Source organism: Molossus molossus, unplaced genomic scaffold (assembly GCF_014108415.1).
Source record: "Molossus molossus isolate mMolMol1 unplaced genomic scaffold, mMolMol1.p scaffold_m16_p_3, whole genome shotgun sequence".
In the NCBI taxonomy this organism is placed as follows: Eukaryota; Metazoa; Chordata; class Mammalia; order Chiroptera; family Molossidae; genus Molossus; species Molossus molossus.
Window position 1 is genome coordinate 105,816,325 of NW_023425366.1, and position 144,179 is coordinate 105,960,503.

The 144,179-nt window shown below is 47.5% G+C and overlaps 2 protein-coding genes across 3 annotated transcripts; both read left to right on the forward strand.

Annotated features, from left to right (window-relative positions):
* Positions 1–22,837: 22,837 nt before the first annotated feature.
* SYT17 (synaptotagmin 17) lies at positions 22,838–101,126 on the forward strand. Of its 2 annotated transcripts, none has more exons than XM_036280276.1 (8): positions 22,838–22,856; positions 26,954–26,971; positions 27,630–27,778; positions 34,337–34,485; positions 36,195–36,814; positions 70,329–70,449; positions 71,998–72,153; positions 100,901–101,126. In XM_036280276.1, the coding sequence occupies exons 1-8, from the start codon at positions 22,842–22,844 to the stop codon at positions 101,095–101,097; spliced, it is 1,425 nt and encodes a 474-aa protein (XP_036136169.1). In that variant the 5' UTR covers positions 22,838–22,841; the 3' UTR covers positions 101,098–101,126. The 2 variants fall into 2 exon arrangements, with proteins under 2 accessions (XP_036136169.1, XP_036136170.1); XM_036280277.1 differs by lacking the exon at positions 22,838–22,856 and adding an exon at positions 26,570–26,816.
* An 18,152-nt stretch (positions 101,127–119,278) lies between these two features.
* CLEC19A (C-type lectin domain containing 19A) lies at positions 119,279–129,472 on the forward strand. The gene is given in 8 exon segments (XM_036279730.1): positions 119,279–119,395; positions 121,188–121,378; positions 125,192–125,264; positions 125,686–125,695; positions 126,088–126,103; positions 128,043–128,104; positions 128,107–128,161; positions 129,370–129,472. Coding segments are annotated over 8 exon segments (627 nt in total).
* Positions 129,473–144,179: the final 14,707 nt, after the last annotated feature.

A 144,179-nucleotide genomic window follows, 5' to 3' on the forward strand; every position in this document is an offset into this window, starting at 1 on the left:
CATTTTCATAGGCTAGCAACACGTTAGTAGAAGACCCATAGCGCAGATAGCTCAGTCTTGAGGCCCTGATAGCTTCCTAACCAGTTCCGGTTTTGTCACGATTGGGCTGTGCTGATGGGAGTGCATTGCACGTGTGAATGCCCTTTTGCATCTGAGCTGCAATTATAGCAGCATTATTTATTGAGTAACTACTGTGCCAGGCATTGTGATGTTATTACTATCAGATCATGAGCCCAGGGAGGGCAGAGACAATCCTTGACTCGTTTTTGTAACCCCAGCACAGTGTCTGGCATAGTCTGTGCTCTACAGACACCAAGTAAACCAGGTACATGATTGTTCTCCCAAGCCCATCACAACCAGTTGAAATGGTTAAAAGTTTAGATTTTTCATTAGTCATATGAGGCTAAGTTGTACTGTGGTGATAATTGCATTCCTGAATCTCTGTGGCTTAAAACAAATGTTCGTTTCTCATTCCTGCTACCTAACTTAGGGTGGTGGGGGAAGGGGTGAAGTTCTGCTCCACTCAGAGGCTCAGGCTGACAAATGTTCATACACCCTAACCTCTGCATTCTTTAAAACAAATTTTTTTTTCTTTATTGATTTTTAGAGAGAGAGGAAGGGAGAGGAAGAGAGAGATGGAAACATCAATGACAGAGAACATCGACTGGCCGCCTCCTGCATGCCCTGCACTGGAGATCAGGCCCACAACCTGGGCATGTGCTCTGACCGGGAATCGAACTGGTGACCTCTTGATGCATGGGTTGACACTCAACCACTGAGCCACACTGGCCGGCTGAACCTCTGCATTTTTGGTCCCCAAAGCAGAGTAAGATAGAACTGAAAGTTGCATCCTACTTCTTTAATCCTCACCCGAGGACATGCTTAGAGAGAGGGAGAGAGGGAGGGAGGGAGAGAGAGAGAGAGAGAGAGAGAGAGAGAGAGAGAGATAGATTGATCGGCTGCCCTCGGCATGTGCCCAACCAGGGATCAAACCTGAAACCCAGGCATGTGCCCTGACCGGAATCAAACCGGCAACCCTTCGGTGCACAGGACAATGCTCAACCAACTGATTAGAACTAGTTACATGGCCTCAGCTAGCTGCAAGGGGGCTGTGAAATGTAATCTTCTTTGATGCCCAAAAAAGGGAAACATGAAAGGGGGCTTGGGGAATACATGTCGTCATGTACCATGTGTTTAATGACTTTCCTTTAAGTGGAGCATACCTGTGATGTGTAGCTGACCTTCTCCAACTTGGAGAGAAATCATCCATTTCTATCCACTTGCCTCAACCTCTAGCAGGGGTTGGCACCAAAAAGGTGCACTGTCAGGACTTGTGGAAGGCATAAATCAAACGAATGTACGCCTCACTTTTTGCCTGGCTTCGGGAAGCACACACCCAGTCCTATTTAATGCCCTCACTCCCATGCTGAAGCCTTTCAAAGATCCTAATTAGATTCTTAGAAGAAATAATACCCATCTGACAAACAAATGACAGGAGGTTGCCTGTGGAGCTCAACTCCAGGCTGGAAAAATGTAATAAGAAGGTCTGTTCCTTTGGGGACTAGACAGATATGAAGGAAAGGTCATGTCTGTCCACAGCGGGCACAATGCCCATGAATAGTGTCCTTCAAGGACCATCACCCCACGCGCTGTTAGTCTGACAAGAAAGAGAGAACACCTTTATGGAACTGTAAGGACACTCTGTTCCTGATAAATTAAGCTCTGATCAATTAAGCTTCAAATTGTTGACAAGGGTATTTTACAAGCGAAAAGGCCGTATCCTGGGGGCATATGGGGGATTCCAGCACCATCTCTATGCTGCACTTTGGCAAAGCAATGGCAAGACACCTTGGTAATTCTTGCCTGTTTATTGTTCCCTTGTGTGGATACACATGGTTTGTCACAGTATCTTAGGGTCTCACATGGGGCCTCAGAATCATTTGGGAACAACCAGCTCGATTTGCAGATGAGGACACTGGAGACCAGACAGGTTACACTCAGTATGGGTTAATGTCTGTCACGAGCAGGTTGTGCATTGCAGAACTCAGAGGGTACTATTAGCACGGGCTCCGTGTGAATGACGCCTCCTGGGATAGTCCTATTGGCTTCCACCGTGAACACAGAATGATCTCTTGTTGATTTGAATGACAAGTGTGCATACATTTCAAGTGTCATTCAGCTGAGATGATTTAAAGAAGGTTAACATAGCTTCGTAAAGTGTGATTCTCAGATTCTTGAAGAGTCCCATATTTTTATTTCCTTTTTAAAAGCCAGGATTTCGTTGCAGCTAAGAGCTCAGACTCTGGAATCAGGCAGAAATGTGATCTGACTCTTAATTAGCTGTGACCATAGGCAAATCACTTTAGTTCTCTAACATCGGGCTCTTCATTTGTAACAGGAACATAATATTATCACTGGGTGGGACAGTGTTACCTACAAATTACACCACCCCCTCAGCCCCCGCCTCCAACCCGACTTCTTTGCCTACTCTGGATATGTTCTAGGTAGGAGTGGGCTCACCTTAGACTGTGGATCATGGTTGGTCACAAGCCAATCAATCTTGCAATCCCATTCTCTGCTTTCCCAGACTCCTTTGCAGCTAGGGGTAGCCATGTGATCTGTTCTAGACAATGGGAGTATTGCTTTCATTTCCAGGAAATTCAGTTACACTTGAGTTCATTTGATTCTTTAAAGAGTTAGATAGATTTTGAAGGTGGTGTCCATCTGTGCCAGTGGCCCTATTTTATGACCTGAGGCTAGTAGCCACTTGCCTTTGGGGATCTTGGTTTTCTCATCTAAAGTGAGGAGGGTTGGATGGTGCCTGAGAAGTTATTTATTTCTTTGTTTATATAGACAAAGAGTACTCTTCAGACCTCATGCCTGGCCACCCACTGCCCCTCACCCTTTTAGCTTCTCCCCAAGGGGAAGTGCTAGTTGGCTCCTTCAGAGTCTGGGACACTCCTGAGCCCAGGGGTCCTAGGGAGGGGTCACTGTGTGGCTTGGGCTGCAGCTCTGCTCTGCCTCCTCCCCCACTTCACAGGCTGGGCAGTGCCCGGATCTAACGCCTCTCTGAGATCTCGGCATTCCTATACAATACATCTGGGCCACTGGGTTGGGTTATATATTAAAGTTGGTAAGACTCTTAAGATTTATATTCATGGTTCGGGGTTGGGGATCAGGAAGACTGTTTTAGTCTAGAGCTTAAACTAAGTGCTCTAAGCTAACCTTTTTAGGGAGTTCTGTATTGGTGATTATTAAGTCCAGGCTCAACTTTTAATAAAGAAGTGTCTAATCCAGCTACTCTTCCTTTCATATGGCTCCCTAAGGAACTTTGGGAGTGGGGTGGGCTGGAGGGAAGGAATAAGGAAATTGACAGGGGCAAGATTCAGGCATCCCTGGATCCCTGGTCTCAACAGCATAAAAAAGACAAGCAAAATCCCCAACACAAGCTAATTCTTTCTTTCTTTAAGATTTTTTAAATTAATTTAATTTTTTTATTATTATTTTTTTATCCTCACCCGAGGATATTTTTCCATTTTTTTTTTTTTTGTACAGATAGAGTGGGAGGGAGAGAGAGGAAGGGAGAGTGAGAAACATCGACGTGAAGGGACACATCGAGTGGCTGCCACCCACACGACCAACCAGGGCCGGGGACAAACTGCAACCGAGGTACATGCCCTTAGCGGGAACCAAACCCGGGTCTCTCCGGACCGCAGGCCGATGTTCTAACCGCTGAGCCAAACTGGCCAGGGCTAAATTAATTTAATTTTTTTAGAGAGAGAAAGAATGGGAGAGGGAGTGAGAGAGAGAGAAAAAATTGAAACATTGATCAGCTGCCTCCTGCTTGTCCCCCATGAGGGATCGGGCCCACAACCCCGGCGTGACCAGGAATCAAACTGGCAACCTATTGGCGCACGAGCCACACTGGCCAGAGCCCTACTGAATTTTTAATAAATATTTCAGAAACACCATTTTGTGCTATGTCAGGCAGCTCTGATGTTCTAAGATGATAAGATTCTACCACATTAGTTGGGATCCACACTAAATCAGGAGTGGTGTGTGGTTTCCTCTCCTGAGACTGAATACCAGTGGTGGCTCCAAAGCACAGCCCAATTCCTATCAGCCCACTCACTCACTAAAACGGGCCAGGCTGGTTTGGCTCAGCAGTTTGAGCTTCGGCCCGTGGACCGGAGAGTCCCGGGTTCAGTTCCCGCTAAGGGCACGTACCTCGGTTGCAGTTTGTCCCTGGCCCCGGTTGGGGTCCTGTGGGTGGCAACCACTCAATGTGTCTCTCTCACATTGATGTTTCTCTCTCTCTCTTCCTCCCTTTCTCCCTCCAATTCTATCTGAAGATACATGCAAAAATGTCCTTGGGTGAGGATAAAAAAAAACCAAAACAATAAAAAGGGGCCAGGCTTTTTCTTAAACTGAGGTGGTGTCAAACATCCCCGTCCCTAAGTCATCTTTCCTACTAGAGTCCCAACTCCAAACTCCCCCTTGTGCAAAAATTCTGGGGCTGCCTCTGCTGAGTAGTCCCCAAAGGTTTATGCTTCCTGAAGTAGCAGAATGGGTTCCATTTGGAAAAAATAATTTCCTGTCCTGAAAAGCAAATATCAGAATGGCACAGCTGAGCCCTGGCCCTGGCTTCCGACAGATTTGGGGGGTTGGCTCTGCCACTGGTGCAGTTTATCTTAGGCACCAGGAACCCCAGGGCATTGTCATGCCTTGTTTGTTTGTTTGTTTGTTTATTTATTTATTGTAGTTTTAATTTCTCTATATTTTTTATTTCATTTTTCTCCAATTTTTATTAATTTATTTTTGTTACAGATGTTTCTTCTTTTTCCCCCCAGACCCCCTCCTCCCCATCCCATCCCCCACCCCCCAGCATTGTTGTCTGTGTCCATTGGTTGTGCATTCATGCATATAAGTTCTTTGGTTCATCTCATCCATTCCCCCTGCCTTGCGCTTTTAAAGTGGAACAGGTTACTGTTGAGGACATGGGCAGATGTTTGTAAGTTGGCCATATACAGTGTAGTCTTGTTCTTTTCCCCAGGTAGAAATTCAAGCAAATCAAAAAATAATTAAATAAAGGAAGTAGGCTAGTTGACAGAAACCCCAAATGGGTGGGGAAGAAACACCCCGATCAGCAGTCATTCCTGGCAGTTCACTGTGCCAAGCTCTGTAGTGGGTGCTCAGGAAACAGAGAGGCGAAAACGTGCAGTCATTGCCCTTGAGGGGCTGGCGGCCAGGGGTGAAACAGACACGTGAGCGGGTAACTCACAGACAGGCCAGCCTTGGCCAGCCCTGCTCATAATTTAATGTTCACATGAAACACCCGAGAGCTCCTCAAGATGCAGATTCTGAGCAGGAGATTTGGAATAGAGCCTGGAACTCTGCATTTGTCACAAGCTCCCAGGTGATGCTGATGCTGCCAGTCTAAGGACCACACCTTGATTAGGAAGGGGCCAGATATTGAAAGCATGGGCTCTGGAGCCTGACACCCCTGAGTTCAAATCTCAGTTCCCCCACTTACTAGCTGAGTGAGTTTGGGGAAGCCCCTTTCCCCCTTGAAGCCTAGGTTTCCTTGTCTATATAACGAGGATAATAATTCTTACCTCATGTCAGCATCAAATGATATTATTCAGGTTAAGCACTCAGCTCAGTGCCTGGCATATAGTAAGTGCTCAATAAAAGATAGCTGGTATTGGGATAGTCTATTAAGAACTATTTTAGGATTCCGAAGATAGTGCTATGAGCATTCAAGGAAGGCTTCACCGAGGTGGTGACATTTGAACTGAGTCAGGCAGGATGGGAAGATGTATAGGGCAGGGGACAGAATCAGCAGATGTCTTACACCTGGCAGTGCTCTGGGTATGATCGTTCTTGGGTCAAGACTCAGTGTGACATGGAGTTGGCAGGAACACAGCTCTTCTGCTTCTTACTCAGTCCTGTTGTCATCATTGCTCTGGGAGGGACGTGGATAGGGATCTGCATGGAGCTGTTCTGTCCAATATGGTCACCACCAGCAGCATGGGACTAGTCAACACCTGCAATGTGCCTAGAGCCACATGTTGAAATGACAATATTTTTGATATGTATTTTGGGTTAAAGAAAATATAAAATATGTAATAGGATATATTATTAAAATTAATTTTAACCATTTCTTTTTACCTTTTAAAAATGTGGCTAGAAGATAATTTAAATTTAAATAGATGGCTCCCATTATATGTCTATTGGCCAGCACTGTTTGGAGCCTCTGTCTGTTCCTAACTGGTTCCCTTGACAGAGGCTAGGGCAGGATCCGTGGAAGGTCTGACCTGGGGGCCTATGCCAGGGTCTGCTCCCATTGGCTGGAGCAGCTAAGAAAGCAGGCACAGAACAGAACTGAGGGCTGGGTTTGAGGAAGTAAGGATATTGGTCACTGTTCCACCACAAGTTCGTCTTTGTGCTATGTATCAGTTAGTTACTGCTGCATAACAAACCAACTCAGCACTTAGATAATAAAACAACACACTTTTATTATTGCTTACATGTCCGTGGGTCCTAGACTTGGCTGGGCTGATTTTGATTCTCTTCATGGGCCTTGGATTTAATTGGACTGTGATGGGGCTTAGCTATCAGTAATTTTATTTTATATTATTTATTTATTTATTTTTAAAATCTTTATTGTTGAATGTAGAATGTATTACAGATGCTCCACATTTTTTCCCCATTGACCCCCTCCTCCCCACTCCCGCCTTTTCTCACACTATTGTCTGTGTCCATTGGTTATGCATATAAGTTCTTTGGTTTATTATTTCCCACCCCCCAACCCCTTTCCCTTTGAGGTTTGTCAGTCTAGCAATGAATTTGTACTTCTCAATCTCTTCACCTTTTTCACCCATTCCCTTAACCCCCCTCCCATCTGGCAACCAACAAAATGTTCTCTGTATCTATGAGAATGTTTCTGTTCTACCTGTTCATTTTGTTTGTAGATTCCATTGTCGATAGATATGTATTCATTGCCATTTGATTTGTTCATATATTTTATCTTTTTCTTCAAAAAGACCCTTCATCATTTCATATAATAACGGTTTGGTGGTGATGAACTCCTCTAACATTTTCTTGTCTGGGAAAGTCTTTATATGGCCATCGATTCTAAATGACTGGTTTGCAGGATAGAGTAATCTTGGTTGTAGGTTCTTGCTTTTCATCACTCTGAATATTTCTTGCCACTCCCTTCTGGCCTGCAAAGTTTCTTTTGAGAAATCAGCTGACAGCCTTATGGGAACTCCCTTGTAGGTAACTAGCTGCCTTTCTCTTGCTGCTTTTAAGATTCTCTCTTTGTCTTGAACATTTTGCATTTTGATGATGATGTGTCTTGGTGTGGGCCTCTTGGGGATCATCTTGTTTGGGACTCTCTGTGCTTCCTGGACTTGTATGTCTGTTTCCTTCACCAAGTTAGAAAAATTTTCTGCCATTATTGTTTCAAACAGGTTTTCAATTTCTTGTTCTCTCTCTTCTCCTTCTGGCACCCCCAAGATGCGAATGTTGGCACGCTTAAAGTTGTCCCAGAAGCTTCTTACACTATCCTCATTTTTTTGGATTCTTTTTTCTTTTTGCTGTTCTGATTGTGCGTTTTTTGCTTCCTTATATTCCAAATCGATGGTTTGCTCCTTGGATTTACGTACTCTACTATTGAAGCTGTGTAAATTATTCTTTTTTTCAGTTAATGCCTCCTTCAATTCTGACTGTGCATCCATCATTTCTGACTGGTCCTTTTTTATGCTCTTGAGGCCCTCACTAAGTTCATTGAGTATCCTTATGAGCAGTATTTTGAACTCAGCATCTGTTAGGTTGCTTATCTCCATTTCGCTTAGTTCTTTTCTTGAGGTTTTGTTCTGTTCTTTCATTTGGGACCTGTTTCTTTGTCTCCTGATTTTGGCTGCCTCCCTGTGTTTGCTTCTGTGTATTACTTAACGAGAGGTATGGGGCTAGCTGACACCAGATGCTGCTTGTTTGAAAGAATTTAGGAAAAACCTGAAGCAGGATCCAAGACACGCCAATCCTATGGTTAAACAAGTGGCAACAGCTTGGGTGGGCCTGAAAGTTGGGTGGGGCGGGGCCTCAGGGAGTCACCAGGGCAGGGCAACCCGTGTGAGCCAGGTTGCTGGAGTTCCAGATATGGCAACTGTCTGCTGCCCCAGGGAAGGGCTCACCAAAGGAACAAAGGCCTCTGACAGCACGTCTGTCCTGGAGAAAGCCCCCTCTCCAGCCCTTGCTCCAGTGCCAAACAGCTCAGTTCTTCCCTGTGTGTCTCTGGTGCCCCTCGAGCTGCCTCCCCTCCAAGCTTAGAGGGAGAGAGTCCGATAAGTTCGTGTGCGGGCCCTTTAAGGAGCTGCCTGGGGCTCCAGCGGCTTCAGCCTCCCTGAGCCTCAGTTCCTGCTGGTTTTTCCAGCCAGAAGTTATGGGGATTCTCTTCCTGGCACTGGAACCCTGAGCGGGGCACCTGGTGTGGGACGGGGACCCCTCAGTCCTCAGGAAGGACCTTCCCAGCCAAGGTGTCCTCCTGATTTTTATCCGCCACACTTGGGTGTGGGACCAGCCCCTTGGGCCTCCGACCCCCCTACCAGTCTGGATGTGGCTGCTGCTTTAATTCCGTAGTTGAAGGACTTCAATTCAGGATGATTTCAGGTGGTTGTTCTGTAGTTTAGTTGTAACTTTGATGTGGTTGTGGGAGGACGTGATACTGCGTTTACCTACGCTGCCATCTTGACTGGAAGTCCTATCAGTAATTTTAAAAGCTCCCCTGGTAATCCTAATGTAGCCAGGGTGGAGAACCATTGATTCAGACCCCAAAGCATTGGTTTTCAAACTTGAGTGTGCATCAGAGTCTCCTGGAAGGCTTCTTAAAACACAGGTTGTGTGCCCCACCCTCAGTGTTTCTGATTCAGAAGGGTTGGGTTAGGCTCTTAGATTTTGCAGGTTTTATAAGCTCCTGGGTGATGTGGATGCTGCTGGTCTGGGGACCACTCTTTGGGAACCACTGAGCAGGAACAAGACAGTTATGAGGTCATGATGAAAGAGGATTCCTGCCAGACACAATGGGGAAGTAGAATGTCACCCGGGCTGGGAGGAGGTAGGGAGAGAGGGAGAGGAAGTGAAACGAGATAAGATTTAAGAGTCCTCAGGCCTAACTTCCTGGAGGAAGTAGCACCTTCCTGAGAAGGTGGTTGAGTCAATAGTGTGAGAGCAGGTCTGGAATCTAGACTAGCCCCACTCGATAATGACATGGTTACTGTCTCAGCAGCATCTTCTTTGCAGGGGACCCAAGGGGCAGGGACAGTCTCTGGGTCATACCAGATCCAGGGAAAGACCTAGAATTATCGACTGAACTCATCCCCATACAGGAGATCCAAGCTTAGGTGTCAGATGGTTGTCAAGATGGTGTCATCCATTCTGAGACTACAGTGGTGCACCTGCTCAGGGAGGTCTGTGGCTCTGGTGGTCATGGAGGCAAAGTGACTCCCCAGACAGTGAAGTCAGCCCAGCCACAGAGAGGAGCTACTGCCAATCCTGGGTGTGACAGTCAGGAGACACTTCCCCTTCCCAGCCCTAGATTTTACTCTTTAATCCAGCTGTCCCCTTAAAATCCCTCTCCTTCTCCAGCTTTCCATGCACTGTGTGCACTCTCTCTACAAGACAGGATGAAGTCGGGTCAAGGAAGGCCTTGAGTGCCAGGCCAAGGGTTGGTAGGTATCCTGCAGGAATGGGAGCCATGGAATGTCTGGTACTCCCCAGGCCCTGGACTGTGCCCGGCTCATAGACATTTGTGCTTAATTCACTAGGTGGAATAAATGGTCCAAGCGATGTTTTAGGAGGGTCTGGGGAAGTTTCCATATCTCAGCACAGCCTCTTCTCCAGAGCTCTAAAGCGATCTGTAGCCCATGCTTTCCCTGCAGGGTGTTTTGCACTTACTCATTTCCACTGATCACCCATTTGGTTTATTGAGGAAAATGAGTGACTCCAGCTTCAGATTGTAACTCTGAACAGACTAATATCTAGAACAATGGGTAGTTGAGTTGGTTTGACATTGGTCCTCACTGAAAGTACTTTGGATAGCATAGCTTTGATTTTTCTCTCATGAGGGTCTTCAAGTTGATAAATTTTAATGGAACTTGAGCACTGCAAAAGGCATCAAAATGTACTTTAAGATACTAATGTCTTTATACACCCTGTGTCCAGTATCCAAGACTCTGGGGTTAGAAATGGAGTGATCAAACCTTGTTTGGTGTAGCAGGAGCAGGAACTCTGCTCACTGTCACACCAGGATTCAGATCCCAGCTCTGCCACTTAAGAGCTGTCTGACTTTGGACACTATCTCTTAGCCTCAGTTTTTTCTTGAAAAGTGAGTACTATCTCTGTACCTGGCTTACAGAGTAAAAACATGGCCCTGGCCGGTTTGGCTCAGCGGTTAGAGTGTTGACCTGCGGTCCAGAGAGACCCAGGTTCGGTTCTCGCTAAGGGCGTGTACCTCCATTGCAGTTTGTCCCCGGCCCTGGTTGGTCATGTGGGTGGCAGCCACTCAATGTGTCCCTTTCACATCGATGTTTCTCTCTCTCTCTCTCTCTCTCTCTCTCTTTTTCCCTCCCACTCTATCTGAACAAAAAATGGAAAAATGTCCTCGGGTGAGGATAAAAAAACACACACAACAGAATAAAAACATGTGTTAAAGTGTTTAGGGCAGTGTTTGGACACATGGTAAGTGCTTGGTAAATGGGAATGGTTATTATTCAACATCATCATGGCGGCAACCATGGTGATAGGGGCTCGATTCAGAAAACCACTCATCATCTTCTTTTTTTTATCCTCACCTAAAAGCATTTTTGCATTTATCTTCAGATAGAGTGGGAAGGAGAGAGGGAGGAAGAGAGAGAAATATTGATGTGGGAGAGACACATGGACTGGTTGTCACCCACACGACCCCAACTGGGGCCGGGGACAAACTGCAACGGAGGTACGTGCCCTTAGCGGGAACCGAACCTGGGACTCTCTGGTCCGCAGGCCAACACTCTAACTGCTGAGCCAAACTGGCCAGGGCGCCACTCATCATCTTCAACCCAAGGTCCACAACACCTACTGGACCTGTTTCTGGGCAAAGATGATGGTAAACATTACAAGACAAACTTTGAGGATAAAACCCTTCAATTGTGAATCTCTTTCTTCTTGCAGAGTCTCTAGCCTCAGAGGTATTTTGGTTTCAGCTTGCAGGGGGAGGTGATTTTTCTGTTTTGCTTTTTTTAAAGTTTCTAATACTGGATAAAAGTGAGGCTGAGGGCGAAGAAAGAGGGGTGCAGGAGTGATTCGGAGAAGGAGAGGAGGTACTGGAATCCTCCAGGTGGGATGAGCAAGAGGAAATTTATGTCATGAAAACAAGGCAGATTTAGTAGCAGCGACATAGAACCCCTTCGCAGAAAGATCCCACATTTGGTTCGATGTTCTGCTGTCATTGTCATCTTGAAATTATTTATAATTTTAATCAAGGGCCTTGAATTTTCATTTTGCACTGAGCTCTGAAATGACGTGCAGCCAGCTCTGCATAAGCAGAAGGGGGAGGAGCGGAAGAGACTGGGTGCCTGGAGCTGCCTGCCCCTGTGGAGTACCCAGTGACCGTCACCTTTGAACCACGTGAATCCCAGAATCAACACTTTTATTTATTTATTAAAAAAAATTTTTTTTTTATCCTCACCCGAGGATATTTTTCCATTTTTTGTACAGATAGAGTGGGAGGGAGAGAGAGGAAGGGAAAGAGAGAGAGAAACATCAATGTGAAGGGACACATCGAGTAGCTGCCACCCGCAAGACCAACCAGGGCCGGGGACAAACTGCAACCAAAGTACGCGCCCTTAGCGGGAACCGAACCCGTGTCTCTCCGGACTGCAGGCCGACGCTCTAACCGTTGAGCCAAACTGGCCAGGGCCAGAATCAACACTTTTAAACCCCCTCAGTGGAAAGAGGACTTGGACGTGTAGGGGATGGCTTTATAATGGAAAACCTTGCTGCCCCTGATCAAGGGGGATCTGAATAGAACCAGGAAGGCATTTCCCTAAGAGCAGCTGTTAGACTGGCACCTATGGCGGGATTTATACTGTGATAAGTCCGCACTGGCTGCCGTCGCACATAGGACATTTTGCCCTATTATGATGTTTTTGCACATGGGGATAATATAATGGCTATCTACTGTTTCTGCCATCTCAGCATCCTTATTTCCTTTGTGGGAACTGCCCTTCTCTTTTCCATATGTTTCCAATGGGGCTGCTAATCATGGTGCACTGTCCTCACCCATGGACAGGTGACCCAGGCTGGGCCAATCACAGTGCTACACCCCCTCACTTCTGCGATTGATCCAGGGTAGCAGTTTAGGGGCTACTGAAGTTGAAACTGTTTCCTTCCTCTGATTGCATTGAGATGGAAATTGCAGGTCACTGAAAGAAAGGCTAATCAGAGTATTTCGCTCTTCCTTAATTTCTGTGATCACAATGCAACTGTTCCTGCTGCCTGTGTGAATGTGGGGACTGAATGGTCAATTGCTCTGATGGGCACAGATCCCTGGCGCTGGTGCAGCTCACTCAGCGAGGGGGTCAGACAACAAGGGGCCTGCAAACAGGACCAGAAAACCACTCCAGAAGGGCAGAATATAGCCTCAGGGAAGAAATAAGTCTGGTTTATTTGTTGTCTGTTTGTGTGCCCATTTATTTATTTATTTATTAAAAAAATTTTTTTTCTTTATTGATATTAGAGAGAGAGAGAGGAAGGGAGAGGGAGTGAGAGATAGAAACATTGATGAGAGAGAACATCAATTGGCTGTCTCCTGCATGCCCCCGCTGGGGATTTGGCCCACAACCTGGGCATGTGCCCTGACCAGGAACCGAACTGGTGACCTCTTGGTACATGGGTCGACGCTCAACCACTGAGCCACACCGGCCGGGCTATTTATTTATTTAAGTTAGTTGTAACCTTCATTTATATTATTTGAGATGCCATTGGGTGCTTTTCTTTGATCTTCCATAGAAACGGATATCTAAAAAGTAAGGCAGTATAATTCTCAAAGGGAATTTAAAAGGAGATCCTTTAGACATAGAACCAAAGTAAACTTTTAGCAAGGACTTTCATTTTATTTTGTAAAACAGCTTTGTTGACATATAACTTGCATGCCTTAAAATTCAGTCGTTTTAAGTGTGCCAGTCAATGATTTCTAGTCATTTACCTTCACCACAATACAGTTTTAGAACATTTTCATCTCCTTCCCTCAAATCTCTTGTGCTTATCTGCATACTTTCCCCATTCCCATCCCAGCCCCTGGCAACCACTAGTTTACTTTTTATCTCTATAGATTTGCCTTTTCTGGATATTTCTTATAAATGGAGTGATATAATATGCAGTCATTTTTGTCTGTCTTCTTTCATTTAGTAAAGTATTTTGGAGGTTTATCTATGTGGTAGCTGTAGGAGTACTTTATAGGTTTATTCTATTTTATTGCTGTAAATTACCACATTGAATGCCTACACCACATTTTGTTTATCCATTCATCATCTATTGTGAACATTTGGCATGTTTCCACTTTGGGGCAATTATGAATAATGCAACTCTGAATGTTCGCATACAAGTCTTCACATAGAGCAAAGGCTCTTTAAAAAAATTTTTTTTGCCTATATTGATTTTAGAGAGAGAAGAAGTGAGAGGGAGAGAGAGAGAGAAACATCAATGAGAGAACATCGATTGGCCGCCTCCTGCATGCCCCCCACCAGGGATCAGGCCCACAACCGGGGCATGTGTCCCAACCAGGAATCGAACCGGTGACCTCTTGGTGCATGGGTCTACACTCAACCACTGAGCCACACTGGCTGGACGAGCAGTGGCTCTTTAGACAGTGCCGGATTGTTCCTCTCCACGGAGAGGCAAGCTCTTTCTTGGAAGAACCTTTGTGACCCTTGCTTGAGAATAATGGATAGGGTGATCAAACTCATCTGCTAGTCTTGAGAAACCAAAATTGTTATAGAGGGTGTCTGAAGACCTCAGTCCCTAAGGAAGAGATTGTCCCATATTTCCCTTAGCAAGGCAGGACAAGACCCAAACGGGGTCAATTAGGCCTTCCTTCAATTGATATATAAGTATCAATCTCAATCTGTGGGTCACAATCCCTTTGGGGGTCGAACGACCCTTTCACAGGGGTCGCCTAAGACATAACAGTAGCAAAATTACAGTTATGAAGTAGCAACAAAAATAATTGTATGGTTGGGGGTCATCACAACATGAGGAACTGTAGTAGAGGGTTGCGGCATTAGGAAGGTTGAGAACCACTGATATATATGGATGTCCAGAAAAACCTCTTTTCTCATTGGGGTCGCTATGCTGAGAAGGGTGAAGTTGGTGCCCGCTGTGCCACTTGCTCACTGTGTGGAGGGAGACTGTCAGCTGAATTTATTCGATACAATAACTGAGTGCCTTCTGGGTGCTAGGCACTGTTCTCGGTATGAGAAATAATAGCTGTGCAAGAAATGAACCAAAATAAAATAAAATAAAAACCCATCCTAGAGTTTATTTCTAACGGGAGAGACAGACCATGAAAAAAATAAGATATGTCACATGGTGATATGTATTATGGAGAAAAATTTAGCAGGGGTGGGAAGTAGGAAGTTCCTGGGGGATTGTAGAGGCTGGTATTTCAAAGGGGAAAGTCAGGGAAGATCAGATCAGAAGGTGATGTTTCAGCAAAACCTTAGGGAAGCTGTGTTATCTAATGCCATCAGACAAATGACCACAGACTTAGCTGCTTACAACTACACACACTTATTACCTCACAGCTTCTGTGGGTCAGGAGTCTGGGCGTGGGATCCTCTGCTTCAGGGTTTCTCACAAGTTTGTCTGTTTTTGTTCATCCTCACCTGAGGATATTTTCCCTCTGATTTTTAGACAGAGTGAAAGGGAGGGAAGGAGGGAGAGGGAGAAACATTGAATTGAGAGAGACACATCAATTGGTTGCCTCCTGCACAGGCCAGGGATCGAAAATGCAACCCAGGTATGTGCCTTTGACCAGAACTGAACCCAAGATCCTTTGGTTCATGGGCCGATGCTCTAACCACTGATCAAATTGGCCAGGGCTCACAATTCTTTAATCAAGGTGTCGCCTTGGGTTGGGGTCTGACCCAAAGGCTCATTTGGGAAAGAATCTGCTTCCAAGCTCACACAGTTATGAGAATTTCAGTTCCTCGAGGCCTGTTGGACTGAGGGTCTCAACTTCTAGCTAGGCACCCCCATTTCCTTGCCCCATGGGTCTCTCCAATATGGCAACTTGTGTCATCAAAGCCAGCAAGGAGTCTGCCAACACAGAAATCATTGCCTTGTGTAACCTAATCACAAAAGTGACATCCTAATACCTGTAATAGGTCCTGTCCATACTCAGCGGGAGGAGGTTTTTCAAGGGTGTCAGCAGCAGGGGCTGGATCATTAGGAGCTGTCTGTCACGGAGGGGAAGGGGTGAGCCGTGGCAGGGCAAAGGGAAGGCGTGGAGGAGGCAGAAGGAACAGGGGCAGAGGCCCTGGGGTGGGGACTTGTCTGGGTGTTCGAGGAACAGGGAGGAGGCCAGTGTGGCTGGAGTGGACTGAGCAAGGGGTAAGGGAGAAGAGGACAGAGGGGTCGGTAACGGGCCAGTTTGTGCGGGACCTTTTTGACTTTTACTGTAAATGAGATGGGACTCCCTAGAGGGTTTTCAGCAGAGGAATGACATGAGCTGACATTATTCTAGATCCCTGATCCTCACACTGTGGTCTGTGGACCTGCAGCACCACGGTCACTTAAAGCTTGTTAGAAATGCAGCACCTCGGGCCCCACCCCTGACCTACTGAATCAGAATCTGCATTTAACAAGAGTCCCCAGGTATGTGGTGTGCACAGTACAGCTGGAACCTCAGTGGCATCAGAATCAGCTGGAGGGTTTGTGGAAACAGCTTGCTGGCCCCCCATCCCCACCCCCACCCCAAGTTTCTGATTCAATAGGTGCATTTCTAGCAAGGTCCCTGATGAACCTGCTGCTGCCGGTCCAAGGACCTTGCTTTGAGAACCACTGGTCCACAGTGTGGCTGGTGCCAGGCTCAGAGCTGAGTAAGACAAAACCCCTGTCTCGAGGTCATAGCATCAGGCCTTTCTTCCAGCCTCTGAGGAAAGACAACATGTCAGAACCGAAGCTCTTTTCCCGTCATAAATCCTGGGAAGCTGGTTTCATAGGCTGCACCTGGAAACCACATCGGTGCCCTCGTGCTCATGCTCACCCCGTTGCTCTGTTCTGTTCCTGCAGTTCAACCCCATCTCTGATCCTCCTAGCCACGCAGAGCGCGGGAACAGGTGGTCACCAGCTCCCTGCTGATAACTCTTCATCTGTTTGCAGCCCATTACTAAATCGCCCTCAGATTTTCCTTTTTGAAGACTAAATAATTAGCTACCCTTTTCTGAATCATGGGGTGAAGAGGGTTTGGCTGACTGTAGCTACCAGCCTCCGACAGGATTGTATGTGGTGGAAATTCTTGAACCAGTGTGGGGGCTAGGGGTAAGATGAGGTGGGGGCTTCGAAGGTTAAACCATCAGACTCCATCTAAGCAAAATCCTTAGAAGTGATGCCAGCAGACAGCAGGCAGAACAAGGAGGTGTCTGGTGGGACACAGGAATCGCTGGAGGCCAGCCGTCACTGGCAAGTCACACATCCTCGGGATTATGGGAACCATCAGGTGTACCCCCACCTCAGTGCGGTCTCCCATTCTAATCACTATAAGGACACTCATGGGGCAGCCTGGCTGGTGGTGATCAGCCTCCTAGCTAGGAAGTGTTGAACATCACAAAGATGATGTCCTAGCGTGCCAAGATCAAGGTTAAACTTTGGACTACCTGTTTCAACATCTTCTGGGAGATTTGTTAGGAAGTAGATCCCAGACCCTACTCCTTAACCTATTGCATCAGAATCTCTGGATGAGGGTCTGAGAACAGGGAGTTTAACGAGGCAGCCCCACCACCTCCCCTACCCCTGCTTGTATGCACCATCAACTTTGAGAACGACTACCTGGTGTGTGATATGGCTCTTTTCTCAATCTTAGCCACCAACAAAAAGGAAAATTGCTCAGGGTCAAGAAAGCACCTAGTACAGTTACTAGTGATGATAGTGACTTGTCTGTGGGGTGTGTTTATATTTTGAAAATATAAAAGAGTAATAGTGAGCATTTCTTGAGTACCTCCTTGGTGGCAGGCACTGTGCTAAGGGCTGAATGGAGGTTGGTCTGTGGAAACCTCACCTCCAGGAAACAGTGGCTGTGACTATTCCATTCGCTGGGGAGGGAGCTGAGTCACACAGGGACCTGTCTGAAGCCATGCAGTTGGTCAATGGTGGGCAGCCACGACTTAGACCCGGGCCTGGCTGAGCCCGGAGGCCGGGATTCTAACCTCCACATTATCCCTTCCTCCTGACACACATTTCCCTTCCAGCTATGAAACAGGGTGAGAGGCACTGTGGGCACAGGTTAATTACATGCTGGGCAGTGGGGTGGGTATCACTAATTTTGAACTACGCACTAGTGCTTCACATGCGTTTTTCTGATTTGTCTAATCTTACACCAGCCTTGGGAAGGAGTATTGTACCCCTTCTGCAGGGGAGGAAACTGAGGCTCCCAGGGATGAAGTGGATTGCCGGATCTCTTGCTATGGAATCGCATGGCCCTAGTGCGGGTGGAGATGGAGGGGGTCGGTCCTGAGGAGCATACTTACCAGGTGGCCACCCTTCCTGTTTAAACCAGCTGTTTAATTAGCCAGACGACTTCTTACTTCCCGGGTGTTCGGAAACACTGCCCGGGTTTACTGGCACAGCTAAAACAGGATCTAAATGGCATGTCTGGGAAACTGTGCACTTAAAACTGACTTAGGAGACAAGTGCTGTCAGCCTGTACGGCAGAAATAGAAACTCACCTGATCGAATGTGTGTTGCCCACATGGATGCCAGGGACTGCTCTTGCCAGCCTGGCGCTTTTTAATTATAATGGGTATCCTGAGGTCTGTGGTTTTCGTTGCCACCTTTAGAGTCCTGAGGAGAAAACCATTATTATGTGTCTGAGCCTGCCATTCGGAGCTCAGGCCTGGAGGGGAGAAGGTGAGAGGCCAGGTCCTTACCGCCGCTGTGGACTGAGATGAGCCCAGGAATGCCACCGCGATGTGCCTGAAGCCTCATCTCCTGGTCATCAACTCTGTCATTCGGTGTTAGGAGGGGCTGTGCTCCAAAACCCTCTAATCTGCCCCTTGGGTCTCTCCACCTGTACGTCCACAGCCATATCATTGTGGGTGTGTCATTCTGCCTCCCAGAATCTCTTGTTTAGAGAACCCGAGACTCCCACTCTCCACGTGGTCCTTGCGGGATCCTGGCTCATTAATGCCCACACATCTCTGGTCACCTGGTCCAGAGAGAGGCACGTGACCCAAGCAGGACCAATTAGAGTTTTCCCTTAAGATTTCATAAAAAGTCTCTCTTCCTTTTGGAGCATAAGCTGTTAAAATATAAGCTCAAGGCCACTCATGGCCATTTTTCTGCCATGTGAAGCAAATTTACTCTAGAATGGAAAAAATCCAATTTTCCGAGAGAAGCTGTGAAACGGTGAGGTACGAAGAGGGAGAGAGCACGAGTCTTCATGACATCATTAGCATCCTTAAATCCAGCCATGCCCGCAGGATTTGTCCTTGGATTCCCAGTCAATGAGCCCGTAAGTTCTTCTTTGCTCAAACTGGATTGAACTGGGTTTCTTTCAGAAACCCTAGATGATGCATATCTGAGATTCAAAATATCCAAACACAAAACCCCGACTCCGCTCCCAGCAAACTGCTTTTCTCTGGTTTCCTCTGCCTTCCACAACCTCATCACTGCTCATTCAGTTACAGCCATTATTCATGGCCATGACCTTAGTTCAGATGTGCATCCCTTCCTACCTGGAGTGTGGCCATGGCCTCGTGCTTCCAGGCCTGTCTACTCCCTGCCCACAAACAGACCCCCTGCCCCAGCCAAAATCTTTCTTTCTGACCCCATCCTTCCTGCTCTGGTATGGGGTGATCTAAGAGGCTGCCGGACATCTGGCCCCTCCTACCTGTTAAACCTCACCTGGCACCACCCTCTCCTGACTTGCAGTTCCCACACTCACTTCTAAGCTAACACACGTGCTACTTTCAGAGGTTCTGTGCCATCGATCCCTTGCCTGTCTGTTGAAGCCTAGAGACCCTCTCTCAAAATAATGTTTTTTATTTGTATTATTTTTTTTAATCCTCACTCAAGGATATTTTTACATTTATCTTCAGACAGAGTGGGGGAGAGAAAGAGAGAAAGAAACATCGACGTGAGAGAGACACATCGATTGGTCACCACCCGCATGACCCCAACTGAGGCTGAGGACGAACTGCAATTGGGGCACATGCTCTTGGCTGGAATCAAACCCGGACTCTCGTCTGCAGGCTGATGTTCTAACCGCTGAGCCAAACAGGCCAGGGCTCAAAATAATGTTTTTTAAATCATAGAGTAGAATACATAAGATTAGAATGAAATTATAATTATACTGATATCTAGTTATCAAAATACTAAAACTAATGTATTTGGTAATGTATGTGCTTCTTCATTAATGCATTAAATAGAAGGAGCTAGTGGTGGGCCTAATAACTGTTGTAATTTCAAGCAGTAAAGAGTGTAAAAGAAATTTCAGGTTATTTGCAACTGTAATGTGATATGAATATATATGATTTCTACTGGTGACAAAGTTCCAGGTAAATATGAATATTGCTGCCTGCATTCATAATGAAAGGAGATGCTGAACTTCAGGTAGAGATTAGTGACAATGGACATGTAACTTTTTGTATCTATTTTCATGGACTCCCCAGAATTCTATCCACGTACACTGCCGCCCCTTCCCAGTTGAGTACCACTGGACTCTAGAGTAATCTCCTCACCTTTTGTTCTTCGGACTCATCTAAATGCCACCCCCTCTAGAAAGCCTCTGATCCTAAATACACTATGTTGGGCACCATTCTCTGTACCCCCACAGCCCCCTGGGCCCCCTTTATCACACCACAGGTCCCACACAATTGCACACGTTCATTAGTCTCCTGGATTGGGGGCTTCTCTTCCGAGACCTGTGAAGGTGCCAGCCGCCTTGTCTGAACAGGCACAGCCTTGGTCTGAGTCCAGGTTACACCAAAGCCAGACTGCAGTCCCTGAGAAGGGCAGCGAGAGGCTCACCGAACTGGAGACCCTGCAATCCAGTCTTGGAGTGAAAACAGACACTCCTGATGAATGGCTTAGGGCTGACTTCGCATTCATTCTTACGTCTGAGATGGTGCATCCACCAAGAGCTGGGCCTTTAGAGCTAAACAGATCCGCACATTCATCCCGTCCCTGTCACTTTTCCCTGTTTGCCTTGGGAGACCCACTTCCTCTCAGAGCTTCGGCCTCCTCACCTGTAAAATGGATGGGACAACGACAGTACCCGCCTTGGAGGGCTCTGGTAAGGATTTAACGAGAATGCATGTATAGTGCTCAGCCCTCAGTCCTAATAATGATTAGAGTTAGAAGCATCCATACTAGCAATTATTACCATGCATTTACTCTTTCAGCAAGCATTTATTAAGCACCTATTGTATGCCAGGTGCTTTACATACAGGAAAGCATTTGATACCCCCAGAGGTAGGTTCTATTATCCTTATTTTAAATAACCCCATCCATTGGAGGAGGGGTGGTTGGTGCCCTCAGATACTTTTAAGTCCTTTGGGACCAAAGTCCCAAACTAACCCTAAAGATTTCATCCCCTGCCCTTTCTCCCAAGATTCACCGTGAGGCAGCCAGGTCCAGAGGCTAGGGAAAGTTCCAGCAGCTTAGGCAGGCTTTGAACCCCAACCCCTTGATGCTGCATACCCCCTGGGCAAGTTACTTCATCTCTTCATGCCTTTTCTTCTCATCTAAGGAGTGGGATAGTAATAGTGCCCACCTCATGGTTATCAGAGAATCAAAAGATAGAATTTGTGTAAAAGTCTTTCAGGCACGAGGTCTCAAAACACGTTAGCTATTCTTCATGGGAACTGTGGCTAATTCTCCACCTCTGGCCAGTCCCCTCAAGGGGCACCCCTCCCCTGCGAAGCCCACTTTCCACAATCAAATCACCTCCTCGCATCAGTGCTGAAGAAACACTGTGGATGAATACCATAAACTACGCCAGTGCCGCCAGCTGCCATGCCTCAGTACAGTGGCTTTTCCTTTCTGCACCTCAGTTTCCTCATCTGTAAATTGGGGATAATTGCAGCACCTCCCCCATAAAGTTAAGAGGAGTCAAGTTAGCAGCAACAACAAAAACACCAAATGAATGCCTCCTCTGGTCAGGGGCTGTACTACATGTATAGAAGTGAGCAAGAAGGATGAAATGAAATAATGCTTATGAAGTGTTGAGCACAGTGCCCGCCGAGTTATAAGGGCTCAACCTGCCATGTGCTCCAAATGAAATATTCTGTCACACTCAAAATGTATATGTACGCTAGATTTTTACACAGAATATATAAACATGTGTAGCATAGCTTTCATTACTTCCTCATTTATTCCCACAAAACAGCCCTGGAGGATAGGCAGGGCAGAGATTTTATGCCATTTTTACCCATGAAAACACAAAGGCGCTGGGAGGTTAAAAGGTTGATAAACTAATGATTGGCAACTGGAGATGGCTGGGCATTTAAAAAGGGAACCGGCGGAGGGCAATGTTTCACCTCAAATGCCTCAGTGGAGAGCTAGTTCCAGCCCTGTGGCCTTGGGGTGGGAAGACCGGCTTGGGGAAGGCTTCCAGGCCCAGGGCGCCCCAGCCACGCGGGGAAGCTGCCGGGTGGACACGCCCTGGGGCGCACGTTCAGTGGCGCGGAGCTTCCAGCGGGCAGAGGCGCTCACTACTCTGGGCACGACGCTGGGTGGCGCTGCCGGGCCGCCCCGCGCTAAACCTGTTGCGCCCAGGGCGCAACTCGGTCAGGTTGGGGTAAAGGGGAGCTCCACTCTCTCCGACAACCCACGGCATCCCGGGCCGCATCTCCCTTGGGGCGCCCCACGCCCCACCTTAACCTGAGACTCCCATTCATTTGGCTTGTGCGTTCCTCCCTGCAACAGTTCTAGGCGCGTCGGGTGGGGCGGGAATAAAGTTTTTCCAAGCTGGTCTGAGAGAGGGCTGGATTGGGGAGGACCCTTCCAGCTCCAGACTCCGTGGGGGTTGGGGGGGGACTGGACTGTGCCCCCTCGGTTTCACGACCATCCTGTGGGCTCTGTTTTCGGTAGGTGGTAGCCCCGGTGCCGACCGATGGGCTGACCCGCGCACCGCCCTCTCCCACCCGCTTCCCATCCCCATCCCTTCCCCCGCCTCCCGCGCGCACCGGCCCCGGCGTCTCCGGCCCCGCCTGCGCCAGGGTCGCCGCAGTCCCCGGCTGCCCCCGGCTCCCTCCTCAGGCGCCCTGGCCTCACTCCATCCCCGGGAGCGCCTCGGGGGGAGCGCAGGACGGCGAGGGAGGCCGAGGCGGGGGCCCTGGGCACCTCAGCTCTCTCAGCCTGCAGGCTGCCCCGACTCCGGGCGCCCGAGCGCAGGGAGAGGCAAGGACGGGGCGGCCGGTGGAGGGGCGGGCGCCGCTCATCAGCCACGCCAGTCACGTCTGGGGCCACCCGGCCGCCTTTTCTTCCTTTCCCCCTTTGCTTTCTCCCCCCTCTCCTGTTGGCGAGGGCAAAGTGGCCGTGGCGGCGCCATGCCCGGGCCGGAGTGAGTCGCGCGGGCGAAAATGGCGTATATCCAGGTAGGGCTGAGGCTGGGGGGCCAGGTCCACGCTGTGGGTGGGTGGGGGGCCGTGCCCCCTTTGACCGAGAGTACGCGTAAGGGAGGGCACACGACTGCGCTCCCACAAACTTGCCTAGGGAAAAAGGATACCGGAGTGCAGCAACCTGTACGCCCCAGAAGAGGCTGGGGACCCCCACACCCCGGATTTAAGGCCCCCTGCGGACTGTGCACACGCGCCTTTGCCTCCTGGGGAGGGAACGGGGGCTGAGGCAGACTTTTCTCCCCACTCCCCCCTCCCCTTCCGTTTGCACCCCACCCCAGGGGAGGGGCCGCGGCGAGCACGGCCCCAGGCGCCCCTGCCACCCGGCCCGCCAGCTGCTGTTGCCTTGGTGACAGCTCGGGCTAATTGGCAGGCGGAGCGAGCCTGAGGCAGCTGTTCTGGTCAGGAGGGACAAGGACATCGTCTCTCCTGGGCACTGGGTGCTGAGGTGTGGGGGACACACCAGAGGCGTGCTGGTGCTGGTGCTGGTGCTGGTGCTGGTGGGGCAGCCAATTACTTCAGGCCATTACCTTGGGGTTGGGAGTTGTGGACCCCCATCATTTGGGAGAAACTCCCCCAAGAATCCTTTGGGCTGAAATAATTTTCAAGGATGGTGTTTTGAGGGTGGAGGAGTGGGATGCTTTACTGAGACCTTTCTCCTTAATACAAGGCAGGAAGTGGTGACAGGTCAGCGCCAAGGTCATGCAGTCAGACCCTTTCAGCTGCTTGCTTCTGGGTCTGGCTCCTCTGAGCCCAGCAGAGAAGCCTACAGACTCGCTCATCCAGGGTGCATCTGGGCTCACTTCTCATCTCCTTGGCCATAGTTGGGGGGCTGCTGGTCCCCTAGTTTCCCTCTGGCTCCCACATCCCCTCATCTTGTCCTCAGACGTTTCAGTTGGCCAGGAACTCTGTGCTGTCACCTGGCTAGCCTCCTCATCCCTCTCCTGGCTTAGATTAGCTCCACTGGATTCAATTTCATGAAATCTCTAGGTCATCTTTTCAAGTTCATTGAAGGTCACGTTTACACCCACCCTGTGCTGGATGTTGTTAGAGGGACTATTCAATAGTCACTCAACAAACAGTTGGATGACTACCTACTATATGTGGGCACTGGGGGCACAGCTGTGAAAACAGCATGGCCCCTGCCTCTCAGAATGCAAATCTAGTGAGAAAGGAAGAACCTCTGAACAGGCTTCTACAGTTCTTAATGACCACCTTCAGCACGGAGAAATTAAGTGGGGTGCTCAAGGCAACACAGCTGCGTAGGGGGTCGTGGTAAGATCTAAAAGGGGGGATGGTGGGAAGCATTGAGTATGAGGATGGCCTGGTGATGCTGTTGGCTTAACTTCTAGAACAAACTTAAACTTTTTCTGTAAAGGGCCAAGGAATAAATAAGTTTTTCTTTGAGGACTGCAAGGTCTGTGTCTCAACAATAGTAAATGAATGGGTGTGGCTGTGTTCCAATAAAACTTTATTTGTGGACACTGAAATGTGCATTTCATATACTTTGCATGAATCAAGAAGTAGCAATCTTCTTTTGACTTTTCCCCAAACATTAGAAAGTGTACAAAACGTTCTTAGCCTGAGTGCCGTACAAAAGCAGGTTGCAGGCTGGATTTCTCAACCCTGTTGTAGCATGTCTGGGTTTGTTTTTATCCTGTTTCTTTTTCTTTTTTTTTAATCCTCCTCTGAGGACATTTTTGCATTTATCTTCAGATAGAGCGGGAGGGAGAGAGTGAGAAAGAGAGAGAGAGAGAGAAACATCGATGTGAGAGAGACATATCGAGTGGTTACCACCCACACGACCCCAACTGGGGCCGGGGACAAACTGCAACTGAGGTACGTGCCCTTAGCGGGAACTGAACCTGGGACTCTCCTGTCGGAGAGCCGACACTAAACACTGAACCAAACTGGTCAGGGCGCATCCTATTTCTTTCTGACTTGAATCAGTTCGCCTCCATTGGGTCAAACACACAACCCCAGTGGACTCGGTGTGAGGAAAGGGTCACAAAGCATGCCTGGTAGCATCAGGGCATCTTCCTCTGCTCTTTCTTCATTTTCTTTGGTTTCTCTTGCACCTGGGTCTTGAGAAGGCTGGATGGTTGTTCCTTAGTAGGGACCCTGAGGTGGCCTTATCTCTGCTCATCATGGTTTTATAAATGGTTCTCTGATCACCACATACTGAGCAAACACTTCCCCACATGAAGATAATGGGCATGGATTGTGAAAAAGCATCGCTTTATCCTTGCACTTTATCAGAAGCATTTAAGCACTTGCTCTTGTAAGCCCCTCAAGGACATAGCTTTTTGCTGCTTTGCTCACCAGGACAGTCCCTGGTGCCTGGTAGTTTCCAGCTGGTCTTGACAAACCACCTTGTTCTCATAAACCACAGAAGGGGGTGGATATTTTGCAGCTGGGCAACACACAGGCATTTTCAGAGTGACCTAGCTTAGTCTTTCCACCAAAGAAAAGCGGTACCTGAGGCTCAGAGTGGCCCCTTGACTTGCCCAAGTCACATGATTGGCTAGTGGTGAGGTCAGGACTAGTTGAACTTTTCTACTCAGCTCTTTGCATGCTGCATCCTCTGCCCTCCCCTCTCCCCACAGCAGGTCTTGTTTAGTGCCCGAGACTTCATTTTCCAAGCTGCAGTCATATCCTTATCACTTCAAGGATTCTGACTTTTTCACAAGCAGTGTACCACCTGTGCTGTTATTTGCTTAATATTTTTCTATAAATGGACTCGTGCTTTTTTTACTTTAAAAAACCATATGAAAGGGCAACTTTATGTCAATACCATAATAGAAAACCAGGATCACTTGATATAAACAGAAGGCAATTGGAAAAAAAGAAATAAGAATAATGCCACATTTTTATTTTTTAATTCCTCACCGGAGGATATTTTTCTATTTATCATCAGATGGGGGGGGGGGGTGGGGAGAGAGAGAGAGAGAGAGAGAGAGAGAAACATTGATGTGATAGCGTCACATTGATTGGTTACCTCCTGCACAACCTGACCAGGGCTGGGGATGAACTGTAACCGAGGTATGTGCCCTTGACCAGAATCGAACCCATGACTCATTGGTTTGCGGGCTGACGCTCTAACCACTGAGCCGAACCAGCCAGGGTGATGCCACATTCTTAGATTCTAGCTGGAGAAGGCTCTCTGCAAGGCTCTGAGCTGAGGGTCTGCTCTCTGTTTAAAAAGGAAGGGGTGGGGAGATTTGCATGTATGAGAAAGATGTTAACATAGAACGGTACCAAGTTGACTCTTTCTCCTTCTTGCAAGAGAATTGAAAAAGACAATAACGTTTTCCCTCTTGGTTCAAAGTTCTGAGTTCGAGTCCCACCTCAGTTCACCTCTGGGACATGTTCCAGGCTAGGATGTGAGACTCCTCCTAAACTACCTGGTTTACTTGGCCCATTTGGAAAGCCATCAAGACTCTCTCTGGAAGAGGGGAAGGAGCCTGTCTTAGGAACTTGTAAGAAGAAGATGGGATAAGGGGTGGAGCCAAAGAAGGGAGACAGCCCATCCCTCCTCCAAGGACCAGATTGTGGCTTCTTTTTTGGCTCCCTCTCTTTGTGGGTGGTCATACGAAGCTCCCCACAATCTCCATTGGAGCAGAATTGGAAGGTAGGGCCTCCAGGAGGGCGGGGGAGCCAAGTCACATCCACTCATTGCCTGCCTGCATGTCAGCTAATCATGTCTCTTTGGGTTGCCTTCATGGCTATTTCTGTATAGGAAGGTTTGCTCTTCTGAAGTGTGGCTGCATTGGATAGCATGACTATCTATCCACCCGCTCTGATTCATAACAGCATACGGTGCAAATCAAACCGAAATGCTAAAGTTTCCCATTTATTCGGTGTTGGTTAGCCAGGAGGCTACCAGCAACCCTGGAGATAGCGACACCTTGTTAGGAAGTCAGCTCCCTTCCCAGGATGGTAAGTGGAAAGATTCAGGGCTTTATTGTTTCCTTTTTTGAGTTGCTGGAATATTGCTAAACTGGTCTTGTCTCTCTCTTTTTGTCACTCCCAACCCCTCCACCCCATGGCTTCATCTTGGATCTCTAAAAGGGCAGTTGGAACCTTTAAACGAGGTGGGTTAATTCAATGATTCGTTTGGTCTGGCTTCTAATCAAGAAATGCTTGCTTTTCGTTTTGGAGTCTTATGTGAGGCTGTGGGAAATATCGACTATTAAACAGTAACCAGATGTTGATCAGGGCACAGTTTCGATGCCTTTCTATGGCAGGGAGATCCCGGGGAAAAGACACAGATGACAAGATAGGTTTCCCTCCCCACCCCCTACTCATTCCCTTTGATTATCTCTGCTTACTTTCATGTCACTGAAAAGAAATAAAAAACAAAACCACGATTTTTGCTTTGTGCTCAAGAAGACAGACTGATATTCATTGTGTCTCAGGAACATACTGTATAGCCCTCACCATGCTGGGTATACCGCCCACATGTCAAGAAAGCCGTTCCCATAAACTGCATAAGGAACTACCTGCAAATGTTTTGCTCGCTATTAATGGCTCCGGCGAGTTGGTGTTTGCCATCTTCGTGCCTGCAGTGGGTAAATAGCAATGGAAAACATTTTGTTCCAAGTGTTGACAGTGGAGACAGACCTCCTGAATGTCGTTATTTCTCGTCAGGGATGGGCTGCTTGTAATTCAGGTGTTTCTCCTCTTCCTCCTCTCCACCCTGCCCTGGCCCCTCTTCCCCCGTCCCCCACCCGTCTCCCCCAATGGCCTCAGGGTTTTCTTTCTAGAGTCTCCGATCTGCTGCTGTGCAGATGGACTTGCCGGCACTGCTGTCAGAAGTGCTATGAGTCCAGCTGTTGCCAGTCGAGTGAGGATGAAGTTGAAATTCTGGGACCTTTTCCTGCCCAGACTCCTCCCTGGCTGTAAGTAACACTGCTCTGAACTTCCTTGAAAACAATCACAAGACCCTTTTTTTTTCTGGGTTTCTGAGAGGGGGTTGGGGCTGTGGGAAGGAGGATTTGGGGTTTGAAAGCAGGAAAAGCTGAGCGCCCATTGACCTCTTTGCTGCTGATGGGGACATGCTTGGTGCCTCTCATTTTGTTTGGCAAGCTGGTGAGACCAGCTGGTGGTGGGACTTTGTTCAGCTAGTTTCACATCTTCTGAGATGTGAACTGTGTAATGCTAAACATGTGGGTCCTTTTAATCATGTTGAGTGTTATTCCAAGCGGAAAAAGGTCTGCGAGCATCTGTGGTTTCAAGGGATGTCCAGATTCTAAAGGTGTCCCTCCAAGGCAGTACGACACATGGCCTAGCACCTGACCCGGTGCTTTGCACATAGTAGATGATTAGTAAATGTTTGCTGCCTGGCTGGGTAGATGGAATGAACAAACAAGTGCATCTTAGCTGATCTGACCAAGAGCTTCAGAAATAGGGAAGCCGAAAAGCACCTCCAGGCTCTATCCTGTCCTCCAACGCTGTTTATGTTCTCTCTGGCATCTTTCATTTTATTTCCAATCCGTTCTCCTCCCGCGCCTGCATACAACATCTCCATCTGCCAGTCGCTCAGATATTTTGGGAACGCAGTTTTGAAGCTTTTTAGCCACGTGTCTGGTCCACCTCCCTGTGGCTGGGAGAAGAACATGGCCACAGAGTCTGGGTTGAGTCTAGAGGGCCTGGGATCATTAAGTGCAACTTCTCATGATCCACAGGGGGAGGCCCAGAGAGGAGACAGCCGGAGCTTCAGTGGGGACCCAGTGCTGTCTCAGCTAAATCCTTGGGCTAAGATTCCAGAAACCTCTGGTGCCCCATCTTTCCCTCCATATCGGGGTGTCATGCCTCAGTCTTTCCTCTTGTTTTCTCTTCTTAGAGGCAGGTATCAAATATTTTCATAACAAAATGGTTCTGTGTCAGGCTCTGTGAATTGATATCCTGTTTCTTTTACTTTTTTCTTGTTCCATGACCTTGAGCAAGTTGCTTGATCTCTCTATGCCTTGGTTTTCCCATCTGTAAAATGGGAATGATAAAAGTAATAGTATTTATCACTTAGGGTTGTTGTGCATGAATTAGTATGTGGAAAAGGATGTAAAAATGCTTACCCCCTGGTTTTCAGTCTTAGATGAGAGTCTGTTAACCCTGTTTTTGTGTCAGTTTCCTCATCCGTAAAGTGGGAATAGCCATAAGACTTACTTTATGGGGCTCTTATTAAGAATAATGAGCTATGCACATACCATGCCTATCACAGTAGTATTTATTTCTCTCTTTATTAGGTATTGATAGGGATTCTTTAAACTGATGTAAAGGTGATGCTAAAGCACTCTTCCATTATGCATAGGCTGTAGCCTGAATCCTGCAGGTGTGTGTAGAGTTGAAATGTTGGGTGAAATCCACTCATTAATCAAGAGCTCAGCCCCATTTTCCAGTGCCCTATATGACAGAAGTTGGCTTAGCCTGTCTGGTGTCTTTTCTTTAAAGAATGCCAGCTCTGTGAGGGTAGGGTTTTTATCTGTTTTACTCCAAAAACTAGTTGTTGACCAACTGACTAGCCTATAGGCAGAAATTGAATCCTGAAAGTACCAATCATCCAACTGAAAATTAATCTCAGTTTCTTTGGTAGTTACTTCTTAAGTATGCCCTGCAGGCATTGTGGGACTTAGGGGCTTGGTAGAGTCTTGTTACTGTGCTCGGGATTTTAAATATAGTGCAGGAACCCCTGTGTTCATAGCATCACTATTTACAACAGCTAAGATTTGAAAATAGCCCAAGTGTCCATCAGTAGAAGAGTGGATAAAAGAGCTGTGTTATACTTACACAATGGAATATTATGCAGCTGTAAAAAAGAAAGATCTCTTACCCTCTGAGACAGCATGGAGGGACCTGGAGAGTATTATGCTAAGCCAAATAAGCCAGGCAGAGAAAGACAAATAGCACATGATCTCACTTATTTGTGGAATCTAATGAACAAAATAAACTGGTGAACAAAATAGATCCAGAGATATGGAAGTAGGGAACAGACTGACTAACCTCAGAGGGAAGGGTGGAAGAGATAAACCAAAGAACTTACATGCATATATATATATACACACACATAACCAGTGAACACAGACAACAGTGTGGTGAAGGCAGGGTGGGAGCAGGAGCAGGAAGGAGGGTGTGAATGGGGGGAAGAAGGAGGGACATCTGTAATACTTTCAGCAATAAAGATAAGTTTTTTTAAAAATCTAGTATAGGACCCTCAGCGGGGTGACTCTGTTGGTTGGAGCATCATCCTGTACACCAAAAAGTTTGCGGAGTCAGGGCACATACCTAGGTTGTGGATTCGATTCCTGATCAAGGTGCATATGGGAGATAACCGATTGATGTTTCTCTCTTCTTTCCTCTTTCTCTAAAATCAATAAAAAGCATGTCCTCAGGTGAGGATTAAAAAATAATCTAGTATTAAAGATAAGATGAGTACATATGTCCAGTTACCCCCTAGAGTTGTGCATTCACACTCACATGGCAGTCCTGCATAGAGTTTTAATGGAAAACTCCAGGGATAATGGCTTCAGGCATAGCTGGATCCAGAGACATCATAGGTATGCATGTCTGTGCTCTCTTTTTCTTTGTTTCTTTTGTGCTGGCCTCATTCTTAAGCTTGCTTTTATCTTTGCCTCATTGTTAACAGGCAAAACTAGTCACCAGTCATTTTTGCTTGGAGGAAGTGGTACCAGGATCATGCCTGGGTTGCCTGATCATTCCGGAACCGGGGAAAGGGTCATTCCCACCTGAAACACATGAAATAAGCTAGTAGAACAGGGGTTGGCACACTTTTCCTTTAAAGGGCCAGATAGTAAATAGTTCAGCCTCATGAGCTTAGTTTCTGTTCCAACCGGTCAATTCTGTCATCGCGGTGCAGAGCAGCCATAGTCAACACATTATTGAAGGGCGTGGCTGTGTCCCAGTAACACTTCATTTACAAAATCAGACCGTGGCTTTGGCCCTGTGGTTCGCTGCCCTTTGTAATGGACAATTTGGGTGCCGTAACTAGATTCAGGGCAGACACACATGACAGATGGACATGTCTCAGAGTAGTTGCGGGGTTCATAGAAAATGAACCTGCTAGCTCAGATTGTGTAGGGTCTTGAATGCCAGATTAAGGAATTTGGATTTTCTTTTGAACCAGTGGAGACCCTGATGGACATTGAAAATCACAGTCGGGTATGTTTGCCCCCAGATGCCCAGATGGAGTGTTACAGATGCATGGCCACAGAGCTGGATGACAGGTGCACTTTGACCAGGCAGCTGACCCTTTGGGCAAGCAGAGGACTCTTTCTGGGTGCACAGGGTGAGACCTTCTGGACTAGAAACTTCCTAGCAGAGCCAACACACCATATAATTTCAGGCGGCGCCACTCACTGGGTGGTTATTATGAATGGCACCACCTAGAGTTGTGCAGGCTACAGCCTGAACTGCTATACATGTCCTTGGGTCTTCCCAGGATGAACCAGGTCTTCCTTGAATCCTGGGTATCACTTAGTGCCTTTTTGGCACTCAACACGATGCAAAATGTTAAGAGAAATCTGTAAAGGGGAAGCGGGTTAAATCATTCAGAGAGCAAATTTACAGCGTGTGCTTTCCCCAGATTTATTTACCGAGTAGGCAGTTGCATGTTATCAAACAGGCAGGGAGTAGAAATGTCAAGTGTACAGGCTTTGCAGTGCTGTTCCTGCTGTGACATTTGAGCCCAGAACTGCAGGGGTGACAGATGAGCTGGCCCTTTGTGTGAGGGACACATCATTAATGGTCACACGTGCTTCTGTCGTGTGGGTCTCCAGCTTTCCTTGGCTGGGCTGGCCTGGTGAAGGTCAGGGAAACTGTACAACTCCTTTTGGGGCAGTGCCAGAAAGACCCTCACTGAAGAGTGAATTTAACTCAGGTCATTTGTTTGTCCAACAAGCATGTGTAGAGTACCTACTGTGTACCAAGCTCTACAGGCCTTGCAGGGCATGCCCAGCTCAGTGCGGTGGAGCTGTGATGCAGAGTCCAGTATTGCCTTTTTTCTTTTTTTAATTTTTTCTTTATTGATTTTAGACAGAGAAGGAGAGAGAGATAGAAACATCAATGAGAGAGAACATCGATTGACCGCCTCCTGCATGCCCCCAACTGGGGATCAGGCCCACAACCTGGGCATGTGCCCTGACCGGGAATCGAACCGGTGACCTCTTGGTGCATGGGTTGATGCTCAACCACTGAGCTGCACCGGCTGGGCTGGTATTGCTTGACTTAGTTGGGGTTCTGTCATTTAACTGTGGTGCCAATTAATTATCTATCCCTCTCCCCACTCTATTCTGGGGCTTCTATTCCCCACCTGTAAAGGGGGCAGAGTTATTAATAACAACTAACTCCCAGACTATTGTAAGGGTGAAATGAGATTATTCTTACAGAGCATTTAGCCCAGTGCCCAGCACATGTAAGGCACTCAGCACCTGGTACCTTTGGTCATAGTATGTACATATCTCACCATTAAGAAATGTACCCTGGTACTGGAGGGGTGACTCAGACCATCATGACACAAGATAAATGGGATAAGGACCACAGAAAGGGTGTATTCATTCATTCACTGAGAAAATAAATGTGGAACACCCTAGACGTGCCAGGCACTAGGGCAAGGTTGGCAGTGGTGGAGAAGACAGATACCCTGGCTACCCATAGGGGCTATGGCTTGGTATCAGATGTAGAAGAGAAGCAAGCAAGCCACAACTGAAGATGAATTGTGTGCAGGTCAGAGGGACAAAAGCAGGTGTGGGGATAAGGGCTGAAGGCGATGGGAGGAGGTGATGGGGACAGGGTGGGGCCTCTCTGAGGAGATGCTTATTGAAACCGAGACCTGAGTGATGGGGACTGGGAGAGCATCCCAGGCAGAGGGAACGGTGCGGCTCGGTGTGTTAGAAGAAGGGCAAGGACGCCTGTGGTTGCAGGAGAAGCAGGGGTGACTCAGGCGTACCCTGGCACTGTGTCTGAGAGGACCCCACCAAGGCTTCAGGCGCTGGTCTTTGAGGGCCGGATGGGACTTCACAGGTGGAGGTGACGGCCGCGGAGGTGCGGCAGCCAGTGAGCAGGCTGTGCAGGTGGAGGTGCTCCAGTGGAGGATGCTGCAGCTTTCATTTAAGGGGGAGCAAATGGAATGCTTGGGACAATGTGATCCCACTTCTGTGACTGCCCCTACTTTCCACCCTCCACGTTTCGTCTACTATGTTCACCTTCTGGAGACCAGGAGCGGGAGGCAGCCAAGGGCTGTGTGTTTCTGCCCTTAAAACACCCCGGTCTTGTCCTCTCTGTGACCCTTATATCACTTTGGGAGAACAACAGATCCATCTCATTTCGTGCACAGGATGCATTGGAAGACCTCGGAGAATTCGAAACTTATATTTTTCAGGTCTAGTTTCCCTGCAGGCTTAAATGTCAAGTCAGGGGGATGCAATCTCAGAACGTTTCGATCCTCAGCTGTGACAGTTCGGGGCGTGTTATTAGCAGCATCCATCTCATGGCCACTTTGCCAGTTTTTGTCCCTCCTTTTCCCTCCCCCGTCATCCTAACGTAGTAGATTTATGAATATTTGGACTCTTAAAGCCACCCCTGTTGTAGTAATACTAGCTGAAATGTGTTGAGCACCTACCTACTACATACCTAGCACCATTCTAAGCAATTTATATGTGTGAACTCATTTAGTGTTCGCAGCAACCATGCAAGGTGGACACTATTATTCCCATTTTACAGATGGGGAAATGGAGGCACCGAGAGAGGAAGGAACTTGCCCAAGATCACCCAGCCAGGGTAGAAACCCAGAGGTTGTGCTCTTTAATTGCTACTCTGTATCTCCCCACCCTCCTTCCCAGGGCTTTTCGTTTTTTCATTGGGAGCACACTGAATCATGCCTGCTGCTAACTCATCGCTGTTTCTTTACATCAAACTATTGTTCTTCAATCAGGGATTCTCAGGGCCATTTTGTAGCTATACCCTGCCACTCAAGGAACCCTCGAGTGACATTGTTATAGGATATTTTTAAAAGACGTTAAATGATAGACACAGTGACTATGGAAATAGCAGGGCATTTCTCACCAAGAGCCACTTGCAGAAGTTAGGACGCCACATGGTTCCTTCCAGGCTGCAGATGGACAGGTCTGCTCTTGACCGGTCGAAGTGGTGTCCCCCGGACTCCTGAGGACATATCCTCACTAAGTTTCCACATTCCTCCCTCCAGCCCCAGCTTTGGCTGATTGTTCTAAATTGGGAAATAATTCATTCACATCATTTCACACTTTGTGCAAAAAGCAAGACATTATTGGGAGCTTAGGGCTCCCACACTATTTCAAATTTGCATTATTTTAAGTTACATAAACTGGGCCTGAGAGCTATTTCCTCATGGGTCTGTTCTCCAAGGGACAGAGATGCTAGTCCCTGGGGATTCTTTGACAACCATCGAGACCTCTTCCCTCCCACAGGATGGCCAGCAGGAGCAGTGACAAGGACGGGGACTCTGTCCACACAGCCAGTGATGTCCCGCTGACCCCACGTACCAACTCCCCAGATCGAAGATGTTCATCCTCAGACACATCTAAGTCTACGTACAGCCTGACCCGGAGGATTTCAAGTAAGCATTTCTGCTGCGGCAGAGGTCCCGGCTCCAGCCAGCTTGTGCTGAGCCTCCTTTCAGAGTCCCTGAGCTAAAATCCCATTCGCTGGGTCCCAGGACAGAAGAGAGCTGGCTTTCCCGGACACTCAGCAGTGCCCTTCAGGAAAGGTGTGAAGGACAAGGTTGTCCCTGGGGAGGGGGCAGAATGGGGTGATAGTCAGGAGACAGGATGACAGAGGGATAATGACAATGTGACAGAAGTGCATTGCACCTGGTTTCTGCTGAGTTCAGTCAGAATGATCATTTTGACTGATTTTTGTTTTTACTGATCACTTTTCATTGAATTGGCTCAATTGATCGACATTGTCAGCATTAACCATTTCAGACTCCAAAAGGAGTGTTACCGTGTTGTACAGCAGGGTCCAGGTGGGTTGTGTCAGTAACTGAGTACAGAGGGTTGGATAGAGAGAAATATTACCCTAATGCAGTGACAAATGGCAGCTGACTCTTAGCCTGGAGAGGTAGTAGGGCAGGGTGGGGACTGTGGCCAATTGAAAAGCTAATGCCCCATTGAAAAGGGCAGCTGCACCCTGGCCGGTTTGGCTCAGCTGTTAGAGTGTCAGCCCACAGACCAGAGAGACCCAGGTTCGGTTCCCGCTAAGGGCACATACCTTGGTTGCAGTTTGTCCCCGGCCCTGGTTGGGGTCATGTGGGTGGCAACCAGTCGATGTGTCTCTCTCACATCGATGTTTCTCTCTTCCTCCCTCTCTCCCTCCCGCTCTATCTGAAGAGAAATGCAAAGATGTCCTCGGGTGAGGATAAAAAAGAAAGAAAAAGGCAGCTGCTACTGAGCTGTAGCCATGTGGGATTGTGGGCCCAGCATTGCTTGATTTTTCTAAAGAGAAACCGGCTATCTGTGTTTTCGTATGACATTTTCTTACTTGTAAACCCAAATAAAATGTATCTATGGGTTGAATTTGGACCACAGGCCACTCAGTTTTCCCCCTCTGATGTATAACGTATGTGTTTGACCAAATGTCATGATTTGGGTGGGGAGCCGGAGGAGAGTAGAACTCAAGGACTCCCCGAATAGAACCCTTGAAGAAGTGCAATAGGTACTTTGAGGTAAGCGCCATTCTTGGCTCCATTTCACAGATGGGGAAACTGAGTTCCAGAGAGTCTGAAAAATGTGCCCAGAGTCACATGGCTCATTACTTGTGAGTTACATGGTTCACTAGTAAGTAGCCTAGTTGGAATTTGACCCAGGTGCTCCAGCCCCCCGAGTCAGATTGGAAAGTGCAGGCAGTATAAGGGGTAACAGAGTCAAGTCTCTGGGGCCAGCAGGCCAGGCAGGACCCCTGGCTTCTCCTTTTAGTAGTTATGTGACTTTGGCCAGTTACTTCAAGTTTCCTCATCTGTAGAATGGCTGGGGGTAGGGTGGGAATAGTCATGAGCTAATACCTTGTGAAGATTAGATGACCTGACACATGCAATGCATTTAGTGCCTGGTGCTTTGCTGCAGTGATTATGGTCATGGGGCTGATGCTGCCGCCAAGCTGCCTCTCGGGGAATAAGTAAGAGGCTTTCAGGTGTGGAGAGCAGATGGCGAAGAGTGCTATGAAGCAGAGTGGACGACGTGAGAAGCTGGGAAATGTCCATCTCACAAGGTGGCCCAGGTCTGGTCCCCTAGGTGGTGGTGTTAATTGTTACTTCTGGCGGCTGTTTAGGTCTCGAGTCCAGACGACCCAGCTCCCCGCTCATTGACATTAAACCCATCGAGTTTGGCGTCCTCAGCGCTAAGAAGGAGCCCATCCAACCCTCGGTGCTCAGAAGGACCTACACCCCGGACGACTATTTCAGAAAGTTCGAGCCCCGGCTGTACTCCCTCGACTCCAACAGCGACGATGTGGACTTTCTGACGGACGAGGAGATCTTGTCCAAGTACCAGCTGGGCATGCTGCACTTCAGCACCCAGTATGACCTGCTGCACAACCACCTGACGGTGAGGGTGATCGAGGCCCGGGACCTGCCACCGCCCATCTCCCAGGACGGCTCACGCCAGGACATGGCGCACTCCAACCCCTACGTCAAGATCTGCCTGCTGCCAGACCAGAAGAACTCCAAGCAGACGGGGGTCAAACGCAAGACCCAGAAGCCGGTGTTTGAGGAGCGCTACACCTTCGAGATCCCCTTCCTAGAAGCGCAGAGGAGGACCCTGCTGCTCACCGTGGTGGACTTCGACAAGTTCTCGCGCCACTGTGTCATCGGGAAGGTGTCGGTGCCGCTGTGCGAGGTTGACCTGGTGAAAGGCGGGCACTGGTGGAAGGCGCTGATTCCCAGTTCCCAGGTAAGGGGTGTGTTTGCAGTGTCTTCTTCTGGGAGCTGTTTTTTTTTCAATTAGGTTTTTTAAAATTGATTTTGGTTGGGGGAAAAAAAACATTGATGAGAGAGAGAGAGACACTGATTGGTTGCCTCCCATAGACTCATTGACTGGGAGTTGAACCCACAAACTAGGTATGTGCCCTTACCGGGAATCGAACCCACAACCTTTTGGTGTTCGGGACACTCTAGTCAACTGAGCCACTGAGCTAGGGCTTAAGTGAGGGTTTTCATTTTATTATTTTTAAAAATTGTTTTGTGTTTTTTAGAACTTTTTATTTTGAAATAATTTTCTACTTGCAAGAAGTTGCAAACACAGAACAGCGAGTTCCCGTGTACCCTTCCTCCAGCAACCCCCGTGAAAAATCTTACACAGCCAGAGTACATTAGCAACACTGAGAAATTGGTGTTGGCAGCCAAACGACAGACCTTACTCAGTTCTTTCCATGCACTGCTGTGTGTGTGTGTGCTTCTGAGAAATTGTATCACATATGTAGATTCATGTAACCACCCCCCCCCTGGGAGTTCTTTGGTCATCATGCTGAGTTATTTAATAAGGAGAAGGATTATCCTGGTGACTTTCAGAAATTGGTTTGGGAAAAATCAAATGAGGGCTGAAGCACAGGATGATAGATGGATGTTTTTCAGGCAAACTGTGAGGTTCCAGCTCAGGGACATGCAATTGGCTGCTTGAGAAGCTACCCAGGGGCTTGGCTCTGTCCCTAGTGGCTGTTAGAGTTCCTCCCTTGGGAATTCTGTGGGCTGAAGGACGACGGTGTACCCACTGTGGATTCAGAATGTGGTGGGAGCCCATGGGAAAGAAAAGACCCAACCAGTGGAGGCTGGTCTAGCCCCCCTGTGCTATAGACAACAATCCTGTATAATGGAGGTGGGATTATTTCGCATCAAACACACCGGGGTGCTTCAAAGCTGAACGCTACTGGCCAGGGATTCAATGACCCAGCACCACATTTGGGGTACAGATTTTAAACAGGACTAGAGGGTCTGCCCTACTGTCAGAGTGTATGTGTCTGTGCACATCTTCAAAGACGGGAGATTCGTCCATCTCTCAGTTTGGAATCCTGAGAAAAAGACCCAGGGGCAAGGAAAGTCATTTGTTAGGAATGGGGCACTGAAGGAAACACCAGGGGGAAGTGGGAGTCACATGAAGGATGCATTTGGGGGCTGGTTGCACTGTGGGTGAAACCTGCTGGGGTTGAAACCTGCTGGGAAAACTGGGAGCCGGCATCAGACACCTAAGGGGCTTTCCACTTGAGGGGAGAGGGAGCTGGGGTTTTCACTTTTTAAAGAAGAGATGTCTTTTTTTTTTTTTTTAAAAAGACATTGTTTTATTGATTTTAGAGAGAGGAAAGGAGAGGGAGAAAGAGAAACATCCATGTGAGAGAGACCGGGGATCAAACTTGCAACTTAGGTATGTGCTTTGGGAATCGAACCTGCAACCTTTTGGTGTACGGGACGACGTTCTAACCAACTGAGCCACCTGGCCAGAGCAGGAGCTGGGATTTTTTATACACCAACTACTATCAGCCATTGAATGAAGGCTGTTGGTGAACGGGGAGTTTTATTCCTTGGCGTTTCTGAACAGTTATGCTGTTGGATAAAGAGACCTTTGACACCCACAAGAGCAAAGACGTGCATTTCTGGCAGCTAGACACGGGCCCGTGTGCACTGAAGTGGCCATGGCCGGGAGGTGGTGGGCAAGGTGTTGGCAGTGCCTGCTATAACCCAAACCTCCCTTCTGTCATGTGATCAGGATTTATTGGGTGCTTTCCATGTATCCTCCTCAATATTTGATATCACTGGGCTCCTGTTGAAAGAGGGGGACCCCCTCAACAAAATAATTTCTTTATGGCCAAGCTCCATTGTTCACATCAGGGGAGGGCCCTGGAGAGGCAGAGACTCTGGGCACGCCCACCTCTTGCCTCCTGTAGGCTGAAATATCACCTTTTCAGCAAAGCCCTCCTGGCACACCTGCCCTCCTTTGGTTCTCCTGAACGCTGAGGCCAGGCAAGGACCTGGGTGGCGGTTCGTTAAGGAGGTGATCCCCGATGGCAGGAGTGAGGGGTGAGAAGGACACAGGAAGGGGGGAGCGCCAGTAGTCATTAGTGGTTCTTCAAGTCTCCCTTCTGGCCGCAGGCTGGGGTGGACTTTCATTCTGCTGGAGCGTGGACTCTGCCTTGCACCTGGCCAGGTGGGATCCCCAAACCTCGCAGAAGGGCTAGGGCAGCGAAGGGAAGGCGGCCAGGGGTGCTGCTGTTGGCCTGAGCTGAGGCCACGTCAGGCAGGACTACGGGGCATCTGTAGCTGACAGCAGAGGCCATGTCCGCTGCATCACCCTCTTCGTGCGGCTGCTCCCACCTCGGTACTCCACATCCCCTTCCCTTGCTTTATTTTTCTCCGTGGCGCTTAGCATCATCCCATAGGCCATACGTTTCAGGGTCTGTGTTCCATGCTCGTAGGTAAACGCCACAAGGGTAGAGATGTCATCTGTTTTGCTCCCTTCTCTGTCCCCTGCACCTCGGACAGTGCCTGGCGTGTGGTAGTGCCCAGTGATATTTGTTGGGTGACTGAAGGATGGCAGGAAGAAAGGACTCCCCAAAGTGATTTTCTTTTTTTCTCCTCTCCCTCTTTCCCTCTCTCACCCCTTCACCTCCCTCTGTCCCTTCCTTTCTCCCTTATTCCTTTCTTCCTTCTCTAACGAAGAAAGGCACATGAGGGAAGAAGGGATTCTTGTTTCCCATCTCAAGCTTGCTTGGAATTTATGCTCTTGAGTGGAAAGGCCAGTTGTCTGTGGCTGGGCTTCCTTGAAGCAGAGCTTGAGATAGGAATTTGCGTGTGGATTAACCTCCCAGGGCTGCCGGGACCAAAGCACCACAGCCTGGTTAGCTTAAAACTCAGAAATGTATTGTCTCACAGGCTGGGAGCTGGAAGTCGAAGATCCAGGTGTCGGCAGGGCCCTGCTCCCTGGGAAACCTCTAGGGATCCTTCCTGCCTCCTTCTGGCTGCTGGCGGTTGCTGGCATCCTTCGTATGCCTTGGCTGGAAGCTGCATCTGTCTGATCTCTGCCTGTCGTCACATGGTGTTCTGTGTGTGTGTGTGTGTGTGTGTGTGTGTGTGTGTGTCTTTCCATAAGGACACCAGTCATATTGGATTAGGGGCCCACCCTGCTCCACTATGACCTCATCTTAAGTAATCACATCTGCAATGACTTTCCAAATAAGGTCACATTCTGAGCTGCTGGAGGTCAGGATGTCAGTACATCCTTTGTGGGGTGAGGGGCACAATTCAACTGGAAACAAGAAGCAGGAGAAAATCCTGCAGGGAAAGGAGTGCAGCAGCCTAGGTAAAGGGTGACAGCCAGGTGAGGGCGTGGTGTCAAGCAAGGCGTAGCCTGAGCCTGTGCTGGGGAGGGCCTCTGGACCAGGTGCACTGCGCTGTTGTCCCTCCGTCAGACATGGGAGTTAGTCTGGCTGTGAACCAGGCTGGGAAATCTGATGTTCAGCCAGTGACCATGGGCCCACCCAAAGCTCCTGTGCTATAAACAGTGGTTCTGAACCAAGGGCACTTTTGCACCTGAGGACATTTGGCAGTGCTGGGAGACATTTTGGGTTTGGTGGATGGAGGTGCTACTGACATGTGGTGAGATGAGGGATGCCGCCACCCATCCTGCAATGCACAGGACAGTCCCCACCGCACAGCATGATCCAACCAGAAATGTCGATAGTGCTGAGATAGGGTGAGAAACCCTGCTGTGGAAGGAGGGGGAATGGAGGCTGGGGGGACAGCACCCTGCTGTGGAAGGAGGGGGAATGGAGGTGGGGGGACAGCACCCTGCTGTGGAAGGAGGGGGAATGGAGGTGGGGGGACAGCACCCTGCTGTGGAAGGAGGGGGAATGGAGGCGGGGGGGACAGCACCCTGCTGTGGAAGGAGGGGGAATGGAGGCGGGGGGGACAGCACCCTGCTGTGGAAGGAGGGGGAATGGAGGCGGGGGGACAGCACCCTGCTGTGGAAGGAGGGGGAATGGAGGCTGGGGGACAGCACCCTGCTGTGGAAGGAGGGGGAATGGAGGTGGGGGGACAGCACCCTGCTGTGGAAGGAGGGGGAATGGAGGTGGGGGGACAGCACCCTGCTGTGGAAGGAGGGGAATGGAGGTGGGGGGACAGCACCCTGCTGTGGAAGGAGGGGGAATGGAGGCGGGGGGGACAGCACCCTGCTGTGGAAGGAGGAGGAATGGAGGCGGGGGGACAGCACCCTGCTGTGGAAGGAGGGGGAATGGAGGCTGGGGGACAGCACCCTGCTGTGGAAGGAGGGGGAATGGAGGCGGGGGGACAGCACCCTGCTGTGGAAGGAGGGGGAATGGAGGCTGGGGGACAGCACCCTGCTGTGGAAGGAGGGGGAATGGAGGTGGAGGGACAGCACCCTGCTGTGGAAGGAGGGGAATGGAGGTGGGGGGACAGCACCCTGCTGTGGAAGGAGGGGAATGGAGGTGGGGGGACAGCACCCTGCTGTGGAAGGAGGGGGAAATGGAGGCTGGGGGACAGCACCCTGCTGTGGAAGGAGGGGGAATGGAGGCTGAGGGACAGCACCCTGCTGTGGAAGGAGGGGGAATGGAGGCTGGGGGACAGCACCCTGCTGTGGAAGGAGGGGGAATGGAGGTGGGGGGACAGCACCCTGCTGTGGAAGGAGGGGGAATGGAGGCTGAGGGACAGCACCCTGCTGTGGAAGGAGGGGGAATGGAGGCGGGGGGACAGCACCCTGCTGTGGAAGGAGGGGGAATGGAGGCTGGAGGACAGCACCCTGCTGTGGAAGGAGGGGGAATGGAGGCGGGGGGACAGCACCCTGCTGTGGAAGGAGGGGGAATGGAGGCTGGGGGACAGCACCCTGCTGTGGAAGGAGGGGGAATGGAGGCTGGGGGACAGCACCCTGCTGTGGAAGGAGGGGGAATGGAGGCTGGGGGACAGCACCCTGCTGTGGAAGGAGGGGGAATGGAGGCTGGGGGACAGCACCCTGCTGTGGAAGGAGGGGGAATGGAGGTGGGGGGACAGCACCCTGCTGTGGAAGGAGGGGGAATGGAGGCGGGGGGACAGCACCCTGCTGTGGAAGGAGGGGGAATGGAGGCTGGGGGACAGCACCCTGCTGTGGAAGGAGGGGGAATGGAGGTGGGGGGACAGCACCCTGCTGTGGAAGGAGGGGAATGGAGGTGGGGGGACAGCACCCTGCTGTGGAAGGAGGGGGAATGGAGGCTGGGGGACAGCACCCTGCTGTGGAAGGAGGGGGAATGGAGGCTGGGGGACAGCACCCTGCTGTGGAAGGAGGGGGAATGGAGGTGGGGGGACAGCACCCTGCTGTGGAAGGAGGGGGAATGGAGGTGGGGGGACAGCACCCTGCTGTGGAAGGAGGGGGAATGGAGGCGGGGGGACAGCACCCTGCTGTGGAAGGAGGGGGAATGGAGGCTGGGGGACAGCACCCTGCTGTGGAAGGAGGGGGAATGGAGGCGGGGGGACAGCACCCTGCTGTGGAAGGAGGGGGAATGGAGGCTGGGGGACAGCACCCTGCTGTGGAAGGAGGGGGAATGGAGGTGGGGGGACAGCACCCTGCTGTGGAAGGAGGGGGAATGGAGGCGGGGGGGACAGCACCCTGCTGTGGAAGGAGGGGGAATGGAGGTGGGGGGACAGCACCCTGCTGTGGAAGGAGGGGGAATGGAGGCGGGGGGGACAGCACCCTGCTGTGGAAGGAGGGGGAATGGAGGCGGGGGGACAGCACCCTGCTGTGGAAGGAGGGGGAATGGAGGCTGGGGGACAGCACCCTGCTGTGGAAGGAGGGGGAATGGAGGCGGGGGGACAGCACCCTGCTGTGGAAGGAGGGGGAATGGAGGCTGGGGGACAGCACCCTGCTGTGGAAGGAGGGGGAATGGAGGTGGGGGGACAGCACCCTGCTGTGGAAGGAGGGGGAATGGAGGTGGGGGGACAGCACCCTGCTGTGGAAGGAGGGGGAATGGAGGCGGGGGGACAGCACCCTGCTGTGGAAGGAGGGGGAATGGAGGCGGGGGGGACAGCACCCTGCTGTGGAAGGAGGGGGAATGGAGGCGGGGGGACAGCACCCTGCTGTGGAAGGAGGGGGAATGGAGGCTGGGGGACAGCACCCTGCTGTGGAAGGAGGGGGAATGGAGGCGGGGGGACAGCACCCTGCTGTGGAAGGAGGGGGAATGGAGGCTGGGGGACAGCACCCTGCTGTGGAAGGAGGGGGAATGGAGGTGGAGGGACAGCACCCTGCTGTGGAAGGAGGGGAATGGAGGTGGGGGGACAGCACCCTGCTGTGGAAGGAGGGGAATGGAGGTGGGGGGACAGCACCCTGCTGTGGAAGGAGGGGGAAATGGAGGCTGGGGGACAGCACCCTGCTGTGGAAGGAGGGGGAATGGAGGCTGAGGGACAGCACCCTGCTGTGGAAGGAGGGGGAATGGAGGCTGGGGGACAGCACCCTGCTGTGGAAGGAGGGGGAATGGAGGCTGGGGGACAGCACCCTGCTGTGGAAGGAGGGGGAATGGAGGTGGGGGACAGCACCCTGCTGTGGAAGGAGGGGGATGGAGGCTGGGGGGACAGCAGCAGGATCTGCCATGACAGGCAAGCCAAGAGCGGGGCTGGTCCCTGAAGGGTGTGGAAGGTTTTTCAGAGAGATCCTTGTTGAGGGGAGAGCCTAGGAGGGAGGGTGTGAGGAGCAGATATCCAGGTAACTGCTTTGCTTTTCTTTCTTTTTTTTTTATCCTCACCCGAGGATATTTTTCCATTTTTTGTACAGATAGAGTGGGAGGGAGAGAGAGGAAGGGAGAGAGAGAAACATCGATGTGAAGGGACACATCGAGTGGCTGCCACCCGCATGACCAACCAGGGCCGGGGACAAACTGCAACCGAAGTACGTGCCCTTAGCGGGAACCGAACCCGGGTCTCTCCCGACCGCAGGCCGACGCTCTAACCGCTGAGCCAAACTGGCCAGCGAATGCTTTGCTTTTCATTCCACACGTGGGAAAGAGACATTGGTTCTGAACAGAAATCCACATCAAGTAAAGCAGGCCTGCCCTGGAGACGGAAACAGTCCCCATGCAGTGCACCGAAGCCAGTGCTGTGTCGTCAGAGGCCAGCGTCTGCCTTCGCCAACACGCCTGGTTGTCCGTTGAACGGGAGGGAAGGTGCAGTTGTGTAGGGGGGTGGGAGCCAAAACTGCAGATTCTCCTTTTCAGCCTGACCTCATGGTGTACGGGGTCAGAGCACCTCTTAGGGTCTAGTTCTAAGTCTCTGCCTTGGAGAACCCACGGTTGGGTGGCTGGTAGGGCCTGCATATAGGCATCCTCAGGCTCATGGCAGAACGTCCCAGACGTCTTGTGCCTTTGAATATTGTGTCTTTGATCTTGGCCTTCAAGAAATTGGCAGCTAATGGAGCTACTGCATATGATTTGGTCTCATTGGTAAGGTTTGGTTAAAAGATAATGGAAATAGCCCGGCCGGTGTGGCTCAGTGGTTGAGCATTGACCCGTGCACCAAGAGATCGCTGGTTTGATTCCCGGTCAGGGCACATGCCTAGATTATGGGCCAGATCCCCAGCGGGGGGCGTGCAGGAGGAAGACAATTGATGTTCTCTCTCATGGATGTTTTTGTCTCTCTCTCTCTCTCCCCATTCCTCTTTCTCTAAAATCAATAAAGAAAAAAAAAAGATAATGGAAATAAAGACACAGAAACAGGAATCATGCAGGGTGATTGACATAGGTGTCAGGTTACACTGTCTGAGAGAAATTCTGCCCGTCCAGGTGGCCTGGAGTGAATGAAAGCTTCGGCCATTTGGAGGTGAAATCCATGTATGTGCCACTCTTTTTAAAAAAACATTATTCATAATTGTGGTGAAATACACATAAAACTAACCGATTTTTTAAAAATTTTTTCTGTATTGATTTTAGAGAGAGAGGAAGGGAGAGGGAGAGAGAGAAACATCGATGAGAGAAAACATCAATTGGTCGCCTCCTGCATGCCCCCCACTGGAGATCGGGCCCACAGCATGTGCCCTGACTGGGAATCGAACCAGTGACCTCTTGGTGCATAGGTGGACACTCAACCACTGAGCCACACCAGCTGGGCCCATCTTACCAATTTTTTTTTTAATCCTCACCCAAGGACATTTTTACATTTATTTTCAGTTAGAACAGGAGGGAGAAAATGGGGAAGAGAGAGAGAGAAACATTGATGTGAGAGAGACACATCAAGTGGTTGCCACCGACATGACCCCAACCAGGGCTGGGGACAAACTGCAACCAAGGTACGTGCCCTTAGCGCGAACTGAACCTGGGACTCTCTGGTCTACAGGCTGTTGCTCTAATTCCTGAGCCAAACTGGCCAAGGCCCATCTTACCAATTTTTAAGTGTATAATTCAGTGATATTAAGTATATTCACATGGTTGTACAACCATCACCACCATCTGTCTCCAGAACTGTCTTCATCTTGCAGAACTAAAACATATTCCCCTAGCCCCTGGCAAACACCACTCTACTTTGTGTCTCTATGAATTTGACTCCTCTACATAACTCATATAAATGGAATCATACAATATTTGTCTTTTTGTTACTGGCTTATTTCATTCAGTATAATGTCCCCTAGGTTCATCCATATTATAGCATGTGGCAGGGTTGTCTTCCTTTCAAAGGCTGAATAATATTCCATTGTATGTACAGACCATGGTTTGTCTGTCCATTCATTCATCCACTGATGGACACTTGAGTTGTTTCCACCTTTTGGTCATTATGAATAGTGCTGCTATGAACATGAGTGTATAGATATTTCTTCAATAAACCCTTTTATTTGAGCCACAAAAATATCCAGGGTAAAGGCAGCCCATTTTTTGTTGAGGTCGTGGCTTTGGGAAAGAAGGCAAGGGAGGCAGAGAGATCAGGTGCCCTGTGGCATGCAGGAACCTCACAGAGCGTTAGGAAGGACCAGACTTCTGGTTCCAGCCCTTTCACCGGTTCATTTGTGACTGGAGTCATGCAACCTTGAGGGCCTTGGTTTGCTCGTGTCAAGTGGAGACAGTGCCTGCTGCCTTCCTTCCCTTGCAGTGTATCTGCAGAGATACACAACCTTCCCTGGAGAAAGTAGCTTCTGGAAGTGAAAGTCCCTCAAATTGGGGACCATAATAAATATGTTGTAACAATAAGTATACAATAAAAACATTGTATATATATATAAATATATATAACATTGTATATATATATTTAGTCAATAAACATTTGTTAGGTGCTTATCCTTAGTGGTCCCAAGGGCTGGGCCTACTCACATAGCTATGTGTTCGTGTCTTCTATGAGCCAAGCAGTGTTCTCCACAATGTACATGTGCTAACTCGTTTATTCTCACAAAGACCCATTTACAAAGGGGGCACCTGGACAGAGAGAAATTAAGTAACTGGTCCATGCTACTGAGTGGTAGAACTGAGGCTCCTTGGCTTAAAAATGATGTTCCATAATCCAGACATCAGACTGGTTCTCCACAGCAAGCAAAACAAAGCTCCCTGCCCTCACGGAGCTTACATATGAGTAGAGAGAGATATGCAGCAAACAAATGAGTTAACAAATAATATTGTCTATGCCAAGAGGAAAAATAAAGCAGGATAAGGGGCTGGACAGGGATGGCTGGGTGGTTAGAGTGGGGAAACTATTTAGATGGGTGAGGAGATGACATTTAAGTAGAGAGCTGGATGGAATGAGGGAGTAAGCCTGGAGGATGTCTAGGAGAAGAGTAAAGGGTAAAGAGGTGCAAAGGCCCTGAGGCAGAAGCTGGAATGGCACGTTGACAATTGGAATAGAGTGAATAAGGGGAAAGGCAGTAAGAGATGAGATTGAATTGGTATGAAAGGTCGCTTCCCATCAATCCTGTAGGCTGAGATAAAGACTTGGATTCCTAAATTATGATGGTTAAGCCCTGGAAAGTTTTGAGAAGGCGGGTACCTTGGAGAGAAATCATTGGGGGGACATACTCAGAATATATCTAAAATATATACAGAGCTCTAACAACTCAAAAATAAAAGACACACCCTAATTTAAAAATGGGCAACAGTTTTGAACTGACGCTTCACACATGAAGACTCATACAAATCGTCTGTGAGCACGTGGAAAGGTGTTCATCACTAGCCATCAGAGAAATGCAGATCAGAAGCACAGTGAGATGCCTCTTCACAGCCACCCCCAGAATGTCTAAAATTACAGACTGACACCACCGAGTCTCGGTGAGGGTGTGGAGCAACTGCATCTCATAGACTTTGGGGTACAGTGTGGCATAACCACTTAGGAAGAAGTTCTAGTAGTTTCTTATAAAACTAAACATTTATCTGCCCTGTGATCTAACAATGCCACTGGTAGGTATTTAAGAAATGAGAACATTATGTCTGCACAAACACTTGTATACATATTCACAGCAACTTTACACATACTGGCCCCAGACTAGAAGTTGCCAGGTACCCATCAACAGATAAAGGGTAACAAACTGTGTTTGTTCATGTAGTGGAACACTATTCAGTGATAAGGGGGAACAAAGTACCGATACACATAGCAGCATGATGAATGTCACAAACATTATGCTAAGTAGAAGCCAGCCCAAGAGAGCCCATATGTATGACTGCATTTATGTGAAGTTCGAGAATTGACCAAACTAATCTACAGTGAAAAAAATGAGAACAGTGGTTGTGGTTGGGGGAGTGGGGAAGGGATTGATTGGAGAAGGGCAAGAGGGACATTTCTGGATGAATAATGCTGTTCTACCTCTTGACAGAGCTTTGGGATACACAGGGGTCTATGCATAAACTCGTCTAGTACACTTAAGGTTTGTGCATTTCACTATATATAAATTTTATCTGAAAAAAGAGCTATAAAGAAATATTAAACTCTGGTTAATGATATGCCTGCTGAAGTGTTTAGGGGGAAGTGCACTATGTTTGCAAGCTATTTTTAAATGCATTCAAAAAAGATCATTAGAGCCCTAGTTGGTTTTGCTCAGTGGTTAGAGCACTGGCCTGTGGACCAAAGGGTCTTGGGTTCAATTCCCAGTCAAGGGCATGTGCCTGGGTTGTAGGTTCACTCCTCCTGGCCCTGGTGATGTGTTCCTTTCACATCGATGTTTCTTTATTCCTCCCTCCTTTCACTCTATCTAAAAATCTCTGAAAAAATATCCTCGGGTGAGGATTAAAAAAAAAGAGCAGCCTGGTCAGTGTGGCTCAGTGGTTGAGTGTCAACTCAGGCACCAAGAGGTCACCGTTTCAATTCCCGGTCAGGGCACATGCCCAGATTATGGGCCAGATCCCCAGTGGGGGGCATGCAGGAGGTGGCTAGATGATGTTCTCTCTTATCAGTGTTTCTCTCTCTCTCTCTACCTCTTCCTTCCTCTCTCTCTAAAGTCAATAAAGAAAAAAAAAAGGTCATTCGATATGCGATAAAGCAAATACAGCATGTTTTAAAAATATTTTAGGATTAGTAATATGAATTGTTCATTGTAGAATCTCGGTGATGTGTAGAAAGGGGTTCACTGTACAGTTCTTTCAGCTTTCCTGTATTCGACAATGTTCATAGTAAAATGTTGGGGAGCAAAAGAGAAAGAAGCAGAAGCATCAGTTAGGAGTCATTTGCTGGGTCTTCTAGCGGGGAGATGGGCATGGCCTGGACCCAGGTGTCGGGTGCAGGTGCACAGGTGGCCAGCTTGGGAGACAGTGTGAAGACAGAGGCTTTGATGCCCATGACCGGTCGTTAGACGTTGAACTCCAGCTTAGGGGGCACTGTAGACACGGGCCGGCAGACAGGCTGCTCTCTTGCTGCTGTTCCTTACTTTCACAAGCATTAGGATCACCCAGGAGCTGCGACCGTGGGCTTCCCAGACCCCAGCCTCGCAGAGTCCGATTTCCTAAGTCTTGGGTGAATCTGCACTTTAGTGAATGTGCTGGGAGAGTCTAACGCCGGTGAACTGTGCCCCTCATTCTGAGAAACACTGGTGGCCGGTGGAAGGCAGAAAGGGTTTGGCTGTTCGAGCAGGACAGTGAGTATGAAATGTGACTCTTCCACCCTGGCCGGTTTGGCTCAGCGGTTAGAGCATAAGCCTGCGGTCCCGAGAGACCCGGGTTCGGTTCCCGCTAAGGGCACGTACCTCGGTTGCAGTTTGTCCCCGGCCCTGGTTGGTCGTGTGGGTGGCGGCCACTCGATGTGTCCCTTTCACGTCGATGTTTCTCTCTCTCTCTCTTCCTCTCTCTCCCTCCCACTCTACCTGAACAAAAAAATGGAAAAATGTCCTCGGGTGAGGATAAAAAAAAAAAAAAAAAGAAATGTGACTCTTCCACTCACTGGTGGGCTGTTGTTATGGTTGAATGAGCCAGCAAGGCTGCCTGAGTGCCGAGGCTCGGCTACATTAGGATTATGTTTGATGGAGCCATTCGGGGAAGGAGCAGACTCAGGTTAAGTGCTCTTAGAAGTTCTTTGGGAATAATTCTGAGTCACGTGGGGTGGAGTATCTTTTATTACCAAGCCAGATTTATCACCGAGGAAGAATATTTGATTTGAGCCCAGAAGAAGAAAATGTGTTTAGTCAAAAGTGATATTTGCACGCCGGAATGCTGGATATTTATATTTCGGAAAATTGCTTTTACCTGAGATTTGCTCAGTCTAAAGGAACACTTTTTAGGCCTTGGATGCTTAGAATTCAGAGCCCTGTGGCTTAGGAAGTGAGGCCTGTGCAGGCTGCCCTTGCCAAGATTCAGAGATGGTAGCAATAAATGAGTTCTGGTGCTCACCACGTACCACCTGCTGGGCTGGGTGCAGTACTCACGTTACCCTCCCACAGCCATTCTCAACCTGTGGGTCGCGGCCCTTTTGGGGGTCGAACGACCCTTTCACAGGGGTCGCCTAAGACCATTGGAAAACACATATTTCCGATGGTGATTCATAACAGTAGCAAAATTACAGTTATAAAGTAGCAACAAAAATAATTTTATGGTTGGGGGGTCACCACAACATGAGGAACTGTATTAAAGGGTTGCGGCATTAGGAAGGTTGAGAACCACTGCCCTACCAGATGGATATTAATGGCACCTGCATTCTATAAATTGGGATTCCCAAGGCTCAGAGAGGTTAAGGAACTTACACAGGGTTGCACAGCTGGAATGTGGACTTGAATCTGGCACTGACTCCAAGCCCATACACATAACCGCTATGAAATAATCTGTCTAGGAGTAGTCCTGGGTGGGAGCTGCCCTGTTGCTGGGAGTGTGTCCCTTGGCCGCTTACTATTAGGGTCCCTTTACCAGGGGAGCAGCCAGCCATTGAGGATGGGCCCTGGTCAGATAGCCCAAACCCAGCTACCTACTCTGGGACTCACTGACCCATGGAAAGTCACCTATTGTCCTAGGTTGGGCTCCCCTAGAAACAGACCCTGAGGCCAAGATTTGAGTGCAAGTATTTTATTTGGGGAGACAATGCCAGAAAAAAACAGAAGGGAAGGGGGAGAATGAGACCTATAATACAAGGCAAGTTACCCCGATGGACAGCTGCGTGGAGACCCCCCTGGGGACTCAGTGTAGCCTGCCTGAGGGCCGAGGGCGCTCGGGTGTTGATTCACCAGCTCTCAGCAGGCACAGGTTGAAAGACGCTTTTAGGAGCCTTTAATCCCATGGCCTCCTCCAGCCTGCCCCATGGACATGAGAAGAAAGGACTCAGGTGGCCAGAGAGACTCCTCCAGATGAGAGATGCTGGGCTAGCGGCAGGGAACGCGGCAGTCTGCACAGTGATGTGGTCAGGCTGGGGCTGGGAGGCACCTTCAGCCCCTACACTACTCTTGCTGCCTTCAGGGCTCCCAGTGCAGGGCCTCACATGCTCCCCCTTCTCTCTGCTGGCCACCGCTCCCCATTTTTCTTTCCTCTGGTCTGGAAGGTGCTAAGCAGATGAGCACGAACCCTGGCTACACAGGTGCCCATGGAACCAGTCTCCCTCCCTGCAGAAGCATCTGATCTTTGTGAGCAACTCGGCAGCCATTCCTCTCAGCTTTTGCTGGATGGGCAGGGACAATCCCAGTTCCCCCCACTCGGCCAGTGCCTCCCCATCTGCTTGTAGAGGTGGGGACTTAGGATGGTGTGAATACTGCAGGACTCCGTCTCTGTCCCTTAAAAAATCCCACAGGGCTGCCCCAGTTGTTGCTAGCTCCTTGGGCCCAGGAGCCAGTTCTGGGGTCGGCTGGAAAAATCCCCACCTGTATCCTGTCAACACTCAGCTAAAGGCTTGGCCAGACCATAACATCAGCTTTTGTCATTATCTATTCTCAGTATTTTTGGCAAGGAATTTGGTAGATGTCTTTTGAGTTGAATAAATATCATCATGCAAAAAGTATTCGCTTTTGAGTTATACTGACCTGGGTAAGGTCCCAGCTTCACCCTTTACCAGCTGCGTGAACTTGGGTCCAACTCCTCACCTGCAAATTAGGGATAATAATGCTCACTGCGCAGAGAGTTGGGGGAATATGTGAAGATAATAGTAATGATAGCTGACTCTTATGTAACACTCACTGTGTACCAGGCATGGTGGTCGGGATGACCATTTTATACATGGGGAAACTGAGGCAGGCATTAACTAGTGTATAAAACCACAGAACTGGGATTCGAATCCAGGCTGTCCAACTCCAGACATTGCCTCTTGAGAAACCAAGATCAGGCAGGTAAAGCACCTGGCGTGCGATGATACGCCGAGTACATGGTGCCGCAGAGGACGGAGGACACCAAAAAGAGGAAGGCGGGATTTGGGGCAGTTGAGATTGAGAAATTGTCCTCAGAATCCTGTTTGTCTTTTGATATAGGCTATTTTGGTCTTAACCATGCTCCAGGCAGATGAACATAGAAGGGATTTAGGACATTTTTTTCCCCTCTTATTTATTTTTTATTAATTTATTTTTGTTATAGATGTTTCTCCTTTTTCCCTCCTAGACACCTCCCCCCCCCCCGCAACATTGTTGTCTATATTCATTGGTTATGCATGTATGCATGAAGGTTCTTTGGTTTTCAGACTGGGATGTCAGTCTGAACCGTACTCCTTCTATGTCTCTGGGTCTATTTTGTTTATCAGTTTATTTTGTTCATAATATTCCACAAATAAGTGAGATCATGTGGTATTTGTCTTCCTCTGATTGGCTTATTTCGTTTAGCATAATATTCTCCAGGTCCCTCCAGGTCCCTCCATGTTGTCTCAAAGGATAAGAGATCTTTCTTTCTTACAACTGCATAGTATTCCATTGTGTATATGTACCACAGCTATTTTATCCACTCATCTATTGATGGACACTTGGGCTGTTTCCAGATCTTAGCTATTGTAAATAGTGCTGCTATGAACATGGGGGTACATATATTTTTTCTGGTTGGTGTTTCAGGCTTCTTAGGATATATTCCTAGAAGTGGGATCACTGGGTCAAATGGAAGTTCAATTTTTAATTTTTTGAAGAAACACCATATTGTTTTCCATAGTGGCTGCACCAGTCTGCATTCCCACCAGCAGTGTACTAGAGTCCCCCTTTGTCCACACCCTCACCAACACTTGTTGTTTGAGGATTTGTTGATGATGGCCATGCTGGCAGGTGTGAGGTGATATCTCATAGTCATTTTAATTTGCATCTCTCTGATGATTAGTGATGTTGAGCATTTTTTCATATGTCTTTTGGCCATTTGTATGTCCTGTTTGGAAAGTTGTCTATTTAGGTCCTCTGCCCATTTTTTAATTGGGTTCTTTGTCTTCCTTTTGTTGAGTTGTATGGGTACCCTATATATTTTGGAAATTAACCCCTTATCTGATGTATCGTTGGCAATTATGCTCTCCCATAGAGTGGGTTCCCTTTCCATTTTGATGCTTATTTCTTTTGCTGTGCAGAAGCCTTTTAGTTTGATGTAGTCCCATGTATTAATTTTTTCTTTTGTTTCTCTTGCCTTAGGCATTGTATCAGTGTAAATTCTGCTGCGTATGATGTCTGAAATTTTGTTGCCTACATTTTCTTCTAGGATGTTTAAGGATTTACGAGTCATATTTAAGTCTTTTATCCATTTTGAGTTTATACTTGTGTATGGTATAGGTTGATGGTCTAGTTTCATTATTTTGCATGTAGCTGTCCAATTTTTCCAACACCATTTATTAAAGAGGCTGTCTTTACTCCATTGTATGCTCTTGCCACCTTTGTCAAATATTAATTGAGCATAATGTGTTGGGTCAATTTCCGAGTTCTCTGTTCTGTTCCATTGATCCATATACTTGTTCTTGTGCCAGTACCAGGTTGTTCTGATTACTATGGCTTTGTACTATAACCTGATATTCGGTATTATAATCCCTTCTACTTTGTTCTTCTTTTTCAAGTTTGCTGTGGCTATTAGGGGTCTTTTTTGGTTCCTTATAAACTTTTGGAGTATTTGTTCTAGTTCTGTGAAATATGTTGTTGGTATTTTGATGGGGATTACATTGAATCTATAGATTGCTTTGGATAGTATGGACATTTTAATGATGTTAATTCTTCCAATCCATGAACAAGGTATATGCTTCCACTTTTCTATATCTTCCTCTATTTCTTTTTTCCATGTCCTGTAGTTTTCTGCAAATAGGTCTTTTACTTCTTTAGTTAAGTTTATTCCTAGGTATCTGATTGTTTGTCACAATGGTAAATGTGATTGCTTTTTTAGTTTCTCTTTCTGTGAGTTCATTATTGTTATATGAGAATGCCATCGATTTCTTTCTTTCTATTTTTTGCCATCAGTTTTTTAATGTTAATTTTGTATCCTGCTAATTTGCCAAATTCATTCATTAAATCTAGTAGATTTTTGATGGAGTCTTTAGGGTTTTCTTTGTACAATATCATGTCACCTGAAAATAATAACAGTTTCACTTCCTTCCAGTATGAATCCCTTTTATTTTTGTTTCATGTCTAATTGCTGTGACTAAGACTTCAAGTACTATGTTTAATAAGAGTGGCGAAAGTGGGAATCCTGTCTTGTTCCTCTTCTTAAGGGAAATGCTTTTAGTTTTTTCCCATTGAGTATGATATTGGCTGTAGGTTTTTCATATATGGCCTTTATTTTGTCGAGATATGATCCCTCTATTCCCACAATGCTGAGTGTTTTTATCAGAAATGGGTGTTGGATTTTGTTGAATGCTTTTTCAGTATCTATTGATATGATCATATGATTTTTATCTTTCATTTTTTTATGTGATGTGTCACATTCATTGATTTGTGAATATTGTAACAGCCTTGCATCCCTGGGATGAATTCCACTTGGCCATGGTGAATAATTTTTTTTTAATGTATTGCTGGATCCGATTTGCTAATATTTTGTTGAGGATTTTGGCATTGATGTTCATCAGGGATATTGGCCTGTAGTTTTCTTTCTTTGTAGTACCTTTATCTGGTCTTGGAATTAGAATTATGCTGCCCTCATAAAATGAGTTTGGAAGTCTTTCTTCTTCCTGGGTTTTGAAATAGTTTGAGGAGAATGGATGTTAATTCTTCTTTGAATGTTTGGTAGAACTCCCCCATGAAGCTGTCCAGGCCTGAGCTTTTGTTTACTGGGAGTTTCTTGATTACATTTTCAATTTCCTTAGTTGTTGTGGTCTGTGCACGTGTCTTATTTCTTCCCAGTTTAGTTTTGGGAGACTGTGTGATTCTAGAAGTTTTTCCATTTCACCTAGATTGTCCAATTTGATGGCATATAATTGTTCATAGTATTTTTAATGACCTTTTTTATTTCTGTGGTGTCAGTTGTTACTTCTTCTCTTTTGTTTCTAATTTTGTTTATTTGGGACCTCTCTCTTTGTTTCTTGATGAGTCTGGCTAAGGGTCCATCAGTCTTGTTTATCTTTTCAAAGAACCAGCACTTTCTTTCATTGATCTTTTGAACTGTTTTTTTAGTCTCTGTGTTGTGTATTTCTGCTTTAACCTTTACTATTTCTTTCGTTCTACTTGCTCTGTGTTTTTCTTTTTGTTTACTTTCTAATTCTTTAATTTGTGAAGTTAGATAGTCAATTAGAAATTTTTCTTGTTTCTTGAGGTAAGCCTGTAGTACCGTGAACTTCCCTCTTAGGACTGCTTTGGCTGCGTCCCATAGATTTTGTGTTGTTGTGTGTTCATTTTCATTGATTTCTAGGAAGTTTTTTGTTTCTTCCTTGATCTTCTTGGTAACCTATTCACTGTATACTAACATGCTATTTATCCTTCATGTGTTTGAATGTTTTTGAGTATTTTTGTTGTAATTGATTTCTAGTTTCATGCCACTGTGATCTGAGAAGATGCTTGATATGATTTCAGTCTTCTTTAACTTGTAGAGACTTAGTTTGTGTCTAACATGTGGTCTATCTTTGAGAATGTCCCATGTGCACTTGAGAAGAATGTGAATTCTGTAGTTTTGAGGTATAGTTTTCTGTAGATATCTATTAAATCCATTTGATCTACTGCATCATTTAGAGTCTCTGTTTCCTTGCTAACTTTTTGTTTAGCAGATCTATCCAGTGATGTCAGCGGGGTATTGATATGTCCTGCTATGATTGTATTGCTGTCGATTTCTCCTTTGAAGTCCTCCAGAAGTTTTAAAATATATTTTGGTGCTCCTGTATTGGGTACATATATGTTTACCAAGGTTATATCTTCCTGTTGGATAGATCCTTTCAATATTATGTAGTGGCCTTCTTTGTCTCTTGTTATGGCCTTGATTTTGAAATCTATTTTATCAGATATAAGTATTGCTACCCCAGCTTTTCTTTCCTTTCCATTTGTTTGGAAGATTTTTTTTCCATCCCTTCACTTTCAACCTATGTGAGTCTTTTGTTGTGAGATGGGTTTCTTGTAAACAACATATATATGAGTCATGCTTTCTTATCCAATCAGCAACTCTGTGTCCTTTGATCAGAGCATTCAATCCATTTACATTTAAGGCGATTATTGATAGGTACTTATTTATTGCCATTTTTGTTTAGTGTGGTTATATTTTTCTTTCTATTTCTTCTACTAATTACAGCAGTCCTTTTAACATTTCTTGTAATGCTGGTTTGGTATTAATGTATTCCCTTAGCCTTTTTTTGTCTGGAAAGCTCTTTATTTGACCTTCTATTTTGAATGACAGCCTTGCTGGGTAGAGTAGTCTTGGATTCAAATCCTTGTTTTTCATGACCTTGATTACTTCATGCCATTCCCTTCTGGCCTGTAGTGTTTCTGTTAATTGGGTGCTTTTTTTCTACCCTGTCTTCTAATTCACTGATCCATTCCTCAGCTTCTTCTACTCTGCTGGTCATTCCTTCCAGTGTGTTCTTTATTTCTGCTATGTCATTATTCATTTCTACTTGGTTGATTTTCAATGTTTCTATATCTTTACACATGTTTTTGAGCTCTTTGCTCATGCTATTGAGCTTCCTCATTATCATTACTCTGAACTCTACCTCTGATAACTTGCTTAATTATATTTCATTTATCTCTTCTTCTGTTGAATTCTCTTGTTCTTTCATTTGGGATTTGTTGCTTTGTTTCACCATTTTGGCTGTCTTAGTTGGTTTTGGAGCCTGCCAAATTACCCTGTAGGTGTTGGTGTTCTGCTGAATGTGGCTCCCTCTACTGGGTTTAGATGAGTTGGGAGGACCCCTGTTAAACACCACTGTGAAATCTACTTTCCTGGGTAGATTTGCAGGCCAATTAAAGGTTCAATTTTTCTCTAGCTTTTGCCTCCTGGCTATTAGTCTCAATTACTTGATGAGCCTTGAGTTATAGCCCTCAGCTGAATGAAAAAAATCCCTCAGGTGTTCAGGGTAAGAGGATTTCCAGTGGGTGGAGCAGATGCTTGCTGGCAGTCTCTAGCTGTTAATGAGCCTCAATTTGCATTTCTGGCCTGGCCAGTTGGTGTTAAATTCCTAAGGGAGAGGCTGTTGCTTCTCCTGGAGGCTCTGGGAAGGGGCTATTTGAGTAATATGGCTACTGTCCTAGGAGAGAGTGATTCAGCATAAAACTTCTGGTGCCCTCCCAGCTCTTCAAACTCCTGAGTCTCTCCACACAGTTCCAGTCAATTCTGCCCGCCCTCTGCTGACGCCCAAGGTGAGTGGCTGTAGCTAATTTAGTGCTCTGCACTGTGGAGCCAGCTTGGGATTTTAACCCCAAGGGAACTGCTCACAGCCAAAACAGTCCTCAGATGATGTCCATGGACTTCCAGACCGAGTTCTCGTGCCTCTGAAGTTTCTACCAGGCTCGATTTGGTGTCTTCTTTCTGTCTCTGGTTATAGGGGTACTCTCCAGCTGGTTTTATGTTGTTTTTTCCAATAATTTGTTTTTATTTTCGTTGTAATTCCAATTTGGTCCTGGGAGATAGTCTATGTAGCTTCCATTCACTCCACTGTCATTTTTTTTTTAATCCTCATCCAAGGACATTTTTCCATTTTTTTGTTCAGATAGAGTGGGAGGGAGAAAGAGGAAGATAGAGGAAGAGAGAGAGAAACAACAACGTGAAAGGGACACATCGAGTGTCTGCCACCCGCATGACCAACCAGAGCCGGGGACAAACTGCAACCGAGGTACGCGCCCCTGGTGGGAACCAAACCTGGATCTCTCTGGACCGCAGGCCAACGCTCTAACCGCTGAGCCAAACTGGCCAGGGCTCCACTGCCATTTTCCAAAGGATTTAGGACATTTTTTAAAAGCAAAAATTGTAGAGGAGTCTAGGTGCCCAGTGTTGTGTGCTGATTGGGCCTAGTACCTGGAAAATTCCTTGAGTGACTCATGCCCATCGCCTCTCATGGCTGCATTTTGTATTTTGAGGTCATTCATCACCTGATACCGTAGTAGGCAAGGCCCTTGACAAGGCAAACATCAGTTTTTTTGTTTTTTGTTTTTTGTTTTTATCTTCACCTGAGGACATTTTTGCATTTATCTTCAGATAGAGCAGGAGGGAGAGAGGGTGAAAGAGAGAGAGAAACATCAATATGAGAGAGACACATTGACTGGCTGCCATCCACAGGACCTCAACCGGGGCCAGGGACACACTGCAACTAAAGTACGTGCCCTTAGCGGGAACCGAACCTGGGACTCTTTGGTCTGTGGGCCGATGCTTTAACAGTTGAGCCAAACTGGCCAGGGCCAAACATCAGTTTTTTTTAAATGAGAATCTCACTTGAACTTGCTCTGAGATGCTGTCAGCCTGACACTCTTGGCAGAATCCTGGTCTCTGTGGGTGTGTTAAAAGGTTTCCTACCCAGGTTTTGGCAAATTGCAGTGTTTGGGCAACACTGTGCAGTCAGGTCTGGGCTCAGGCAGCATTAGCTAGATGCTTTATTTCATGTGATCCTTCTTGTTTTCCTTCTCTTGAAATAGAAACAGAGTCGACATTTCAGTCTTCAACGTGGACTTTTGATTTCTAGTTATAATGTGAACCAGAAGGGGAACCAGAGATGATTTGGACCAATCCTATTTTATAGATGAGAAAACTGCGGCACAGAGGAGTTGAGTGACTTGTCCGAGGTTACACAGCTTTCAGGGACAGAAATGAAACTAGAGTTAGGTCACCTGACTTCCAGGTGGGAGGTCTTGCCACTGTGCCACACAGCTTTATCCCCCAAAGGAAGGCATCTGTTGTGGTTAAGAGCACAGAACCTGGAGTCATAAAAACCTGGCTTCAAGTCCCAGCTTTGCCACCCTCTAGATGTGTGGGCCCAGGAGAGTTAACTTACCATCTATCTCTAAGCCTCAGTTTCTTCTTCTATGAAATGAGGATTGTGTGCTACAGTTAACTTGTAGGGGCTCATAGAGCTCATTGTTAAATTTCCAGGTATTTTTTGAGCTGCTGAATTCACATTGCTAACTTGAAATCAGCCACTGTGTATAGAATTGGAAGATGCTACTGGAGAGTTAAACATTTATGAGCCCGCCACTGATCATGGTAGTACTTACTTGAGAGGGTTTTCCTGGGCAGTCAGAGGGTTAGTTCACACGAGGCTCAAAGCAGAGAACCTAGTGCATGTGTACAGCACTTATGGAATTCAAGAGCATGGCCCTACAGTCCCATAATCCTCAAGCAAAAGTCAGCCCAACAACTTCCAGTGATGTGACTTTGGGCAGTTATTCAATGTAAGTGAGTACCAGGGGGCTCCAGTCTTGGGGGTCATCTTAGAATTTGGCCTCCCACACCCGCCATGGGAGAGAACTAATTGGCTGGTTTTGTCACATGGCCATTTCTGAACCAATCACTTGGCCAGGGAGAGGGGGGTGTACTCCAGCCAGGTGGGTCAAATGCCCAGGGTTAGCCCCACCCGAACTACTCCAAAGAGGTTCTGATATCAGAAGAAGGGAGCAGAGTTTCTGAAGAGACTGATAAGTGTGGGTTGTTTTCTTTTATAACAAGGGGGACTTCTAAGGGCAGCAGATATAAGAAAAGTAAATAGCTACAAGGGATGTCCTGTGCTTTTCTTTCTTTTAAAATCAATCTATTGATATATTAGACACTTACTACATGTCAGTTCCTGGACTGGGTAAGAGGGTGGGCTTTGAAGTCTCAATTCGAATCCTGACTTGACCACTATGCCTTCATCCATTCAATACATATTTTCTGCTCACTTAAGCAGGGCAGTAGTATTGTCACAGGGGACACTCATTGTGCGGCCTTAGGAAAGTTAGTTAACTTCTCCAAGCATCAGTTTTCACTGGGGGAAGTGTGGATAAAAGCCAAATAACATAATTGTCAAGAGTGTACAAACTAGAGTCAGCATCTTTAGGTTCAGACCAAATAAACTGTTTTTACTCATAACACTTCTGACACCAAACGTGTGGGATTTTTTTCTACATCAACAAATTCTCCATTTGTGCAGACACTAGCTGGGTGTCCTGCACTTCAATTCAATTCTAACACTAATTGCCTGGAGTTAGCTCAGACCAATAGGAAGAGTGCTCAGTCCCAGAAGACTGCCCCCAGTTCAGATGCTAGTTGCAACTTTCAGGTAGTCACTCATACTTATGATTGAATTGGGTTCTCATGACCTCTTCCTCAGGTTCTGTAACTTGCTGGAATGGCTCACAGAACTCAGCAAGGAACTTTACTTACTACTGTCAGTTTATTATAAGGGATACAACTAAAAACAGCCAACGGAAGAGATACATAAGGTAAGGTATTGGGGAGATGGGTGCAGAGCTCCCCATCTCTCTCCAGGTACAGTCCAGTTTCCAGCACCTTTATGCATTCATTAACTTAGAAGATCTCTAAATCCTGTTACTTATGAATTTTTATGGAAGTTCATTATGTAGGCATGATTAATTAAATCATTGTCCATTGATGATAACTCAGCCTCCAACTTCTCTCTCCTCCCTAGAAAATAGGGGTTGGGGCTGAGAGTTCCAACCTTCTAATCAGGCCTTAGTCTTTCTGGTGACTAGCCACCATCCTGAAGCTATCTAGAAACTTCTAGCCATCAGTAAACTCATTAGCATACAGAAGACACTCTTATCACTCCAGAGATTCCAGGGGTTTTAGGAGCTGTGTTCCAGGAACTTAGGACAAAGACCAGATATAATTGTCATTGTATCATCCCCTGGCTCTGCTGCCTGCTTTACTATGTGATGTCAGGCATGTGCCTTAACCTTCCAGTGTCTCAGTTTACTCATATGTCCAATGAGGATAATAACAGTTCCTTTCCCAAAGGCTTGTAGTGAAGATGAAATGGAAAAATAAAGGGAAGCACTTTGAGCTCTGTGCCTGGTAGGTGATGTGCTCTCAGTAATGTTGGTTATCATCAACATGATGATGATCATCATCATCTCTATCATCAGCATCAGCATCATCACTGTCGTCATCAGCATCATCATTATCATCATAACATCAACATCATTATCAACATCAACACCATCATAATCAACATTATCATCATCATAATTATCATCAACATAATCATTAACACCATGATCATCATCATCAACATCATCATCATCAAAATTATCAACACCATCATCAACATCCTCATCATCTTAACATCATCATCATCATCATATCATCATAGCATCATCAACATCAACACCATCAACAACATCATCATCAACTGCATTATCATCAACATCATCATCATTATCATTGACACCATCATCACCATCATAACCAGCAGCAGCACCATCATAATCATCATCATCATCATCAACATACTTAACACCATGATCAATATCATTATCGTCAACATCATTATCATCATTATTGGCACCATCAACATCATCACCACCATCATAATCAGCAGCAGCAGCATCATAATCATCATTAACATATTCATCAACATCATCACAAACATTATCATCAACACCATCCATCATAATCATCATCAGCATAATTATTAACACCACCCTCATCAGCATTATTGTCAACACCACCATCATCATCATCATTATCATCATCATCATCACCATCACACCATCAACACCATCATCATCATCGACACCATCATCGTCATCATTATCATTGTCATCATTATCATCAACACCATCAACAACAGCAGCACCATCTAATCATCATCATTAACATTATCATCATCACAATCATCATCAACATCATTATAATCAACATTATCATCAGACCCTTATTATCATTGGCATCAGCAGCAGCACCTTTATCATCAATACCATCATTGGCATCATTAATATCAAAGGGTTCTTTTGAGAACTGAATGGGATAATGTATGCTATATGTTCATCCCCATGTGTGCTTCAGAGACACTCAATCAATATTTTCTGCTGTGGTTATTCACTTATTTAGTAAACATGTTAGGAAGTTTCTCATGTTACAACTCTAGCGTGGGCTCACAATTTAGAAAGAAGGTAACAGAACCCAAAGTCCTAAGACATGCCCTGTCCTGACACCTCCCTGGAATAGGGTTCCAGGAGATCTCATTTACTGCCCTATACCCAGTGTTGTGGCAGTACTTGGTTCAGAAAAAGCATCTGTTTGTGGAATGAATGACCTGTTAGTAGTATTTGCTCTAAGGGGTAAGTCTGAGGCCCGTGGGAGCACAGGTCAGGGACACCTTGTCCCTATTTGTGGGTGTGGGGCAGGAGCAGGAGGGAAGTATGTTCCAGTTGCCTGGCACATAGTTTGACCATACAAGGAATGGCATGACATGAGATTGAGGGGTTGAAGAACCTCACAGATAGCATTTATCTGGAAGGGGGCAGGAATTAAAAGATATAAAAGGGAGCCTGGCCAGAGTGGCTCAGTGGATTGAGCGTCGTCCCATGGACTGAGAGATCTCAGGTCAATTCCTGGTCAGGGCACATGCCCGAGGTGCAGGTTTGCTCGCTAGGAGGGAGCATGCAGGAGGCATCCGATAGATGTTTCTCTCTTACATTGTTGTTTCTCTCTCTTTCTTCCTTTCTCTCTAAAAAATATACAAAAACATATTTTTTTAAAAAGATAAAAAGTGGGGAAACCTAGTCAGGTTTGCATTTTAGGTTGCTTCTTCTGGGGCAGTGCACAAGTTGGATTTAGACAAGATGAGTTCCAGATAAGTTAGATCTCACTAGTGACATCTTGGATCAGATCACTCTGTTTTGTGAGGGGCTGTGCTGAGCACTGTAGAATGTTCAACAGCACCTCTGACCTCTACCCATTAGGTTCCAGTAGCATCCCCTTCCCCAGTGGTGACAACCAAATATGTCTACAGACATTGCCAAATATCTCCTGGGGGTATAATCACCTGGTTGAGAATCACTGGTTTAGAGGTGTGTGAGAACAGAGGCAAGTGACCTTTGACTGGTGGGCAAGGCGTCCAGGTGGGACCAATATCAGGGGTGGGTTTTGAGTTGAGGATGTTTGGGAGTTAGAAGTGACATGAAGGAAGAGGGTGAGGGACACCTCCAGGGTCTTGCTCAGTTTGCCACATTGATGAGCATGCTGGACAGTGAAGTGGGAGGAGCAGGTGAGATTGGGGTCGGGGGGTGATGAGTAGTTTAGTATGGCTAGAGGTGTTAAGCATGACCATGACACATCCATGTGGATATTTCTAGTGGACTAGATTAAAGATCCCTAAGTGATCTTATCTGAGCCCATAGCTTGAAATGGCTGTGTTATCAGTATTTCTGGGGCACTTAAAACACTATTTCCCAGGCCCTTTGCATGATCTGTGACTCAGTCTTTTTGCTTAATCTCCACTGTATTTCCTGGGGCTGCCAGAACAAATGACCACAGACCAGGTGGTTTAAACGGGAATTTATTCTCTCACAGTTCTAGAGGCTGGAAGTCCAAAATCAAGGTGTCAGCAGGGCTGGTGTCTTCTGGAGGCTCTGAGGGGGATTCTCTTCCATGCCTTGCCTCCTAACTTCTGGTGGTGTGGCCATTCTTGGCGTACCTTGACTTGTAGATGAATCACCTCGATCTCAGCCTATGTCGGCACACGGTGTTCCCTTTTCCTCTGTGTGTCTCCCTCTCTGCCTCTCCTTTTATTAGGATACCAGTCATATTGGACTTGGGGCCTGCCATACTTCAGTATGACCTCATCTTAACTTGATTACATCTGCAAAATTCTTAATTCCAAATAAGGGCACATTCATAGATACCAAGGATTAGCATTTCAACCTGTCTTTTTGGGAGACAAAAATTCAACCCATGCCAACCATGCAACTTCCAGTTACTAGCGCACAAAGAAGAGAGGGGTGAGAACATAGGAGGTGCAGTCCTTCTCCAAAGAAATGACAGTACACGAAAAGTAAAATAACCTTTAAAAGAGTTTGTTGCGAGAGCTGCAGAGAAGTGAATAATTACAACATGATGAAAGAATGAAAGATGTGACCAGTGTGGCTGAGTTGATTGAGTCTTGTCCTGGGCACCAAGAGGTCGCTGGTTCGATTCCCAGTCAGGGTACATGCCCGGGTTGTGGGCTCGATCTCCAGTAGAGGGTGTGTAGGAGGCAGCTGATTGATGTTTCTTTCTTGTCCTCTTCCTTCCTCTCTGAAATCAATAAAAACATGAAAAAAAGAAAAGAATGAAAGATGGCTAGAACCACCAGAAGAGGAAGGAGGTGCAGCCAGAGGGGTCTTTTAAAAACACACATCTAATTCGTGACCCTCTGTCTCCCTATTCCACAGGATGAGTCCAAACTCCTCACCTGGCAAGAAGGCAGAGCAGACCTGTCTTTTCCCCAGCCTCAGCCCTGCACCCGTCCCCCCAGCCCACCCTCCTCCGCCCCTTCACTTGTCCATATTGGCCTTCTCAGTTGTTTAGTGCGTGTGCTTCTTGGCCCTCTAACTCCTGTTCCTGCTTCTATAGGGGAGTCTTAGGAAGGTCACTTCCCACAGCACCCACCACAGTGCTGATTAAATCACCTCATAATTAGTTATGCATAATGATCAATTCAATAATGTTTACTCTCGGGAGCTGCGACAGGGACCTTACCCGTCTTGTCCACTGCTTTGCCCCGTGTGCCTGGAGCAGTCACCCAGTGGGTCATCATCAGGCACCTGTTGTGTGCTAGCCCTGAGCCCCACGTGTGGGAGGTTCTCTAGAAACGCCTGTCGACTGGGTAGTTGGGCTGGATCTGAGGTCAGGGAGGTGTTGGTGAGACACAGAGAAACAGATGGGGGCTTTCCGTGCAGAAATGGAGCGAGCAGATGGAAGAAGGCTCTGGGGCTGGACTGCCAGCTCAAAAGCCTCCCTTAGCTGACAGCTTCTCCCATCTGGTTTTTGTCTTTTTAATTTTTATTTATTGATTTGAGAGAGAGAGAGAGAGAGAGAGGAAAGAGGAAAGGGGGGGAGAGAGAAACATTGATTTGTTATTCCACTTATCCATGCACTCATTGGTTGATTCCTGCATGTGCCCTGACCCGGGATTGAACACTCAACCCTGGAGTATCAGGACCACATTCTAACCAGCTGAGCTACCTGGCCAGGGCTCCCAGCTGCTTCTCTGTAAGTGCCTTGGGCTGTCCTCTCTGCTACTGCTGCAGCTGAACGGTGACTCACCCTAATAGAGTTTTCTCCGTCGGCCCTTCATCACGAGCACTGGGTAGCTAGGAGGCAAGGCTTGAAGCCTGTCATTTTAGTTTGGGCTAAAACATTTCATGTTCTGGAGCAATCTCTGCTGAACAGCTGTCTCTGCCACGCTGGGAGCCCAATTTAGGATGGAATCAATATCTCTTTCGAGAAGCTCGAGTGGATCTGAAGTAGGTTGATCTAATTTGGATGGCCATTGAGTCCTAGACGTAAACTCTCAGACACCAGAAGATCCAGCTTCTCTCACATCTTCCCTGGAAGGTGTAGCTTCCTAGGAAGGACTTAGACAAATGTTTCTCTTGGCCACCATTCACCAGGGGTGTGTTCTCTACCTGGGAGAGGGACAGAAGCAATGTAAGATCACTACCCCAAATAAGCTCACAGCTTCGTGGGGCAGAAAGATGGGAGAAAAGGTCAGTACCTCAAAAATGAAAACAGAGCCTTATCTCATACCTTACACCAAAATCAAGTCCAGGCAGCCCAAGGCCTCATGTTTAAAAGGCCAAACTTGAAGTTTTAGAAGGAGACTATCTCTATGACTTTAGTATAGCAAAGCATTTCTAGGAAAGGCCACACAGTGTAAACCAGAGAGGGGAAAGACGGAGGCATTCTGCAATGCAAATATGCGTTCTGCTCATCAGAAAATATGGAGAAAAATGAAAAGGCAACCCACAAACTGAGAGAATATGTTTGTACACACACATATTAGTTTGCTAGGGCCGTTGTAACAAAGTACCACACACTGAGTGACTTAAACAGAAATGTGCTGTCCCACAGTTCTGGAGGCTGGCAGTCCATGACCCACGCTCCCTATGAAGGTTCTTGGAAGGACCTGTTCCACATTTCTCTCTGCTTCTGGTAGTTCCTTGGCTCATGGCAATATAACTCCAGTCTTCACGTGATCTTCTCCCTGTGTGTATCTATGTCCAAGTTTCCTCCTTTTATAAGGACACCAGTCATATTGGATTAGAGGCCCTCCCTACTCCAGTATCACCTCATCTTAACTAATTACACCTATGAAGACCTTATTTTCAAATAAGGTCACATTCTGAGATATTGGGGGTTGGGACTTAAATACACGGATTTAGGTCGGACACAGTTCAACCCATCACAGCACATAACTTGTGAATAATTTAGCTGTATCCATAGTATTTAAAAGCCTTTTTATAAATTCATAAGAGAAAGACAAATACTCAATAGAAAAGAAACGGGCAACATGAAACAAACAGGTTTTCAAAGAAGAGAAAGCATGAATAGCTGATAAGCATGAAAAGATGCTCAACCTTTTAAGCAGTCAGGGAAATACAAGCTAAATCCACTGTAAGACACCCAGTGGATGGGAATAATTAGAAAAAAGGACAGTAACAGACAACAACAATCCGGTGCAAAATGTGTCTGGTAGCCACACCATGTGCCAGTCCAGGAGGGGCCATGAACTCACACCGGAAATCAGAAAGTCAGTGTTTCCACGCAAAACAGGAAATGCGACAAAATCGATCTATGGCTAGGTCTCCAAAGAGGTGCAAACAAATATTTTAACAGCCACACTGATCAAGGACATTTGTCAGAATGTTACTGCCCGGTGCTGCTGCTGTCCTCACCCCCTGCTAGTGGCTGGGAAGTTGGTTAGCCCTTTCGGCCAGTGCTTTGTGAATTCAGACCGAGTGGCCAAAAAGGATGTGGATATTATTTATGTATCTTGATACAGTCTTTGACCCAGTGATCTCACCCCGGGTTTTATTAGAATGATGTAATCTAAAAAATAGAAATGTCAAAGTGCCCAATTTTAGGCCATTCGAAATAACCTAAGTACCTAACAATAGGAAAAAGGTTAAAGTCAATTATAGTGTTTCCGCCTAATGGAATAGTCTGTGTAGATACTAAATGATACTTTACATGTCTGGGTGGTAACATGGGAAAATGTGTGTCTATTTGAGTTTAAAGGGGGCGGGGAGGTCTCAGAATCGGCCCGTGTGGTCAGGGCAGCTGTGCAGATACAGTTTTGATGTATTGACAAGGACTGGAAAAGAACACGAAGGCGGGTGGGCTGGAGAAAAGAAAGCATTTGATGAAATGTGTCAAGTGCTGGGATTGTGGCTGGGTTTTATGCTTTAAAAATGCATTCGTATTTTAATGTTGTTTGTGCAGTAAATGAAGAGACGAACTGTTTCTCCCAGCCCGTGCGAACGGAGGCCCGGGAGCTCAGAGCAGCTGTGCTCGGACCTGGGCATTGGAGAAAGTGCACGTAACTGAATCCCTGTGCTAGGCCAGAGCGAGGTGGCACCTTAGAAGCACTTCAAAGGAAGTGTGGCAGAAGAGCCGGGCTGTTGTTTTCCCCAGAAAGTGCCTTTTGTCCCAGATGGTTTTCTTTGCTTTCCCTTTTATTGATTAGAACTTAGGGTGTTCAAAGGCTGCCGGGGGAGAGACTTTTTGTCTGGGAAGAGAGCGAGCGCTAGTGCAAGCCCGCTGCTGGGAGCTTGCAGGGGGCCTTCTGGATTCATTTGAGTAATTTACAGTCTATTTCGGTTCTCCAAGCAACCAAATTAAGCTCATCAGGATCTTAAAAAAGGAAACGACGCCTGTTTATTTGTGACATTGCCTTGAGAAGGACAAGAGCAGAGTGGCACCCAGTTCCTTCCCCCACCTCGGCTTCCGTTCCGAGGTGGGATAGGGCGGGTGACGGACACCGTGCCGATGACTCCTCCGGGACCATGATGTGGTAGCGGAGCCCCGTGTCGGGGCTGCACAGCTTGTCCTCGTGATCATCTGTGGAAGTTGTTCAAGTGCTATGAGTGTGGTGAGGGACAGATGGGCCCTGTCCTTGCCTTTATAGAGAACAAAAAAATATCCAGTAAGGACAAAGTGCCACAGAAGAAATAAAACCATGTGATGTGGTGGAAAGCGACGGAGGCAGGGAAGGATTTTCCACTGGGTGCTGCTGGAAGTCTGAGATGAGGAGGTGACATTTGAGTTGAGATCCCCAAGCTGAGGGCACAGCGGGTACAAGCCCTGGGGCCGGAACGTATTGTGTTTTCAAGGAATAGAAAGAAGACAGATGTGGCTACTGGGTGAGGTCTGAGATGTTGGCAGGGGCAAATTATTGAGATCCTGGTAGACCCGTGGTTCTCAAACGGGCAATTTTCCTTCAAGGGATATTTGGTAATGTCTAGAGACATTTTGGATGGTCATAGTTAGAGGGTAGTAGTCTTTTGGCATCTAGTGGGTAGAACAGGGATGCTGTTAAACATCCTACAATGCCCAGGATGATCCCCCTAACAGAATGACCCAGCCCAAAATGGCACTAGTGCCAAGGTTGACAAATCCTATTGCAGACTAGGCTGAGGATTTTGGATTTCATTCTAAGAGTGATGGGGAGGGTGTTAACCAGGGAAGTGAGGGAATGGCCTGGTTCAGTTTTCCTTTATAAACCTAGAGTATTGAACCAAATTGTTCCAGGTCTGACAGGATGACCTTATCTGACTAATATGGGTAGAAGAAGGGAGACTTCAAAGAGTTAGAGGTTACCCCTCCCCCAAAAAGCAATCCATTCCCTTTGGGCAGCTGAGCTTACTTCCTGGGAAGAGTTTTGTGTCTGGTGCTTGGGTTTCTATTCGCAGCAAAGGAGCCCTAAGGAGGAGGCGGAAGGATGGAAGTCAAAGCTTGATCTCTGGCTTACAGCTGGTGCCTTGGCCTCTTCGGTCTGGAGAAAAATTCAGTCTTTGATTGCTCTTAGTGCTTGTTCAGGCTACAATCATGTGTAAGCGAAGAGTCTGAATCAGCCCACGGTTCATAGGTTTAGTTAACATTTTCAACTTCAGCACTGTTGACGTTTTGGGCCAGGTCCTTTTGTGTTGGGGTGTTGGGGTGTCCTGCACTTTGTAGGATATTTAGTAGCATTCCTGGCCTTCACCCACTAGATGTCAGTAACAACCCTGTCCCCAGTTGTACCAACCAAAAATGTCTTCAGACATGGCCAAAAGTCCCTGGAGGTGGTAGTGGTGGTGGGGGTTGTAAAAATGCCCAAGGTTGATATAAGTTTAATATGCCAATACATCACCCGGCCGGTGTGGCTCAGTGGTTGAGCATCGACCCATGCACCAAGAGGTCGCCAATTCGATTCCCAGTTAGGGCACATGCCCAGGTTGTGGGCCACATCCCCCATGTGGGGGCCATACAGGAGGTAGCCAATCAGTGTTCTCTCTCATTGATGTTTCTATCTCTTTCTCCCTTCCTCTCGCTCTAAAATCAATCAAGAAAAAATAATAATATGTCAATACTTCATGGTACAAAGATGGCCATAAATTTCATGATCCTTCAGGGAAAGGTTGAGGTTGAGGAGCTACTGGAGTAGATGGTCCTGATTTCTGTTCCCATATCCTAAATTTCTTACCAGCTGGCTGCTGGTCAGCTTTTCAATGTAGCATCTTCAAGGGAAGAGAGACAAAGAAGACACTGGCTTCCTGAACTCTCCAGGGACAGTTTCGCCTTCAGGTTGTTCAGAGCTGCCGTTTTTGATATTGCATAGATGCTGCTGTTCATATGTGTCACACATTCTGGGGCAGAGGAAGTGAGGACCGTTCACTTTCTCCAGGGCTAGTTGAAGATATGACCTTGACACCCCAAGCCCTGAAGATAATGGAGCATCATATCATATGTCGATCAAGATAATAACTGTCAACTATAAATCATAGCAATGGTCTAAGTTACCCACAATGATTACATCAGTATTATTTCTGAAATACCAAATACCCCATTCTTGCAAAAACAAAAATATTTCTGTCTTTTTTATTTGAAGTGGAGGTGGAGGGGTATATCCTGCTTCTAGGGGACCCAGCGCACACACCTGTTCTGCCTAAAGGGGAAGCCATCATTGCCTTTCCCACTCAACAAACAAACATACAAAACCAAGAATGTGAATGAGTGAAGGTAATGTTATTTGTAAGGAGAATCCTCCCTAATTTATATTACAAATCCAAATTATTAACCATAGTGGTCAGAGTATCTGGAATCAGACTCCCTGCGTTCAAATGCCAGTGCTACTACTTTCTAGCTGTCTGGCCTCGGACAAGTGTTTAACCCCTGTGAGCCTCAGTTTCCTCAGTAATACTCATATCTCACAGACTCATTATATAGATTGAACCAGCTTTTATATGTAAAGTGTTTATTAACACAATACTTGAATGACCTGTAGCACTTATTTATTATCTTTATTGATGCTTTTGTTATCACTATGTTGTTGCTGCTGTTATGTGTTCTAAGGGCAAAAAACACTTTCTGAGATAGAAAAAAATAATTGGGGTCAGAGGTAAAAGAAGTCAAAGAAAGAGGTACCCGCTGTCAACTGATCCACCCACAGAAGCCCAATTGTGAACTTCTGGAATCAATTTCCTGCATGGTCGGTGCAAAATAAAAGAAAAAAGGCAACTTCTCAACTATTTTCTTTCTCTGCAGAATGAAGTGGAGCTGGGGGAGCTACTTCTGTCACTGAATTATCTCCCAAGTGCTGGGAGACTAAATGTTGATGTCATTCGAGCCAAGCAACTTCTTCAGACGGATGTGAGCCAAGGTTCAGGTACAGTGTGATGCCCCCCTCCCCCATTTCTTCAACGGGGCATCTGTGTTTGTTTGACACAAAAGACCTGATTTTCTTTTCTGCATCCTGGATACTATTAATAAGATAAGACCCTGTGAAGACAGACAGTATCCAGAACTAGGATTTAGTTCAAGAGGTAAAATAATCAGATATGTCTTAAAATGAAGCAGGTAAATGATGCCATCTCATAATCCCTTTTGAATTGGGGATTTGACTGAGACCAGGTGTGATAACTACCGAAATGTAGATTTCTCTTTGTACACATGCAGCCCAGAGGAAGTGGCGCCTTTCCAGTGGCTATACCTGCAATAGAGACATCATCCGCCAGGTGGCGTTAGTGTGCATTGACCATGCGTCCTAATCAGAGAGAGTTGGTGTATTCACCCTAAGGTTTTTTACCCTCAGCTCATTTCAAGTGTACCATAAATCTTTATAAACCCCAGCTCTGAGAAGACTGTTGTATTCAAAGTGTCTATTTTATAGCAAACCAATTCAAACATGACTTTTAATGAAATGAAACAGATTACATTCCATATATGTAGCTTCTCCAATGACAGCAAGGATATTATCACGAAAGCAGCCATGGTTGCTGGGATCTCTTCAGCTCAGCAGTGGAAATACTGTCTTCTCTAAGTGCAATAGCTAAAGTAAATTACTTTTGCTATAAGGTGACAGCTGAATTTAAAAGACAGTTTGCATTTTCAGATATCACATTACAAAAACAAGTTTCAAAAGGGGCCAGTGGAAGGGATGGTATTAAGGCTGGAGAGTCAGTATGATAAAATGATTAAGGGTTTCAGAATCAAACTGCCTGGAACCAAATTTCATTTCTACTGCTCGCAAATAATGTGGCCTTGGGGAAGTTACTTAACTTCTAAGAGCCTCAATTTCTCCATCTGAAAAACTGACATAATAACAGTATTCATCTCACCGGGTTGTTTAAACAATATTCAGTTAGATAATGTACGTGAATCTCTTTGTAAATTGTAAAGTGATCTAAGAATGATAGTTATAATTCTGCCATCTGTGTTCTGGGTATAGGCTACGGGCTCACTGAGATGATGATGGGTTTTCTAGGACAGAACACTGGGACAGGTTCTGGTCTGGCTCTTTCTCCACTAGTCAGATCTTAAGCAAATCATTTCTCATCTTGAGTCATCAGTTTCTTTATCTGTAAACTGCCCGACACATGGGAGAAGCTCAATAAATACTGGATGGCTGGAGGAAGAGAAGAAGGGAAAAGGAGGAAGGAAAAATAGATAGATTGGTAAATGGGAAAATGGATGAGCGAAAGGAGGGGTGGATAGAAGATGGATGAATTGATGGAAAGATAAATGAAAGGATGGGTAAGTGGTTGGGCTGTCAGATAGAAGGGAAAATGGATGGATGGATGATGGATGGATGGACAGATAGAAGGAAGGAAGAATGAATGGATAGACAAATGAATGGATGGGAAATTGAATGTATGACTGGATGGATTGGGTTTCATGATCTCTAACATTCTTTGATATTGTATCCAATTCTCAGACCCCTTTGTGAAAATCCAGCTGGTACATGGACTCAAGCTTGTGAAAACAAAGAAGACTTCCTTCTTAAGAGGCACAATTGATCCTTTCTATAATGAGTCTTTCAGCTTCAAAGTTCCCCAAGAAGAACTGGAAAACGCCAGCCTAGTGTTTACAGGTAGGTAGACCCTGATGACTCCCCAGGTGAGGTATGTTCAACTTTGAGCAAGGTACTTAACCTCTCTGAGCCTCGGTTTCTTCTATAAGATGTGGGTAATAATAGTATTTGCTTTGTAAATTTGTTGTAAGGATTAAGTGACATACAATTTTGGAATAATAATAAGTGCTCACTATGTAAGCTTTGATGATATTACTTAAGTAGCTTACAGTCCAATAGGGAAACATGAGAAAATTGGGGCCTCAGAGTCATCAGGGAGGGGGATTTTGAGAGGCTTCCCAGAGGACTTAGTATTTAAGTAGAGGCGTCATGTGCCACTCTGGTTGAATTTAATCTGTTGTTTCCCTGGTATATTAGTCATTCAGTGCTGCACAACAAATCACCCTAAAATTGAGTGGCTTAAAACAATGAACACATTATCTCATCGTTCCTATGAGTCAGGAACCCAGGCTGGGTGCTTCTGGCCAATGTCCTCTGACAGGCTGCAGTCAAGGTTTTGGTTAGGGCTGCAGTGTCATCGGAAGGCTCAGCTGGGGGAGGATCTGTTTTGAAGCTCACTCACACACTGGCAGGATTCAATTTCTTAAGGCTGTTAGACTGGGAGCCTGAGTTCCTTCCTGGATGTTGGCCAGTTGACCTCCCTTGGTCCCTCACCACGTGGGCTTCACTGTAGGGCAACTCCCAACCTGGCAGATGATTTCTATCAGAGTGGGCAAGTGAGGGAGCCAGAGAGGCTGAGCAGGATGGAAGCCATAACCTTTTTGTAACCTACTCTCAGAAATGACATTCTGTCCCTTTTATTCATTAGAAGCAACTCACTTGGTCCAGCTGATACTCAAGGGAAGGGGATTGCACAAGGGCGTGAATACTGGGAAGTAGGACTCTTTGGGAGTCATTTGAGAAGCTGCCCACCACAGCATGGTTAGAATTCATAGAGGTAATGGTTATTGTCTTCTATGTCCTATTCATGGCAGGGGCTTCACCTGTATTACTGCTAATATTCATTAGAAACTACTGTGTCAAGTCAGTATCATCCTCATCAATTTATAGAGCTAGGGACTGAGGCCTAAAACCTAAACAACCCACCTGGTGGCTCAAGCTGGTAGAGATAGAGTTCAAGCTCTGGCCTTGTTAGCGCCAAAGATCAAGGCATCTGCATTTCCTCAAGCACGAGGTAGCCCTGGCATCAGGGATCCGACATCATACTCTGAGGGGTCCTGCTCTGGGGTCATTGGAAGCTCTCATCTGTTTCGATCTGGTCTAGAATCCTTGGCTGCAGGCCTCCCAAGAAATCGGGCCATGGCCGAAACCCCCTTGCATGTATGGCTTCCTCTGCACGAGCTAATTGCTTCTCATCACCAAGACTGCAAATGTTTTGTGTTCCGAGACCCCTCCAGGCAGGTTGGTTCTGAGCTTCCCCAGGGCCTGTCACTGGGAGAGTCTACAGCCAACGAGGTTTCGCGTGCCCTAAGCAGATAGAACGATTCTGTCTGATGCAGCCTGTGTGGCTGCTGTCCAAGGACCCTGCTCTTCCCAAGATGTTAGGCCAAGACAGAAGACAGTGATTTCACCTAATCTGTAAATGGTGGAGGGCAGGCAGTGGGAACTATAGTTGAACCTTATTTATTCAATAAATACTTATTAATTTCAATAAGTATTTAGTATTTTTACTTTATTCAATAGGTATTTATTGAAAAAAATATGCATATAAGTGAACCTACACTGTTCAAACTTGTGTCATTCAGGGTCTACTGTATTCAGTCACAGTTGGGTATCCACAGGTGCAAAGAGCTGACTAATTAATTACATGTAGATTTTTGACTGCGTGGGGTCAGCACCTCTAAACCCAGCTTTATTCAAGGGTCAATTCTATGTTGAAATCAAGACTGGATCCAGGCATGGAGTATCGATTCCTAAGTCCCTACTGAGAATAAAGGACTTAATGTCACACCTTTAGATTAGGCGGGTCGTGGGGGTCAGGGTGGAGTGGCGTTGAGAGCCCATATGGAAAGCCCCGACACTGTTACATTTCATGGAAAATGTAGCACGTGATTGTTATAATGGGGGATACAACCCAAAGGTGAGTAAGGTCAAGGAATCAGCAGAGAAGCGTGAAATGCATGGGCTGGGGGGCAGCCCTGGCTCTGGCTTTGTGGCCTTGGACAGGATCTGTAAAATGGGGGTCACCAGACAAGGGCACTTCAAAGGATTGGTACCTGGATTAAATTAGGGCAATCCCTAATCAGTGCTGGGCACTGAGCCTAGCACCGAGCACTCAGTAACGACGACCTCCGATTAAAAGGAAATTGTACTGTCTTCATCATCCCCCCTCCAGTCCCTCTCGCTGGAGTCAGCACCTTTAATGTCCTGGCGTGTGTCACTCTACACACTTCTCTACCTGTTCACACGAACAGCATCTGCATATAGAGGATTCAGCTCCTGTGAAAAGGTATTCATTGATTCCAGAGCTGGGTATTAAGCACCTTCTCTGTGCCGGACACTGTCTCCCAGGACTGGAACGTGGCCGTGAACAGACGGACCATCCCCGCTCTTGTGGGGCTTCCAGACCATTTTGTGGACATCACTTGGAAACTTGCTCCTGTGTTAGTAACCATGAATGTGTTCAGTCCCTCCAGGTGAAGGTAAATACAAAGGGGTCTAACTCTTTACTTGTAATAACTGTGTCATCTACCACCTCGTGGAATACTGTGATAAAGCGGAGCTTCAGAGAAAGGGTTGTCGACGCTGAAGGTCCCTCCTTAGGAGGACAGAAAATTTTGCATATAGTCCAGAGGTTGTTTTGAAACCCTTGCACCCCACATGTGAACCCCATCAGGCAGAAGCCTCCAGCTGGGGCAGCACTGCAGGCGCCCAGCCTCCGTGCCTCTTGACCCAGCGTACTGTGGCGGTCGTCAGCTGCACAGCCTGTGCTCCGTCCGTGGAAGACCTTCTTCTCTTTTTATTTTATTTCAGTCCTCACCCAGGGACATTTCCATTTATCTTCAGATAGAGTGGGAGGGAGGGAGAGAGAGAGAGAGAGAGAAAAAAACATCAATGTAAGAGGGACACATTGACTGGCTGCCCTTGCATGACCTCAACCAGGGGTGGGGACGAACTGCAACAGAGGTATGTGCTCTTGATCAGAATCGAACCCGCAACTCATTGATCCATGGCCTGATGCTCTAACCAGCCAGGACTGCTTCTCTCTTTTTTTTTTTTTTATCCTCACCCAAGGGCATTTTTACATTTATCTTCAGATAGAGCAGGAGGAAGAGAGGGAGAAAGAGAGAGAGAGAGAGAGACAGAGAGAAAGAGAGAGAGAGAAACATCGACGTGAGAGAAACACATTGAATGGCTGCCACCCACACAACCCCAACCGGGGCCGGGGACAAACTGCAACCAAGGTACATGCCCTTAGTGGGAACCGAACCCGGGACTCTCTGGTCTGCGGGCCAGAGCTCTAACCACTGAGCCAAACCAGCCAGGGCTGCTTCTCTCTTTTAAATACTGGCGTTATGGGCCCACAGCTCAGGGTTCCCTCTCCTCCAGTTAAAAGCCCATTGAAAATGTTCTTTGCAGACAAGGAAAGATCGCAGGCCTCCCTGTCCCCTTAAATAAGGATCCTCAACCCTGGCTGCACTTCAGCATCAGCTGGGAACTTTAAAATGCTACCAATGGCCCTGGCCAGTTTGGCTCAGTGGTTAGAGTGTCGGCCTGTGGTCCGGAGAGACCCGGGTTCGGTTCCCGCTAAGAGCACATACTTCAGTTGCAGTTTGTCCCCGGCCCTGGTTGGTTGTGTGGGTGGCAGCCACTCGATGTGTCCCTTCACGTCGATGTTTCTCTCTCTCTCTCCCTTCCTCTCTCTCCCTCCCACTCTATCTGTACAAAAAATGGAAAAATGTCCTCGGGTGAGGATAAAAAATAATAATAAAATAAAAATAAAAATAAAATGCTACCAATGGGCATACCCTACCCCAGAGACTCTGATTCAGTTGGACTGTGCTGGGGTCCTGGGCTCTATGTAGACCTATATCTTTAAAGCACCCCAGATATTTCTGCTGCTCAGTCAGGGTTCAGAACCACAGCCATGAGTGGAAATTCCAGCTGGGGTGGCATTTTTCATAAAGGGCGCTGGCTGGGATGATAAAAGAATGCAGCCTGAGCTGATACATACCTAGACGAAGCTCCTGTTCTCTTGAATCCAAATCTATAAGGTGCTATTGCTTTACGTACCAACTAGGGGAAAGAGCTGTTACCTCCACGCCAAAGAGATGAAACCCAGCCCATTGACTTGTTTCCAAACACTTCATAGCAAAGTAAGGTTGATGTGCAGTGTAAGCGTTTGCCAAGAATCCTGGTAAGCCCTGGCCAGTTTGGCTCAGCGGTTAGAGCATCGGCCTGTGGTCCAGAGAGACCTGGGTTCGGTTCCTGCTAAGAGTGTGTACCTCGGTTGCAATTTGTCCCCAGCCCTGGTTGGTCGTGCAGGTGGCAGCCACTCGATGTGTCCCTTTCACGGCAATGTTTCTCTCTCTCTCTCTCTCTCTCCCTCCCCCCCCCCCCCCCCTCTGTCTGAACAAAAAAAATGGAAAAATGTCCTCTGGTGAGGATTTAAAAAAAAGAATCCTGGTAAAAGCTGGTAATTCACTGGTGGGCTGGGTTTCTGAGCATTTCTTTTCCTGTGTGGGAGAGAGTTCTTCTGTAATCTTCAGTCAGGTTATTTCTGCAGCCAAAGTTTAAAGAAAAGAAGGGGGAAACTGTGTTTTGATTCCTGAGACGACAACACGCCACCCAGGAATGTGTAGTGGGGTTGGCCGCTGAGGTTATTGGGCTGTGGTTAGAATTGGGGGGAGGGGGATTAATAAAAGAAATGCAGCTTGCTGATGGCTGTTAAGTTTTATTAATGAAATTACCATAAATGATTCTGTAGCTCTACTTCTGGGTGTACACCCAAGAGGCTAGAAAGCAGGACTCGGATATCTGCATACCCACATTCATAGCAGCAGGTTTCACGACAGCTAAAAGCTGGGAGCAACCCAAGTGTCCGTCAATGGGGAGATAAATGGATAAACAAAGTGTGGTCCACACGTATGGTGGAATGTTATTCAGCCTTAAAAGCAGTGAGATTCTGACACCTGCTCTAACGTGGGTGAACCTTGAGCACATTGTGCTAAGTGAGATAAGCCAGAGATGAAAGCAGAAACACTGTGATTCCATTTGCGTGAGGTCCCTCCAGGGGTCAACGCGACGGAGGCAGAAAGTAGAATAGAGGTTCTAAGGGGAGTTACTGTGTAACCGGTACGGAGTTCTAGTTTGGGAAGATGAGAAGGTTCTGGAGGTGGATGGCAGTGATGGTCGCTCAGCCAGTGTGAATTGTCTTAATACCACTGAATTGTTTACCTAAAAGTGGTTAAAATGGTCAATGTTATGTGGTATCTTATTACAATTTGGAGAGAGAGAGAGAGAGAGAGAGAGAGAGAGAGAGAGAGAGAGAGAGAGAAAATGCAACTTGAGGGCCATAGAACCCAGAGTTTCTCTGAGCAGCTCAGGGTGGAGCCTGGATGCTGAGGCTGGACGCCAGCAGACTGCTGCCCTGGAGACACGCCACCTTCCTTCACTGCCCTTCTGAGAGGGTAGGCCAGAGGTTAGGGGCCAGAGGTTAGGGGCCAGATGCCTGGGGGTCACTGTGTGAATGTGCCACGTCCCTTGACCACTCTGTGCCTCAGCTTGCTCATCTGTAAAGTGGGGGTAATTGTCCTTGCTTCAGTAGGTTGTTGTCAAGTCCAGAATGGCTTGATGTATGTATGATGCTGGTTTAGAAAGTACTCCATAAGTATTAGCCATTATTATTATTATTATTATTGTTATTATTATTATTACTCGAAGGGCACCAAAGGTATCAGCCAGAAGCCATCCTAAAGCTTTTCTGAAAGAGCACGGGCATAGATACATAACTAAATAATGTGTTCTACCCACTTTGTCAACTTAGTCTGAGATTCTGTGGAAAACACCAAAAGGGAAGGAAAATTTATTTTAGATGTACTCCCAGCATCAGGGACCCTCCATCTGCTTGGAGGTGAAGTTTTGGGGAAATCGTAAGGTTAGAAGGAACTGAGTGTCATGTCATGTTCCCCTAGCCTTGAACCCCCCTCTGTTTCCCTTAAGTACCCTGGGCTTCCTGGCCTGAACAGCATCAAAGCTCTTACTCATCTGGTCTTGGTCAAGAGGCACTTGGCTTTGGAAAGGTTCCCAGTGCCAGGAGGAAGCAGGAGTGAGGGGCACGCTGCCTACAGGGACCCTCGGATGGGGGTGGTGAGGGGGGGTGAGGTCTGGCTCCCTGCAACAAGAGCTGACCAGGTCGTGTCAGTCCCCACGGATTGAATTATTTTGAGCACCTCCTATGTGCCTGGCACTGTCCACTAGATGCTCCCTATTCGATAGGGAACCAGACATTCATGACACGTGTTGTCATCGAGCTTGATTCTAGCGGGGAACAGATGTTAATCACACGCCACACCAATAATGACCTAATTGTGAATTGGTCTCAGGGTAATGAAGGAGAGAGGCAGGACATCTTGCCGGGTACCCGACCTAGCCTGGGGAGTGGGGTGACATGTGAGCTGGGAGCTGAAGGTTGCAGGGGATGCAGAGAGATTGGGCAGGGCTCCAGCTCAGAAGGTAAACTGAGGTCTGGGAGGGAAATCGAGGCCAACTTCGTGCTTGAGCCTGGGAGCCAACGGCTGCCAGGGGTTGGTATGGAGGACTCACACCCTGCTGTCCACTTTCCTATTAACATTCTCAAGGCAGCTGCTGCAGGGACTGACCTGGGCACAGGCTTAGGAGGGGGCCCGTCAGTGGTCACCAGTGCCGCGCAGCTGCGGAGCACCCGAGAAGGCAAACCAGGTGATGACTGCCACTCCTGGCTTTTGCCAACTCTTAGTGTCTCTAGCTAGGATCAGGGAACGTGGGGCCTGAAACGTTAACATGCATAGGCATCTCCCTGGGGTTTGTTAAAATGCAGATTCTGACTCAGTCAGTCTGGGGTGGGGCCTTGGATTCTGCATTTCTGACAGCACCCAAGTGACGCTGGTGCTGCAGGTTGCAGACCACACATGAGGAAGCACATACATAGAAGACCCGGAAAGTGCAGCAGGGTGAGTGACAGTCATTCCACCTGTTAGAATCAGACTCCAGCAGTGGTCCCTCCCTCCTGCACGTCATTAGACTTCCTAACCCTCTGTGTGCATTCATATTATGTGGGGACTTAAAAATCCTGATGCCCAGGTCTAGCCCGGAGCAACTGAGTCAGCCAGGGTGTTTGCATTGGGCGGAGGGGCTGTACTTTTCAAAGCTCCCAGGGGTTCTCTTGCACAGCCTGGGTGGGCAAGCATTTGCCTGTACTATTCTGCCGCCACCTCACCCTGCCGTCTGCTTGGAGGCTTCTCAGGCCCCTCTGTGGGAGTGAGTTCCAAGGCACCTGGTCTGTTTTCCATAATTGCTTGGCTTTCTGCAGCTGTAGCGTCAAATTGGTTAATTGAATCCGCTGGTGAGATGAGCTGGGTGGAGAGGCTTGGTGGAGAATGAGACGGAGGTCTGGACACAGCGCTGCCACCCTCTCGCCTGGGACGGCCCCAGGATGGAGAGGGCGTCAGAGGACGTGCTGGAAAAGTGTCGGGTTGGGAAGTGGGGCAGTGGGGAAGCTCAGGTTTTCCAGCACAGGAAGCCAGTATGAGAAGGGCAGAGCCACTGTGCGAGAGCCAGAAAACCCCTTGAGATCTGGAGATACGGTGGATTTGTCTGGGGCACAGATGTTCCTCATCCTCTGGCCTCAGCCTACCCATGCCACGACTCCTTTCTGCAGCCCCCAGCAGCCTCTGGCTTCTCCCCTCCCAGCCCGACTTACTGGGCACCAGGCCCAGCTCTGCCTCCTGGAGAGACGGTTGAACAGCCATTCAAAGCATGGATTAGAGTGGGATACAATTTGGTTCAAATGTCACCTTTACCACTTAGCAAGTGTGTGCGACCTGGGGTGAATGCTAACTCCTTTCTGAACCTCAGTTTCCTCCTCTGTTATAACCTTCCAATTTTGATACTTCATATAAAAAGCTTTATACAGAGCCTTGAACATAGTTCTCGGTAAATACCAGATATGATGATGATGATGATGATGATGGACCCTGCCATAGAGGAGCAGACCCTGGAATTACGCATACTTGGGTTTGCATCTTGTCCCCACTGTTAACCAGCTGTGTGGCTTCAAGCAAATGGCTCCATCTTTCTGAGTTCCAACTTTCTCTTGTGTAAAATGTAGCAGACCATTCCTATTATGGGAATTAAAGGCAAATCAGCAGGTGGACCTGTTCATCCCAGAAGTAGTCACTTGGAAAATCATATCTGCTGTTTTAATAATCACAATGTGTCTGAGAGTTGACACGCTGACACTTTTGAGATGAATAGCTCAGCCCAGCTGCCTGTGGTTGTCTCCCCAGCTTCTACCTCACCTCATCACCATCACCCCAAAGCTGCCAGCTGGTCCAGTGTCCGGGAGCCAGGGATTGACACTAAAGCTGTGCCAGCCAGCCACAGAACCAGACCGGTTTGTGTTTCAAGCTGTGCCCTGGGGTTGGCAGTGTGCAAAAGGAGTTGGCAGTAGGCACTTGGCTTCAGGCCTAGATGCTGTCATGGGAAGCGAGAGGCAGAGTGGGGATACAAAAGCCTCTGTTTTCCAGCCAAAGGGGCATGACAGTGGGCCCCTAAGAGCCAGAGTGTGGGGAAGATGGCAGGAAGGAGGCAGCTCAAGAAGGGATCTCTTAAACGTACGTATAAACTTCTGGGCTCATTCCTGAGCTACGTGTGAGTGGATATGACCCTCAACAGTACATCAGGTACTTTGAGAACTAAGCTACAGGGTAGACCACCACCCAGATCCTGAGCTTGCTCCTGGGGGACCAGTATAAATAGCCTGCAAAGGCTTTGAAAACCACACTGACCTTGGAATAACAGCACACAGAAGGCTGGTTAGAACTTGTGGTCTGAACCTAACATGGTCAAATGCCAGCTACAACTAAAAAAAAATCAACATATTAAATAGGATTTAAACAAGACTTAGAGCCTTGTAACATAATATTTAAAATATCCAAAATACAATCCAAAATTACTTCATTTATGAAGAACCAGCAAAAGCTGGCAAATTCTTAGAGGAAATATAATCAATAGATACTAACCACAAGATGACCCAGATGTTCGAATTATCAGACAAAGACTTTAAAGCAGTTATAATAACCATGCTCCAAGAAGTAAGGGTGAATCCTCTTGAAAAGAATGGTAAGTTGGAGAATATCATCAGATCAGTGGAGAAATAGAAGATATAAAAAAGAACCAAGTGAGCTTGGCTGGCGTGGCTCAGTGGTTGAGCATCAACCCATGCACCAACAGGTCACCAGTTTGATTCCCGGTCAGGGTACATGCCCAGGTTGTGGGCCTGATCCCCAGTGGGGGGCATGCAGGAGGCAGTCAGTCGGCGTTCTCTTTTATTGATGTTTCTCTCTCTTCCTTTCCCTTCCTCTGTCTCTCTAATATCAATAAAGAAAAAAAATTTTTTAAAAAGAACCAAGTTGCCCTGGCCGGTTTGGCTCAGCGGTTAGAGGGTCGGCCTGCGGTCCTGAGAGACCCGGGTTCGGTTCCCGCTAAGGGCACGTACTTCGGTTGCAGTTTGTCCCCGGCCCTGGTTGGTCATGCGGGTGGCAGCCACTCGATGTGTCCCTTTCACATCGATGTTTCTCTCTCTCTCTCTGTTCCTCTCTCTCCCTCCCACTCTACCTGAACAAAAAATGGAAAAATGTCCTCAGGTGAGGATAAAAAAAAAAAAAGAACCAAGTGAAAATTTTAGAATGCTAAAGTATAGTAACTGAAATAAAATATTTGCTGGATGGGCTCAATAGCAGAATGGAGATGACAAAGGAGAGTTTGTGAACTTGAAAACAGGTCAAGAGAAAGTATGCAGTCCAAGAAGCACAGTAAAAAAATTGGGGGAGTCCTGGCTGGTTTGACTCAGTGGTTAGAGCATGAGCCCTCGGACATAAGGGTTGCGGGTTGAATTCCTGGTCAAGAGCATATGCCTGAGTTGCAGGTTCAATCCCCGGCCCCAGTGTCCCTGGCCATTGGTTTCAAAGACTTCCTCACTCTTGACCACTATACCTGGCATGCATGTGGATCACCTGGGTATCTTGTTAAAATGCAGATACTGAGTCAGTGGCTCTAGGGTGGGGACTGAGCATCTCTTTCTAATAAGCTTCAGGTGACACTAAGACTGGTCTGAGGACCACAGTTTGAATAGCAAGAAGACCCTCTGTTCTCCCACTTTACCCCAGTACGTCCAGCCTGTGGGATAAGAAGTGGGCATTTTTTTCTAAGTACTTTGAGAGGCCTTTGGAGGGTTTTGACCAGGGACGTGATATGATATGTATAGTGTTTTAAAATATTCTAGCTGTTGCCCTGACCAGTTTCGCTCAGTGGTTAGAGCGTTGGCCTGTGGCCCAGAGAGACCCGAGTTTGGTTCCCGCTAAGGGCACGTACCTTGGTTGCATTTCGTCCCCAGCCCTGGTTGGGTCATGCGGGTGGCAGCCACTCGATGTGTCCCTTTCACATCGATGTTACTCTCTCTCTCTCTCTCCCCCTCCCACTCTATCTGAACAAAAAATGGAAAAATGTCCTTGGGTGAGGAGATATATATGTATATATATATATATATATATATATATATATATATATATATATATTTCAGCTGTTGAGTGGAGAATAGGTTGTAGAAGAGCAAAGGGGGAGCCGGTGACCATCTGGGAGGCCATGGTGCTGGTCCAGGACAGGTAAGGATGGCCTGGACCAGAGAGGTGGCAGAAGGGTTTCAGAGGAGCAGCTGAATCAGCTATAATACTGGAGGCAGAGTCAAGAACATGCTGGTGGATTCATTGCAAAGGACCATTCCCCATCTGGACAAGTGACTTAACTCCTCTGAACCAGGATTACTTTGTCTGGGGATCTCGGCTGCCACCTCACAGAGTGTTGTGGGGACAAAGGAAACGGTGCATGAAGTGTGCTAGCACAGTGCAAGCATATAGGGAGGACTCAGTGGATTGCAGCATTGAACCTGGGTATGGGCAGAGGCAGAACTCCAGCCAAGTGGTCAGGCGGTGGAAGCAGAGACCTGTCACCCTGGGGCTCTACTGGCAGAGCACACAGCCCACAGTGACACCCCCACCTCAGCTTCTCCTCCAGAGAGCTCCTTGAGCTGCCTAGTCCACCCAGGTGGTAAATCTTGGCTGGATCTTTTTTTTTAATTTTTTATCCTCACCTGAGGACATTTTTCCAATTTTTTGTTCAGGTAGAGTGGGAGGTGGAGAGAGGAAGAGAGAGAGAAACATCGATGTGAAAGGGACACATCGAGTGGCTGCCACCCGCATGACCAACCAGGGCCGGGGACAAACTGCAACCGAGGTACATGCCCTTAGCGGGAACCGAACCCGGGTCTCTCAGGACCGCAGGCCGACACTCTAACCACTGAGCCAAACTGGCCAGGGCTCTTGGCTGGATCTTAAACATTCATTTCAGGTTCCAGTGACAGCCTTTGAAGACCAGGCCAGCTGGTAAGACTCCTGGAATTTTTGTCCCATTCTAATGGCTATTTAATGATTTGGGTGCCTTTAGATGGACACCCATATGATAAAATGCTTCAAGAAGTGGCCCTAGCCCTGGCCGGTTTGGCTCAGCGGTTAGAGCGTTGGCCTGCAGTCCAGAAAAACCCAGGTTTGGTTCCCACTAGGGGCACGTTCCTCCGTTGCAGTTTGTCCCTGGCCCTGGTTGGGTCATGCAGGTGGCAACCACTCAGTGAGTCCCTTTCACATCGATGTTTCTCTCTCTCTCTTTCTCTCTCTCCCTCCCCCTCTATCCGAACAAAAAATGGAAAAATGTCCTCGGGTGAGGATAAAAAAAAAAAGAAAGAAAGAAAGAAGTGGCCCTAAAATCTAATGTGTCCCTGAGGCATTTGAGGATGGGGAAAATAATTTTTTTTCCAAGTTATTGAGTGTGACTTGGAAAAGAAGTCAAAAGGGATAATGAGGAGAACAGGAATTCTGTGGTAGCCCTTCTCCCCACAAATAAGAAGAGCCAACCTTTGTTCCGGTCACTGTTGTTAGCACCATCGCAATTAATCCTCATGACAACCAAATGAGGGAGGCACTAATCCCCATTTTACAGAGAAATTAACTAAAGTTCAGAGAATGCAAGTGACTTGCTAAAAGTCACTGTATTAGTTAAGATGAGGCTAGTTGTTGTAACAGATCAGCCCCCAGGGTTTTGTGGTTTAACACAATAGAAGCTTCTTTCTTGCTTGCACAGTGGTCTTTTGTGGGTCCTTTTACGAGTGGCCTTCCATGTAGTGATTCATAACCCAGACCTCCTCCATCTTGTGGTTCTACCACCTTCTCAGGCCTTGGAGGGTTTCACCTCCAGCTGGTGGATAGGAGGGAAAGAGAGTTGAGAAATGCATGGGAAATTTTAATAGGCACACCTGGAAGTTATTCATATCACTTCCACTTCACTCGGGCTTTATTGGCTATAACTCCCTGCAAGGGAGGCTGGGAAATGTAGTCCAGCTGCTTGTCCAGGAAGAGAAAGCTTTGGTGACTACACAGCCTCAGGTGCTGCACGTACCCAGGCAGGCAAATAAAGAGCCGGCCTTGGCCCTGAACTAGTTTGCTCCGCTGCCTCCCTGAGTGCCTGTTGCCTCTGAGTTCATGATCAGTGTCAACAGAGGGGCATCCCACATCACCAAATTCCACGTTTGGGGAATTCAGCCCAACAAGAGCTAGCCCTGTGGAAAATTCACCAAACACCTTTTGGTTGACAAGCCTCAGCCACCTGTTCTGTTGACATAGGAAAGTAGTGATATCAGTGTTTGTCAGCCAGAGCTGATTTTGTCCCCCAGCAGACACTTGGCAATATCTGGAGGCAGTTTTGGTTGTCACAACTCAGAGGATGCCATTGGCAGCAAGTGGGTAGAGGCCAGGGGTGTTGCCAATTATCCTACAATGCACAGGATGGCCCCACAGCAGAGATGTCGGTGGTGCTGAGGTTGAGACACCCTGGGCGAGAGCCTCCTGGAGTTTGCAGGGGAGGGGTGGTGACTGCCAGCAGCTGTAACAGGCAGGTTGGTTTGGGCTTGGAGCCAGTGGCTTTTGTTATGTGCTTGTTTGAGGCTTGTTTATTCTCCTTATGGTGTTTTAACCTCTCATCGTTCCCAGTGGTTCCTCGTTAGCCGCCTGAGTGTGCAGAATTCAGAGGCAGAGCCTGTAGAGTGATTCCTGCTCATCTGGGCAGATTTTTCAGATGACTTGCTGGTTTCTGCCCTTACAAATTTGGTGGACAGAAACATCTTGCTCTACAGACAAGCCCCATTTCCTGGGCGGTGTGGCTCGTGCAGGTGGGCTGTGGCCCAACTCCGCGAGAGAGGGGGTGGGAGCCCTCTTGGGAAGAAGGGTGCAGTATTTTGAAGTCAGGTCTCCCCTCCTCCCGCACCTTGTGGTTTGTGGACACATGTGGCGATTTGAAGGAGTTACGTCAGAAAACGAGTACTGATGGCTTTTAATATTGTTAGGATAGCCCTGGACGGGTAGCTCAGTCGGTTGGAGCATAGTTCTGATACACCAAAGTTGTGGGTTTGATCCCTGGTCAAGGAACATACAGGAATCAATTAATGAATGCATAAATAAGTGGAACAACAAATTGATGTTTTACTCTCTTTCTCTCTTAAATCAATAAATAAGAAAAAAATTTAAATATATTGTTATTATAAAAGATATATATATTAAACCATGTAGGAGAGGGTAGAATTAAAAAGTCAATTCCCTAAAAGCCTTCTTTCCAGAAGGTATGAACTCACATGTATATATGTGTATATATATATATGTGTGTGTGTGCTGTATATAGGTATGTATGTGGTATGTGTGCATCTGTGTGTATGTGTGTATATACCTCTATCCTCTGTTGATAGCATTCAAAATATACATACTTTTCTGCAACTTGTTCTTTTCACTTAATATATTGCACATTTTTGTTCTACAGTATTTGTTGAGAACTTCTTATGAGCCAGGCACGGCGGCTACAGCAGCGAATAGATTAGGCGAACTCCCGGTTTCCTCAGGCTAATGCTTGGATGTGGGGAGACAGATGACATTAAACAAAGCCAATAACTGAGTTATGCCGCGCAGAGATGGTGTTGAATGCTAAGGAGGAAAGCGACGCAGGGAAAGGGGGTAGTGAGAGATGGGGTGAGGGTTGCAATTTTTGAAAAGGTGGCTGGGGAAGGCCTCACAGAGCATGTGCCACTGGGCCGAGCTGTGAGGGAGATCGAGGCAGTGGCTGTCTGGGGGATGCATTCTGGCCTAAGGGAATGGCAAGTGCAAAGGCCCTTCCCTGGGAAAACAGCGAGGAGATCAGTGTGGCTGCCGTGGAGTGGAGGTACCCTTATCGCATGATATCTCATTAAGTCCATTAGTTGAAGGACAATTTTTTCTTTTTAATCCTCACCCGAGGATATTTTTCCACTGATTTTCAGATAGAGTGGAAGAAAGAGAGAAAGAGAGGGAGAAAGAGAGAGAGAATCATCAAAGTGAGAGAGACACATCGACTGGTTGCCTCCCGTAACTAAAGTACGTCCCCTTGACCGGAATCAAACCTGCAACTCTTTGGTCCATGGGCCGATGCTCTAACCACTAAGCCAAACCGGCCAGGGCTGAAGAACAATGTATTTAATCAGTCCCCTGTTGGTCACATTGAGGTTAATTCCTGTTATTTGCAGTTAGACACACTATTGGAGCGCACATCCATGCACACGTCTCTCTGTGTATGTGTCCAGGTGTACCATGAGCTAAAACCCCAGCAGTGGGACTGCTCAGTTAAAGCATATATATTTGTCAGTTTTGACAGCTGTTGTCAAAATTTACAACTCCAAAAAATGGCACAGTTGTTTACGCTTCTGTGTATTCTTGAAGCATGCAGTTGAAAGAGACAACCTGGGCAAATGTTTTGGCCCCTCTGTGGCCCAGGGAGGCCCCAACTCCTGCCCCACTAAAGGGATTCTTGTAAGGATGAAATAAGCAAGATTTGAAAATTATTAACTGCTGCCCGGCCGGTGTGGCTCAGTGGTTGAGCATCGACCCATGCACCAAGAGGTCGCCAGTTCGATTCCCAGTCAGGTCACATGCCCAGGTTGTGGGCCCGATCCCCAGTAGGGGGCATGCAGGAGGCGGCCAATCAATGTTCTCTCTCATCGATGTTTTTATTTCTCTCCCCCTCTTCCTTCCTCTCTCTCTCTAATATCAATAAAGGAAAATAAATTATTAACTGCTGAACAACTATGAGGTGATTTTTTTAATCTTTCTCTTTTACCTTGAAATTTTTTAAAGTTTTTAATTATGCATTATGTAATGATTCAAACATATGGGAACGTACAGAAAAACAATCGCAGGCAGCCATGGACACCCCCACCCCCCGGTCTGCTTCAGATTTAACTTTAGTTTGTATTTCTTAGTTGGCATAGGCAAAGCAGTACCACATTGGTTCTGGCTTCCAAAGCCTGAGGTGTGAATTTTTTTTTACATAAAATGAGTGAAAAAGTAATAAAAGAAGTGGGAATGCAACATGCTGTAACCACTTTGGAAAACAGTACGTCATTGCCTTATAAAGTTAAATACACATTTACCTTACAAACCAGCAACTCCAATCCAAGGTAAATACCCAAGAGAAATGAAAACATGTTTACAAAAAATCAAGTACACAGATGTATCTAGAAGCATTATTTGTAATGGCCAGAAAGTGGAAACAATACAATTGTTCATCAACTTGTGAACAAACAAGTGATACATTCATACGTTAGACTACTGCCCAGCAGTAAAAAAGAAGGAAATATTAATGCACATACATGGATGAATCGAAAAAGCATTATGCAAATGACTATATACTGCATGATTCCACGTTTATGGAATTCTAGTAAAGGCAAAAAAGTATAGTGACAGCAGATCTGTGGTTGCCTGGGTGGAGGGCCTGCTTGGATGGAGAGGGGATGAGGAGAAAGGGGCAAGAGGGAACTTTTTTTATTTATTTATCCTCACCCAAGGACATTTTTTCATTTTTTGTTCAGATAGAGTGGGAGGAATAGAGAGAGAGAGAGAAACATCGATGTGAAAGGGACACATCAAGTGGTTGCGACCCGCACAGCCCAACCAGGGCCAAGGACAAACTGCAACCGTGGTACGTACCCTTAGCGGGAACCGAACCCAGGTCTCTCTGGACCGCAGGCCAATGCTCTAACCGCTGAGCCAAACCGGCCAGGGCAAGAGGGAACTTTTTTAGGGAGAGAACTGTATCTTGATTGTGCTGGTGGTTACAGATTTATATATAATGATTAGAATTTATCCAATTGTAGGCCTGACTGGTTTGGCTCAGCGATTAGAGCATCGGCCTGCAGTCCAGAGACCCGGGTTCGGTTCCCACTAAGGGCACGTACCTCAGTTGTCCCCAGCCCTGGTTGGGTCGTACGGGTGGCGGCCACACGATTTGTCCCTTTCACGTCGATGTTTCTCTCTCTCTCTTCCTCTCCCTCCCTCCCGCTCTGTCTGAACAAAAAAATGAAAAAATGTCCTTAGGTAAGGAGAAAAAAAAAAAAGAAGTCATTCAATTGTATACTTAAAGTGGATGGGTTTTGTTCTATTTCAATAATACTTCAGGAAACAAAATTGAGGGGAAATCTTTAAAAAATGAAACAAGTGGTTGTGATTTTCATTTGCAGTTCTCTGATGATTCATGGTGCGGGAAGGCTCTCCTGTGGAAGGGGGCAGGACACGCTCTGAGCAAGGAGCCAGTATGCTCACTGTCCAGAGGAGACTTGAACTTTTTGTTTGGTGTTGTGAGTAGACCAATCATCGGATAATAGACCCTTCAGTTCAGGCCCAGGACAGTGTTTCTGGCTATGTGGAATTCGGTTATTGTGGTCATTGGGATAACCTAGTAGAGCCCACTGAGAGCTCCTTGTCATCCCTCCAGAGAGACTCTTATCTTGTTCACTCTCTTGTCTCCGAGGGTCCACCAAGTTCCCTTCCTGCTCCAGGACCCAATAGCCCTGTGATCAGCCTGTGAATTGAGTAACCACACCAATCTAGAAATGGATATTTCCGTGGCATAAAGAAGAAAGTAAAGGCTATAACTGCAGGACAATTGAGCTCTTTGTGTGTTGTTTTTAAACCTCAACATTTTAAAAAGAAACTTAAAAAAAAAAATACAACCTGAAAGAACTGTTTAGTCAACACCTGTATTCCCACCACCTAGATTCTGCAGTGAAATTTTGCTATTTTCTTTATTACACATCTATCCATTCTTCAATTTATCTCTCAATTCATTTTTAATGCATTTCAAGGTCAGTTGCAGATATTGGTCCCATTCATTTGTGTTTTTTTAATTGAATTTTTTGTTCAAGTGTAACATAAACACATATGGAAAATCATTACATTGACATGATTGGTGGGAACATTGGCCATTGGTGGTAAAGTGAATCTCCTGCCCCTCTCCTCTCTCCAGAGATTGGGGGTTGGGTCTGAGAGTTCCAACCCTCTCATCAAGCTTTGGTCTTTCTGGAAACCAGCCTCTACCCTGAAACTATCTGGGGACACAGCCACTGGCTGTCTCGTTAGCATAATGAAGCTCTTGTGTCATGAACCGGGGACTAAGACCAAATATAACAAAAGATGCTCCTCTCACCCCTGTCACCCAGGAAATTACAAGGGTTTTAGGAGCTCTGTGTCAGGAAGTGGGGGCAGAGACCAAATATTTCTATTTTTATTATGTCACATAGCCATGCCCACTCATTTACATTGGCTGCTTTCTGCTACTCTGGCAGAGTAGTTGTATAATATTTACTATTTGACCCTTTATGGAAAAAGGTTGCCTACCCATGCCCTAAAGTAACCTCTGGGCTCTCTGTTATTACTTAATTGATTCTCTTCTATCCTTTATTCACTCCTCCCAGGGAGCTGACTCACCTGATTGGGAACATGGTGAGTTGCATCTAGAGGCACATGGTCCTCTGCTGGATGAGATTAAGGTGTTAGGTCTCCCCCTCCTCCCCTCTCTCGGACCTACCTGCCTGCAATAAGCAACATTCTCTGTCACTTCTTTAGTGAGCCTGCTGGTCAGAGAAGTTTAATTCAAGGAGAGCACGTAGTAGGGTCAGGCCCCTTTCTACACTCCAACTAAACCACCAAAATCCACCTGATATTTTGATTTGCAGCTAACACTGTTTATCTAACCTGACCACACCTGAGAATTGCCTCGGGAGCATTTGAAAAACATCCAGTCCCTCACCCCAAAACCAGTCAACAGAATCTCCTGGGGTAAGACCCCAGCACGGGTATTTTTAAAAAGTCTTCTAAGTGTCAACCAAAAAAATCTAGGCGGTAATAACCGAACAAAAAGCATTTATTTGTGGTCAGAGGAATTGCAATTTGGGGGATACAGATTCAGGTAGAAGCCCATATAGTCTCCCCTCCTGCAGGAGAGGGGCCAGGGTTTTTATGAGACAAAGCGAAGAAAATGAGGTAAGTTGTTTATAAAGAAGTGTTCACTGGTGCTGGATGAGGTAAGGTTAGATTTGTTCTTCACAGATTGGCTTGAGATTCGGTCATCAGGCAAAAGGCTAGATTTATACTTCATTGATTGGTTAGTGACGCGGCCATCACCAAGTCCAATTTCATCAGTCCTTACAAACAGGATATTTTCATTCTTACTGACTTCTCGGGATGAGGCAGTTTAGTCCAGTTCCGAACATAAAGAAAATAAGATGTGAAGGGCAGTTTCTCTGAGCTGGCTACTCCAGCTCTGTTTTAACATGGCTCCACTCACATCACCTTCCACACAAGTGATTTTCATGTTCATGATATTTTACTTTATAGTCTCAATTACTTTAGAAGATGGAGGGGGAAGATTTGATTGATTATCCTCGTTAAACTTCAGTAGGTGTCATCCGGCCGGTGTGGCTCAGTGGTTGAGCATCAACCCATGCACCAAGAGGTTGCTGGTTCGATTCCCGGTCAGGACACATGCCCAGGTTGTGGCCCCGATCCCCAGTGGGGGGCATGCAGGAGGCAGCCAGTCGATGTTCTCTCTCATCAATGTTTTTTTTTAATCCTTACCCGAGGATATTTTTCTATTTCTCTTCAGGTAGAGAGAGAGGGAGAGACAAGGAGATAGAGAAACATCGATGTGAGAGAGACACATCAACTGGTTGCTTCCCGCACGACCCCGACCAGGGCCAGGGACGAATTCCAACCGAGGCACATGCCGTTGGCTGGAATCGAACCCAGGACTCATTGGTCTTTGGGCTGAAGCTCTACTACTGAGCCAAGCCAGCCAGGGCTCTCATCAATGTTTCTATCTCTTGCTCCCTCTCATTTCCTCTCTCTAAAATTAATAAAGGAAAAAAACACACAAAAAGAACTTCAATAGGTGTCTTGTAACTAGTTCTGGAGAGAACATTTCCCCCGAAGCGACGCCAGCATCTCTAAAGCAAGTGTACAAAGATGATCATCATTCAGATGTATAAATTTTGGTTGTTCATGTAAAAACAAGCACATTACTTTATAGTCACACTTTAAATGCTTCCTCCAAGACGGTGTGACTCACACGCGGACCTGAAAGGGATTCTTCAAACCATATGTCGGCCTCCCAGACGCAGGCTCCACATAGCTCCGTTTCCACACACAGGCGCACAGAAGTGGTCCAGCAACAATCCAGAGGAATTCTAAAAACTTTCGATCTTGACTTCCGGGTCTTGAAGAACGAGAAAGAGATTTAATTCATAAGCCACGGCAACATTTCTCAGAACCTCCTTCTTCCACTTCCCAGTTTTCTCTTACCCTGAATTTGTTCTGGAATTTCAGGTGTCAGACTCCTACCCCTCCGGTTCAGATGATGGGACGGCCCTCCTTCCCTCTCCCCAAGTCTCCCAGCTGTTTTTCCCTGTAGATTTGCGTAGCCTCTCAGATCTCAGTGACTTTCCTTGGTGGTGGTGGTGGAAGAGGAGGAGGAGAATAGGTACTAAGGGAAGGAAACCCTATCATACAGGCCTTTCCCTTTAAGGCAGGTTTCTCAACCTCTGCATTTGTTGACATTTGGGGCCAAATAACTTTTTCTCTGGAGCTGGTCTAGTGCATTATAGGATGTGGCACCCCTGTTCTCTGTCTGCTAGATGCTGATAGCACCTCCAACCCCCAGTTGTGACAACCCACATATCTCCTGACATTGCCAAATTTGGGGGCAACACTAGCCTTAGCTGAGAACCACTACATGAAAGGAATTCAGTTCATACCAAGCCAGTATTGCTCATAGACCTGGGTTAATGGGGCCTCTACCCTGGGCCTTGTGTTTTATTTTATTTTTTATCCTCACCCAAGGACATTTTTTTTGTTGTTTTGGTATTTATCTTCAGATAGAGCAGGAGGAAGGGGTGGGGGAAGAGAGAGAGAGAAACGTTGACATGAGAGAGACACATCAAGTGGTTGCCACCGCACGACCCCAGCCGGGGCAAGGGACAAACTGCAAGAGAGGTACATGCCCTTAGTGGGAACTGAACCCGGGACTCTCTGGTCTGTGGGCCGATGCTCTAACCGCTGAGCCAAACCAGCTAGGGCTGGGCCTTGTGTTTTAAATAGGGTGAGGTGTCTGAAGACAAGGAGTCTAAGAATTCAAGCAGACGTGCCCACCCAGACCCCACATCTTCCTTTCTAGATCACTTCCGCATACAGAATTTCCCACCCGAATGACCCAAGCTGGTTTCTAGGCCTGCTCCAGGCTTCCTGCAGGTCCGTCCTTAGGAAGGCAGGCCGTGATGCCAGTGTGTGTCCTCTAGGCCCAAGGAGATCATAGTGCTTACCTCATAAATAGAGTCATTGCGTAGATTAAACACATGATAAGTGCTAATTGTGAGGTGCTGTTATTTTTTTGTTCATATCAATAGTCTCTAAACATAAGACAACTTCCTTGTCTCCTTGCTTGAAAAAATAGCCACCCATTCAGACATGGGGGCAAACCTGACCATACCGGACCCTAGAGGTGCCGTGTGAAGGTCTACAACACGGCACCTTCATGAGGGATTTTCCAGTGCCCTTGACTGTTAGCACCTCTTGTTTTCCATGCCAGCTTGAGGATCTAACCGCCTTCAGATGCACACAGGTGCAACGTATTTCTACTCCTAATCCTGTCCTTACCAGTATCAGGGTCAGTGGAAGAGGGGAATGCGTAAGACTTCTTTCTGAGGTGGGAGAAGGAAAAATGATGCTGAGCTTTGAGTTTCGATTCCTACTGTGCCACGTGTTGGCTCTGTGACCTTGGGCCCTCAACCTTGTGACCCTCTAATTCCCCATCAGCAGAGTGGGGATGTAAATATACCTTCCCTAGTAGGATTGCGGCTTGGATTAAGTCAAAAGATGTAAATAAAGTACTTTGCCCAGTGCCTGGTTTACAGAACTCAGGATTCACAATTGCTGATTTTTAATTATTATAATACCCTTATGTAAATTGTCATTTTTGACTTTTAGAAGGAAAAACAGAGAGAAAAAGTTCTGTCCGAGCAGCTGGTATGAATCACAAAGTGAGCCAAGAGAACTTAAAAACATCATCCTTCAGTCACAGATGAAACTTCTTAGAACCAAAGAAACATCATAGCTAAAAGGGGCCTCAAAACCTAAAGACACTCACCCATTGTATAAAGGGAAACTGAGGCCCGGGAAAGGGATCTGATCTACCTTGTTATGAAGAAAAACCTGAAACAGCTTCTAGGTTTCAGAGAGAAGGAAAAAGAGGGATTGCTGTAGTTTGGGGAAGTTTTGTAAAGTTGAAGAAGAATGGGTACCACCTTTGTTGGGGTGTGTTAGAGCTGCCTGTGGGGAGGGGGAAGGGCAGGGAACAGGGATGTGGAGACTTGTTTTGGGGCTCTTCCCAGGGTTTAGATAACCAATGAACATCCTGATGAGTGTGGGGGTCCCTCCGTGGAGAGGAATTAGGGAGGACTCTGAATGGGTTTTGCTGGCTTTATGCATCCAGCACCCAAGAGGTAGATTATGGGGGACAGCCATGGTCTGGGGGCACCTCTGCACTGTGCTGTCATGCTCGGAGCTGCATATGGGGACATCATCTTGTGAACCAAGTGTGCAGGTTGGGGAGCTGTCGCATCGGCTCTTGTTGCTAAAGATCGAGACTTTTTTTTCCCCTTTTAATTTGCAGTGTTTATCACACCCACGCTCTAAGTCATCCAGCTTCTCTTCCAAAATCATCTTGGCAAACTAAATTAGCAAGCAAAAGAGTTTAGCTCTAAGGGGGAAGAACAAATTCATTTTTGCAGCAAATATCAACACGGGAAAGACTCAACTTGCCCCTGACTCACTCGGGGCAACTAGATCTTGACTGGAGCGCCGCGTGCTCTCCTTGCACCTCGCAGACCCTCAGTCTGCCCACCTGCAAGATGGGCCAGCAATCACACTGGAGTAGTGCTTCTCATTGGTGTGGGGAGGTGGGTCCTGGGGACATTGGGCAGTGTCTGGAGATACTTTTGTTTGTCACAACCGGGCAGAGGGCTGCTAATGGCACCTAGTAGGTAGAGCCCAGATGTGCTGATAAACATCCTACGATGCTCAGAACAGCCCCTCACAACCCAGAATGATCTGGCCCCAAATGCCGATAGTGCTGAGGATGAGAAAACCCACACTGGGGGGTTGAGATGAAGATTACATTAATCCACATGAAGTGCTTAGCCCTGGGCCATGCACATAGTAGGTGCTTAACAGTGTTACTCTCCGGTGTTACTGTCCGTGCTTCCTCGAAGCCTGGTCACACAGTGACTATCCCTGGGCTCTGGGAAGGAGGAAAGGGTGTTTCACTAAATGGCCCCATTCTACTGTACTTTTAATGGTCCTAGTATCTGGTCCAGCTGGCGTGGCTCACTGGTTGAGCATCAACCCATGCACCAAGAGGTTGCAGGTTCGATTCCCAGTCAGGACACATGTCCAGGATGTGGGCCAAATCCCCAGTGGTGGACATGCAGGAGGTGGCCAGTCGATGTTCTCTCTCATCGATGTTTCTATCTCCTTCTCCCTTCCTCTCTCTAAAATCAATAAAGGGAAAAAAAAGTAAAAATAAATAAAAGTTCTTGTATCTGTCTGGTAGTCACAGTCCACTAAATTAACTGAAATTACCGCAGGTGGGGAAAGCAGATGACCCAGCTGAGTTGAAGTATATCTAAATCCATCAATCGGATCTGGGTTCCTAGAGAAGATGTGAGGAGCCCTCTCCCTGGGTCTTGTGCATGGACTTTGTGACATCTGTCCTGACTGTTTGGACGCCTTCTGCCGCTCTCTGGATTGTACACGTTGTTGGGAAGTCGCTTCCAGATGACTGGGGCACACCGGAGTATGTCCACTGTCAGTAATATACTAGTGACGGCAGCACGAGTCCCCGTCACAGTCAGTGGGGGTATTTGGGGTGCCTGACAACAAAATTTCTAGATGTGATTGTTTCTAAGGAGGATTGTAGGGACCTAGTTAAGAGGACTTTGCTTCTTTTACAGGTTATTTGCTGCAAATACTGTGAGTTTTATCACCAGCTAGCTCAGTGACTTGGTTCCCTTACCTAGAAAGCGGAGAGAGGAAGGGTACCTAGCCCCCCGTCTCTGAGCCCCTGTCTGTATTCTTCAAGTATCCAGTCTTCAGTCCTCCAGCAACACACTCCCTAGAATTTACAGTGATGGCAAACCTTGACATTCTCCCAGGCAGCTTTTATAATAAAAGTCATGAGTTTTGTTCAGCTTCAGCTTATTACAATTTGCATTTTAAATGTTTGGTTTTTCAAAGATTTTAAAACTTTCCAGCTGATCTGCCATAAGTTGACCAAGCGATTTGCAGGTGCCGAGGCTGCTCCCTGCAGAGAGGCTGAATCCCTCCCACCTTGCGAGGGCCCAGTGACTCACGAGTTACTTTGCAGACTGGGATGAGTAGCGTAGGACAGGACTTCCTTCCAGTCTTCCCTTCTGGCGAGTCCGATGTGGATTCTCTAACAGCAAGTTATTTTTTGCCTTTGTTTCCCTTCCATAATAATATCCACTTGTTGTAAGACGTTCAGACTGTACATACTAACGTAAGACAGAAAGTGGAGGTTCCCCGCTTTCTTCCCTGGAGAGAGCCACGCTTAACAATTTGCTGAACATTCCTCCAGACATTGTTTTCTGTTCTATAAATTAATGTATTTTTAGCAAAAAGAGATTGTGTTGACGTGTATTGTCTTGCAACTTGCTTTTGTCTCCTAGCAGTAGGTCTTGGAGATTTTTCCATTTGTATATAGAGATCTGTCTCATTTTTAACATCGGTTTCCATGGTATTGTTACATCAGAAATTACCTAATTAGTCCCCTCCAGTCCTAAGCTGGGTGCCTCCCAAATCTGATCCTAAAGCAATGACTTGGGTGCAGGCAGGCGACTAGGAAGGTGATCCCGGAAACTCGGGAAGCGAGTGGGGAAGGGAGGCAGGCCGGCCAGGGACCTTTGATGAACGCGTAACCGCAGCTCAGGAGGTCCTAAGACCCCCATCAGGTTCAGTGACGTGATAGAAGGTAGGACTCAGAACTCAGAAAAGTTGTTATACTCATGGTTACAGTTTATCACAGCCAAAGGATACAGACTAATAGCAGCAAAGGGAAAAGGCGCACAGGGCAGAGTCCAGGAGGGCCCAGGCACCAGTGCCGGTCGCACCCTCCAGGAGTCCTGTGGACAGCACCCGGCCCTCCCAGGAGCAGTGTGCAGTGACGCTCTGGGAGTACTGCCATCGGGACACTCACGTGGGCCTTGGTGTCCAGGATATCGATTGGGGGTCAGTCACATAGGCACGACTGACCGTCCAAGTGGCTTGCCCTAGTCTCCCACCTTTTCCGAAGTCAAGTTGACATTGAGCAGCCCATGGTCCCCCACCATAAATCACACTGTTAGCACAGACTGGCATGGCCCAGGCTAAGAACCGTGGGTGCTCGTGAGGACATTACCCACGGAAGCTGTGGGTACCCTACAGGGTGGGCTGAGGGGGTCAGCAGGGCACCAACGCCTTGGTCACACTTCCTCATGGACATTTTTGTTATTTCCATTTTTCATTCTCATAAGCGATATTCTAGAGCAGGAACAGCAAAGGTTTCGTAAAAGGCCAGCTAGTAAATGTTTTCCGCTTTGGGCCACACGGTGTCTGTTGAAAGTGCTCAGCTGCACTGCTGTTGTGCAGAGGCAGCCGTGGACACAATGTAAACAGGGGGCTCGCCTGTCCCCATAAAACACAACACACAGGTGGCAGCCAGATCTGACTGGGGGGCTTTGGTTTGCGAACCTCTGCTGCAGAAGAGATCCTCGTATGGATGTCTTTGTCCATTTGTGCAGAGAATTCTATGGCGTAAATCTCTGGAAGTAGAATTGCTGGATCATGACTTATGACAGGTGGGTTTTTTTTGAGAAGATACTTGAACTTCCCTCAAAAGTTGACTTTCTCTTTCACCAAGAATACATGATAGTGTTTCAGATTTTCTTCCCATTTTTTGCAATCCAGATACGTGCCCTTGACCAGGAATCGAACCCAAGACCTTTCAGTGTGTGGGCTGACACGCTAACCACTGAGCAACACTGGCCAGGGCAAGATTTCCTATCTTAAAACCCCTTTCCTAGGGAAGCAAAACCTGTACTTATTTACTAAGATGTTTCTGCATTTTCATTTGTGCTTTGGTGAGGCAGAGGAAGAGAGAATAATTTGCCTCCATGGAAGAAAATCAAATGGGGCCTAACATGGTCTCATAATATATCTTGCTAAAAAAAAAAATTAAAACATAGTAGTATCTTGCTTTAGATTGGAGCCCACAGAGAAGGAGACTCTGGTAACTTGCTGTCATTTGGTGAGATCAAACCTTACACTCCCCACCAGGTGTGGTTCAAAACAGTCCTGAGTGTTACTCATTCAAAAACAATTTTTTCTCAAGCATCAGAAAGCTCCTAAAAATTTTTCTTTATTAAGCAAAGATTCCATTCCTAACTTTCATGAAATGAGGTCCACCTATCCATAGAGCATTTACCAAATGTACAAAAAATGTACATGGTCCGATTTTTGTCTACGGAGCTGACAGGCACAGGACACTCTGTTTTTTTTTATTCTCACCTGAGGACATTTATTTTTATTTATTTTTTGCATTTATCTTCAGATAGAGCAGGAGGGAGAGAGAGAGAAACATCGATGTGAGAGAGACACATTGAGTGGCTGCCACCCACACGACCCCAACTGGGGCGGGGACGAACCACAACCGAGGTACGTGCCCTTAGCGGGAACTGAACCCGGGACTCTCTGGTCCACAGGCCGACGCTCTAACTGCTGAGCCAAACCGGCCAGGGCAGCACAGGACACTCTTGATCGAGATGTGCAGCGTTTCGCTCGGCCTAGTTCACCCAGCTCAGTTCATGCTAGGTCTTTTTGGATTTTAGACAATGGATGACGAGGTTTTTGTTCTTGTTTTTCCATTTTTCTCCCCATCCCTTTTTTTTATCATTTGGAATTCTTGATGTGAACCCCACAGGGGCGAACAGAGGCTCATTAGCATTCAAGCTCTGTATGGGGCTGCATATTTTAGCCGGTTTATTTGATAATGGCTTCCCTCCTGGGATGCAGCCCGCCTTTGCTGGGCTCACGCTGGGTGAATCTGTGATACGTCCCGTTCTGTAGTCGGTCATTTATAACGCAGACGCAGCCTGCTTTCCCGGTAGCGAGATGGCAGGCCCGGCCTAGCCACACGCAGATAAAGAATTAGGCGGAACTTGGCGGGGAAGATAAATCAAGCTAACTGTCTCATTAGGCTTGAAAGACACAAATTAAGCTTGCATTGGAATTAACAGAAAAGCTTTCCAAAGAGATACACAGTACAGCGAGGGACAGAAGAAACTGCCACAGCCATTTCCCTCAGGAAACTTGCCTCTGTTGCCTGGAGCAGAGCAAACTGGAAGTCTCTTTTTTAAAAAGTCAACAGAGCCCGGCTGGTGTGGCTCAGTGGTTGGGCATCAACCCAGGCACCAAGGGATCGCCAGTTCAATTCCCGGTCAGGGCACATGCCCAGGTTGTGGGCCAAGTCTCCAGTGGGGGGCATGCAGGAGGCGGCCAATCGATGTTCTCTCTCATCGACGTTTCTATCTCTGTCCCTCTCCCTTCTTCTCTCTCTAAAATCAATAGAGAAAATAATAATAATAAAAAAATCAACAGAGACGGAGACTTCATTTGTATACAGATGATGTGTTGTGTACCTGAAGCCTGTATAATTTTTGTTAACCAGTGTCACCCCAGTGAATTCAATAAAAAGGAAAAAAATAAACAATAAACGAGTAAAAAGGTCAACAGACAAATGTAGATGCGAAATAGCAGTATATTAAGTGAGTGCCTGCTGTGCGCTAGTAGGCAGTGTGTGCTGAGAGCTTTGCACACATGGTCTCATCAGAACCTCACGACGACATGCGAGGTAAAGTACTGTTAAGATTGCACCTGAACCAACGAGGACACTGAGTTTCAAGTGGTTCCTTCACTTGCCTCAGGATCCCAGGATTCACATAGGACAGCTGGCCCCGTGACCCACAGCTTCACCTAGTGGTTCTCATCTGGAGTGACTTGGCCCCCCCGCCAGGGGATATTTGGCCATGTCTGGAGACATTTTGGGTCATGACAACGGGGGGAGGAGTGCTAGGGGTGTCCAGCAGGCAGTGGCCTGAGGGGCTGCTAACCTCCTGCAGTCAGGACGGACCCCCACAGCTAAGAATGACCCAGCCCCCGCTGTCAGCAGTGTCGTGACTGAGAAACCCTGGTGTGACTACTCCGCTGGACTCAGTAGTGGCTGACTGCTCACTCGAACTGTCCAGTCATTGAGCTCTGTAGGCAGCGAGGCAACCAGACATGTTTCAAGTTCATTGCAGGGGGAGCAGCTCTCCAGCAGAAGGAACAGCCGTTGCCGGGGCCGGGAGGCAGGGCGGGCCTGGCGTGGTGAGAGACGGCAGGAGAGCCGATGCCAATGGAGCAGAGAGCCTGTGGGGAACCAGCCGAGGGAATCGGGAATTCTCACCCTTCAAAGAAACAGATGTGTCCTAAAAGCGAGGACCCTGTGTCTGCAGTTGAGGAATGTGTAGACTAATGGCCTCTGTCTTGTTCCTGCCTCCTGTTTAAAAGATCTGAGGACGGGAGATCCCATCCGCAAGGCCAGGCCAATGTAGAGCAAAACGATTTTCTTGCATGTGCCTGGGGACAGGTGGGCTGAGCCCAAAAAAGGGGTCAGCCTCCAATAACAGTTGAGGTGTAGGTTATACGCTCTGCTTCTAGCTTCCGGCAGTTCCTGCTGACGTACTCTGCCTGGCCCCCTGTCCGCTTTGCAGCTGGACTGGTCTGGTATGTCATCCCGCGTCTGCTGGGTGACGCATGGTCTCGCGGATAATCCGGACAGTCCTCACTCAACAGAAGGCTGAGCAAAGGTCATGCAAGCGACGCATTTTTCGCAGTTTCCGCCTTTTGCACGCTTTTGCCTTTACCCTTTAAAATGTTATTAACCTTTTCACTGTTCTGTCCCCCACCCCCACCCCCACCCCGCCATCCCTGTGGCTCTCTAGTGTTTGGTCACAACATGAAGAGCAGCAACGACTTCATCGGCAGGATCGTCATCGGCCAGTACTCTTCGGGCCCCTCTGAATCCAACCACTGGCGGCGCATGCTCAACACCCACCGCACGGCCGTGGAGCAGTGGCACAGCCTACGGTCCCGGGCCGAGTGTGACCGCGTGTCTCCTGCCTCGCTGGAGGTGACCTGAGGGCTGCAGGGAAGGCACGTGTCGTTTGTAAAAAAGAAAAAATAAGACAAAAATGCGTCCTCTACCTATTACGTCCACACCCACATACACACTCACCACACACACACACACCAAATCCTCTCAGAACTGAGAGGAAGCTGACTATTGATCACAAGATAACGAGGCCTGAGAACTTTCCGGAAGCCCCATCCGTGTGCCGCCAGCTGAGTGGGCACTGCGGTGAGACTTACTGGCAGTGCCTGCTCTTGTTAATACCCCCCACCCCCCAAATGCACTTTCAACCTGCAAGCCAGAGAAAGGGCCTCCCGAGGGGCGCCGGCCTCCATCAGGAGGATCTTTTCCAAGCGTTTGACCAGTGTGGGGGAGGCCCAATCCCTTCACCCAAAATGCACACCCACTGGGTGACTTTGGAACAGGCTGCTGTTCCCTGGGGTTCTTGAACCTGATACCTTCCTCCAAAGTGTAAGTACTCTGTCTTCTGTTCTGTGGATGTGACATATAGATTAGACTATGTGGAGAACTAGTCAGCAGCAAAACATACTGCAGTGTAAGAAACCTCTCCTGGCTTAACTGAATTCTTCCTCGTGTTCGCTTGTTCCTGGGCACTCCCTGTGGGTATGTATGTGGATGTTCTTGTGCGTGTGCCCTCCAGGTGGACGTGTGTGCCTGTGTGTCCCCTTGGAGAGCACGGCAGTGGGCCGGGACCTCCATCCTGAGCAGTCCCTTCTCTCTGCCTCTCCCGTCAGTGACGTTTCACCCAGTGTCCTGCTGTCTGTCAAGACCCCACCTTAGTAACAGTAGTGTGCAAGTATGTCAAGAAAATAGAACACGATAGAGCAAAAAGCAACGTATTTTGACAAAATCATGGTGATGGTGACTCACAGAGGAGCTGCAATGGACAGTGACATGGATTGAAATGGCCACCGCATCCACCACACCCTCCTCCAGGGTGACCTCTTTCCTTGTCGTACTCTGAGGATCTTTCTGTATTTGTGTGAAGCAGAGTCACTTCTCTTGTGCTAAGGAATTAGCGTAGTTAGACTAGATCTCTCTGTTGGACGCTTCTGTATCTTTTCCCGCAGCATATTGTCTGGTATACTGGGGAGCTATTTGTTGGCATTAAAGATTATTTATTTGTGTCATGCATTCAAGTTTTCTTCTTCTTCAGGAACAAGGGGCATAGAGGGTGGGAGAGAGTTTCAGTTACTCCTGCTATGTGACAAACCATCCTGATGACACAAAGCACCCATATTTATTAGGCTCATGGATATTGTGGGTCAAGAATTGAGACCAGACACATCAGGGATGGCTCATCTCTGCTCCATGGTACCTAAGTCCGCAGCTGGAAGATTCCAGGGCCACAGTGGGTAGAACTAGATAGCCAGTGGTGCTAGACATTGTTGGTAACATTAGAATGTGGTCTTAGAAGGAGAACAGTTGAAACATTAAAAGTCTGTTGACCGATAAGAGAACCCATACAAAGAGAAGCCAAGGATTTAACACACACTTGTTTAAGTGACGATAGAAGTCCCGCCTTCAGGCATAGCTGCATCCAGGTGCTCGAATAAGGTAATCAAGACTTTGTTTATCACTCTGTCTCCTGGACAGGCTCTCCTCATTCAATGAACATCATGGTTACCAGCAGCTAAGAGTCCCAACTCATACTCCTCATCAAGATCCAGCTTAAATTGCCACTTTCTGATTTTCCAAGACAAAAATAACAGCTCTTTTCTGTCCTCCCCACAACAAGAACCTTGTATTTCAATTTAACTCTTGTAATAACAACTATGATTTATTGGGGCCTTAGTGTGTGTATGCCAAGCCCAGTACTCATATAACCTCATTTAATCTTCACAACAACCTTTTTTTTTAATCCTCACCTGAAGGACATTTTTCCATTTTGTTCAGATAGAGTGGAAGGGGGAGAGAGAGAGACAGAAACATTGACGCGAGAGGGACACATCGAGTGGCTGCCACCCACACAACCCAACCAGGGCCGGGGACAAACTGCATCCGAGGTACATGCCCTTAGTGGGAACCGAACCCAGGTCTCTTGGGACTGTAGGCAGACGCTCTAACCATTGAACCAAACTGGCCAGAGCCACAACAACCTTTTGATGTAGGAGCTATTATTATTCCCATTTTCCAGATGAGGAAACTGAGGCTCTTTTCTATAAAACTGTCCACTTGCTCAGGGCAGGATCAGGGCTAGTTAGCTTTTTATTGGCCATGCCCAGCTCAGGGCTTGACCCAGGCAAATGCCCCTGGGCTGAGAAATGAGCTGAGCTGGCTTCACTCCTGGCCACATCGGGCATTGCAGGGTCCCCTCATGGGTCCTCTCCGGTCTCCCACTCTGGAGTGGGGGCGGCATGGAGATCAAGGGCAAAGGCAGGAGGTCTGGGTTCGGTTATGTTTCTCGGGATAGAAAAGGAGAAAGCATTTTCCTTTTCTATAAAATGGCTTTCTTACCAAGGGTGAAAGTATGAGAGCACAAACAGAAGGAGGGAAGACAGGTACAGGCAGGCGTTCGGGACTGGAGGTGAGGTGATATGGTGATTGGATCCATGGCTTGGGAGCCAAAGAAGTCGAGGTTCAAATCCCGGGCCCACCACTCCCTCAATGTGTGCCCAGGCCACTCAGCTTCTCTGAGCCTTGTCTCCTCATTATCTCAGGGTACCTCAAAAGCAGACCTCGAAGCAAAGACTTGGGTACAGAGAGTTTATCTGGGAGGTGACCTCAGGAAGCATGAACGGAAGACTAATTCCAGGAAAGCTGACCAGCCGATGGAGGCCGCGGTAACTACCGCTGCGGGCAGCTGGAGTCCAGTCCCGCTGGGACCCACGTGGCATACACTGGAGAATGACCGTTATGGAGAAGCTGGAGTATTTAACCACTGTCCCTGTACCTTGGGGCTCGGGGTTGCTCCCAGAGGCATTAAATGGCACTTTAGGACTGTCCTGTGTGGGCTGAGCACGCTCGCTCCCAGAGCACCGAGAATCCCCGGCAGAGGAGGTGCGTGTGCTGAATGAGGGAAGCATCTGTGTGCACGGCCAGGTCCGCTATGGCCACAGGGGAGGCAGGTGCACGGGGCCTGTGTGGAGGGGCTGCCTCGGTACTACCAGGAGGGCCAGCTAGCACCCGGTGAAGTGCCAGACATCTCACTGAGTCTCAGGCAGCAGCCCACACAGGAGATAGTATTCCCCTGCTGACAAGAGGAAGCCAAGGTTTAATACATCAAGTGGCCAGTAAGTGATAGAGCTACACTGCCAGCCCAGGCCCATCTGACTCCACAGCTGGTTACAAGCTGCATCACGTCCCCCTCAAAAAAGATATGTTGGGCCTGGCCGATGTGGCTCAGTGGTTGTGCGTCGACCCATGCATCAAGAGGTCACTGGTTCTATTCATGGTCAGGGCACATGCCCAGGTTGTGGGTCAAATCCCCAGTGGGGGGCATGCAGGAGGCAGCCAATTATTGTTCTCTCTCATCGATGTTTCTCTCTCTCTCTCTCTAAAATCAATAAAGGGCCCTGGCCAGTTTGCTAAGTGGTTAGAGCGTTGGCCTGCGGTCCAAAGAGACCCGGGTTCGGTTCCCTCTAAGGGCACATACCTCGGTTGCAGTTTGTCCCCGCCCTGGTTGGTCATGCGGGTGGCAGCCGCTCGATGTGTCCCTTTCACGTCGATGTTTCTCTCTCTTCCTCTCCCTCCCACTCTATCTGAACAAAAAAATGTCCTTGGGTTGAGGATTAAATAAATAAAATCAATAAAGGAAAAAAAATTTTTTTAAAAAAGATATGTTGGTGTCCTAACCCCCGGGACTTAAATCTGTGACCTTTGCAGACAGGGTCTTTACAGATGCAACCAAGTTAAAGTGAGGTCATGCAGGTGGGCCCTCCTCCAATATGACTGGTGTCCTTATAAAGTGAGGACATTAGGACACAGAGACCCACAGACACACACAGGACGACGCGGTGAAGAGACACGGGGAGAAGACGGCACCCACAGGCCCAGCAGAGAGGCCTGGGGCAGCTCCTCGGCTCCCGGCCCTCCCCCGCGCCTTGCTCCGGACTTCTGACTCCAGAGCCGTGAGAAAATGAACGTTTGTCTGTTAAGCAGCCAGGTCTGTGGTACTTTGTCACAGCAGCCCTGGGTCCCTAATCCGGAGCTGGTGTGGCTAATCACACTGCGGGCGGTCTCATGGGAAATAGGGTCAGTTCGTACCTGGTGCGGTGGACGTGAGGATTAGTGGGATGAGGCCTGCGAAGAATTAGCATACAGTACTCCGCGCTGTCCTGCTCACACCTACCCGGCCGAGCTTGCTGGTTGACCAAAGGGGAGAGGGGAACAGAAGTTAGAGCCGTCCACCCCTCCAAGCATAGAGCTCGTCAGGGGACAAGGAAATGCGTTGAGAGACGAAGGAATGACTGCGTTTCTGTAGAAACCAGGGCCCAAGGTGCCCTTTTGTGGGCTACCCGGCCACTTGAATTAGCATCCTCCTCCTCCTCCTCAGCAGGAGAGGGGAAAGCAGGTGCACAGGCTCCTATGCACCGTCTTTGGAGTGTCCGGACCCCAGTTTAAAGGAGGAGGTGGGGTAGAAGAGGTGGTCTGACGTTTTAAAGCCTTGTCTGTTTTCCCAGGGCCTATCCTTGGGCCCTCTCATCTCTTGGGACCCCAGAACGCTCAGGATTGCAGTCCACCCCCTGGGACTCGACAGAAGCTCTGACCTCTGCCCAACCCCACTCAGACATGACAGGTACCAGAGTGCCAGGGACAGCTCCTTGGGGCACTGCTATTTCACTGCCAGAAAGCCGGGAGTCACTGCAGGGGACAGAGAAAGGATTCTTTTCCTTTCTAGAGGGCCTGTCTTCCACTGCTGATGGGATACCTGCCCTTTTTCATGTTCCAATATACTGTTCAGAATAATTCAGGAATAGCACTGCTGTGTAAACACTAAAACTGTATACCTAGAAAAAACACTGGGAGGCATAGTCCTGAAGGTGGGCGGGGTTATCCTTCAGGAGGTTGTTTTGCTACTCAATTGTATACCTTCCAACACAGTATTTTGGAGGGTTCAATAGAGATCTAATAGTAGCTACACATATATACTGAGCATTTTACGTGTGTCAGGCATTGTTCTAAGTACTGGTGTGAGGGAAGTATTGATTTGTTCCCATTTTGCAGATGAGGAAACTAAGTCTTAATAGGATTAAATGACTCGTGTTTGCTCGCACAGCAACAGTTCTGGAATTTGAAGGTGGATTTACTGGAATTGAAAGCCATGAATGAACTAGCCTCTATGGTCCTTTTCATAATGGTGGTGAGGAGGCAGGGGACTTTGATTGGTAAATAAACAACATTTTTGAAAAGTTAGGAAGTTAAAGGAGATGATAGAGCGATAGGTAATGGATGGATAGATGGATGGATGGATGGATGGATGGATGGATGGATGGATGGATGGATCGGTCGATCGATCTTCACTGAATCCCCAAGCCAATATGAGCACAGTGTATATATGAGTGAGTGAGTGAGTGTGTGTGTGTGTGTGTGTGTGTGTGTGTAGGGGGAGGATGGGTAATGTCATCACATTATAAATACAACTTTAGAAAGCCAGAAAATATGTACTGAAGAAGTTTACTTTCTGGCCAGTAAACTTGAGATCTAAAGCAGGGGTTCGCAAACTATGGCCTATGGGCCAAATCCTGCCCACTGCTGGTTTTTGTAAATAAAGTTTTATTGGAACCCAGCTGAGCCCATTCCTATGGTCTCTGGCCAGTTGAATAGCCGTGACTGAGACTATATGGACTGTGGAGCCTAAAATATTTACTACCTGGTTCTTTAAAGAAGAAGTTTGTTATAGTTATGTAGGATGAATAATTCTAGGGAACTAATGGATAGTAGATGACTACAGTTAATTACACTCTGTTGAATACTAGAAATTTGCTAAGGGTAGATTTCAGATGCTCTCATCACAAAAGAAAGGTAACCGCATGAGGAGATGATACATTAATTGGTTTAACTGTGGTATCACTTCACTATGTTTATATATATCAAATCCTAAAATATATACAATTTTATTTAAAAATAGAATTTTTTTTGCCCTGGCCGGTTTGGCTCAGCGGTTAGAGCATCGGCCTGCGGTCCGGAGAGACCCGGGTTCGGTTCCCACTAAGGGCATGTACCTCGGTTGCAGTTTGTCCCCGGCCCTGGTTGGTTGTGCGGGTGGCGACCACTCGATGTGTCCCTTTCACATCGATGTTTCTCTCTCTCTGTTCCTCTCTCTCCCTCCCACTCTATCTGAACAAAGAATGGAAAAATGTCCTCAGGTAAGGATAATAAAAAAAATAATAATAAAAAAAAATAAAAATAGAATTTTTTTTAAAAGTTTGCCTACCCCTGTCTAGAGCAATGCTTCATAATTGGTAATGTGCATATGACCCCACCCCACCCCCACCCGGGGATCAGTCACAGAGCAGATCTGATTGGGCAGATCTGGGGCCTGAGGGTCTGCAGTTTTAACAGGCTCTCAGGTGATGCTGCTGGTCCACAGATGCTTGGGATTGAACACATAACAAATACTTTGTGTGTCTATCCAGAGAGGGGGCACAAATCCATTCATCAAATCCTTCAGCCATCACACATCAACACATTCTCAATACTGATCATTTAGGAGGTTTATTTGCCAAATCAGAGGATCCTTTTTTTTTTTTTTAATTTTATTTTATCCTCACCAGAGGACACTTTTCTTTTTTGCATTTATCTTCAGATAGAGTGGGAGGGACAGAAGGAGGAACTGAGAGAGAGAAACATCCATGTGAGACAGACACATCGAGTGGTTGCCACCCACACACCCCCAACCAGGGCTGGGTACAAACTGCAACCGAGGTACGTGCCCTTAGTGGGAGCCGAACCCAGGACTCTCGGGTCTGCGGGCCGATGCTCTAACCGCTGAGCCAAACCGGCCAGGGCAGGATCCTTCACTTTTCAAAAGGACGTCCAGTGGCCTGTGTCTCCTTCCCACGCAGAGAGTGATCTCCACAACAGCAGGGGCCCCCAAAGTAGAGTGCACCTGATGATGGGGAGTGGGGAGAAAATGTCCAAATCTCCTTCTGTATTTATATTTTGTGCCAACTTTTAAACCTGTCGATTTTGGGGAGAGGTGTTCTATAACACACGATATATTAGCAGAGTAGGGAGCATCTGCGCATCACTTATACGGAGAATATTTATCATTGATGGATAATAAATGCACGTGCTCTGGGTGTGCACCAGACAGGGTTTTGAGGCAACTGGTGACATGAGGCGTGCTGCCCCCTGAAATGGGGCCCGCTCCTGTGCCAGCAGGGCAGCACACCCTGTGTGGGCACAAGTTATTTCTCGCAGGCACACCGGTGAGTGTTCCAGGGAGAAAAGGAGAGGATGCCAGGCGTGTAAAGTGCCAGGGCACCTGGCTGAGATTTCGGGAAGGGAAGGGGCCGTGCAGGGAGGGGAGTGCGTGGGGAAGCCACAGAAAGACTTGCACTGGTCAGTGACAGTCACAGCCAAGTTTGCTATCGTTTACTGGACACCAACTACTTGCCCGCATCTGTACTAAGTATTATAAGCAAGTTATTTCATTTCATCTTTGTGAGGTCGGTACTGTTACTATCCTCTATTTTATAAAGGAGGAAACTGAGGCTCAGAGAGACAAATGACTTGCCTGAGGACCCAGGAAGTGGGGGAAAGACTCTGGTTTTTAGTGATATTAATTCTCCATAAATGCAATGAGATCCTAATGAAACGCCAGTGGATTTAAAGACACGTAAGTCTGAGCAAACCGCACACCAGAACTGTTTATTAATGGTAACATTTGCTTCTCTTTGTTGAGCACTTAGTCTGTGTCAAGAACCTCTACCCGAGCCTTCTTTAACTTCCAAGCAATTCTGAAGGGGGCCGACATACCTACCCTTCCTCTGATCCTCCCCCAAAGCGGGGTCTCCAGTGCTTTGGGGCCAGGCAGACAGGGTGGGGACTAGCTGAGCAGAAGTCCACAGGCCCCACCTGAAGGGGGCGCCCTTTCCCAGCTCTGCACAATTGTTCCTAGGGCTCAATGCAAGTGAGGGCTGAGTCTTACCAGATCTTCAGATTTACAACAGAAGACAGAAGTCTAGACTTAGAGCTAAAATCTCCTGATCTTATACCCTGCCAACATTTTTATTTTTTTTTAAACCATGGGCCAAACAACTCACATTCATGGGTGAGCGGGCTTTGGCCTGAGAGACCTCTGCCCTCCTCTGCATTTTTACCTTCTGGGTTGTGTTTTCTCTGAGGGGCTGAGATGCTTTATCTCCTGTGACAGAGCTCACATAGCTCTGTTAGTTCCCCATCTTACAGGGAGGAAGCTGGGTCTCTGCTCGCCCAGGGCCACAAGGGGTCCCGGAGCAGGGCTGCTGTTTCCCTCAGCTCTCCTAAGGGGGCTGGCCCAGGGCAACTTTCAAGCTGCCACTCTGAGCTGTCTCCAGTGGGGCAGAGGAGGGAGCAGGAGGGAGCAGGAGGAGGAGCCTGGGGTCCACCCAGTTCCTCCTGAGCTCCTGGCAGTCCCCGCCTGCACCCAGGAGGGAGATGCGGACCCAAGCTCCCGGGGCGGGGCCTCTTTCCTCCGCTCAGGCTGGGAAGTGGACTTCTTGGGGCACAGGTTGCAGAGGTGGAAGCTGAGGGCCTTGACCACCCTGACCCTCCTCTCTGCACAGGCCTTTCCACAAGTGGACATCAGTACCCGCCCAGGTGAGCACAGGGACTAGGGCCAGGAGGACACGTCGTAGACACTTGAGGTTCTATCAGTGAGGCCCAGCTGCCTGGGCTGCACGCCTGCCTGACCTGAGGAATGTTGGGGGGCCTAACTGAGCCTCCTGACAGCCCTTCAGCTCTCCTCCCTCCACCTCATGGGCATTATCCTAGGGCCAGACCCAAAAAGTCCCTAAGGAGAGAGAGAGACATCAATGTGAAAGGGACACATCGAGTGGCTGCCATCCGCACGTCCCAACTAGGGCCAGGGACAAACTGCAACCGAGGTACGCGCCCTTGGTGGGAACCGAACCCGGGTCTCTCTGGACCATAGGCCGATGCTCTAACCACTGAACCAAACCGGTCAGGGCAAAAGTTTTGATTTTAAATCTCAGCATTGAATCTGAAAAGCTATGTGCCCTGGCGCAGGTTTCTCAACCTCTCTGAGCCTCAGCTTCCTTTGGAAAAGGGAGCACAGTGGCGCCCCCCGCGGGGCTACTGTGCAAGGGACCTGGCAGTGTGGGGACAGTGCCTGGTGCCTGGCACCACAGGAAGATCTGAAAATGGCACTTTGTTAGGAATTTGGCATCTGGGCTCCCCACCCCAACCTTGGCTGTGACTGCTGTTCCCAGGGAGCTTTCAGACCTACTGTGCCACCAGAGGTTGGGCATGGAGGATGACACAGTTGTGCCTCCGGTGGCTCCCTGGAGCCTGGCCCAGCAACACCCAGCACTGAAGGTTTTATGGTGTGTCCCTAAGAATTGGAACCCCTCAGTCTCAGGCATGTGACCTCCCAGTGTCCCAGTTAGAGGACACAGGGCTTTAGATGGGCTCACTTTCTTCCTCTTTGCATTGGGGAGACGGGGTGCTGACTCGGGGAGACCCCCATCTGGCTAGGAGGAGTCCTGCAAGCAGTCTGCTCACTGCTCAGGACCCTGGCTGTCACCTCTACCAGGAGGGTTCTTTCCAAACGTAGTTTTAAAAATATATAATTATAATAATAATGATAAGACTATCAATAACAGCAATTGTGATTAAATAGCCTATACTATGTGCCAGGCACTGTTTTAAGCACTTTTCATACGTGGATTTATTCAACGCTCACAATAACTCTATGGCAGGAATGCTATTTTTATCCCCATTAAAGTAAAACTAATAATGAAACACCCATAAGATTCCCATAAGGCCACATTATTGGGCTGTTATGGGATTGGGATCATTTAAACAGTGAGATTAAAGGGTTGCCAGATAAAATACTGATGCCCAGGTAAACTTGAACTTCAGATAAACAGTAAATCATTTATACTGTATTGGATGTATTTGCGCTAAAAATTATTTTTTGTTAATCCAAGAATCAAATTTAACAGGACATACTTTTCCCCCCTAACCTGGCAACCCTAGTTGGTAGGGGATGAGGATAGTTTAGTTTCATTTGGGCAAGTGTCAGGGGCTCTGGTTCTGTCATAAACTCTGAGTGTCTATATTCGTCAGTTCGGATAGTCATCTAACCCTAATCACCTTTCAAAGACCCCGCTGCAGATGCTGTCACACTGAGGGGTGGGCTAAGGCTTCAACATATGAATTAGGAGGAATACAAACATTCAGTCCACAGCAGTGTCTTTGCATCCTGGCTCTTGTGCCTCAGTTTCCTCACCTGTGCAATGGATGAGCAGGAGAGAAGTTGGACAGCATAATCTTAAAGGCTACCTTTTAAAAAAATTATTCTTTGTCTTTTTTTTTCTCTTCATCTGATGATATGTTTTTCATTGATGGGGGAGGGGGTGGAGAGAAACATCTATGTGAGAGAGAAGCATCGATGGGTTGCCTCCTGTACACATCCTGACCAGGGATCAAACCTGCAACCTGGGTATGTGACCTGACCGGGAATCAAACCCGCAACCCTTCAGTGCATGGCACAATGCTCTAACCAACTGAGCCACACCTTCCAGGGTGAAGGCTGCCTTGTATATTCCAAGGTCTTGCCTTGCTGCCCAGCATGTGTGGGGAGGGCCTGAGGCTGAGTTTGACAGTGGGAGCAACTAGGAGTCTTCTCTCCCTCACTACCTTGTACCCATGGGACCTCTCTCTGAGCTTCAAGTTGCCTCCCCGAGAAAGTGAGGATAATCATGTCACCTGCCAAACCGTTTTTGGGGACTTCAACAAAATCATGCTGGTCAAGTGCTTAACACAGGGTAACCTCTTGAAAAATAAGAGTTAGTGCTATTACCACTTCTGCTGCTATGATTGTTGATGGGATAGAACTGGCCAGACAACACAGTTTTCTGTTGTAACATCAAAGCCTCCAACAAGGAACTTCCAGACATCTACCCCCAACTCCTCACCCCCATTCTTCAGACAGGGATGAGATTGCTTCTAACCCAGCAACCTTAGAGGTCTCAGAGCTGGAGTTGGAAGTTGGGGCCCTGGAAATCTGTTCAGCCCAACCCTTTTACATTACAACTGTGGAAACTGAGGCCAACAGTGGCAAATGACCCGACCAAGGTCATCATCCATGCAAGCGGTACTTCTACTGCTCCCCACGCTCCTGGCCCAGCAGAAAGCCCAGCCAGAGCCTGAGCAAATAGATAAGAGAATGTGTGAGTGTAAGTGTATGCATGCATGTTTAAGTGTGTGTGTGTGTGTGTGAGCGTTGAGTGTGCATGTTAATATGTGACTAGAGAGGGCTTATCTAGGGTCTTGGTGGGCCCTTGCAGACCGTGAACGTGGGTGCACAGCCAAAAGCCCTCCTTATTGAGTGTGGGCCTAGTCTGTCTTCTGTATACAGCAGCCTTTAGGTACAAAGCAGGATACATCACCTGTCATTCCGCCATTCATCCCAATGCCCCAGACCTTTCATTACCACCCCACTGAACATGCAGATATCCCCAAATAGGTGACTTAGCCACACCCCTAGATTTGCTGTGGAGAAAAATACCCTTTTGACAGCTCTGAGAAACTTGAGGATTTAGCCAGACAAAATCCTTCTCCCAAAGTCTTTTCTCTGAATCTGGCTTTGGTCACGTTGTTTAAGTGGATTAAGGAGTGTAAGGTGCTTAGAAGAGAACCTGACACCTAGTAAAAGCTACATAAATGTTTGCTATTATGATTCTTCAGCCATAACCATAAAAAAGTTTCCTTTCTGTGGGTCCTGAGCCCAAGGACTCTCCACAGTGAAGGAAATTCTGATAACTTTTGGCAGCTCAGGGCCTGGGGAGGAGGAATTAGTCGAGTGCTGTGGCCTCTTCCTCTCTCCTCCAAGAAGCTGGCATTGCACACTTCGTTCCAGAAAGTTCCAGGGCCCGGGCTGTTTCTGCTGGAGTAATATCTACTACTTACTAGAACGCCTGCTATGAGCCAGGCACTGGCTTCCTTGTGAAGTAGGCACCATCATAGTGCCCATTTACAGATGAAGAAACTGGGGTACAAGAAGCCAAGTTTTGAACTGGGGTTTTACGCTGGAGCACAGAGGCCTGGGCAACTGGATGTCTCTACTTCCTAAAGCGCATCCCCAAATCCGGATCATAGAGTCAGGTCCCAGACGGCCCCGTGGACTCTCTGGCCCATTCCTCGCCTCTGCATAGTTCTAGAATATCTCTTAGTGTATGAGGCCTGGTTGCCATGTGTGTTTGTGTTTCTCTAAACTGTGAGCAACTTGAGGGTACAGACCTCAAGCCAAATAGGCACCCAGGAAGTGTTGCATTATTTGCTTAATTAACTGTTGATTTTAGTTCAGGTTGTTATAACAAAATGCCATCAGCTGGGAGGCTTAAACAGGAATTTATTTCTCCCAGTTTTAGAGACTATGAAGTCCATCAGGGTGCAGAGAGGTGGCTCGGTCTCTTTTCCCCTTCTTATAAGGGACGTACTCCAGGATGGGCGCCCCACCTTCGGGGTTTTTCCTACCTAATCACCTCCCAAAGCCCCATCCCCCAATGCCATCATGTTAGGGCCCCAACATGGATCTGGAGGGGAGCACAGTCATTGTCCACAGCTCTGTTACATTTCGTACGCAGTATATTTATTTTACAAATGAGTAAACCAAGACCGTTTTCTGGAGGCACTACAGTGCTTAGGAATGTTCGAGTCCATCAGACCGAGTTTCCTCCTGCCCTGCCACTTGGTAGCTGTGGGAGCAAGTGACTTGATCTTCCTGAGCCTCAGTTTCCTCATCTGTAAAATGGGGATGATATTGATACCACCTCCTAGGTTAGTCTCAAGGAGTTACATACCAACCACCCAATGGATGGCCAGCTATTAGCAATATAAGAAATTAGCAGCCCTGGCCGGTTTGGCTCAGCAGTTGGAGCGTTGGCCTATGGACCAGAGAGTCCCGGGTTTGGTTCCCGGTAGGGGCATGTACAAAAAAAAAAAAAAAAAGAAATTACCAGATGATACCCTGGCCAGTGTGGTGCAGTGGTTAGAGCATCAGCCCGCACACCGAAGGATTGCCGCTTCGACTCCTGGTCCAGGGCACATACCTGGGTTGCAGGTTTGACCCCCAGCCCCTGTCCAGGTGCAGGCAGGAGGTAACCAATCAATGTATCTCCCTCACATTAATGTTTCTCTCTCTCTATCTCCCTCCCTCCCTCTCCTTCCACTCTCTCTAAAAAAATCCATGGAAAAAAATATCCTCGGATGAGGACTAACAACAAAATTAAATTACCGGTGCTGTTATCTCTGTATTGTGTGGCCACAAAAGCAGCCCAGAGAAGGGAAAGCGGAGCTCAGGCAGGAGAGGTATGGGACCACCAGTTCTGTTCGCCAGAGCCAGGGCTCACTGGGGCGGAGGATGGGCTGGCGGCGGGACATGTGGACCGGGAGGCAGCAGGAAGCGAAGGTGATGAAGGTGGCTGAGCCCTCCTACTAGCCACCTTCCTGGACACTGAGACACTTCCTCCGGCCCTCTGGGACATCTGGGGTCCAATGGGGGGGGTGCAGAGCCTCCCCTTCCTCCTGGCTGTCTTTCAAGGCTGATCTGGGCAGGAGGCAGCAGGGTAGTGAGTTTGTGGGTGGCTGGATTGGGGCCAGAGGAGCGAGCAGCCAGATTGAGTGGGAAGGTGACAATTTATTCTTTTAAAGAGAGAGAAAGAAGGAACGAAAATGAGCCTTGAACTCTGCTGGTGTGTTCTTTCCTTAATAAGCTCAGTGGTCCCAAAGGCTTTGACTCCCATCCCAGCTGGGAGACCTGGGAGGCCTTTGGTGCTTCCAATCAAAGTAAAATACCTCGTAGTTTGGCAGCCTGGTTTCCAGAGCAACAAGCTCCTTTGTGCATTCCTTTCCCCCACTCTCCCTCTGTCACCTCCTGGGCCTCTTCTCTTGCCCCACTAGCTCCCCCCACTCCACACCTCAGAATCTTATTTGCAATTCTCCAAATGCTCCATTCTCTCTTCCACCCTTGGGCCTTTGCACATACCGATCCACTACCTGGAACACTCTTTCTCTGATTCTTATTCAACCCTCGGGTCCAAGTTGAGACATCACCCGCTCCAGAAAGCCTCCCTGATCTCCAAATGGGGGTTATGTGTCACTTTTAGGTGCTCCTGTGACAACACCACATATTTCCTCTGTCTGGGAAGGGGACTCTGGTGCCCTGTTATAATCACCCATGGGCTCCTTGAAGACAGGGACAGGGCAGCCACCAGTTCAACTAGGAAGAGAATAGGGGCAAACATATAACCAGCTTCCAAAATAATTTTGGGGGCTGCTCCCTCAAGTATTTGTGTGCATGACCCATATTCATAAATTACATATTAGTGTCATCTTTGGTCTGTGCTTATTTTTCTAATGTCGATGTCCATAGACATGAGGTCAGACGCCACCTCTGTGTAGTTTGCCACACTGTATCTCCAGCACGCGGCCAGCTGTCTGAGACCAGGTAAGTGCTCACATAGGTCTTGTTGAATGAATAAGGGAGTAAATGAAGGGCCAGCCAATCAAGACTTCGACAAAAGGAAGTGGGCATAAATGCAGCAGGAATCTCTAAATTAGATCTGGAGCCAGACAGCCTGGCTGCATAATTTAGCACTGCCACTTAGGAGCTGTGTGATCTTAGGCAAGTTACTCAGCCTCTCTGTGCTTTTGGTTTCTCTGTCTGTAAACTGGGGGTGACCTACATCATAGGATGTGTGAAGATTAACAAATGGATATGTACAAAGCACTTGACACAATGCCTAGCTCAGATGAAGACTCAGTAGTGTTGGCCTGGTTATTCTGTTGCCATTACTATCTGTCAAGCTATAAAACTACAGAAATCCCTTCAAAAGAAAGAGATTAACAGCCCAGCTGGTGTGGTTCTGTTGGCTGAGTGTTGTCCCATGCACCTCAAGATCCCAGTTTGATTCCAGATCAAGGCACATGCCTGGGTTGAGGGCTCAATCCCTAGTAGGGGGCACGCAGGAGGCAGCCAATTGTTTTAAAAAAAGAGAGAGATTAACAAAGGCTACTTTGGGGTTTAGGCTAATGAAAGACATCCCTGGGATCCTTCTATTCCCAGTTTCTAAAGTCCCAGATGAAAAGTGGGTGGGAAAACCAGGCAGAGTGGAATTCATTACCATCCCCGTGCAAGCCCGAGGCTCGTTTTTGCTTCCCAGGTCCTCTCCATCAAAGGCCGTTGCTTGCCCAGGTGGAAACGGGAATAATTGAGCAGTGACCTGTCATAGCCCCATTTTCTGGTATGTTTCACCCCAGGCATCCATAACCATCATTTGCTTAATAGAGAAAATCAAAGGGATCAGGAGTGAGGAGGAAGGGGTGTAAGTAGCGCTGTGGGGCCACACCTCAGGGAGATTGTTTTCCGTGTGGGGAACTTGCTTTTAAAATAGCCTATGTGGCTTAGTTGGTTGGGTGTTGTCCCATGCACCAAAAGGTCACAGGTTCCATGCCTGATCAGGGTACTTACCCAGGTTTTGGGTTCGTACATCAGTATTTCTCTCTTTCTCTCTCTCCTGCTCTCGTCCTCTCTCTCTAAAATCAATAGAAACATATTTTTTAATGTTTTTTATTTTAATAATTAATGTATTTATTTTTGTTACAGATGTTTCTCCTTTTTCCCCCCACTAATCCCCCCCCTCCCTCCCTGCCCTGTCCCCAGCTTTGTTGTCCATGTCCACTGTTCATGTATACATGCATATAAGTTCTGTGGTTTATCTCTCCTCCACCACCCCCTCTTCTGGGGATTGTCAGTCTGTACCCCACTTCCACGTCTCTGGGACTGCCCCGTTCCTCAGACTGTTATGTTCATTATATTCCACAAATACATGAGATCATGTGGTATCTGTCTTTCTCTGCTTGGCTTGTTTCGCTTAGGATAATACTTTCCAGGTCACTCCATGTCATCTCAAAGGGTAAGAGATCTTTCTTTCTTACTGCTGCATAGTACTCCATTGTGTACATGTACCACTGCTTTTTTTATCCATTCGTCTACTGATGGACATTTGGGCTGTTTCCAGATCTTAGCTATTGTAAATAGTACTGCTACAAACATGGGGTACATATATTCTTTCTGATTGGTGTTTCAGGCTTCTTAGGGTATATTCCTCGAAGTGGGACCACTGGGTCAAATGGAAGTTCAGTTTTTAATTTTTTGAGGTAACACCATATTATAAATAAATAAATATAAAAAATAGGCATCAGGCTTTAGGACCCTGGAGAAGCCTTGGAGCATCTTCTAGGACCCAGGATCCTCCCTTGCCCCTCCCTCCCAGCCCTTCTAATAATTTTTAAATGTTTTTTTTTTTAATTGATTTGAGAAAGAGAGAAACATTGATTGGGTCCTCCTGCATGCCCACTACTGGGGATCAAACCTCAACCTGGGCATGTTTCCTGACCAGGGATCAAACTGGTGACCTTTTGGTGCATGGGACGATGCTCAACCAACTGAGCCACACTGGGCAGGGCCCCCTAATAATTTAATGGATCATTCAGTCTTGCTGGCCAAGCCTGAGTCGGGGAGTGAGCGCACGGATGAGTGAATGAGTGAGCGATTCTCCAGGCTCCATCCACTGGTCTGGCACATTGTAGACACAGGAACCACTGGGAGACTTGTCAAAATGCAGATTCGGACTCTGGGTCGGGGGCAGATTCTGCATTGCTGATGAGCTCCCTGGCGCTGCTGATGCAGCTCTTCCCAGAATGAATAACCTAGAAAACCAGGGTCGAGGACCTGCCTTCAGTGCTCAGTGAGAAAAGCCCAGTCATCCCAGAGTCAGTTGCCCAAAAGAAACAGTGTGTGAGTCCTTAGAGCACATTTAGTCACTGAAAACTAGTTATCTCGTGTCTAGTGCGTGCCAGGCACTGGGGAGAGGGATGGTTACAACAGACATGGACCTGAGTGGGGGAGGGGGACCCGTCCTGAACAAGAACTCACACGTGAAAGAAGACATGTGAAAGGAGCCGGGACTTGAGACTGGGGCCCTCTCATAGAGCAGAACCCCTGACAGCCCACCGTCTGGGACAGGGACTCCAGGTCCCACTGTCGGAGAGATGGATAAGAAGTCTGCTTCATCCCACACTCGGGGGGGAAAGCAAGGCCTCCCCCCTTCGCTAGTCTTCGGCGAGGTCTAGACCATTAAATGTAAGTACAATGATCCAGCAATGTCCCCAGTGCTTTTAAGCCATGGGTGTATAATAGTAATAACCGCACGTTTCAACTCTGAAATCGGAGAAATAACCTAAACTCTACTTTTAATCAGTTGTGTGGCCTGTGGCTTAACGTTTGTTCAAATACAGGCAAGCCGGGCAGCGTGGGGTCTGCGGTGATGCTCTGTGTTGCTGCGCTGCGGGGGTGTTTTATGTGCGGGGCTCTGCCTTCCACCCCAGGCAGGGTTTCCACCGGCGTGTGGGACTGGAGAGCTCTTTGGGGAGGGGCTGTCCCGTTCATTGCAGGATGGTTACAGCACCCCTGGCCTCCACCCATTGGACACCTGTAGCACTCCCTCCAACTTTGACATCCAAAAATGTCTCTAGGTATCGTCCAGTGTCCCTGGGGTCAAAATAGCTCCTAAACCACTGCTCCAGGGTGACCAACGGAGGGAGGCCTGGGATGTGGGGCTTTCTGTTTGAAAACTGGACTGTCCCTGGCAAACTGGGGTGGGTTGGCCCCCTACTTCTTTCTCTAATGGGAATAGTTAGGACGGGTAGGGGTGGGGAAAGTGGTTTAGCACCAGAAATGCCATACTCCTTCCCAGTTAGCTCAGCTAACTCCTGGACAGCCAATGAGTGCCCTTGGTTACAGTGATGGGTGGAAAGCAGATGGAAATGCTCTGCTGCTTCCCATCCATGCGAAGGGGAAACTGCTCCCAAGGAGCCGAGTCTCTCAGTGTAGACGGCAGTGCCTGAAAGTCCCCACGAAGAGCTCAGTGACACCCAGTGTCCCAAGGGGTCCTTCAGCCTCACAGAGGCATCGTGGTAATGTCCTCCTCTACCGATGCCCTGGGCTGAGAGCAGCTCCGAGGAGTGGGGACGGGCCGAGGGTCCTGAGCCCACTGAACTCCTCACGCACAGCTTTCTCCTTTGCCACGAAGAGGAGAATTCAGGGAGCAAAGTGTGAGTCCATTTAGAAAATGGCACACATTGAAAGACAGTTGGCCAGGACCAACCAGAGGGGAGGGACAAACCAGGGCTGACCCCCGTCAAAGGCAAAAGCCCAGTGGCTCTGACAGGCAGCATGGCTTGGAACCTGCCTACTTAGCACGGCTCTTTTGATTAATGCAACTGTCCGTTTCTGCAGAAAAACGCACAGAGGTACACACACACACACACAGTTTTAATTTTGCATTTAATTTCAGGGGATTCATTGGACTCCTGAAGCGCATCAGCTCCGATTATGAAACCCTGAGCTAGTCATTAATAATCATATGATTACAGAGCAATCCATATATGCCAAGTGCTTGGCAGATTTATTTGGCCCAACTAGCAACCTCATGAGTGGGTGCTAAAAGACGGCTAACCATGCGCAGCCTTGCTGATTTCCCCATGATAAAGCATCCTGTAGACTTTAAGACTAAAGACTTGGGTGTCAGGAGGCCTGGGTTGAAATTGCTCCTCCGCCACTAACTAGCAGGATAACCTTGGGCAAGTCAACCTGTCTAAGCCACAGTTTCCCTCATATGAACTTGGCACATCGTATACGCTCAATAACTGCTGTCTACTACCTTTTCCTTCAGGCTCCGCCAGCGAATACATTGGCTTAAAGGGCAGAGATTCCACACCCCTGAGCACCGCAAAAGGCACCCCAAAGATCAGCCAGTTTGACAGCTGAGAAGGGAAGGAATGTATCAGCGTCACACAGTTTATCAGGTGCAGGGCTGGTGGCTGGGACTCAGGCATCAAATGTCACCACTGGCCACCACCTGCCCTCACAGATTAGCCGCTCAACCTAGTTTAAGGATGGTTCTCAGCATGCCTTCCTCCCCCCAGCCAGTCGTCTGGACACACACACACACACACACACACACACACACACATCTTCTAAGGGGCCTCCGGAGGGACTGAAGCTTGGGAGAACTTACTGTCTCAAATGTGGGTTTTTCCTCTATGCCTTCTCATAATTAAGAACTAACCTCAGCCATTCCATGGGCTCAGGCTATAAATAGTCTTGGATGTAGTTTGTCAATAAACACATGGAAAAAATGTCCACCCTTGCAAGACAGTCCAGACTTGCAAATGGAAACAAGATACCATATTTGCTTATAAAATTTGCAAAGATTGCCATTAAAGTGGTAACGCTGAGAGACGGGCACTCTCAGACATTACCTGGGAGTATACATTGCTTTCAGGAGGCAATTTAGCAAATTGTATCAAACCTTAAAAATCTCTCCCTCAGAAAATCACTGAGAAAGGCTGAAAAGGCTTTATGCACAGGCTGTTCATCTCAGCATAATGTGTAATTGTTTTGTTTTTTTTAAAAAGGGAAACAATCTAATTATCCACAAATAAGGGAATGATTACATTAACTCTGGAGGGGCCACTCAGCAGAGGATTCAAGAGCTATTTAAAACAAATGTTTACTAAAACTTACAGAGACTGGGGGAATGCTTATACTCCAATTGTTAGAAATCAGAAACTGACTGGTATGTATAATACAATATAATCACAATTGTATTTTTTTTTAAAAAATCACTGCATTCAAGCATGACATGAAGAAAAATGTACCAAAGTAGTGACATTTTCCAAGTGTTCTATAATGAGCATATATTACTTTGATTAATTTGTAAATTTTAGGTGTGCCTTTGTTCTTTGGACCTCAAGGGTAGAATTGCATTCATCATAATGGAACATGTTTTACTTTTAGTATTGAAAACATGTCAGAAGCTGTAGGAACAAGGTTTGCATAGCCAGCCTTCCTCCTGGTCTGTTTCCTCCCTGCCCCAGCCAGGCCAGCGCTGCCCTAGTCTTCCCTAGTGTGCCCACTGTTCTGGATGGAGTTCAAAGGCCACTGCTATCGGTTTTTCCCTCTCAAGAAGACCTGGGCCGAGGCTGACTTCTGCTGTTCTGAGTTCTCTGCCAGACTGGCCTCCATCCACAGGTGAGTGTCTTTGGTCCTCCATAGCCCAACCAAGCACCCCCTTTGGAAAGGGGAGTGGAGAATGGTGTTTCCCATTCCCCTTTCAGTGATCAAAACTAACGTTTATCCAGCCCAGTTTCTCATCGACACTGTCCTTGGCGAGAGAAGGCAGAGCATTTAGTAAGAGGGGCAAGAGTGTGCTGAAGACCCACCTTTGGATGTGTCTGTCTTGTGCTGCTCTTTATCACGGGGGGTCGGGCCCTGTATCACCACTCACACGACACATTCACAAAGCATATGCTATAAGGAATAATAGCTGATGTTTATTTGCTAAGTGTCTATATGCATCATCATATTAAACCTCCCCCAAACCAAAGTAGGTAGGTATCTCCATTTTAAAGATATGGACTCTGTGTCTCCAGCAAGGTAAGTAACTTGCTCATGGTTGCACAGCTATGAAGTGGTGAAGCTTGGCTTTGAACCTGAGCAGTTGAATTCCATAGCTCACCCATCAAGGCATCCTTCAGCGTCCTCTCTCTCCTAAGCTCCAGCCACACTGACCATCTCAGAGTTCTCCAGTCTGGTCCAGGACTTTTATGCCTCCATACTTTGCACATTCTGTTCCCTCTGCTGGGAATTCCCATCTGTATCTTCTCCTCCAAGTAGATACCTCCTCAGTCTTCAAGACACGGCTCTGACAACATCTCTCTCTTTTTGATTTTTTACATTTATTTTTGCAATCTTTATTAACTTATTTTTTTTTATAGATGTTTCTCCTTTTTCCCCTCTAGACACCCTCCTCCCAATCCCACCCCCCAAGCATTGTTGTCTATGTCCTTTGGTTACATATATGTGCATGTAAGTTCTTTGGTTTATCTCATCCCTCCCCCCTGCCCCCTTTCGTTGAGGTTTGTCAGTCTGAACTATACTCCTTTCTATGTTTCTGGGTCTATTTTGTTCATCAGCTTATTTTGTTCATTATATTCCACAAATAAGTGAGATCATGTGGTATATGTCTTTCTCTGATTGGCTTATTTTGCTTAGTATAATACTCTCCAGGTCCCTCCATGTCATCTCAAAGGATAAGAGATCTTTCTTTCTTAAAGCTGCATAGTACTCCATTGTGTACATGTACCACAGCTTTTTTATCCACTCATCTATTGATGGATACTTGGGCTGTTTCCAGATCTTAGCTATTGTAAATAGTGCTGCTACAAACATGGGGGTACATATATTCTTCCTGATTGGTGTTTCAGGCTTCTTAGGGCACATTCCTAGAAGTGGGACCACTGGGTCTGACAACATCTCTTCACCAAAGTCCTCCCTGTCTCCGTGGCAGCCTAATTACACTCATTACTCACCTCTTCTAGGGCACTTTTTGTGTGTGTGTGTGGTTAATCCTCATCTGAGGATACTTTTCCATTGATTTCCAGATACAGTGAAAGGGAGGGAGGGAAAGAGAGAAAAACATTGATGTGAGAGAGACACATCGACTGGTTGCCTCCCTCATGGCCCCAGGGGCTGGGAATCAAATCTGCAACCCAGGTACATGCCCTTGACTGGGAATCAAACCTGTGACCCTTTAGTTCATGGTCCATCACTCCAATCACTGAGTCACACTAGCTAGGGCTAGGGCACTTTCTCCATCCAGTTTGATGACCTGTTTTCACAGAGGATGTCCTTGGTGATGTGTGGGTTCCTTGAAGCCAGGTGTGACATGTTCCATTGCCACTCAACCTACAAATTCACAATCTTGCCTCTGTTTTTCAGGAGTCTCAGAGACTTGAAGTTAGAAAGACGGTTGGTTCTTTATGCTTTAGTGTCATGGAGTCTCGTTAAAAACAAGCAGGGGTCCTCTCTCTCTGTTTCCAGCGGAGTCTTGGGCCTTCCCATCTGTTCATCCAGACAGATATGGGGAGCAACCACTATATTCTCGGTGGTGCTGAAGAATACAGCGAGAATATAGGGTCTGACCAGGAAAACAGGAGCCACTACACATATTTAAAATAGAGAGAATTTAATACATACATAGGTGACAGAATCTGAGAACTTAACCAGACGGTCGTGAGGCAACCCAGAGATTCGCAAGAGCAGGAAATCCAACTCCACCTCTAACTGTATGAAGGTGGATAAAATCAGTTCTCAAAAATCCCCAGCCTATAGAGGAAAATGAGGTATATGCAATAAAGAGCTTGCCCTGGCCGGTTTGTGGTTGGAGCGTTGGCCTGTGGACCAAGGAGTCGCGGGTTTGGTTCTGGTCAGGGGCATGTACCTCGGTTGTGGTTCGTCCCCGGCCCTGGTCAGGGTCGTGCGGGGAGGCAACCAATAGATGTGTCTCTCTCACATCGATGTTTCTCTCTCCCTCCCAGTCTGTCTGAAAATAAATGGAAAATTATCCTTGGGTGAGGATTGGAAAAAAAAAAGAGTAAATGGAAAAGTGATTCCAACAGAAGATTTTCCTTTAGCCGGCCCTTGGGAAGGACGTCTCAGCCTGCTTAATCCTACCCAACTCCTGTTCTGCCTCAACTTACCTTCCTCTCTTCTCAACTCCTGATGCCCTCTCTTCCTCTCTTACACTAACATTCTCCTCCTTGTCACTCTTTCATGGGCAGTTTTCCACTTTAGCATAGAATACCTTCCTGAAAACATGACCAAGAGTTGAATCTGAACAATGATTTATAATCAGTGAGGTTTCGTTCCCATAAAACGGGACACTATTATAAAATTCCCGGTCACATCTTGTCTTTGAGACACAATTCGATTCTGTAGTTCTGGCATTTTCCTCATGCTTTTTAATTTTGTCCTTTTCCTGATAATTAAACACACATCAGCTGATGTCCTTGGAGCGTCTGGTTGAAGTTTGAGGTTCTTACACTTTCGGCTTACCTAATGATTTCCATCTTTGTTTCAAGCGACAGCCGGATTGAATTAAGTTCATCTGATCTCTGCTTCGTATGCAATAACACCTTGGGCCTTTCTATTTTCTAATTATTTTGACTAGATATGGGGAAAATGCAATAAAATATTGAAATTGTTTCCCAAGCAGGAGCTGTTTGAACAAAGATGGTGTTAGTGCTAAACTGACCATCCACAGACGACTGTCCAAGTGCATGATCAGCAGGTGATGTAGGAGACCCTGGACTGTGCGTGAGGGGCATTTGCGGATGCCAGTGCTCACCCAGCTGGGGAGGACCAAGGCCAAAGACCTGCTGAACTGAAGAACACTTTGTCCCCAGAAATCGTACCTCTGCTTTTTTGTCTCTTCAGGGTATCGCCGATATAACCCACCTTGTTGGCTAGTGTTTTTGAGGTGGATTTCAATGTTTAGGATGAAGAACATTATTGAGTCCTGCTCTGAGCTGGCATGGGTCAAATCCAGAGGTGCCCATGGAATGACAGCCACATCCAGGTGACCTAGTTAAAGAAGAAAAAGGAGCCCTGGCCGGTTCGGCTCAGCAGTTAGAGCGTCGGCCTGCGGTCCAGAGAGACCCGGGTTCGGTTCCTGCTAAGGGCACGTACCTCGGTTACAGTTTGTCCCCGGCCCTGGTTGGGTCATGCGGGTGGCAACCACTCGATGTGTCCCTTTCACGTCGATGTTTCTCTCTCTCTCTCCCTCCCAGTCTATCTGAAGAAAATATGGAAAAATGTCCTCGGCTGAGGATTTAAATAAATAAAGAAAGAAAGAAAAAAGAAAAAGGAGAAAAAAAGCAGGATTGCATCATATCCTCTATTTACTTTGGTCTAGGAAAATTGACAAGGATTGCTTTCAGACTTCAACCCTTTCCTGTGAACAGAGGCAATAAGTACATGCTGCTGTGTTTCTTACCTTCACAGCTGGGAGGAGGATGTCTTTGTGTATGACCTTGTGAACAGCTGTGTTCCTGGGATCCCAGCTGACATCTGGACGGTGCTCATGACCACAGACAGGTGAGGAAGCCGTGGCCATCAGCCCCTCTTGGAAGCTCCAGCCAAGACTCCATTTTCATTAACCAACCTTCGCGTGGAACTTAGGTACCAGGTCGCTGCTAGGGGCCCAGCAGACAGAGAGAAATCAGACACCAAGATGCCCCGGTTAGAATACGACAAATATTGTGACAGGGGATATGGTGGGAACATATAGTGGGTCCGGGAAGGCCTGTTTGGCTTGGGCTCTTCAAAAAGCAGACACAGAAACATGATTCGATGTGCCAGAGATTTTTGAGAGGAAACATCTGTGAAGGGAAGAGGGGGAGGGGGCACAAGGAGACAGGGATGTCTTCGGACGGCGATGTAGGTCTGAGACCTGTGAAAACAGCGAGGAAGGGAGGACTGGGTAGGAAGAGCCTCAGATCATGCACAGTTGTGAGAAGGTCTTGGCTGGGCCCGTGGGGGTTCCCCAGGCAAAGGATGCCCATGACAGGAAGAGGCCAGCACTAGTACCCCTGACATGCTGGGTAACTGACTAGTGACAGGGCTCAGCCTGGAGAAAGCCTGGTCTGGCTGTGAATGCAGTGGTGGGTCCAAAGGGGCCGGGGAGCTGAGGCGGTCAGTCAGCTGTGCTCCCTTCTGCTGGTCCTCCCGAAGGAGTTTTGAGCAGCGCACGTCCATGGCTGCCACAGCCTCCATGCATAGGAGGCCTTTAAGCGAATGTCTAATGGACAAACAGGAGTCAGCCAGAGGAACAGCATTCCAGGTAGAGGGAACAGCATGCGCAAAGGTCCTGAGGTAAGAAAGATCATGGCACTTTCAAGGACATCGAAGACCAGGGTGTCTGGGATGCACAGGGAGGGTAGGGGTGAGTGGGAAAATAAGAGAATAAGGTTGAAGAAGGTGGCTGGGGCCAGATCTCACACCTGGCAACATCACAGCTGACTCCACCCGGAGGTTCGGAGTCATCCCCAGACTTTCCCTGGGTGAGCTGCATGTGGTCTTTGCTTTGCATGTACGCTTCCAGCCCTGCCTCAGAGCACAGCAGGGGACAGGGTTCCCTTTCCAGCTCCTAGTCTACCACTTAGTGGCTGGTAGGTGACTTCGGCAGTTTTGTGTGTGTTTTATTTATTTATTTATTTATTATTATTTTATTTATTTTTGTACATGACCCTAGCGGGAACCGAACCCAGGACTCTCTGGTCCACAGGCCAATGCTCCAACCACTGCGCAAAACTGCCCAGGGCTTGTGTGTGTTTTTTAACCTCTCTGAGCTTCAGTTTCCTCAGCTATAAAATGGGGGTGATAATAACAGTGCTTTATTGTAAAAAGTAAATGAGCTAATGTATGTAAAGGGCTTAGCCTGACATCATATAAGAACTCATTAAGGATGGTACAAATTGCTTGCAAAGTAGTAGAAGTGACGACTGTGGCCAGACTCCGTAGAGGTAGGTTTTTTTAATTAATAGAATTAATCCATGTGGCAAGAACCCATAAAAAAGTTATAATAAAAAACCCCAAGTTTTCATTTATAATAATAACTTTTAAATTGGATTATGAACACACTTTTTTAGAGTTTAAGGAACTTGTATTACGAGATCTAAGAATAATAATTTTTTTTAAATACAGCAAAAGTGCTTGATTTTTTTTTTCAGGGCTAGGCACCAGGTGCCAGACTCTAGCTAAGTCCTTTGAGTGCTTTAATCATTCGGTCCTCACAATACTTCTCTGAGCGAGGTATCGACTCCGTTTTATAGACTCAGAGTAACTTGTCTAGACTGCAGAGCCAGGAATTGGGTGGAACTGGAATCTCAAGCTCCAGTCTCTCTCTGAAGCAGCAAGCTATTCCCGTTATTTGACGTGGCCTCCATAATCATCGGCGCTTTGGGGAGACTTTTCGAAACATTTGAATAAATGGAGAAATGACTTTTGTTCCAGGACATTGCAAAGATGTACTTCTTTCCACAATTTGCACATTTATTGCAACACCAATCAAATTCCCAACAGGACTTCTGTTGCAATTGGACAGAGTAATTCTTCATCAGGCAAGAAAAATAAACACTATTTGGACTAAAAGCAAAAGGATGAAGGGTGACTCCCACCCACTGGTAAATTATTTTTTTCAGTGTAGTAGTTAAAAGATTTTTTTTTTTTTAATCCTCAACCAAGGATATTTTTCCATTTATCTTCAGATAGAGTGGGAGGAAGAGGGAGGGAGGGAGAGAGAGAAACATCGATGTGAGAGAGACATCGATTGGTTGCCTCCCGCATGACCCCGACCAGGGACCGAACTGCAACTGAGGTACGTGCCCTTGACCGGAATCAAACCCACAACTCTTTAGTCCACAGACCGACGCTCTAACCACTGATCAAACTGGGCAGGTCAGGCAAGATTTTTTAAAAGTTTCGTAGTTAGAGTCTCAGGAAGTGGAGTCAGGTAGACCGTGGCTTGAATCCCAGCATTAATGCTTTATTAACTGTGTGAATTTGAGTAGACCAATGTGAGCCTGAGTTTTCCCACATGCACAACGGAGGCAATGATGCCTGCTTTGCAGGATGGTGAGGGTAAAATGAATAAAGACCTGGCAAGGTATAGCACACACGCTCAACAAATGGCAGCTGGTAACGGTGGCAATAATAGCAGTGTATGAGGGTAAAAGTGAGGACTGCTGCACCAGGATCCCTGCTTTAGAATGTGATCCTTGACCTGGGACTGGCTCAAATGCCCAATATTTCTCTACTTGGTTTACTCCTTGCCTCTGGATGGGCCCCCAGGAAGGCAGTCTGAATGGACCGATGGCTCATCCTATGACTACAGCTACTGGGATGGGAGCCAGCCGGACGAGGCATCCGCGCGGACCCAGAAGAGGAGGACCGCGTGCAGATATGGTACCAGCAGTGGGTGCCCTGAGGCCAGGGCTCTTGCAGGGGTGCTGGGGAGGTGCCATAGGTGGCTGGGAGACTGGCGAATTCGGTCTCCGGGGCATAAGGAGCAGGGCCAGGCTCCATAGTGGGTATGTTTTAAATAGAATTTAACGGTGCATTGTTGACACGCAGACTATGATTTGAGTGGAAAGACATCAGAGGGAGAAGCATGAGAAAAGGACGGTGTTTCTACGTCTGCTCACCAGGGCACCAAAGTGGGAGCCCCGCCCCACACGGGTGACTCTCAGAACAAACTGCCCGGGGAGCACCGAGGGGTCAGTAGCGAGAAGAGTCCGCACGTGGGTTCAAGCCCTAGCCCTGTTGCTTTCTAGCTCTGTGGCCTTGCAGGGAATTACTCATTCTCTCTGAGATTCCATTTCCTCTTTGGTAAATGGGTTTAGTAATTGTCCCTCCCCTCAGGGCTGTTATGAGGATTCAAAGAGGTACCGTTGATGTAGCGCAGTGTGAGAGCATGGACTGGGGTTGCATGCCCTGGTCTGAACCTCAGCTCCACCCCTTACTAATCGTGTAGCCCACGTACATGCCGTAACCGCTTGGTACCTTAGATTCTTCATCTGAAAAATGGGCTTAATGACACTTACCTCCCAGGGTTGATGTGAAGGAAAAAGAAGAACATGTACATCGAGAGGCAGCAGTGGTTAGCACACGGTATGAGCAATCACCACCATCCCAACAACATCGTCACTCCTCACACCAATCTCGAGAAGTAAAAACGATTGTTACTTCCATTTTGTGGATGAGGAAACCAAGGCTCAGGGAAGTTAAACGATTTGTTCAAGGTCACACAGCAAACAAGTAGTAGAGTTGGTTCAAACTTAGATCTATGAAACTCCAGATCCAAATGCTCAAATGCTGGTCCCTTCTTAGTCCTTTTTCCTTTCCTGATTAGGGAAGGAAGGTGTGGAACAGAGACTTGATGTCCTGGGAGCCACGCTTGAGCCTGGTAGCAGAACCGGGTCAAGCCTCTAGGTGAAACTTGTCCTGCCTCTCCAGGGTGGCAAGTCAAGACCTGCCCTATGAGAGAGTAAGGCGGACAGCAGCCTCATCGAGCATCAGCACGAAAGGGATGCCAGTGTAGGCATGAGGCCTACTGGAGAGGGCTTTTACTCCAGTGAGGTGGTGGGGGTACTTTTATTGTGATGGATGGACCTTCACCCAAGTTCTATGCTTCTTCTCATCGCGGCTCTGAGGTCATGGAATGATAACACCTGCAGCCGAAAGTTCCCCTTTGTCTGCAAGATTGCATTTCTGACCATTCACTGACCCAGTCTCGTCCTCTCGGAGTGAGCCCAGCTCTTACATCTTCTTGTAGCTGTGCCTAGTGTAGAGCTGACACTCAATAAATGTAAAACACAGAGGAGGTAAACCTCCCAGACAGAGATTTTAAACAAGCAAATCTTGACACAGAGTGGTATTTGGGCACAAGTGGCAGAAAACCCAATTCAAACTGGCTTAATAGATTGAAAAGGGTGATGGATTTATTGGTCCAAGGAACAAAGGGCCAGGGGTTGATGTAGATTCGGAGCTGAGTGTCACTGGCCTGGCTCGTGAGCCAGAAGCACTCACTCTGGAGCAGCTGCTTGGCCAGGCGTAGACACTCACTGCTGGGGCCGAGAAGGGAGGGGTCAGTGTCATCAACCACCTGGGCCCACAGGGGAGGGTGATTCCCTGCAGGAAAGTGAAAATATCACCAAACTCATGCATTGCTGATGGGAGTGGAAAATGGTGACACCATTCTGGAAAACGGTTTGGCGCTTATTAAAAAGTTAAATATAGAATTACCAGATGACCCAGCAATTCCATTTCTGGGTATACAGTCATCCCTCACCACTTCGCGCTTCGACTTTCATGGCTTCAATCTATTGCGGTTTTTTCAAATATATTCATTAAAAACTTGATCAAGCCCTGGCCGGTTTGGCTCAGCGGTTGGAGCGTTCAGAGAGACCCGGGTTCGGTTCCCGCTAAGGGCACGTACCTCGGTTGCAGTTTGTCCCCGGCCCTGGTTGGGTCGTGCGGGTGGCAGCCACTCGATGTGTCCCTTTCACGTCGATGTTTCTCTCTCTCTCTTTCTTCCTCTCTCTCCCTCCCACTCTATCTGTACAAAAAATGGAAAAATGTCCTCGGGTGTGGATAAAAAAAAGAAAGTTGATGGAGACAGTGAAAATGATACAGCGCATGCTCCGTTGTCTGATTCAGTTATATACCCCTTTATTACAATTAAAATTAAAATTACCGTATGTATGGACTGTAGACCTGTGTATTCGAGCACCCCAGGAATCCTTCAACGCCTGGTGCAACCGCTCGAGTCTGGAACGGATTAACCGCGGTAAACGAGGGACGACTGTATATACCAGAGAATTGAAAGCAGGTGGTATTCAAACATGAATGGTCATAGCAGCATTATTTATAATAGCCCCCAAAGTGGAAACATCTTTGGAGGTACCGCCCAGATGGCCCATCTCCTTGTCAAGGTCCCAACAAGGGCCCTGACTGGAGCATGACAAACTGCCTTGGGTGGGAGCTTAACTGCCTTTGAAGTTTGGTCACTGAGCCCTGGGCTTAGCCTGCCGCCCTGCCACAGGAGATGAGAACTTCTCAGTCTGCAACCAAAGAGTCTCTTGGATTTCACTCCTGGAGCAAGTACTTGTCCTGGACTGTTTCTTATGTTTCTGTGGAGCATGACGCCTTGTAGCAATAGCCATCCAATCTAGTTATGCTTAGAGAGACCGGTTTCTCCGTTCATCAGCTACCTGATACATCACTCCTGCTAGTGCACTCCCTCCCCCGGGACACCCTCCCATACACTCTCTGGAAGTTTGGACAGTTGGACATCGCCTTGTGCCAGGAGCTGTCTGTTCCCACCCACGCCAGTCGCCAGCCTGGAGGGAAGCGATCCGGCTCCTGGCCCCATCGGGTGGCCTGCTTCCTCGGACTGCTCCCGTGTCAGTAGTTCCAGAGCAGGTCTCTGGAAGTGCTGCTGAGACAGAGTCTGGAGCAGATGTTTATTAGGGACTAACACTTGCGAAGAGAAGGCAGAGGAAGGAGTGGAACTGAATCGTGGCCTGACAGATTACCTGCCACCCTGCCAGGGAACTCTGGGGCAGGTATTAGCCATCAGAGTCGAGTGGGCCACACAGGGCTGAAATGGCCAGCCCTTCAGATCCGGACTTCACTCAGTCACTGACGTGGGCTTTCCCCAAAGGATGGGACTTCAGTGAAGGCAGCTCGCTGTGGCTGAGGCTGACTCTGAGGAGAAGATGGCTGGAGGTCCAGCTGCCCCCTTCCTTAAAGGGGCATCTGGGTGGTACACATCTGTGTTATCACATCTGAAATAAAAAGCTCATGGGTTCAAATCCCACCACTGCCACTTATTATGTGACCTTGTGGAAGTGGCTTAACCTTCCTGAGTTGCAGTTTTCTCCTTCAAAAAAAAAATGGAAACAATTTTTAATATTTTTTAATGGAGTACTACGCAGCTGTAAGAAAGAAAGATCTCTTATCCTTTGAGACGACATGGAAGGACCTGGAAAGTATCATCCTAAGTGAAACAAGCCTAACAGAGAAAGAAAAGTATCATATGATCTCACTTATTGGTGGAATATAATGAACATAACAGTCTGAGGAATGGGGTAGTCCCAGACATGTGGAAGTGGGGTACAGACTGACAATCCCCAGAAGAGGGGGTGGTGGGGGAGAGATAAACCACAGAACTTATATGCATGTATGCACGAACAATGGACATGGACAACAAAGCTGGGGACAGGGCGGGGAGGGGGGAGAGGGGGAATCAGTGGGGGAAAAGGAGAAACATCTGTAACAAAAATTAATTAATAAAAAAAAAAAAAATGGAGACAGTCCCTTCCAGCTCTCACAGTGATTTATCAGGCAGTTTTGGGAAATAAAAAGTCTGCATAGGTGACTTCTCCAGAAAACTAAAACTTCCTCCTCAAACATCACAGCTATCTCTGTTTTTTTCTGCTTTGGCTGGAAATCTCTCTAAACCATCTTGTACATTTCCCTGCTTTCTACAACAGAAGATACCAAGAGAATTCGTCTTGTCATGATGACTCAGGCTCATGTGGGCTGCATCTACTTCAGGTGTTTTTGCCTCCTGTCATCATACCTGGGTGTCATTGTGCCTGTCTCTGACAGCTCACAGAATCCCACATTTTCTTTAGTGCTGAGGTGCTGTGGAAGGGAATAATGAGAGAGAGAGAGGGAGATCAATGATAAATGACGGACGCATGGATGGATGCATGGAGAGATGAATGGATAGATGGAGATGATAGATATTTATAGAGATCCAGATGATGGATGGGTGGGTGGGTGGATGAATAGATAGATCGATAGTCCGATAGATAGGTCGATAGATAGACAGACAAGAAGGCAATGAGGAACCAACTCTAAATTTCAAACTGGGAAGAGAATTGAAAACACAGAAGGCTGACTGCAGCCCCCGGGTCATACACAGAAGGGTGGGACCACGCCTCTTCCCTGTGAAGGGCCCTTGGAGGAGGCACATTTCTCCTGTGCTCAGTTGATAGGTTGAGGGTTCTCTGTAGAGCTGTAAAAGACACTCAGGAGATGTGTCAACTTTCAACTTCCAAATAAACAGACGGGGCAGAGTTCAATGATTTGCCCAATTTGAAGGAATGAGAATAGTTTTTTTTAAAAGTCAGAGCTCTGTTATTTTGAAGCAAATTTCAGAGCCAACAGGCCAACATCTGTCTTTTTAAAGAGGGTCCGCCCAGCTGGGGTGCTCTCTTGAGGAAGCCTTATTTTCCCTCTCCTGATCTTCACAAGCATATTAACATGTTAGCTTGTTAACAGAGGAGTCCAGGGCTTTCTTTTCCAACCCAGGTTTAGCCACACAGGGCTTCTCCCTAACATCTGATGGGTGTCAGGGACTTGAGCCATGGAAGCTCATTTCTTTCAACAACCCACCACCAGAGCTCTGCCAACCGCGTGTGATAAACGCGAGCATCTTCTGTCATCTACGGTGAGGTGAGATGGGGGATGAACAGTGTTGAGGACCATTGCCCTAAAGGAACTGCCGGTTTGATACATCATGGCACATTTGTTCTGTGAACTCTACGCAGCCTTCCCGTACAGATTCAGAACGTTGTTGTGGCGCCAGAGAACCAAGAGACCACCAGAGCCCAATTAAAGCCAAATAGAGAGCAAAGCCGGCCAGTGACTCATCCCGAGTTCTCGGAGACCAGCCCTGGGGCCTCCAAATGTTGTGGTGCGACAGAGTCACAGAAAGACCACTAGAGAATTGAAGCGCAAATAAGAGCCGTTATTAGCCGGCCGGCGTCTGATTCCGAACACCCCTGTGACAGAGTCTTCGGAATCAGCCCCGATGTGCTTTATCACATGCCTTTTATACCTCACAGCAAATAGGATCTTCTTGATGTAATGCCCAGGGCCACAGCAATGCTGTACAGAATTAGTTTGCCTTACGGATAACAGGCACACCCAGACACACCCAGGTACACTCAGACTCACCCAGACACACCCAGGTACACCCAGGCATTTCAAGGTACATTGGGTCACACTTAGACCTGAGCTGCACAAACACAATGCAAGCCTAATTCCTTGAGATTGTGGGGGAGGTCGAGTCTCTGACTCAAGACCTCCAGGCTCCATGGACTCTGTCAGACGCGTAGCCAGCTCCCAACAATTTCTTGGTTCAGGGAGTATTTCAATTTACTGAGGTTATTTTGACTAAACAGGTTCAGCTAGAGGGTACACAGTGACTTTCCCAATCATCAGTTTGGGAGCTATAAACAAGTCAGCACAATAATTTACCAATCATCAACTATGAGGTTAAAAACATGCCAACACAACATGTCTAGGGCATAGTGTTGAGGGATAAAAGCAAGTTGCAGAAATATGCATAAAATATTATATCATTTACAGATCTAAAATCTCCCCCACCGGATTATACTACTAACTTCTACAGACACATATGTCTGTAAATATGGAAGGATTCACGCAAAAGTGTGAAATTAAGGACCTCACAAAATAAGCTGTCGATCAAAAGAGATCCAGAATCATGGAAGTAGGGAACAGACTGACAAACCTCAGAGGGATGGGGGGTGGGAGGGGAGGAAAGAGACAAACCAAAGAACTTATATGCATGTATGCACAACCAATCCACAAGGACACTAGGCTGGGGAAGGCAGGAGGGGGTTGGGACCGGGAAGGAGGGGGTCAGTGGGGAAAAAAGAGGGACATCTGTAATTCCATCAACAATAAAAAAATAAAATAAAATAATTAAAAATTAAGGACCTCAGAGATGGGAGTAACAGTCCCAAGGGGGAACTTCAGGTTACTCTGTAATTTTAAATTGTTTACAATGATCATATATCCATATGCTATTGTGTAGTTAAAAATACATAGCTACTTTTAAAATATAAGTTTCAACCCACTGTCTCTCATAAACTCCAGACTGTGTTTGACATGGCCAAGGGCCCAGGACCAGCTACAGTAATTGGGACAAACACTGATACGTTTTATGTATTTATTACCAAAATGCTTTTAAGAAGATAGTACCAATTTCTATCCTCATCTATGCAAAGATGACAAAAAAATAGTAACATTCTCTGCTGGTCCTGGTTTTAATTAATATTGCTTTGATTACCATTGAGGATGAGTCTTTTTCCATAGTATTCTGGGCTGTCTTGAACTGGAGGGCGGGGTGCCGGTTTTTCCCGTCCCCCCTCAGCTGGGACATGCCCACCTCCCACAGTGCAGTGACTATTTCATTAACACCTGCCCCTGACAGAACCAAGCAACCCGGCGCTCAGCGACCTTCCCCTCTGCAGAACCTGTACTTTCCCCCACATCCTCTGGGGTTATTGCAGTGATTGCTATTTGCCTTACAACAGAATGACTCCAACAGTAACTTGGCCTGTCAAAGCCAAGTCTTCCAGGGAGCACTGGTCCGTGTTAATGAGGCCACATATCCCCGGGGGCGAGGCCCCAGCTTCGAGCAAGCACAGGTGCAGGGGAGAGACGGGGAGAAGCCTTGCTGGAGCCCTCAGAGGCTCCACGGGCCCTGCTCTCCCCCACGTGGGCCCTTCCAGCGTGGCACCTTCCTGCCAAGCCCCGTAGGGCTCTAGCCACCACGTGTCCTTGACTCGTGGCCCGTCATCCACGCAGGCCAGCCCCTTGCCAGCCCCAGCCGCTGGCTTCACAGAGAGGACTGTTGTTGCAAAGAGGGCCTCGCAGTCACAACAGAGAGGTGGGGGTATAACTATAGGCCCCAGGATTTCCATGAGGTACAGACCTGTCTTAGTTAGGACAACGCTTGGCAGGGAGGGGAGCCAGAGTAACAAAAGAGATGGCCAGACTACTCCAGACTCAAAATGAATGTGAACTAGATGGCGATCATGTGTCAAAGGTTTATTTCATTCATCAGTGAAGGAGCCAGCAGGATGGGGAAAAAACGGGTTCAAAGGGTAAGAGAAATGCATATACACACAGCACCATATATGCACTCACATACGTTTCGTGGGGGGAAAGAATGCTAGAGTAAACTTCCAAGTTATGTACAAAATGGGTTAATGGCATTGGCCGACGTGGCTCAGTGGTTAGAGCATGGGCCTACGAACCAGAGAGTCCTGGGTTCGATTTCTGCTAAGGGCACGTACCTCGGTTGCAGTTTGTCCCAGATTGGGGTCGTGTGGGTGGCAACCAGTCGATGTGTCTCTCTCACATCAATGTTTCTCTCCCCCACCACCTCTCCTTTCCTCTCTATCTGAAGATAAATGCAAAAATGTCTTCAGGTGAGGATAAAATAATTAAATTTAATTTTAAAAAAAACGAATTAATGACCGACAGTGCACTAAAACTCGAAGGCCAAGAATTAGCAAACTGCGACCTGTGGATTGAACCAGACTTACCGCCTGTTTTTTATGCCCGGGAGCTATGAATGGTGTTTACATTTTTAAACAGCTGGAAAGAGAAAGGAGAATATTCCATAACACATGAAAACCACCTGAAATTCAAACTTCCGTGTCCGTAAATGAAATTTCACTGGACCTGTGCGCATTCATAGCTGTCCGTGGCTGCTCCCACAACACCGTGCACAGGCTGCACGGGCCCCAGAGCCCAAGGCATCCATCACCGACCCCTTCGCCGAAACAGTTTGCTGACCCCTGCTGTAGGACAATAACGTGCCAATAATCTCTGAGATTATCTTCTCCCCTGGACAGATATCAGTTGCCACCTAATTCTCTACAAGTTAACATCTAACTTTCTGGAATTTGGGCCTAATCAACCACAAAGTCAAACTTGCACCCTGTAGAAAATCGGATAACCTTCAAGCAGTGTTCCAGTTCGATTTGGAAAGGTTATTACAGACACCTTTTCACTTGATTTCAAACTTTCAGATCATTGTGCTTAACACTTGGAACCAAAAGATTACTGAGTCATACAGACTCGGAGATCTATTATGATGTACAGTCCGTGGTCCAGAAGGTCACTGCCTCCTCAGGAGTAGGTGAGAGAGTCAGAACAGGTCTATGAATCGGGACAGCACTCCTCAAATTCTAAGGCAGTGAACCAGCCGGGGATCCTGTTACAACACGCACCCTGCGTAGGTCTGGAGCAGGGCCCCAGCTTCTGCTTGTCTAACAAGGTCCCAGGGGATGCCTAAGCTGCTTGTTCAGAGACCGTACTTGGAGCTGTGAACAGTCATTTATTTTTAAACTGTGCATTGAGTTCCTCCTCCACGTCATGCACCATGCTCAGCACTCGGAAGGTGACAGCGAAGCCAGGACTCGAACACAGAGCTCTCTGATTTCAAACTCTGGAAGTAAAGCAATCTGCTCGGGATGCAGAGACAGAAATGGCATGCACGGGGCTGTCACTCCCCTGTGCTAACCAACATGATGTGATGTCTTCCTCCTTCTCCTGCGTATGTACCCTCTGGAGAGGCTGAGTAGCTGCTTTGTGTGGGCAGCAGACCCCGAAGGATGGGAGAGTGCTTTTGAACCGCAGTCATTACAACACTTCAAGGATGTGCTCACGCGTCTTCTCTGTCTGAGGACCTTGGTTCATCCAACTCCCAGACTTTGACTCAGCTCCATTATCATTGTTACAGGGTCTCAAATGCACAAAAACAATCTCCTGAATACAGAGCAGGCGCACATCTGGATTTTCCACCTGTCATCCTGGGGACACCAGAGTGAAGGAGCAGGTGCCCATCCTCCCCTGATGGGCTCGCTGCCCTGGCCTCCGGTCACATCACAGTGCCGTTGTTCTCCCGTCTCGCATTCTCCCTGGAGGCTGGGGTGGGAGCTGGTCCACCCAAGCCGTATGGACTGAGAGTTTGGGTTCCCTAGCAGGAGGAGAGGGTGGGGAGACACCAGGGGTGGGGTGAGGAGAAATCTGATTTTCCCATCTCTGGGACACTCCTGTACCCTGCCCCAAACCATCTCATACACTGCACCAAGAGCAAACTTTAAAGAGGTGTAATATGCTCCTCATTAAGATTAGCCAGTGATTTTCAACCTCTTTCATCTCATCACACACACAAACTAATTACTAAAATTCTACAGCACACCAAAAAACATATCTGGCACACACAAAAATTAGGTATAATTTTTATTCATTCACACCAGGCGGCTATTGCTGTGTTGGATGTTGTCATTTGTCAATTTGACAATCTAAGGGAAAAAAGGTCAGTGCCCTGACTAAATAGTCGGGTATTGGAGGTTTTAAAAATTCTTGCGTCACAGTGTGTCTGCCACGGCACACCGGGTGAACACTGCTGAGATAAATCAAGATAGATCCTTTCAGATGAACAGATAGTTACCTCTGGGAAGTGGCTGAGAGGGGCCCAGCTCTCATGACATTCTGCAGAAAGCTTTTAAGACCGCGGAGTCCCTTCCACATTATTACGGAGACAGCGTGGTGCATGACAAGCAAACCACACTTGGGGAGTGGTCAGAACTCCTTCCTGTAGTGATTGCCAAGGGCCAGGTGGTGCTGAGCGCCTCCGTCCCTACGAGAGCCTCCTTGGGCCCTGCCCTGGGGAAGTAAATTCCTGCTTTTCATTGCAGCGGTTCGCAGATTGCCCGGATCCAGTCTAAGGAGATGGCACCATGTTTGGTCTTCTAGATGGGTGGCCTGAAGCTGCCCCCAACCCCCCCTGGGAGCCTCCTCCCTCTGAGTGTGAGGACAGCCCTTAGCCCAGTTCACACCACTTTCTTCACTGAGCTCAGTTGGTGTCCAGTTGAAACGACCAAAAACGTTCTAATGTCATAAGACTCAGAGCCTCGCTACACCACAGACCTACCAAGTGTGATTTTAGATGAATAACTTCATTGCATCCCAAGCTCTTTATGTCTAAAATGAGCGTAATGATGCTTACCTCCCTGGGAGGCTGAGTGGGTTAACGTGAAATGACGTAGATGAAGATCTTGGAAAATGGAGATGGATTAGTTAGGGTTTGGGGTTTTAGACAATGGACTCAAACCATGTCTACCTTAAACAAAGCAGCAAAAATGTATGGAAAGCATATAGAATATCTCTCAGGAAGGAAGCAAAGTGGAAGAACCAGGACTTGAAAAAGAAAGGGGTAAGGTTCAGTGTGGTAGGCAGAGTTCTAAGTATGATTCCCAATGGTCCTTGTTCTTGAATAAATGTTGGTGGAATCTGTGATTACGATAAGATATCACACCCATGATTCTGTTTTGTAGCAAAATGGATTTTGCAGATGTAATTTTTTTTATTTATTTGTTTATTATGTTAATTTTGTTACAGATGTTTCTCCTTTTTTCCCATTGATACCCTCCTCTCCATCCCCCCCACCCCGTCCCCGGCTTTGTTGTCTGTGTTCTTTGGTTATGCGTACATGCATATAAGTTCTGTGGTTTATCTCTTCCCTCCCCCCACCACCCCCTCTTCTGAGGGTTGTCAGTCTGTACCCTACTTCCACGTCTCTGGGTCTACCCTATTCCTCAGACTGTTATGTTCATTATATTCCACAAATAAGTGAGATCATGTGGTATTTGTCTTCTTCTGCTTGGCTTGTTTCGCTTAGAATAATACTTTCCAGGTCCCTCCATGTCGTCTCAAAGGATAAGAGATCTTCTTTCTTACAGCTGCATAGTACTCCATTGTGTATATGTACCACTGCTTTTTTATCCATTTGTCTACTGATGAACACTTGGGCTGTTTCCAGACCTTAGCTATTGTAAATAGTGCTGCTATGAACATAGGGGTACATATATTCTTTCTGATTGGTGTTTCAAGCTTCTTAGGATATATTCCTAGAAGTGGGGTCATTGGGTCAAATGGCAGATCAATTTTTAATATTTTGAGGTAACACCATAGTGTTTTCCATAGTGGCTGCACCAGTCTGCATTCCCACCAGTAGTGTATTAGAGTCCCCTTTCTCCACACCCTCGCCAACACTTGTTTGATGATTTGTTGATGGCGGCCATTCTGATGTAATTAAGCTTACTAATCAGTTGACTTGAAAAGGGGGATCATCCAGGTGGGCCTAATCTAATCACCCGAGCCCTTTAAAAACAGAAAGTTTTCTCTGGCTGGTAGCAGAAGAGAAGTCAGAGAGACACCAAGTGTGAGAACTATTTGATAGCTCTGAAGAAGGAGGAGATGCTAGGCAGTGAGAATAGCCCCCAGCTGATAGCCAACAAGAGATTGGGAGGTCGGTCCTACAGCCACAAGGAATTGAATTACGCCAACAATTTGAGTGAGATTAGAAATAGATTCTTCCCGGGTCCTCTAGAAAAAAAAACTCAGCCAAGCTGGCATCGTTTTAATATGTGTGTGTGTGTATACAATTTTTTTTTTATCCTCACTGGAGGAACTTTTTCCATTTCTTGTTCAGATAGAGTGGGAGGGAGAGAGAGGAAGAGAGAGAGAAAGAAACATTGACGTGAAAGGGACACATCGAGTGGTTGCCACCCGCATGACCCATCCAGGGCCAGGAACAAACTGCAACTGAGGTACGTGCCCTTAGCTGGAACTAAATCCAGGTCTCTCTGCACCCCAGACCGACGCTCTAACCACTGACCCAAACCAACCAGGGCTAAAATATATATTTTTATTGATCGGCTGCCTCCTGCATGCTCCCTACCGGGAATCAAGCCCACAACTTGGGCATATGCTCTGATCAGGAACTGAGCCACACCAACCAGGGCCCAGCTGGTATCTTGATTTCAACTTCAGAGAGCTCAAGCAATAAACCCAGCTAAGCCTGCCCATACTTCTCTGACCCATAGACTTGTGAGATAATAAATGGGTGTTTTGTTTCATTTTTGTTTTTGTTCATAATGACTTTTATGCTATCTTTGATATGATTTAAAATTTTTTTCCTTTATTGGTTTGTTTTTTAAAGAGAGAGATGAAGGGAGAGAGGGAGAGAGATAGAAACATCAATGAGAGAACATTGATTGGCCGCCTCCTACATGCCCCACACTGGGGTTTTGGCCCACAACCTGGGCATGTGCCCTGACTGGGAATCAAACTGGAGACCTCTGGGTGCATGGGTCGACGCTCAGCCACTGAGCCACACCAGCCGGGCTTGATAAGATTTTAAATTTTATATTATTATTACATATTTATCACAGTGTTTATAAGCACAATTTGAAAAATCAGAGTAACTGTTTTCTGTGCTGCATGTGAAATTACCATAAATATAGTGGTTTAAACCAACGCAGATTTATTATCCCTCAGTTTCTGGGGTCAGAAGTCCAGGCATGGCTCTGGGTCGCACCTGCCTGAAATCAGGTGTCAGCTGGGGCTGAGATCCCAAGATTTATTGGTTGTTGACAGAGCTCAGTTACTTTTAGCTATAGGCCTGAGGCCTCAGCTCCGGGAAGCCACCCACTGTCCCTACCACCTGGCCCTGTCCGCACGTTGGCTGTTAGCTTGTTCAAGGCCAACTGGAGAACATCACTGAATCTTACTTTCTTGATTTCCTCTGTGTCTGACCCTTAGACCTGGATTCTAAGGGTTCATGTGATTAAATCAGGCTCACTCAGGATAATCTCCCTTTTGATTAACTGAACGTTGACCAGTTAGGGACCTTAATTACATCTATGAAGTCTTTCACCTTTACCATTTAATGTAACCTAATCCGTGGAGTGACGTCCCATCACATTCAGAGGTCCCACCCATACTTGAGGGAAGGGAATTTTACAGGGAGTGTCCACCAGGGGGCACCAATTTGAGGGTCCATCTTAGAATTCTGCCTGCCACAGTTTACTGAGCATTTACTATGTGCCACACTCTACTGTTTTTATGTACCCATTTAATACAGCAACTCAATGAAGAAGAGGCTACTGCTGTCCCCAGTGCACAGATGAGCAAGTCAAAGCTAGTGAGTGGCAGAGCCAGCGTTAGGATCTCACTGTCTGCCTCTCTGTTTCTGTTTTTCCCCTCCCCTCCCCTCCCCTCCCCTTCCCTTTCTTTTCTCTCTCCTCCTTCTTTGTGTGTGTGTGTCTTCCTCTTTCTGTCACACTCTCTCTCACACACACACACACACACAAAACCCTTCCGGAATCCGAACCCTTTCCTTCTCCAACCTTTTAGTGAGTGTTTACTTTCAGAGTGCAGTTTTAAGGGTCTGAGGGGATGGGGATGTTTGGGGAAAAGGGCTTGTAAATCCCAATGTTATTAATTGCTCATGACTATTGAGCACTTAACGTGTGCTGTGCTGGACTAAGCACTTTATGTTCCTCCTCTCACATCCTCACAGCAAACCCCAGTTGCTATTATTATACTCATTTGACTGACAAGGAGTTGGGGGCTCAGAGAAGTTAAGCTACTTGCCCAAGATCACACAGCAAGTGACCAGTATGAGATGCCCACTCACATTAGTCCAGCCAACTGCTAGCCTTCCCCTGAAGCCCAGTGCCTCCCCTCAGAGCCCCCGGCTCCTCTGCCGTCCTGGTGAGCAGGCGGCAGGCCTGCTGCCCGAAGCCTCAGCTCTCCGAGAACAGGAGCAGGAAACGACAGAAGGTCCTGGCGCTCCCAGCCCCACAGCTCTCTCGCTCTGCTCTGCACTCACGACAACATCAATCTTGTTCAAATCCCAGAACCCATGAGTCCTGCTGGGCTGGCAGCCTCTGAGTCACCGCACACCGGCAGACGGTGCTAAACTAATTTCCTTGCGTCTTTGGGGAGGATTTGGTTACTGTCTCCCTGGCTATGAGCCATGCAGATGGTGGCAGGAGGCCGGCAGGGCCCAGGGGCCCCCAGCCTGGCCTGGGAGAGCCCAGACTGAGATGTGATAAGATCCTGATTAGCAAAGTGGCTGGAGCTTGGAGATGGTCCAGGCTGTAGCCTGAACTGGATCAAGGGGTGGGACAGTGGGTGCCAAGCCGCAGGGCTGGGGCTCAAACCTCTCTGGAAATGCAACCAGATAGAGGAAACTGTCATTATTTCATGACAATGACTTACAGGGCTCTTACTATGATAGCACCGCAGAAGGAAAAACAGTAAGTTTGTTGTCATCTTTCTCTCTCTGGACTTGGTTTTGAATTGGTTCCCAAGTGGGTAGTGATGTGTAGGATTTCAAACTAAGCCGAGCCATCTTCCCGGTGCCCATCTTCCTGCTTCTCTTAGTGCTGAAGATGCCACTTTCGCTTGCTGAGTCCATCAACAGAGGCAGCCTGGGGTAATGGAAGGAGCCCGGGCAGAGGAGCCAAGTTCAAATCCTGATTCTGTCACTGCCTACGGCCTTGGGCACTCACCTCTTTGAACTTTGGTTCCCGTGCCTGAAAAAAAGGCAGTGATGATACCTACCTTGCTGAACCGTCAGAATGAGCAAAAACATGTGTCTCTATATAAGGGCACACAGCCCTCAATGACAGTGGCAGAGGTGACCCAGTAATTGTAACAGTCTAGCCTATTGGTTAAGCATACAGACTCTAGAGCCCACCTGGGTTCACAGCTGTAGAGTCCAGATTTGTTAGTTAACCTCAGGCTTCTCATCTGTACAGTGGGCATACTAACAACACCCACATTTTTATTAGTTAAAATATATAAAGTTTCAGGAAACCGGTGCACACTACTCGTAATGATTTTCAAAATAGTGATAGCAGAGAGGCGGCATGTCCCATTTCCACTCTACCTTGGCTTTGGCAGACAGATATTAAGATTCTGCCCATGGACATCTTTCAACCAAATCTGGTTGCAGCAAAACAATGAGCAAACAGAGGGGCTATTGTGGACAGTTCAGTGGCATTTAGTATAAAATGGTACTTTTATGTTGTGTGTATTTTACCACAATAAAAAAAGGAAGTATTCTGCCCTGGTCAGTGTGGCTTGGTTGGAGCATCATCCTGTACACTGGAAGGTCTCAGGTTCGATTCCCAGTCAGGGCACATACCCAAGTTTTGGGTTCGTGTATAGAGGCAACTGATAGATATTTCTCTCTCACATCAATGTTTCTCCCCCCGCCCCTTTCTCTAAAAATCAATGAACATGTCCTTGGGTGAGGATTAAAGAAAAAGTATTCTACACATTAATTTGTTCATCCTAATAGTGTTACAAAGTCTGGACGATTTTGAACAGATGTTGAGTGATCACTCTGTGGGTTTCATATTATCATTTTGGTCAGAGGACATTGCTGGCCTCGCAGGGATATCTGAACAAGCAGAACCGTTCCCTCTGCTGCGAGAACCGTTTTCCCAGGCCGCAGCCTCGCGCATACGCGTTGCTGACTGACAGCGAGCCGAGCCGTAATGCACGCAGCCAGGCAGGGCTCAGCGCTGTGGGGATCCAAGGCCACAGGAAAGGGGGTGGCTATTCACAACCCCACCCAAGCCCCACCGATGACCTGTGTCGACAGCTGTGGGGGTGGCCCTCGAGAAGCCTCCTGAATCCAGTTTTCAGATGATGTCTCCATGGCTCACAATGCAGCACACATTTATGAGGTCCGCCTCCTCCAAAATGTCAGCATTTTGAAGCCCAGTTATGCAAA

Coding starts and splice junctions, on each gene's coding strand:
- SYT17 (XM_036280276.1), top strand. Junction 27,779..34,336: donor GCCCAGACTCCTCCCTGGCT/GTAAGTAACACT, acceptor TCCCTCCCACAG/GATGGCCAGCAGGAGCAGTG. Junction 70,450..71,997: donor GGATGTGAGCCAAGGTTCAG/GTACAGTGTGAT, acceptor TCCAATTCTCAG/ACCCCTTTGTGAAAATCCAG.